Source organism: Dendrobates tinctorius, unplaced genomic scaffold (genome assembly GCF_039654945.1).
Source record: "Dendrobates tinctorius isolate UK_male_01 unplaced genomic scaffold, ASM3965494v1 ptg000151l, whole genome shotgun sequence".
Lineage (NCBI taxonomy): Eukaryota > Metazoa > Chordata > Amphibia > Anura > Dendrobatidae > Dendrobates > Dendrobates tinctorius.
In genome coordinates, this window is record NW_027361818.1 from 18,146,500 (window position 1) to 18,290,678 (window position 144,179).

Consider the following 144,179-nt stretch of genomic DNA (forward strand, 5'->3'; position numbering starts at 1 on the left):
GCACATGCTAAAAAGGAAGAAAAAAATGTTTATAAAATGGAAAGAGGGAGGCATATCTAAAGAAGAATATAATGCTGTCTGCAGAACCTGCAGGGCACAAATCAGATTAGCTAAAGCTGAAAATGAACTGAGGCTTGCAAGAGATGTCAAAAGCAATAATAAAGGATTTTGGGGATATGTCAAAAGTAAAAGAAAAGTCAAAGATGCTATAGGAATTTTACAGGATGAAAATGATGAAATGGTAAGACAGGATGTTGAGAAGGCTGAACTTTTAAATTCCTATTTTGCATCTGTTTTCTCTCAGAAAGGAAATGCAACATCAACTGTTATTCACTGTCCTATTAAGGGAATAGAAGAATCCAGGATATCTATAAACAGAAAGATAGTGAGGAAACACTTAGCTAACCTAAATGAATTCAAGTCTCCAGGTCCAGATGAATTACACCCCAGAGTACTGAAGGAGATAGCAGAAGAAATTTTTGAACCCCTCTCCATAATCTTTGAAAATTCTTGGAGAACAGGAGAAGTGCCAGAAGACTGGAGAAGAGCAAATGTTGTTCCTATCTTCAAAAAGGGGAAGAAGGTGGACCCAGGCAACTATAGGCCGGTGAGTCTGACTTCTATACCAGGAAAGATCTTTGAACAAATTATTAAACAACATGTATGTCAATACCTGGATAAGAATGAAGTGATTAAACAGAGTCAGCATGGGTTTCTAACTAATAAGTCATGTCAGACTAACTTAATTTCCTTCTATGACGGTATCACTGATTGGGTGGATCAAGGAAATGCTGTAGATATAGTATATCTTGACTTCAGCAAAGCATTTGACAAAGTCTCTCATACAATCCTTATTAAAAAAATGACTAAGTATGGAATGGACAAGGCAACTGTTAGGTGGATTCATAACTGGCTTAGTGATCGGACCCAAAGAGTGGTCGTAAATGGCTGTACATCCAGTTGGAAGAATGTCTCAAGTGGGGTACCACAGGGCTCTGTCCTGGGCCCTGTATTGTTCAACATCTTTATCAACGATTTAGATGAAGGAATTGAGGGTAAACTGATTAAATTTGCTGATGACACAAAGCTAGGAGGGATAGCTAATACTAGAGAAGAGAGAGAGAGGATTCAAAAAGATTTAAATAAACTGGAGAAGTGGGCAGCAACTAACAGAATGGTTTTTAACAGGGAGAAATGCAAAGTACTACATCTGGGCAATAAAAATGAAAAAAGCATATATAGAATGGGAGGAATAGGGCTAAGTGACAGCACATGTGAAAAAGACTTGGGTATACTAATAGATCACAGACTGAATATGAGTCAACAGTGTGATGCAGCAGCAAAAAAGGCAAATGCAATTCTAGGATGTATTAACAGAAGCATACAGTCTAGATCACGTGAAGTCATTATTTCCCTCTACTCCTCTTTGGTCAGACCTCATCTGGAATATTGTGTCCAGTTTTGGGCACCACATTTTAAAAAAGACATCAACAAACTGGAGCAAGTTCAGAAAAGAGCGACCAGAATGGTGACCGGTCTGCAAACCCTGTCTTATGAGGAAAGGTTGCAGGATTTGGGAATGTTTAGTTTGCAAAAGAGAAGACTGAGAGGAGACTTAATAGCTGTCTACAAATATCTAAAGGGCTGTCACATTGTAGAAGGATCAACTTTATTCTCATTTGCACAAGGAAAGACTAGAAGCAATGGGATGAAACTGAATGGGAAGAGACACAGATTAGATATTAGAAAAAACTTTTTGACAGTTAGAGTGATCAATGAGTGGAACAGGCTGCCACGAGAAGTGGTGAGTTCTCCTTCAATGGAAGTCTTCAAACAGAGGCTGGACAGACATCTGACTGGGATGATTTAGCGAATCCTGCTTTGAGCAGGGGGTTGGACCAGATGGCCCAGGAGGTCCCTTCCAACTCTACGATTCTATGATTCTATGATTCTATCTCAGTGATGCCAGACGTCTATTTTCTGTAGACCAGGAGACAGGCTACTATTTGAACATTAACTATTGAAATTTTGTGTTTTCTTCGGTTGGTCAAGAAACATGGACTATTGTCATATGAGTCTAGCTGTTGACTCCTAAATTAATGTTTGTGAATTGATGAATGACTGATGTTTACTTAATATATCAGCTCCTACAGTTTATTGCACTGTTACCATTAGAGAACAGGGAAGCAGGGTCATTGAAAAATCAATGTTTGCTAACAAGGTTGATTATCCATTGTATAAGTCCATGTAGCTTGTTGATTATCAAACAGTGGAGGACAAACTATGCAGATTTATTAAATGTACAAATAATGAGAGATGAGCCTCTGCCCCTTTTCCCTAATGCTGTGTGAAAATGTTTAAATAAGAGCTATAAATTATAAAAGGAGAATCTGCCTTATCATGAGTGACTTGACAGAACAACAGCCAGGACACTGTGACTCAGTAAATGCTGACTCAAAACAATAGCCAGGACAACATGGCTCTATAAGCAGATACATGCTACAAATCAACAGCTAGGACATCATGGCTCCATCAAAGGAGACACTCTACAGAACAACAGCCAGGACACCATAACTCCATAAAGAGACTGTACAGAACAAAAACCAAAGAACCATGTAACCATCAAGGGAACACAAATTTGATAATCTTGAAACCACAAAAATAAATAAGGAGAGGGAAAGTCCAAGGTAAAAAGTAAAAAGTACAAATTTTATTAAGCACATAATTCACAACACAAGTGTATAGACACAAATATGCTTGAAATAACCAAGATACAAAGTATGGAAAAACGGTGCAGAAGTGACACAAAACCCAAAAGGTATGAGGTGGGTGGGGGACCACAAGGAAATAGCAGCATTACCAATAAAGTGCCAGTGCTGCATACAATTTATATCCACTCATCTTAAACCCTCATAATTAGAGTTGAGCGAAACGGGTCGAAAAATTTCAAAAGTCGCCGACTTTTGGCAAAGTCGGGTTTCATGAAACGAAACCCAACCCTAGGATGAGGTCAGCCATGAGGTCGGCGACTTACGCGCCAAAGTCGCGTTTCAAAAGTTTGTTTTGTGCTCTTTTTCAGCCAATCAGGATCCACGGACACTGTGGGCAACGTGATGACATAGGCAGGGGTCACCACCATCTTTCAGAAGGGCATGCAAGTGATTGGCTTGCTTTGGTGGGTGTCACAGGGGTTATAAAAGGGCGTGCACGCCGACCGCCATCTTACTTCTGCCGATCTTAGCATAGGGAGAGGTTGCTGCTGATTCTGTAGGGAGAGCGTTAGGCAGGGAAGAAGAAAAAAAACTGCTTCTGCTGCTAGCGATTTGGCCTGTACAACACACCAGTCACTGTGTGTGCAGTGCAAGGGGAGGCTATATTGTGGTGGATCAGCAGTGTTGGTTGTTAGGCTGCCTTCTAAGGCTTCCTGACGGCTGCAGTGCTGTTTCCCCACTGCTCTGCAAACTGCTTTTTTAAAAGTAATCCCAATTTTTTTTTTTGTCATGCTGAGGTACTGAGCGTGCATTTTTTCACACCATACAGCGGTGTACGCTCCTCACACAGTACCGTGTAACGGCTGTTATCACAGCCACAGTGAAGCTATCTGTGTGTCACTGTGGAAGGATAAGTGGAGGACTTGTTCCATTCTTACAGACCTACACTCTAGGGAGATTCCTATTCTGCCCAATTCTACATACACCTTGTAGTTTGTGATACACTAGCCAATTTCTGCCTGTGACATAGCGCTCTGATATTCAGTGGGCCTCACACAATGCAAAAGTGTCCAGTGTCCACAAGTGTCTGCAGAAATTCAAAATCTCCCTTATCCTGTAGTCACTTTTTTCACACCTGTGCCATCGAGCCTGTGACATAGCGCTCTGATATTCAGTGGGCCTCACACAATCCAAAAGTGTCCAGTGTCCACAAGTGTCTGCAGAAATTCAAAATCTCCCTTATCCTGTAGTCACTTTTTTCACACCTGTGCCATCGAGCCTGTGACATAGCGCTCTGATATTCAGTGGGCCTCACACAATCCAAAAGTGTCCAGTGTCCACAAGTGTCTGCAGAAATTCAAAATCTCCCTTATCCTGTAGTCACTTTTTTCACACCTGTGCCATCGAGCCTGTGACATAGCGCTCTGATATTCAGTGGGCCTCACACAATCCAAAAGTGTCCAGTGTCCACAAGTGTCTGCAGAAATTCAAAATCTCCCTTATCCTGTAGTCACTTTTTTCACACCTGTGCCATCGAGCCTGTGACACAGAGCTCTGATATTCAGTGGGCCTCACACAATCCAAAAGTGTCCAGTGTCCACAAGTGTCTGCAGAAATTCAAAATCTCCCTTATCCTGTAGTCACTTTTTTCACACCTGTGCCATCGAGCCTGTGACATAGCGCTCTGATATTCAGTGGGCCTCAGACAATCCATAAGTGTCCAGTGTCCACAAGTGTGTTCAGAAATTCAAAATCTCCCCTGTCCTATAGACACCTTGTACCTTGTTTTACATTACTATATAGTTTGTTGGATTTTGTCTACATTTCTACAAAAAATGAGGAAGGCTGGTGGAAGAGGCCGTGGAATTGGGCGGGGGTTGGCAGCTGGTAATGATGGTGTTGGTGGTGGATCTGATGGTAGTGGCAAGAGCAAAATAGGACCGAATGCAGGAGGTGTTGAGCCTGCGTCATCGTCTGGCTCCATAAGGCTTCGAAGGCTTAGTTTTCTAGGAGTTGGCAAACCGCTTTTAAAGCCAGAGCATCAGGAAAAAGTTTTGTCTTACATTGCTGACTCAGCCTCCAGCTCTATCGCCTCCTCTTCTGAAGTTGTAAAAAGTAAAAGCAATGAGTCGTCATTGGAGGCTCATGTTCATGAACCACACCTTTCCTTGTGTCCTTCACCCCAACCAAGATTGAAGGATGACGCAGGCCATACTACTGATTACTCCATGGAGCTGTTTTCACATACCATGCCTGGATTATCAAGTGAAATGGTGAATTACCCAGGCCAAGATGAATCTGACATGGAGTGCACTGATGCACAGCCGCTGATAGATGATTCTGCTGGTACATTCACTCAGAGCACTACATTGTCCTCGCAGTGTACAGAGCCAGATTCTGACCCTGATGAGACTCAGGTGCCCCTTCCCGCACACTATACCACCATACACGGTGACACAGAGGAAGGTGCACATGACATTGAAGGGGAGGTGATGGATGACCCAGTTGTTGACCCAGATTGGCATCCATTGGGGGAAGAGGGTGCTGCTTCCAATAGCTCAGATGAGGAGCATCCACAGCAGACATCGACATCGCAACAGCTGTTATCTGGCAGGCACGGAGCACTCCAAAGACAGGTTCCAAAAATCAAAAGAGTTGCTGGACAGCTTGTCCAGAGGGTCAAAAGATCACAGCGTGCTAGGCCGCAAAATGTCTGCCAAAGTAGGAAGAGTGCAGTGTGGCACTTTTTTGAACAAAATCCTCATGATCAGGCCAAGGTTATCTGTAAGAAGTGCACAAAGACCTTTAGCCGAGGGAAAAATCTGAAAAATTTGAATACCAGTTGCATGCTTAGACATTTAACCAGCATGCACTTGCAAGCGTGGACACAACACCAAACCTCAAGTGCCACATGTGCAACTGATCACAAAGAATGTAGTCAGCAACGCTACATTGTTTCCCCCACTGTAAGCCCACCGGTTAGCACAGCAGCAAATGTTGAGGTTTCGTTGCAAGGCCACAGCAGTCAGGGAATCCCACTGTTATATCAACGAAATACTGAATCTAGGCCATCAGAAAGAACACCAACTCCATCACCATCATCAACCCTCTCTCAGTCCGCCCTGTCCACCGCTACTTCCACCATATGCAGCTCTCAATTCCAGCTCAACCTCCCAGACACTATGAGTAGGTCAAGAAAGGACTCAGTCTCTCATCCGCGTACAATGGGTTTGAACGCCCACATTGCCAAACTAATCTCGTTTGAGATGATGCCCTATTGGTTGGTGGAAAGCGCAGCTTTCCGCGAACTCATGGCCTATGCAGTACCACGCTATGACCTACCCAGTCACCACTTCTTCTCTTGCAAAGCCATCCCAGCCCTCCACCATCATGTAAAAGACCGCATTGTCCATGCACTCAAGCAGTCAGTGAGTGGAAAGGTGCACCTCACAACTGATGTATGGTCCAGTCGGCATGGCCAGGGCCGTTACGTGTCCATCACTGCTCACTGGGTTAATGTGGTGGATGCAGGGTCCACAGGGGACAGTGGTGGTGGGACAGTGCTGCCTAGCCCACGGTATAGGAAACAGTTGGCTGTAGGCGTTCGACCCTCCTCCTCCTCCTCCAGAAGCGAAAGCTCGTCCACAGAGCGCAGTCGTACGAGCACTCCATCTGCAGCTGCCACTGTTGCACATGAGGTGTCCCCCTATCGAGCAGCTAGTGGAAAGCGTCAGCAGGCTGTGTTGCAGATGATGTGTTTGGGCGACAGACACACCGCCGAGGTGCTGGCCGAGTACTTGAAGCGATAAACTGAGTCATGGCTGAGCAGTGTACATCTTGAGGCAGGCAAGGTAGTTAGTGATAACGGCCGTAATTTTTGTGGCCCTTTCAAAACTCAGCCACATACCTTGCTTGGCTCACACCTTGAACCTGGTGGTGCAGTGCTTCCTCAAAAATTATCTGGAGTTAACAGCCCTGCTCCAGAAGGTGCGAAGACTGTGCGCGCACATCCGCCGGTCGCCTGTACACTCCGTTCGTATGCAGAAGCTGCAGCGATTGCTCCACCTTCCCAACCACCGCCTCATTACACAGGTCAACGAAAAAAAATTTTTTTTCTGGTGTCCAAAATATTTTAATGAATTTGGGGTATTTTTGGGGTGCTGATTCTGAATATGTCATCAGTTTTGCCAGATTGGCTCAAGTTTTTGAGATTTTTGGTATCTTATTTATAGCACTTGTTGGTAAATGCGACGCATCATCTCATTAATTTCTTTGGATTAGTACTTGAACTGAGCAGTTCTCAATATAGTTTTGTGTTAATTAGTGTTCTAAAAGTTTGTTCATAGCTTGATTTTTGCACTAACTTTATGTTGTTGTCTGTTTTCCAGTGAAAAGCATGAACTCATCATGAAGAAGTTGTCTTAACGATCCAGACTCATTCTGTTACATTTGTGGTGAATATACACTGCCAAAACATAGAAGAAACATAACACACTTCGTAAAAAAAGTGTATTTTGCCTATTTTGGGGTTATGCTTGGGGACCAAGACAAGTTTTGGGCACCACACATAGTGTGCAAAGCATGTATCGAATTATTACGAAAATGGAGCAAAGGACAAAGAAAAAGCTTCAAATTTGGTGTTCCAATGGTGTGGAGAGAGCCAAAAAATCATCATGATGACTGTTATTTCTGTGCAGTGCAAGTGCAAGGATTCAATAAGCATAAGAAACGAAAATGGGAGTAACATGGAATCTGCAAGAAGGCCTGTCCCTCATTGTGAAGATGTGCCTGTACCTGTGTTTACCATAAATAACAGTCATCATGATGATTTTTTGGCTCTCTCCACACCATTGGAACACCAAATTTGAAGCTTTTTCTTTGTCCTTTGCTCCATTTTCGTAATAATTCGATACATGCTTTGCACACTATGTGTGGTGCCCAAAACTTGTCTTGGTCCCCAAGCATAACCCCAAAATAGGCAAAATACACTTTTTTTACGAAGTCTGTTATGTTTCTTCTATGTTTTGGCAGTGTGTATTCACCACAAATGTAACAGAATGAGTCTGGATCGTTAAGACAACTTCTTCTTGATGAGTTCATGCTTTTCACTGGAAAACAGACAACAACATAAAGTTAGTGCAAAAATCAAGCTATGAACAAACTTTTAGAACACTAATTAACACAAAACTATATTGAGAACTGCTCAGTTCAAGTACTAATCCAAAGAAATTAATGAGATGATGCGTCGCATTTACCAACAAGTGCTATAAATAAGATACCAAAAATCTCAAAAACTTGAGCCAATCTGGCAAAACTGATGACATATTCAGAATCAGCACCCCAAAAATACCCTAAATTCGATGAAATATCTTTGGCACCAAAAATGCTGTTGACCAGTGTTATCGACATTGCAACAAGGTGGAACTCCACCCTGCACATGGTGGAGCGGCTGTGCGAGCAGAGGCAGGCCATAATGCATTTGTGGGAGGATACACGGTCAGGCACTTTGAGAGCAGACATGGAGTTGACAGGCGTGCAGTGGTCGAAGCTGAAAGACCTTTGTAAAGTCCTTCAGTGTTTTGAGGAATGCACACGGCTGGTAAGCGCAGACGACGCCATCCTAAGCATGAGCATCCCACTTATGCGTCTGCTTATGCAAACTTTGACGCACCTTAAGGAGCAGGCGTCTGCAGCCAATGTTGACGAGGAGGGAATCCTTGATGACATTCAGCCATTGTCTGCTCAGGGACCTCTCCTGGACGAGGTGGAGGAAGAAGAGGAGGAGGAGGATGATGATGGGGATGATTACTTAGGGGAGGAGGATGCATCTCGTGGGGCAAGTGAAAATGTTGGCGTGGCAAGGTCTGGTACAGGGTTTGTGCGTGACTGGAGGGATGTGGATTTGCCAGAAAGTGCTCCTCCAACCAGCACTCGCAGTGCATCATTGACACCGGGAACATTGGCCCACATGTCAGATTATGCCTTGCGGATCCTAAAAAGGGACCCCCGCATTGCCAAAATGATGAACGATGACGACTACTGGTTGGCCAGCATCCTGGATCCACGCTATAATGGCAAATTACAAAACATCATGCCACACGAGAACCTTGACCTAATATTGGCTAATAAACAAGCAACTCTGGTAAATCGGTTGCTTGAGGCATTCCCAGCACACAGCAGCGGTGATGGTTCTCACATGAGCCTTACGGGCCGGGGGCAGCTTGGCAGAGGTGTTCATGGTGCACACAGCAGAAGTGGCGTTGGAGACAGGGGTTTCATGACAATGTTGTGGACTGATTTTTCAAGTACCGCTCACACAACTGGTAATACTGCATCGATGGAAAGTGACAGGAGACAGCAGTTGTCAACTATGGTTACAAACTACTTTTCCTCCCATATCGATGTTCTCCCACACAGGTCATTCCCCTTTGACTATTGGGCCGCTAAACTGGACACCTGGCCTGAATTGGCACAATATGCCTTACAGGAGCTTGCTTGCCCAGCTTCAAGTTTGCTATCGGAAAGAGTCTTCAGTGCAGCTGGATCAATCCTGACAGAAAAAAGGACCCGTCTGTCAACCCAAAATGTGGATGATCTAACCTTCATTAAAATGAACCATGCATGGGTTTCCAAGGATTTTGTCCCACCTTCCCCTGATGATACATAGGGTGACAGAAAAATGGCTTGCTTTGGTCCACCTCTTCCTGGGACTTGACCTATTTCGCCTTTTGCATCAGCTGAATGTCCAACATCAACATATGCCACTTTCTAAAACTCCCTAACTGTGCTGTCCCCCCCATGGCCGGGGTCACCACCTAGCGCACGACACCGTGCGAGTGCCGTTGCCCTGGACAGGTGGGTGGGCCGACTCTTGGGTGCGGGCACTGGCACAGGGTCCCTCATAGTGCAATCAAGTGTCTCTGACGGTGGTGGTGCACACCCGCCGTCAGACACACCGCCGTACTATGAGGGGCCCAGTGCCAGTACCGACGCCCACGAGTGGGCCCCCCTTGCTTGGGCAGGGCCCCAGCATTTGCAATCTTTACCTCTCCCTGCTCCTCCGCTGTGTAGTCTGGGCCGTCAAATCCATACTGTGCCTGACACCATCTGAGCCTGCCTCCTGATGTATAGACATATATTTTGAATGTGTACGCTATCCATACATGTTATCCGGGGATACGGTACCCTTTCTCACCTTTGTGCAATCACGTGCAAGCCATACTGGGCCTGACACCGTCTGAGCCTGCCTCCTGATGTATAGACATATATTTTGAATGTGTATGCTATCCATACATGTTATCCGGGGATACGGTACCCTTTCTCACCTTTGTGCAATCATGTGCAAGCCATACTGGGCCTAACACCGTCTGAGCCTGCCTCCTGATGTATAGACATATATTTTGAATGTGTACGCTATCCATACATGTTATCCGGGGATACGGTACCCTTTCTCACCTTTGTGCAATCACGTGCAATCCATACTGGGCCTAACACCGTCTGAGCCTGCCTCCTGATGTATAGACATATATTTTGAATGTGTACGCTATCCATACATGTTATCCGGGGATACGGTATCCTTTCTCACCTTTGTGCAATCAAGTGTAATCCATACTGGGCGTGAGAACCGCTGGCGAGCTGTTAAGCAAGCTACAGCACCTGTGGTTTGCACACGTTAGTTTTTCATTTTTTCAGGAATGACGGTTAGGCCTAATTCCGGAACTGCGGTTGACCTGCACTTACTGGGAAATCATCGTTCGCGGGTAATAATTGTAATCAGTGATCCCCATCACTAACGTTGTTCAGCGGGTTATCTGCACCTGTAAGCGACAAACGCTGGCCTTTTCAGTGTAGCGCACATGCAGCCACGGAAATGTAAGGGCATGACACACCAGTTATTGGCCAATCTCCTGTGCCAGAGCCTCACCTGTCCTTCTAGTAAGCCGGACTCGGAACGCGGGGCATGACGGAGTCTCGTTCGTTAACGGAATTAAGCTTGCAATGTGTGCATCTGTTCTGTAGCTGGCATGGTTGAGGTTTCCCAGGTGGTCGAATTTAACTGTAGGCTCCACTCCTGGTGGTACCCTTCTGGACATTCCTTTAAGGTTCAGCTTTGCAACCATACTGTCCACGTAAAACAAACACTTTGCCTTCATGAACGCTGTTTGGAGGATCATGACTCGTGGGAATAACGCCGCCCAATCAGTTAAACTGCTAGAGAGATCCTTCGCTGCTCCCAAGCATGACATTACACTCCCTAGGAGGAAGGTAATGCCACTGTGGTGACCGTACTCCTGGGGGCGACACAAGTGCACTGATGCCCAGCCACTGCTCGATGAATCTGCTGGTACATTGACCCAGACCACTACATTCCCCTCGCACGCTACACGACCTGAATCTGACCCTGATGAAACTCAGGTTATCCTTCCCATATACAGTTCCATCTTACACGGTGACAAAGAGGAAGCTGCAGATGAAAGTGCAGGTTCGGCCCACCCGCCATCAGACACACCCCCTTACTATCAGGGGCCCTGTGCCAGTGCCGTCGCCAACGAGTGGGCCCCCCCTGCTTGCTCAGGATCACAGCACTTGCAAGGTTGAAATACTGTGCAGTGAGATGGAAGATGGGGACGACGAGGAGTCCAGACTAGTACAGGGATTCCCTAGCGAGGAGACTTATTTGATTGTTTTCAATGTTGGGACAGCAATTTTTGGGGAGCACTATACTCTGGAGAATGATAGATGGGGCCCACCATACACTGGAACATTCCAAAGGTGGACATCAGACACTGGAGCAGCATTTACAGGCACCATTATACACTAGAGCATTAGAAATGGGGCCCATTATGTTTGGAGCATTATTTGGGCCCATAAGACAGTGGAGCTTCATCCATGGGGACCAACATATACTGTAGCATTATGTGGAGCTCATCATATACTGTTTCAAACATTATATGGGACCAATGATTCTGTATGGAGAAATAGATGGGCCACGTCATGAGATGTAAAAAGTGAAGTATTTTTCATTGTACTATACCGCTATTTCTCTGCCGTATCGGAGCATGATGAGTTGTGGTATGTGTTAAAGGGGCGTTCTTTCGCCCAGGGCACATGAAAACCTGGAGCCAGCCCTACCCCCCCACAACTTTAGCCAAATAACCCCCATTTTTCAGTGCGTAACTTGTATTATGAAGTTAATTAAGGTTGACAAGCTTAAGTAAGAAGAATTGATGCTTTTGGCATTCAAATGAGCACTGTAGGTGTGTTTCCTGTCCTCCTCTCACTGCCAACTTTTATTCCCCATTGACTTACATTGGGTTTCGTGTTTCGGGACGACCCCGACTTTTCCCTATAATCGGCCGATCTTGCTCGACCTGACTTTTGGAAAAGTCGGGTTTCACGAAACGAAACTCGACCCGAAAAACCAAAAGTCGCTCAACTCTACTCATAATGTCTCCTTCTGAGTTTAAAGCCACAGTATACAGAAAAATGAATGTCACACCATATCAGCACAGTGGAAATAACTGAAAGGTTCAAGCTAAAAGTCTTGGGAAGAAAGGGTGGTAGTAGCAAGTAACATATCTGGCTGCTGCCATTTAACAGATTGTCTCACCCATAGTCTCCATTCTGGGTTTCACGTGGGCTTCCTTGGTGGGGCTTCCTCCTTATTTTTTCTTGTGGTTTCATGATTATATGAGTGTCCCAGATCACTATGACCCTGTATACCACTGGGTAAAGGGTATGATTTTTGATATTAGGCTTTCTTTTCGATGGATTTTGTTTTCCTTTAAATTAGATAATCTATAGGATGCCAGCTTCAGGGACCACGGCTCTTGCTGGAAAAGTACAGATCTGCTCCTTTGACCTCACTCACTGAACCCATGGAGACGTTTGGAGAAGTCATGATGACATCCTCTGGTCACCTGGCCCCAAGGAAAGGTTTGGAGAAGCCAGGTTGTGACTCTTTGGTCACTTGGACCCATTGATGCGTTTGGATAAGCCATGGTGGAACCCTCTGGTCAGCTGGATCCATGGAGACATTCGAAGATGCCTGGTTCGGACCCTCCATTTACCTGGCCACGTGCCTCAATGGACTGTCAGCTCCCTAAGCTTGTCGTTATCTCCTCCTTCCTGTGGATGGCCACCAAAAGTGGAGTGTCACTGGTGGAGGTAGTCCGCCATGAAATCCCTGAAGTCGCAGCTGCTCTAATCCCGGCCAGTCAGCGGAAGGGTGCGACTGTAATTTTGCACCATCTTGGGTATTTTTCTTTGATGGTTCTATATGTTATTTTCTGTTTAGTGGTTCAATAAAGTTTTTCCACACTGTTTTACCTTTGCTCTGTGTTGTTTGAGTAGTATTATGCCAACAGGAAAGGAGAGTGGGCATTCAGTGGGATGAGCCCTGTTTCATATAGTCTCAGGCCAGCGGACGAGAGAACACACTTAATCCCATGCTTCCACACTTGGGGACAGCAGTGGGATACTTCTTCTCTTGGAAAATCAGGGGGAGCTGCAGGTTACTGGTGTTTGTAGACACAGTCCAAGAGCTCCACAACCAGGGAAGCACATAGACAGACCCAGCATATTAAAAGTGAGGCACATACAGCAGTTTTGGGACTCCAGTATGCTAACCCTACCAGCTCAGCCTTGATAAGAGGACTGGGGTGGATATATAACTGCAATAAAAATGGCAACTACAGGAGCTTTGTCGGCTTTAAATGAAGTGAATAACAGGTCACTGACTGTACCATCAGTGACTTGACAAAATAACAGCCAGAACACAATGACTCCACAAACAGAGACTCTACAAAACAACAGCCAGGACACCATGGCTACATCACAGGAAACACCCTTCAGAACAAAAGCCAGGACACCATGATTCCATAAAGAGACTCTACGGAACAAGAACCAAAGCACCATGTCACCATCAAGGGAACACAAATTAGATAATCTATAGGATGACAACTTCAGGGACCTCGGCCCTAGCTGGAAAAGTACACATTTTCTCCTTTGATCTCACTCACTGAACCTATGGAGATGTTTGGGGAAGTCATGATGGGATCTTCTGGTCACCTGGCCCCATGGAAATGTTCGGAGAAGCCAGGTTGTGACCGTTTGGTCACCTGGACCTAATTGATACATTTGCAGAAGCCAGGGCGGGACCCTCTGGTCAGCTGGCTCCATGCAGACATCTGGAGAAGCCAGGTTGGGACCTTCTGTTCACCTGGCCACGTGCCTCAATGGACTGTCAGCTTCCTAAGCTTATCGCTATCTCCTCCTACCTGAGTGTGTCACTGGTTCCATCAGAGGAAACATTCCACAGAAAAAAAGCAAGGACACCTGGACTCCATTAGAAGACACTCCACAGAAGAACATACACAATGCTATGGGCTAGCGGAACGCATCAAATAATAGTAAGGTGGTAATGAGATGCATTCGCAGCCCAGGGTCCACTGTGCAGAGATGTTAACTGCTGCTCGGTAATGGCGGAAGCTATATGGCAGTATAAGGCCTCTTTCACACATCAGGTTTTCGCCGTCAGGCGCGATCCGGCGCTTTTGACAGAAACAGGATCCGGCGAAATGCAATGCCGGATCCGGTTTCCCCCCCATTGACTTGCATTTGCGCCGGATCGCGCCGGATGGCCATGCGTTTCATCCGGTTTTCGCCGGATCCGGCAATGTGTCGCGATCCGGCGTCTGGAAAAAACGGCTACTGTAACGTTTTTTGTCTCTGGCGAAAAAGCCGGACACGCCGGATCCGGCGCGTCCGTCTTTTTCACACAATGAAAGCCTATGAGCGCCGCAATGCGCCTGATCCGGCGAAAGCCGGATCCGGTGGCCGGATCCGGTTTTTTTGGTCTGAGCATGCTCAGTAGCTCTGCCCACAAGACATATATAAAAGCAAGACAGTGGGACCCACAGCCACACCCAACATGCCACCCAAGAAAGCAACCAAGCGCAGTAGGAGAAGGCAGGAGACCACTGCAGCACCATCAGCACCACCACCACCCCAAATGGAGCAGCAAATGGAACATGCTGAGGAGGGGAGGCCAGCAGCAGATGAGAGACGGTAATTATCAAATCCCCCATTCCTCCAAACTAGGGCTATTGAATATCAAGATATTCATTGGCCCTTTGTTTCTCTTTATTCAACAGCCGCCCAATAGATGCAGCAGCAGCAGCAGCAGCAATGGCAGCAGCTGGAACACCACCCACAGGCATGGAGTGTGGCCACCAGGAAGACAGCACATCATCTTCTGGGAGCCCTCCCTCGCATCGTCAGCGTTTGACGGTAAGTTTTTATTTCCAAAATCCATCATCTCTGTAATATATGTCTATTCATTGCCTTTTATTTCAAAACAGGATTCACAAGATGAAGAGGAGCTCCCAGAAGAAGAAGGAAGGGGTGGACAGACACCTGGAGTGGGCTCACAATTCGTAAGTTTTTTGCATCAAATGCAGAAACACAACATCACACTACACACAACACATAGAAAACAATGTTCTGCAGACCACACACAGCAAACAAATGCCTACATCCAAAGACATAACATTTTTTGTTTTCTTCTCTAGTCTTCCCAATCTGGTGCTCGGCCAAGAGGTCCTCGCAGTGCCTCCCAGGGTCGTCGGCGACAGCAACGCGGCGGTCACCAGCGTGTAAGTATAAATATTTTTGCTTTGTTTTTTTGCACTTTTTATTTCATTTCTTTTGTGGAGGCTAATTATGTTATTTTTGTCTTTTTCTTTAACAGCCTTCACAGCGTGCTCCCGACTCTGACGGTGAGGATGGAGGACTCGATGTGGACCACCTCATCGATCTCGTCAGAGAAAGGGAGCCGCTCTGGAATATGGCTGACCGCCGCCACGCTGACCTTATCGTTACCCGACGACTCTGGGAGGAAATCTGTTCGCTCCTTGTGGGCCGCTGGGAGGACCTCGATGTTCGGGCCCAGATTAAAGAGCGTAAGTATATACAGTACCGGTTGCTTGATGTAAACCAGTGTTTCCCGAACTCCAGTCCTCGTGGTCCCCACGGATCATGTGTTCAGGATTTCTATTTACTATGGAAATCCTGAAAACATGACCCCTGGGGACCATGAGGACTGGAGTTTGTGAAACACTGATGTTGTATACTAACCACTCCTTTCTCGTTTCAGGGAACAGAATTGTGAATCGGTGGCAGTCTGTGAGGGATCGTTTCAAGAAGGAGTTCAATAAAGAGATGCGGGCCCCGAGTGGATCTGGAGGACGCAGGAGCAAGTACAAGTACGCACAAGCCCTGTCGTTCCTCCGGGAAACAATGGTCACTAGAAGGTAAATATTACACACCACATATGAAAAAAAATGTTAGATGTAACTTTTTTTTTTCAGCCAGGGCCATACCATGTCAGTATTTTAATTGTTTTTTTTCTCTTTATTCCACAGCACGGTGAGCAGCACTCGGGAGCCTGCACGATTGGACCCTTCTGAGACGATCCCTGAGGAGACCGGCACCGAGGGACACTTCGACCGCCCCGGTACATCTGCACCTTCCCAGCCTTCCCACACATTCGACCCATCTGTCCCATCCACCAGCACAGGAGCATCGTGGCCGCCTACATTACATGAAGCTGCTGGTGAGGAGATCGCTTTCCCTTTACCCCACCCTTCTGCCCCTGCCACCTCTAGTACACCTGCGGGTACTGGGCGGCAGCGGCAGAGGGGTCAGGAAAAGACTTATGCGCAAGAGTTATTGCATCTGAATGCATCTTTCCAGAACTGTCTAAAAGTCTTGTCAGAGCAAATCTCCGCAGGCTATCAGCAGATCAACTCCAGCATTCTGGAGGTGAAGACACTTCTGCAAACCATGCATTCAGAAGCAAGATCTTCGCCAAACCACACCTTTTTCAGGTCTGTTGTGGAGCGCATGGCAACACTATCTCCTACCCAGCAGATGCATGTAATGCATTTGTGCCACGGTGCTCTACAGCAGGTTACCTCCCAACCTCCACCTCCCACCACTGTAGTTCCTCCACCTGCACCCCCTCCAGCCACTTTCCATCCTCCCCCTCCTATTACATCTGCACCCCCTCCAGCCACTTTCCATCCTCCCCCTCCTATTACATCTGCACCCCCTCCAGCCACTTTCCATCCTCCCCCTCCTATTACATACCAGCAACCTCACCAGTACCAGCAACCTTCCCAGTACCAGCAACCTCCCCAGTACCAGACATCTCCCCACTTCCAGCAACCTGCCCCGTACCAAACTCCTTCCACGTACCAAACTCCTTCCCCGTACCAAACTCCTTCCCCATACAACTTTCCATCAACATCATCTGCTCCTACAGTCCCTGCCCAACCCTCCACTCCACCGCCCACCACCTCTTCTGCCTCCCACATGTCCACCCATTCTGTAGCTTTTTCCACACCATCACCTCTAACTGTTCCTTCCCCACCACGATCCCAGTCCTCTCTCCACACTCCCATTGTCGAAGTGTCCCGCAGCCCCTCCAGCAGTATTTCCACCCCACACTACACCGAGTTATAATGTTTTTTTTGTAATAAAAATGCCCATTTGGTTGGTTTCAAACCTTTATTAAAAAAGTTTTTTTAACTTTAAAAACAGTATACACAAAAAAAAAAATTTTAAATAAAAGTTAAATTATTGTTTACACTGGTTGTCTGTCATTTCTTTCTGCGGCGAAATATGTTTAAAAAAAAGGTTAAATACAGGGTATTTAAAAGGTAAAAAGGTATTCAAAACCAGGTATATAACTGTGGGTAAATTTTAGCTTTTTGCCACAGTTGTGTTCCTGGTTGTGTTTGAAGCAAAGTATTTCACCTAAAAAGTTGTGTTTATTGTTGGTGATTTCCTAACAATGTACACAACTTTTGTTAAAAGGTGAAATACTTTGCATAAAACACAACCAGGTACACACCTGTGGCCTAAAGCTAAAAATAGTGAGACCATGACAAGATAGCCAACTTTGGTTGGCAAAGGTATATACTGTTGGTCCAGAAGGTACACAAGTTTGGTTAGGGCACAAATCTTTCACACTCTGTCATCCTGCCAGTGTACTCTGCCTTGAGGTGACAAAGTATAGTGCAAAATTGTCCCTCATTACTGAAACCGTCACAGAACTTCTAGTGGTAATATTTCCAATGACAACATCCATCTTCGCCAGTAACTTGCTCTTCTCTCCAACCTGCACTTTCTCCTCTACAACCTGTCAAAGAAGGGCTGTAGGAACATGCTATATATAGTTTTCCAGTAGCCAATCCCGTTCGGAAGGCCACAAGGGTCAATTTTAAAAACCAGATCCGGCGTAATCCGTCGAAAAACGGATAGAAAAACGGATGAACCGGATGAGACGGATCCGGTTTTGTCTGTCAAGAACAAGACGGATCCGGCAGAAAACCGGATCCGGCACATCAGGTTTTACAAAACATTTGCCGGATCCGGCATTCCGGCACGACGCCGGATCGCGCCTGACGCCGAAAACCTGATGTGTGAAAGTAGCCTAATAGAAGAACTCACATGGGTTAACGTCATCCGGTGTGTACTGAGGCGGATTCTGTTACCTTACAGAACCGCAATACCGCAGAATATAAATGCCAGTAAATATACCAAAATTAGTCCAAAGTAGTATATATAATATCTGGCACTTCCTAACAATGTCACAACAATAGATTTTCGGATCTATATCGCATGATGAAACCGAAAAACACCAAGAGATCCAGCATAAAAAAAAATATATTTTACTGATAAACATTAAAAAAGTTAAAATAACAAAAATGCCCAGGAGGAGGCACTCAAATGCCAATAAACAATACAGTTACACAAGCAATGCAATAGTCCATGTGAAAATGAATCCTAGGTACAGCATTTGGAAATATACTAGTTATAGTAAAAGGAGTATACCCCCTCCACAAATAAACTAAATATCCCAAAAAAATGTAAACGGTAGAGGCAATCCAACAAATTATACACAACTGTATTAATGACCTCAGTCTCTAAACTAACTATGTCTGTAAGAGCCTAGGAACTTACTACAATGATACCAAGATAAATGAGTCTAAAAAATCCGGAATAGACTGTACCTGTAAGAAGAGGACACTAGTGACTGTGAGCGGCATGACCTCCTCCACCCCAATGCGCGTTTCACACTAGCGTCTTCCCCCTATACTCCTTTTACTATAACTAGTATATTTCCAAATGCTGTACCTAGGATTCATTTTCACATGGACTATTGCATTGCTTGTGTGACTGTATTGTTTATTGGCGTTTGAGTGCCTCCTGCTGGGCAGATTTGTTATGTTAATGTTTATCAATAAAATATGATATTTTATTTTTGGGCTGGATCTCTTCATGTTTTTCGGTTTCATCATATGATATAGATCCGAAAATCTATTGTTGTGACATTGTTAAGAAGTGCCAGATATTATATATACTACTTTGGACTAATTTTGGTAGAATATAAATGCCGTAGGATATTAAGGTCACAGAGCTCGGCAAGTGAGCGCTAGTGAAGAGTCACAGAACTCTGCCCCAAGGACACAGGGTAAAAGTTCCTCTAGGCCTCTAGGCCAGCTAAGTGCACGGCATCGCACGCTGGCTAGCGTGGAGTGCAGACCAAGTGCACAGTGGCATACTGGCAAGCCACTACTCGGCTCTGATGCTAGTCCCCGACTCAGCCTCCTACCTGCACTCTCAGCCTAGGCACTAACTGGCAAGGCTGAACAACACATGCATACCAAGGGTAGGGGTTTCATAATGAGTCATTCACCTGAGACATACAAACATGCATACAACACTCACTCCACATGGTCTATACTAGCGCACAGCTGTGCAGCCATGCAATCTTTTTATAACTGCAGCCTTCTGGGACCTTCCTGATGGCCCAATCCGAGCTGCTTGAGGACCTGAGCATGTGACCTCCGACCTCCAATGAGAAGTCGTCACACGGGCATGCTTAGAAGGCTGCAAGAAGGACTTAGTCCCCAGGACTGCTCGCTGCTGGCTAGTGTGGGTTGTTATAGCTGAACCAGAGATGGCAGCAGCAACTAACCTGACAGCACTAGCCTGACCAAGATTCTGGGATCAACATCTCTGCTGAGTAGCTCCCTCTGTGGTCGAGACTGAATGGGAGACCTCAGGAGGCAAGGCTCAGGATTCCTGCTGTGCAGAGGAAGAAACCCAACGCCTAACACAGGACACCATGACTCCGTAAAGACATTCTACAGAATAACAGCCAAAGCACTATGGCACTATCAAGAGAACCACAGATTTATCATTCGTCAGGATGCCAGCTTAACCATGTCCAAAGCTGGAAGAATAGAGATCTGCTCTATTGCCCATCACTGAACCCATGGAAGCATTTGGGGAAGCCAGGATGGGACCCTCCAGTCACCTGTCCCATTCACATGTTTGAGGAAGCCAGGTTTGGATCCTTAGATCACATGGCCATCATGAATATGTTTGGAGAAGCCAGGTTTGGATACTTCAGTCACCTTGCTCAATGGGGATGCACAGAGAAGCAAGGTTGGGGCCCTGTGGCTAATTGGTCACATGCCTCAATTGACTGTCAGCTTCCTAAGCTTGTCATTGCTTCCTCTCTGTGAGTGCACACCAAAATCGAGGTGCCACTGGTGGGGGCTGTCGGTCCTGGAAAGTCTGAATTTGCAACTGCTCTAATCCCAGCGAGTCAGTGGAGGAGTAAAACTCATTAAATTTGTACCATCTTGGATGTCTTTCTTTGACTGTTCTATACATTATTGTTTGTGGAATAAAGTATTTCCACACTGTTTTACCTTCACCATGTGTTGTCTGAGTTGTATTATGCCACAGGAAAGGAGAGCAGGTGTTCAGTGGGATCAGCTCTGGGCCATGCAGTCTCGGGCCAGCATACGAGAGCACTCACTGACCCTCGTGTCTCCACAGTCCTCTTAATTATGTAAAGGTGAGAGGGATTTTTAGCTGTGCTGTTTATTGCCTACTACTGTGGTCTATTTGGGGTGGCCAGTCTCCTAGACAATGAGTGCAATATTTATAGCTTATTTTATTTTGTATTCGACAATCTGAAGTTATCAAGATGACTGGATCCAGACAGCTTTAGTGGCCCAGTGCCCCTCGGATGCTGAAGAGGCAAAGCTGACTACACTAGTAGCAAGGAAGGAACAACAACCCATTCTTCCTGCTAATCCAAACTGTCCATTATCTGAATCAGGAAGCCACTGAGAGCATTACTTTCCTGAAGAAAGAAGAAATAAGACACACAAGCTGAGCCAGCACTTTTATTTATACATAAGAACTATAGACAACTCTTACACTTAGGCCAATTTTTTCCAATTATTTCTGGAAATTCCCCAAGCGATCATCGCCAGCTCTGTTGAGAATGGATTTCTCTAAGGTTTACTATACCAGCATATAAAATGCAGAATACAAGCCATTGTGCGCCAACTTCACATACGTTAAATCAGCAAACTTTGTTCCAATTCAAACCAAAAAGAAGAATCCTGTAAGTACAACTTTTATTCGGTCTCTAAACACTAAAGAGGAGTGAATCGATGCACATTAGGCAAAATTTTCTCCTGTGTTTGTCGGCACTTTTTGCTTATTATGTTCCTTTAATCTCAGAGTTTAGTTTGTATAAAAGTAGCATTGTGCCTGTCAACTGTAAATTACATTCAGCATTGCACGGTAAGTGTGGAATAGGGAAAAGAAATCGTCAGACATTAAGGGGACACGGGATTAGGGTTTACTGTCCATGAGTATGCTTTGAGACTCTCCAAATATAAAGTCCAGACTTAATTGGCCAAAGGTGGAACCTTCCGTCACTCTCTATACAAGTCTCAACTGCAAATCTGATTGAATTTTTAGAAATGAATGAATGAAACTCATTTAAAATTTTATGAAATTCTCACAATTTACGATTTGATTTGTGCAAATCGCCCAAAACACTTGCTGCATTTTTACACTCTGCAGAAGAATAGAGATGGCAAAACAAAGCCCTGAAAGATTGGATAAATACTACAGACAGGCATGTGCTGCACAATTGAAGCACGGGAGAAGATGAGTGTAGTAGTCTGAGAATAATACGGAGTTTTCAATAACTCAGACATGCAGACAGGGGTTATGGCAGGCACAGCAATAAATGGGCATTCAATCATGTTAAAAGTAAATCTAGACACAAACTTCTGTACAAATGTAACAATCCCCACACTGGCTCACAATATGTAGCCGTCCTGTCACTTTCTCTACATCATATAAGATACAGATTAGTTATTAGAAAAAACGTTTTGACAGTAAGGGTGATCAATAAGTGGAACAGGCTGCCCATAAGGGTGGTGAGTTCTCCGTCAATGGAAGTCTTCAAACACAGGCTGGACAGACATCTGTGTGAGATGGTTTAGTGACTCCTGCATTGAGCAAGGGGATGGACACTATGACCCTTTAGGTCCCTTCCAACTCTACCTTTTTGTGATATAGTCCCCAGTTCAATATGAGAAAATAGAAAATTTTACAATATTTACCAATTATTAACCAGGTATCATGCTGCTGCAATGCAGGTAGGTGCAGGCTCCACTAGATGGCAGTAGAGTGGAAGCAGGAGTTCACCTAAATAGAGCTGGCCTTCAGTGCAGCATTTGAGGCTACCATGGGTGGCAGCAGAGTAGTAAAACAAGCTGGGTCAAATCCTAGACTGTAGCGCAATACCAAAGGAATAAGCAAACTCATGATCAGAGACAGGACAGGGAATCAGTAACGGTCAGGAACGGATAAGCCAAAGGACAAAAGACAGAAGCAGGTCAGGATACAAGACAAGTCAAAACCAGGAAGTCAGCACACTAAAGGAAAATACTGAGTCAAGACGGGAATGGGGGAAAACAGAGACAGGTGTTCTGACAGCAAACATAGCAGGGTCAATCAGAGCAATGAGAGTCAGCTACAGCAGCCGTAGGGAAAAACTATAACTGACATCGCCTACAGGAAGCAGCAGCGATAGATAGCCAACCTGAACCCAGACTTAGGCTTGGAAAGGTTATCTCTTGACAAGACCAGGCTGAGAAAAAGGGAAAACAGGACTTAAAACCTGGTCTGGATCATGACACCTGGATGATATCTGTAATTGTGAACGGGGGCTGCAGGTGCACTGCAAGATGTGGCTGTTCATTGGGCAACATGCTCATTCCCAGTTTGGTATTGTCTCCACAGTCAGCACCCTCATGGCTTTCAGCCAGAGGGGATTCTCCAAATATTCAGGGAGTCGCTGCAATGTATGCACTTATGGAATTGACAGTAGAAAATCATTTTCTCTACCACATGGTGTGAATCACGTCCTAGAATCTTTTATCAATTGTGATTCCCACCATGTGGATTATTGGATTGAATGCTGTTGTGTACGGTCAGGTACATTGGCTGCATGACCAGGAATATCAAGAAGTGAATTGCAAAGCACATAAATAATATTATCAATAAGCACAATCTTATTCAGGTGCCGCCAAGCACTTTACCTCCATCCACAATAGGGATTCATCATGTTTTCTATTCTATGGTATAGAGGGGATGCAGTGTCTGCCCAGAGAGGAGAACCGGCAAAACATTTGGCATTAAGGGAGGCTTTTTGAATTTTGAAATTATATACAAAGTTCCCTAATGGAATGAACTTCAAAAACAATTTATTTTAAATTTATTAAATTAGCTTTCATTATATTTAACCTCCATTTGTGATAATTTGTCTGCTTTTCCTGCTATGTTTTTTTTTCTCTCTGGAATTAGCAGGCAATCAATGGTTAATCAGTGTAGCACACAGCTTTTATTTCTAAATGCAATTATTCATTCCTTTGCATGTGATTGGACTTTACCAGTATATTTGTCCTGTGTTTATTGCAAATCTATATCCTATGACTAAGGTCGCCCACATTGCGCCAGAAACGCATCAGGTTTTACACGGTTTCCTTGGAAGCTTGTTGTTAGTGGCTTGTGAAAAAGCTGGATTTTATCGTTGAATGGTTGTCCCGGATTCCTTCCTATACTTGATATTGAATAAATTTAGGTGTTTTGAAAATGTGGTTTGATTTTCAGTTATTATTTGAATGTCATTAACATGTCTAAACAACTAAATGATTTACAGAATTCCATTTATTTTTCTTATTGGTGTTACCATTTTAAAGTTGAGGAGTGTATATATATATTGTAAGGATGCAGCTGGACAAGTCATGGACGGGAGATATGTGTCACCGAGGTGGGTAGCCTCAGTAATGTGAAGCCCGTGAAAGCAGGCTCCAGCACATATAGTACTGAGAGGAGTTTTCTGGGCATAGATTTTGGGTCTGGGTTTTAGGAATGGCCAGAAGACCTGAGTGGGCCTTGCCATTCCCAAATCTCCACTAGGCTTTGAATGGCCTATTTAAGGCAGCTCGGATGCCTGTGTTTTTTGTGTGTGGTGGAAGGGAAGGACCCTGGTGTTTCTCTCAGCCGGAGCTGGAAATTTGTCTAAACATATGAGCCTGTATTGCTAACAGGACTGTTTATTTTATATTATTCTTTTAATGCAAAAGAAAAGTCATTTATTTTATTTGGAAGATTTATGGACCTAAATAAATCTTCCTGTTTGACTGAACTCTCACAATACAAATTTATAATGTTTGGTTTTGTTTTTTTTTTGTTTTAGCATGCAAATACTCCTGAAATCTAAATCCCTAAATTCATGTATAGTTGACGATGTTATAAAAAGTGAACAGGAGCTGTGGCACTGGAGGAGCAGAGATCTATATCTCTATCTACATAATAATCTATGTCTCCATACATAATGAGATGCATATAAAGCTACAGCGGGGCCAAGAGATCTCTCGAATGACACTTCATGGATCCAAGCAACCCAGATGTGTAAAATGAGGACTTTGAGAACCCTGAATGACATTACAATCTTACGGAAATTGCGTCAAAACATGAATATTCTCTTTTTCTCAAATTACTCAAGCTCTTTCTTTAAAATGGATGACACTAATATAACTACAATAAATCTACTTGGATTTCCAGGTCTTAATCACTTCAGAACTTGGCTTTTTCTTACCTTTCTTATCATTTACATTGGAACGATCTGTGGTAACCTCTTGGTCATTTCACTGGTGTCCTACAGCAGGAGCCTCCATTGCCCCATGTACTTTTTCCTGACACAACTCACTATCTCTGATATTATTGTGGCCTCAGATATTGTCCCATCCATGCTTCACATTATAATGAAGGATGGTGTCACTATTTCCCTTTCACAATGTATCGTACAGTTATACTTCTTTGGATCTTGTGAGGGCTTTGAATGTCTTCTGCTGACAGTGATGGCCTATGACCGATATCTGGCCGTTTGTCACCCTTTGCGCTATGTTTCCATTATGTATCTTGGACTATGTCTCAAGGCTGTCATTATTTGTTGGTTGTCCAGCTTCTCTGTAACATTAATTCAAGCAGTAAATCTCTCCCAATTGCCTTTTGCGCTGTCCAATGTAATTGACCATTTCTTCTGCGATCTTGACCCTATTTTACAATTATCTACGTCAGATATTTTAGTAATTGAAACGCTGGAAATGTATCTGTGTATTCCTGTAGTGGTGTGTCCATTCCTAATCATCATTATCTCATATTCTAAAATTGTCAGTGCGATCCTTAGTATCCGCTCTATCACCGGGAGGCAGAAAGCCTTCACCACCTGCAGCTCCCATTTGATTGTGGTGTCTATATTTTTTGGAACATTAAGTTGTATGTATTTAATTCCAATGAAAGAAAAGTCTGTTCTTCAAAGTAAAATGATTTCTTTATTTTACACTGTGATGACTCCTCTAATAAATCCCATGATTTACTGTCTGAGAAATAAGGACATCAAGGAAGCAATAAGAAAATCATTCCTTCTGTTCTCACCATAGGTTCTAAACCTTGATCTATGTTAGGTGATGTCAGGTAATTTCACATACAATTACACTCCCACCATAACTATTGCAACTCAACAACATCTTCGTTAAAGGAAGAAAATTAAAAATCTTTCAGGAATGACTAGAAGAAAAATGTATGGCTGCCCCCGAATGTCAAAAATGTCTTGGACCTCAATTGGTTAAATAATTAATTATTATTTTGTGTTATGGCTTATGTGAATAAAAATACAAACCAGAGATTCTTAGGCTACTTTCACACATCAGGTTTTCGGCGTCAGGCGCGATCCGGCGTCGTGCCGGAGCGCCGGATCCGGCAAATATTTCGTAAAACCGGATGTGACGGATCCGTTTTTCTGCCGGATCCGTCTTGTTCTTCACAGACAAAACCGGATCCGTCTCATCCGGTTCATCCGTTTTTCTATCCGTTTTTCGACGGATTACGCCGGATCCGGTTTTTAAAATTGACCCTTGTGGCCTTCCGAACGGGATTGGCTACTGGAAAACTATATATAGCATGTTCCTACAGCCCTTCTTTGACAGGTTGGAGAGGAGAAAGTGCAGGTTGGAGAGAAGAGCAAGTTACTGGCGAAGATGGATGTTGTCATTGGAAATATTTTGAAGAATTTGGTGGATTTTACAGCGGAGGCGAATCGTTTGAGGGTGATTGTTCTGGAGAAGGAGAGAGCGAGACAGCAGCGCATCAGGCATCGTAGACGACGTTTGTGGATCCACCCCATCACAGCCAAGAGAATGACGCGTGGGGTCTATTCTACACTCTGCATGGACCTTAGACGAAACCCGGATAAATTTTTTGGATATGTTAGGATGAAAATGGAGAATTTTGATTACTTGGTGGAGCGCATTGCACACCTCATAAGAAAAGCGGACACCTATTGCCGCTTCTCTGTTTCACCCGCAGAGCGTCTGATGGTGACTTTAAGGTAAGCCACATTTATTGGATGTGATCACATCAGAGCACACTTTCACTGCAATCTTGTTGGTGGTAGTTTGTATCTCCAAGTGTTATAGGTCAGTTTTGGTATGTAATGCTGTGATTTAAAACTAATTTATTGTTTTTTAATTCCCCACAGATTTCTTGCAACTGGAGAATCCCTTTCGTCACTGCATTTCCAGTACAGACTCGGGATTTCCACCATATCTGGAATAGTGAAGCACACATGCCGTGCACTGTGGGACTCCTTAGCTGAAGAGTTTTTACCAGAGCCCACAACAGAGAGGTGGATTGAAATTTCAGAAAAGTTTCAACAGATATGTCAGTTTCCCATCTGCTTGGGCGCTGTGGACGGGAAACATATCCGCATTGTAAAGCCAGCCGGATCGGGATCGGAATATTTCAATTACAAGAAATATTTTTCCATTGTCCTCATGGCCATCGCTGACGCGGAATACAAATTTATTGCTGTTGATATTGGGGCCTATGGCCGCTCCAATGACTCTCAAGTTTTCAAACTGTCTGCCATGGGGCGTAAACTGTATGGAAACACCTTCCAGTTCCCACCCCCTAGACCGCTGCCGCAAACATCTGGTCCACCTATGCCATTTGTCTGTGTAGGGGATGAAGCCTTCCAGCTGTCAGAACACCTTTTGAAACCGTACTCTAGCAGAGGATTGACAAGACCAAAACGCATTTTTAATTACCGCCTCACAAGAGCAAGAAGAATGGTTGAATGTACCTTTGGTATTCTGACAGCCAAATGGCGGGTCCTATTGACTGCGATCAACCTCAAGACAGAAACTGTGGACGAGGTGATCAAAGCGTGCGTGGTACTCCACAATTTTGTTATCTGCAAGGAACCCATTTCCATTGAGGACACCTCTGAAGAAACCACCTTGCAAGATTACCATGACATTACCACTAGAAGTTCTGTGACTGTTTCAGTAATGAGGGACAATTTTGCACTATACTTTATGTCACCTCAAGGCAGAGTACACTGGCAGGATGACAGAGTGTGAAAGATTTGTGCCCTTAACCAAACTTGTGTACCTTCTGTACCAACAGTATATACCTTTGCCAACCAAAGTTGGCTATCTTGTCATGGTCTTACTATTTTTACCTTTAGGCCACAGGTGTGTACCTGGTTGTGTTTTATGCAAAGTATTTCACCTTTTAACAAAAGTTGTGTACATTGTTAGGAAATCACCAACAATAAACACAACTTTTTAGGTGAAATACTTTGCTTCAAACACAACCAGGAACACAACTGTGGCAAAAAGGTCAAATTTACCCACAGTTATATACCAGGTTTTGAATACCTTTTGACCTTTGAAATTATTTAACCTTTTTTTGTAAACATATTTCGCCGCAGAAAGAAATGACAGACAACCATTGTAAAAGTAATTTAACTTTTATTTAAATTTTTTTTTTTTTTGTAAAATGTTTTTAAAGTTAAAAAAACTTTTTGAATAAATGTTTGAAAACAAACAAATGGGCATTTTTATTAAAAAAAAACATTACAACTCGGTGTAGTGTGGGGTGGAAATACTGCTGGAGGGGCTGCGGGACACTTCGACAATGGGAGTGTGGAGAGAGGACTGGGATCGTGGTGGGGAAGGAACAGTTAGAGGTGAAGGTGTGGAAAAAGCTACAGAATGGGTGGACATGTGGGAGGCAGAAAAGGTGGTGGGCGGTGGAGTGGAGGGTTGGGCAGGGACTGTAGGAGCAGATGATGTTGATGGCAAGTTGTATGGGGAAGGAGTTTGGTACAGGGAAGGAGTTTGGTACGGGGCAGGTTGCTGGAAGTGGGGAGATGTCTGGTACTGGGGAGGTTGCTAGTACTGGGGAGTTTGCTGGTACTGGGGAGTTTGCTGGTACTGGGGAGGTTGCTGGTACTGGGGAGGTTGCTGGTACTGGGGAGGTGGCTGGTGCTGGGGAGGTGGATGGTATGTAATAGGAGGGGGAGGATGGAAAGTGGCTGGAGGGGGTGCAGGTGGAGGAACTACTGTGGTGGGAGGAGGAGGTTGGGAGGTAACGTGCTGGAGAGCACTGTGGCATGAATGCATTACATGCATCTGCTGGGTAGGAGAGAGCGTTTCCATGCGCTCCACAACAGACCTGAAAAAGGTGTGGTTTGGCGAAGATCTTGCTTCTGAATGCATGGTTTGCAGAAGTGTCTTCACCTCTAGAATGCTGGAGTTGATCTGCTGAAAGCCTGCGGAGATTTGCTCTGACAAGACTTTTAGACAGTTCTGGAAAGATGCATTCAGATGCAAGAACTCTGGCGCATAACTCTTTTCCTGACCCCTCTGCCGCTGCCGCCCAGTACCCGCAGGTGTACTAGAGGTGGCAGGGGCAGAAGGGTGGGGTAAAGGGAAAGCGATCTCCTCACCAGCAGCTTCATGTAATGTAGGCGGCCACGATGCTCCTGTGCTGGTGGATGGGACAGATGGGTCGAATGTGTGGGAAGGCTGGGAAGGTGCAGATGTACCGGGGCGGTCGAAGTGTCCCTCGGTGCCGGTCTCCTCAGGGATCGCCTCAGAAGGGTCCAATCGTGCAGGCTCCCGAGTGCTGCTCACCGTGCTGTGGAATAAAGAGAAAAAAAAACAATTAAAATAGTGACATGGTATGGCCCTGGCTGAAAAAAAAAAGTTACATCTAAACATTTTTTTGTCACATGTGGTGTGTAATATTTACCTTCTGGTGACCATTGTATCCCGGAGGAACGACAGGGCTCGTGCGTACTTGTACTTGCTCCTGCGTCCTCCAGATCCACTCGGGGCCCGCATCTCTTTATTGAACTCCTTCTTGAAACGATCCCTCACAGACCGCCACCGCTTCACAATTCTCTCCCCTGAAACGAGAAAGGACAAAGTGGTTAGTATACAACATCAGTGTTTCCCAAACTCCAGTCCTCATGGTCCCCAGGGGTCATGTTTTCAGGATTTCCAAAGTAAATAGAAATCCTGAACACATGATCCGTGGGGACCATGAGGACTGGAGTTCGGGAAACACTGGTTTAAATCAAGCAACCGGTACTGTATATACTTACGCTCTTTAATCTGGGCCCGAGCATCGAGGTCCTCCCAGCGGTCCACAAGGAGCGAACAGATTTCCTCCCAGAGTCGTCGGGTAACGATAAGGTCAGCATGGCGGCGGTCAGCCATATTCCATAGCGGCTCCCTTTCTCTGACGAGATCGATGAGGTGGTCCACATTAATACCTCCATCCTCACTGTCAGAGTCGGGAGCACGCTGTGAAGGCTGTTAAAGAAAAAGACAAAAATAACATAATTAGCCTCCACAAAAGAAATGAAATAAAAAGTGCAAAAAAACAAAGCAAAAATATTTATACTTACACGCTGGTGACCGCCGCGTTGCTGTCGCCGACGACCCTGGGAGGCACTGCGAGGACCTCTTGGCTGAGCACCAGATTGGGAAGACTAGAGAAGAAAACAAAAAATGTTATGTCTTTGGATGTAGGCATTTGTTTGCTGTGTGTGGTCTGCAGAACATTGTTTTCTATGTGTTGTGTGTAGTGTGATGTTGTGTTTCTGCGTTTGATGCAAAAATCTTACCAATTGTGAGCCCACTCCAGGTGTCTGTCCACCCCTTCCTTCTTCTTCTGGGAGCTCCTCTTCATCTTGTGATTCCTGTTTTGAAATAAAAGGCAATGAATACACATATATTACAGAGAAGATGGATTTTGGAAATAAAAACTTACCGTCAAACGCTGACGATGCGAGGGAGGGCTCCCAGAAGAAGATGTGCCGTCTTCCTGCTGGCCAGACTCCATGGCTGTGGGTGGTGTTACTGCTGCTGCCATTGCTGCTGCTGCTGCTGCATCTCTTGGGCGGCTGTTGAATAAAGAGAAACAAAGGGCCAATGAATATCTTGATATTCCATGGCCCTAGTTTGGAGGAATGGGGGATTTGATAATTACCATCTCTCATCTGCTGCTGGACTCCCCTCCCGTTGTTCAGCATGCTGCTCCAATTGGGGTGGTGGTGGTGCTGATGGTGCTGCTGCAGATGTCTCCTGCCTTCTCCTGCACCTGGTTCTTGTCTTGGGTGGCATGTTGGGTGTGGCTGAGGGTCCCACTGTCTTGCTTTTATATATGTGTCTTGTGGGCAGAGCTACTGAGCATGCTCAGACCAAAAAAACCGGATCCGGCCACCGGATCCGGCTGTCGCCGGATCAGGCGCATTGCAGCGCTCATAGGCTTTCATTGTGTGAAAAAGCCGGACACGCCGGATCCGGCGTGTCCGGCTTTTTCGCCGGAGACAAAAAACGTTACAGTAGCCGTTTTTTCCAGACGCCGGATCACGTCACATTGCCGGATCCGGCGAAAATCGGATGAAATGCATGGCCATCCGGCTCGATCCGGCTCTAATGCAAGTCAATGGGGGGAAAACCGGATCCGGCATTGCATTTCGCCGGATCCTGTTTTTGTCAAAAGCGCCGGATCGCGCCTGACGGCGAAAACCTGATGTGTGAAAGAGGCCTTACCCTTTCTACTGAAAGCAATCCTCAGCATGTATAAAGCTACATTATTAACTCCCCTCACACGGTCTCTGACAACAACCTTCTTACTTTTTCCATTATTATTTGTCCCTTCAGTCCTGGAACTTTTACATAAGGCACGCACATCCTACTCACCATCAATACTCAGCAGCTTATCAAAACATTTCAGTCATCACTCCTTGCTCAGTCCTAAAGTGCAAGTGCCTGCCGCCAACCCCAATGATGTGAACATGGCCTCTTAAAAAAAGAACCTGACAATATCCAGCTAGACCTTTTTTTTTTTAAAACCCATATAGCATGTATTCCCTTACATCCTGCACTTTATCAAGTTGAGTTTCTGCTTCTGAACTGGTCATATAGGAAGTCATCAGAGTTCTTATTTCTTCTCGCCCTACTACTTGCTTCAGTGACCACATTCCTTCAACTCTTCCTGCCGTGCCTCTCTAGATCTTTCATTACCCAAGAAACTAAAATATTTAACCCTACTCCTTCTTCTGACATCTGTCTCTCTTAATCCAAGAATATTTAGAATTGAGAGTCCTCAGTGGTTGATGCCTTTTGATGGCTAACTGAAAAGATGGTAACACATTGCAAGCTTTCGAGACTACTCAGGTCTCTTCATCAGTCTAGCCTGATGAACACACCTGAGTAGTCTCGAAATCTTGCAATTTGTTACCATCTTTTCAGTTAGCCATTAAAAGGTATCAACCACTGAGGACTCTCAATTCTGAATATTCTTCTATCTACTGGCTAACACGGTACAAAGATACTGTATATATCTTTCCTGTCTCTTAATTCAAGCATGCCATCGTAAAGCCAGTTCAAAAAAATAACAATCCTTGACCGGAACTGTTCTGACTAGTGTTGAGCATTCCGATACCGCAAGTATCGGGTATCGGCCGATACTTGCTGTATCGGAATTCCGATACCGACTTCCGATATTTTTTCAATATCGGAATTCGGCATCGGAATCGGAAGTTCAGTTGATTGACGGCCTGACGTCATCATGATGCGCGGTGTGTGCGCATCATGATGCGCCGTCATTTCGGGCCTTCCGGGGGTCTCTGCCGGCCTGCCGGGGGGCTGTGCCGGCCTGCCGGGGGGCTGTGTGGACTGCCCGGGGTCTCTGCCGGCCTGCCGGGGGGCTGTGCCGGCCTGCCGGGGGGCTGTGCACCCTGTGGGGGTCTGTACCGGCCTGCCGGGGGGCTGTGCCGGCCTGCCGGGGGGCTGTGCTGATGTCCGGGGGTCTGTGCAAGCATCGTCCGATGGGACTACAAGTCCCATCGGGCGATGCCTGCTACCATGACAGTGATTGACACATTAGCCAATGATGGGACAGTAGTAGTCCCATCATCCGGCTAATGTGTTAAATGTTAAAAAAAAAAAAAAAAAAAAAAAAAAAAAAAAAATACTACATACATACTACATGCTACATACATACTACATATATACTACATACATACTACATACATACTACATACATACTACATGCACGCTACATACATACTACATATATACTACATACATACTACATACATACTGCATGCTACATACATACTACATACATACTACATATATACTACATGCATGCTACATACATACTACATGCTACATGCATGCTACATACATACTACATACATGCTACATATATACTACATACATACTACATATATACTACATGCATGCTACATATATACTACATACATACTACATATATACTACATGCATGCTACATATATACTACATACATACTACATATATACTACATACATGCTACATATATACTACATACATACTACATATATACTACATACATGCTACATACATACTACATACATACTACATATATACTACATGCATGCTACATATATACTACATGCTACATACATACCACATACATACTACATACATGCTACATATATACTACATGCATGCTACATACATACTACATATATACTACATGCATGCTACATACATACTACATGCTACATGCATGCTACATACATACTACATACATACTACATGCTACATACATACCACATATATACTACATACATACAATACATTCATACAATACATACATAGACATACAGTACATATAACATAGAGTAACATACTTACCAATACTTGTCACATTGTTCCCCGAAGCCATTGTCTTTCCGGAATAAATATTAACATAACAAACCACAAAAATACTCACCCACGATCCGAAGCAGTCCACGAGTGTGTCCCACGACGATCTTGGGTAGAGAACTGCAGCATCAGATGATGCTGCCGTTCTCTACGGGCTGCAGGAATCCAATGACGGAAGGTAGGTATCCTTCCGCACTGTATTCCTCCGCCACTTAAAAAAAAAAAAGTCCCTAGTCTCACTTTATGCCATTGCTGTGTGGGAAATTCCCACACAGCAATGGCATAAAGTGAGACTAGGGACTTTTTTTTTTTTAAGTGGCGGAGGAATACAGTGCGGAAGGATACCTACCTTCCGTCATTGGATTCCTGCAGCCCGTAGAGAACGGCAGCATCAGCTGATGCTGCAGTTCTCTACCCAAGATCGTCGTGGGACACACTCGTGGACTGCTTCGGATCGTGGGTGAGTATTTTTGTGGTTTGTTATGTTAATATTTATTCCGTAGACGACAATGGCTTCGGGGAACAATGTGACAAGTATTGGTAAGTATGTTACTCTATGTTATATGTACTGTATGTCTATGTATGTATTGTATGAATGTATTGTATGTATGTAGTATATATGTGGTATGTATGTAGCATGTAGTATGTATGTAGTATGTATGTAGCATGCATGTATCATGTAGTATGTATGTAGCATGCATGTAGTATATATGTAGTATGTATGTAGTATATATGTAGTATGTATGTAGTATGTATGTAGCATGCATGTAGCATGTAGTATGTATGTGGTATGTATGTAGTATATATGTAGTATGTATGTAGTATATATGTAGTATGTATGTAGTATGTATGTAGCATGCATGTAGCATGTAGTATGTATGTGGTATGTATGTAGTATATATGTAGTATGTATGTAGTATATATGTAGTATGTATGTAGTATGTATGTAGCATGCATGTAGCATGTAGTATGTATGTAGCATGCATGTAGTATATATGTAGTATGTATGTAGCATGCATGTAGTATATATGTAGCATGCATGTAGTATATATGTAGTATGTATGTTGCATGTAGTATGAATGTAGCATGTATGTAGTATGTAGTATGAATGTAGCATGTATGTAGTATGTAGTATGAATGTAGCATGTAATTTTTTTTTTTTTTTTTTTTTACATTTAACACATTAGCCGGATGATGGGACTACTACTGTCCCATCATTGGCTAATGTGTCAATCACTGTCATGGTAGCAGGCATCGCCAGATGGGACTTGTAGTCCCATCGGACGATGCCTGCACAGACCCCCGGAGCCTGCACAGACCACCGGCAGGCCGGCACAGCCCCCCGGCAGGCCGGCACAGCCCCCCGGCAGGCCGGCACAGCCCCCCGGAGCCTGCACAGACCACCGGCAGGCCGGCACAGACCACCGGAGCCTGCACAGACCCCCTGGCAGGCCGGCACAGCCCCCCGGCAGGCCGGCACAGCCCCCCGGCAGGCCGGCACAGCCCCCCGGAGCCTGCACAGACCACCGGCAGGCCGGCACAGACCACCGGAGCCTGCACAGACCCCCTGGCAGGCCGGCACAGCCCCCCGAAAGGCCCGTACAGACCCCAGAGAGGCTGTACAAGGGCAGGAAAGGGTTTTTCTTATTCCGATACCGGAAGTCCCATAGACTTGAATGGGACTTCCGGTATCGGAATCGGCGATACCGATACTTTTTTTAAAGATCGGCCGATACCATCCGATACGATACTTTGAAGTATCGGATGGTATCGCTCAACTCTAGTTCTGACCATTACAGACCTGTCTAACCATTTTTTTTGGAATGTTAGACAGCATAAAAATACAGAAAACCGAAGAAAATGGAAGGCACCACTACACTGGAGTTCTCCAAAAGCATGGAAACAAGCAAAGCTGAAAATAATCAAGAAAAAAAAAAGAACATGCCCACCAAGATGGGAACGCCCACATAATATGAAATACACTTTATTGAAAAGACCGAATACACATGTGAACAAGGACATAGCAAATGGTTATAAACATTTAAAACAGGGATACACAATCCAAGCATGCTATGAAATACTAGCAATGACACCCCACAAGTGTCCCCACAGAGCATATAGTACATACAACAAGGGCTCTAGAGTAACAACAGATGATGATATGTCATGATTAATGACAAGAAAGATCAAACAGTGGCGGCAGAATCGCAATGTGTATGCTATCCTAGCTATTCACAGCACCATATGTATAAAAAATGAACAGATGCAGCTGTAGGAAATACAGCATCAAGGAGTATATACTTCATGATACCAGAGATGAACTAAGCCACGCTGTGATCACACAGTTTTTAAAGAAGATCAGATTTGATAACCTAAAAGATGCATAGAAAATCCAACCAGTTCCTGAAGGGTAACAGAAAAAGGAAGCCAAAAACTCAAATCCAATGAGCTGAGGAGGAATGCATCCAATAATAAAAAGCCATTGAAGCTAAGGGGACAAAAGGAGGGAGACAGACACCGCAACCGCATCGCCACACTGACTGAGGCTTCTTCAGGGGTAAATGGTGTGGGGTGTCATGGCTAGCATTTCATAGCATGCTTGGATTGTGTATCCCTGTTTTAAATGTTTTAACCATTTGCTATGTCCTTGTTCACATGTGTATTAGGTCTTTTCAATAAAGCGTAGTTTATATTATGTGGGTGTTCCCATCTTTGTGGGCATGTTCTTTTTTTTTTCTTGTTTATTTTCACAGCACAAAGCTATACCACAGAGCATGTAATACTGTGTAGATGAGTAATTGATTTCAGAAAAATGTTTCCACTCTTTCTTAGAGTGCTAAATGCAACAAAAATGTACCGCAAAGTACATAATACCCCATGGATGACAATATAGTCAATTTATTCACACCAAAAAAAGTGGACACATGCAACAGATATATTTATTTAGCAATGGACTGCAAAGCCCTAAGCCCTGCCTAGAGACTGCATTCTGCCACTCTCACTACTTCTGCAACTGTGTCTCCCTAGGCTAGATGCATAATGTATCTGATGCAAACAGCAAAGCACAGAGTTAGCCTTTAGAAGAACTTGGTATGATGTTCAGCTTCAGCACCATTATTAACACTGGAGGACTCTGATTCATTCAAATGTGCACACACAGGCATGGAGAACCATTCTTTCCCTCCAATAAAAACTGTTCCTGAGGTGTGCACTGGTGTCAGTGTGCCAAGATTGGCTGCCCCTGTCTCTTAATAAGGCTTGATGATGCAATACGGTTAGCCAATTACAGTAATTCTACTACCAAGATGACTACGGCATTACAGTGACTGGCAGGCCATACCCGCATGCTTATTGGCTGGGTGCCGACCGAAAAGTCCAGGAAGTTTACAGCCAAGGAGCTCAGTTCAACTGACTGACATCAGCAGGAGCGCCGTGGAAAAAGTTTTAAACAGTATGAAGTGTTTGTTTGTTTTATTCATACAATATTCACATGATTCTTTAATTTGACATTCCTTTACATTAGGAGTCCAATAATGGAATAATGATATGCTGCATACTATAGATGTTTTTATGAGCTCTTCATGACTCACTATATATTGTAAAAATATGTATACCTTTAGTCATAGTTATACTATATTGTTACATACTATTATCTAATGTTAAATGTAAGCATTATTATATGGTTTTTCGACATTCATTCTACCTATTGTGGCAGGGCTAAGGGTCGTGTAATTGATGGGAGATATGTGCCTCATAAATGGCTTGTCTCTATAATGTAAGGCATAAGTAAAGCGTACCAGATATTATTATTGTGGTTGTTTGAAGGACCTGTGGACCTGTGGTGAGGTCACAGTCAGGTGACCAGTCAGCTGCTGAGTTTGTGGGTGTGGCTACAGCCTTATAATGTGGCTGAACCAGGGAGTTGTGTGTGGGGAGGACTAAGCCTCCCATGTGTGCTGAGACTCCTGCTCTGAGTCTACAACTACAGACATTTTGTGTTATTTTGCCTGAGCTAAAAGGCTATTTGTTTGGTGTTACGTTGCCTTGTGCGTTTATGCCGTGAATAAACCGCAAGCACTGTTGAAGAACCTGTCTCATATTTGTCTCCCGCTGCACCTAAGCGAGCCACATACCCACACTATGTTTACCTCTCCCATCAAAGCTGATTATTCCATGGTGTGATGAGCATTCCCACTTTCCTCCTATTGGTGTTTATCCTCCCTCTTCCCTTACAAATCTTTGGAACATGGACACACACCATGTCAGGACTAAGAGCGTGTGCTTGAAACGGGTTGACCTGTTTCCTCTGAGATCCTATAACCCCACTCCATTTACATCCCCCTCTTTATTGACATGTTTTTTTTTACCTTGCTTTTGTTTTAATATTGCAATAAAAGTCATGTTTTAACTTTACTAAACTTTATTGCCGATGCTGAAGGTTTTCCTTCTCATTTCTGCAGCCACCCAGAATTTGGTCTGGAGTCTCCGTGCGACACAATTGATGGAGGTAATCTACATTTGGTGAGCTGTAGAGTTGAGCGAAACGGGTCGAAAAAATTCAAAAGTCGCCGACTTTTGGCAAAGTCGGGTTTCATGAAACGAAACCCGACCCTAGGATGAGGTCGGCCACGAGGTCGGCGACTTACGCGCCAAAGTCGCGTTTCAAAAGTTTGTTTTGCGCTCTTTTTCAGCCAATCAGGATCCACGGACACTGTGGGCAACGTGATGACATAGGCACGGGTCACCACCATCTTTCAGAAGGGCATGCAAGTGATTGGCTTGCTTTGGTGGGCGTCACAGGGGGTATAAAAGGGCGTGCACGCCGACCGCCATCTTTCTTCTGCCGATCTTAGTATAGGGAGAGGTTGCTGCTGATTCTGTAGGGAGAGCGTTAGGCAGGGAAGAAGACAAAAAAACTGCTTCTGCTGCTAGCGATTTGGCCTGCACAACACACAAGTCACTGTGTGTGCAGTGCAAGGGGAGGCTATATAGTGGTGTATCAGTGGTGTTGGTTGTTGGGCTGCCTTTTAAGGCTTCCTGACACGCTGGCATTGCTGTTTACCCACTGCTCCGCAAACTGCTTTTTTAAAAGCAATCCAATCTCCCTTATCCTCTCGTCACTTTGGTCACAGGCAGCTGTGCCATCGAGCGTGTCACATAGCGCTCAGATATCAGTGGGCCGCACACAATCCACAAGTGTCCAGTGTCCAAAAGTGTACGCAGAGATTCAAAATCTCCATTATCCTCTCGTCACTTTGGTCACAGGCAGCTGTGCCATCGAGCGTGTCACATAGCGCTCAGATATCAGTGGGCCGCACACAATCCACAAGTGTCCACTGTCCACAAGTGTATGCAGAGATTCAAAATCTCCATTATCCTCTCGTCACTTTGGTCACAGGCAGCTGTGCCATCGAGCGTGTCACATAGCGCTCAGATATTAGTGGGCCGCACACAATCCACAAGTGTCCAGTGTCCAAAAGTGTACGCAGAGATTCAAAATCTCCATTATCCTCTCGTCACTTTGGTCACAGGCAGCTGTGCCATCGAGCGTGTCACATAGCGCTCAGATATCAGTGGGCCGCACACAATCCACAAGTGTCCACTGTCCACAAGTGTACGCAGAGATTCAAAATCTCCATTATCCTCTCGTCACTTTGGTCACAGGCAGCTGTGCCATCGAGCGTGTCACATAGCGCTCAGATATTAGTGGGCCGCACACAATCCACAAGTGTCCAGTGTCCAAAAGTGTACGCAGAGATTCAAAATCTCCATTATCCTCTCGTCACTTTGGTCACAGGCAGCTGTGCCATCGAGCGTGTCACATAGTGCTCAGATATCAGTGGGCCGCACACAATCCACAAGTGTCCAGTGTCCAAAAGTGTACGCAGAGATTCAAAATCTCCATTATCCTCTCGTCACTTTGGTCACAGGCAGCTGTGCCATCGAGCGTGTCACATAGCGCTCAGATATCAGTGGGCCGCACACAATCCACAAGTGTCCACTGTCCACAAGTGTACGCAGAGATTCAAAATCTCCATTATCCTCTCGTCACTTTGGTCACAGGCAGCTGTGCCATCGAGCGTGTCACATAGCGCTCAGATATCAGTGGGCCGCACACAATCCAAAAGTGTCCACTGTCCACAAGTGTGTGCAGAAATTCTAAAACTCCCCTGTCCTATAGACACCTTGTACCTTGTTTTACATTACTATATAGTTTGTTGGATTTTGTCTACATTTCTACCAAAAATGAGGAAGGCTGGTGGAAGAGGCCGTGGAATTGGGCGGGGGTTGGCAGCTGGTAATGATGGTGTTGGTGGTGGATATGATGGTAGTGGCAAGAGCAAAATAGGACCGAATGCAGGAGGTGCTGACCCTGCGTCATCGTCTGGCTACATAAGGACTCGAACGCTTAGTTTTCTAGGAGTTGGCAAACCGCTTTTAAATGCAGAGCATCAGGAAAAAGTTTTGTCTTACATTGCTGACTCAGCCTACAGCTCTATCGCCTCCTCTTCTTCAGTTGTAAAAAGTAAAAGCACTGAGTCGTCATTGGAGGCTCATGTTCATGAACCACACCTTTCCTTGTGTCCTTCACCCCAACCAAGATTGAAGGATGACGCAGGCCATACTACTGATTACTCCATGGAGCTGTTTTCACATACCATGCCTGGATTATCAAGTTAAATGGTGAATTACCCAGGCCAAGATGAATCTGACATGGAGTGCACTGATGCACAGCCGCTGATGGATGATTCTGCTGGTATATTCACTCAGAGCACTACATTGTCCTTGCAGTGTACAGAGCCAGATTTTGACCCTGATGAGACTCAGGTGCCCCTTCCCGCACACTATACCACCATACACGGTGACACAGAGAAAGGTGCACATGACATAGAAGAGGAGGTGATGGATGACCCAGTTGTTGACCCAGATTGGCATCCATTGGGGGAAGAGGGTGCTGCTTCCAATAGCTCAGATGAGGAGCATCCACAGCAGACATCGACATCGCAACAGCTGTTATCTGGCAGGCCCGGAGCACTCCAAAGACAGGTTCCAAACATCAAAAGAGTTGCTGGACAGCTTGTCCAGAGGGTCAAAAGATCACAGCGTGCTAGGCCGCAAAATGTCTGCCAAAGTAGGAAGAGTGCAGTGTGGCAGTTTTTTGAACAAAATCCTCATGATCAGGCCAAGGTTATCTGTAAGAAGTGCGCAAAGACCTTTAGCCGAGGGAAAAATCTGAAAAATTTGAATACCAGTTGCATGCTTAGACATTTAACCAGCATGCACTTGCAAGCGTGGACACAACACCAAACCTCAAGTGCCACATGTGCAACTGATCACAACGAAGGTAGTCAGCAACGCTACATTGTTTCCCCCACTGTAAGCCCACCGGTTAGCACAGCAGCAAATGTTGAGGTGTCGTTGCAAGGCCACAGCAGTCAGGGAATCCCACTGTTATATCAACGAAAGACTGATTCTAGGCCATCAGAAAGAACAACAACTCCATCACCATCATCAACCCTCTCTCAGTCCGCCCTGTCCACTGCTACTTCCACCATATGCAGCTCTCAAGTCCAGCTCACCCTCCCAGACACTATGAGTAGGTCAAGAAAGTACTCAGTCTCTCATCCGCGTACACTGGGTTTGAACGCTCACATTGCCAAACTAATCTCGTTTGAGATGATGCCCTTTCGGTTGGTGGAAAGCACAGCTTTCCGCGAACTCATGGCCTATGCAGTACCACGCTATGACCTACCCAGTCGCCACTTCTTCTCTCGCAAAGCCATCCCAGCCCTCCACCATCATGTGAAAGACCGCATTGTCCATGCACTCAAGCAGTCAGTGAGCGGAAAGGTGCACCTCACAACTGATGCATGGTCCAGTCGGCATGGCCAGGGCCGTTACGTGTCCATCACTGCGCACTGGGTTAATGTGGTGTTCAACTGTAAAGCGCTGCGGAATATGTTGGCGCTATATAAATAAAGATTATTATTATTATATTATTATGTGGTGGATGCAGGGTCCACAGGGGACAGCGGTGGTGGGACAGTGCTGCCTAGCCCACGGTATAGGAAACAGTTGGCTGTAGGCGTTCGACCCTCCTCCTCCTCCTCCAGAAGCGACAGCTCGTCCACAGAGCGCAGTCGTACGAGCACTCCATCTGCAGCTGCCACTGTTGCACACGATGTGTCCCCCTATCAAGCAGCTAGTGGAAAGCGTCAGCAGGCTGTGTTGCAGATGATGTGTTTGGGCGACAGACACACCGCCGAGGTGCTGGCCGAGTACTTGAAGCGACAAACTGAGTCATGGCTGGGCAGTGTACATCTTGAGGCAGGCAAGGTAGTTAGTGATAACGGCCGTAATTTTGTGGCAGCCATAGCCCTTTCAAAACTCAGCCACATACCTTGCTTGGCTCACACCTTGAACCTGGTGGTGCAGTGCTTCCTCAAAAATTATCCGGAGTTAACAGCCCTGCTCCAGAAGGTGCGAAGACTGTGCGCGCACATCCGCCGGTCGCCTGTACACTCCGTTCGTATGCAGAAGCTGCAGCGATTGCTCCACCTTCCCAACCACCGCCTCATTATCGACATTGCAACAAGGTGGAACTCCACCCTGCACATGGTGGAGCGGCTGTGCGAGCAGAGGCAGGCCATAATGCATTTGTGGGAGGATACACGGCCAGGCACTTTGAGAGCAGACATGGAGTTGACAGGCGTGCAGTGGTCGAAGCTGAAAGACCTTTGTAAAGTCCTTCAGTGTTTTGAGGAATGCACACGGCTGGTAAGCGCAGACGACGCCATCCTAAGCATGAGCATCCCACTTATGCATCTGCTCATGCAAACTTTGACGCACCTTAAGGAGCAGGCGTCTGCAGCCAATGTTGACGAGGAGGAAGAGGTGGAGGGAATCCTTGATGACATTCAGCCATTGTCTGCTCAGGGACCTCTCCTGGACGAGGTGGAGGAAGAAGAGGAGGAGGAGGAGGAGGATCATGGGGATGATTACTTAGGGGAGGAGGATGCATCTCGTGGGGCAAGTGAAAATGTTGGCGTGGCAAGGTCTGGTACAGGGTTTGTGCGTGACTGGAGGGATGTGGATTTGCCAGAAAGTGCTCCTCCACCCAGCACTCGCAGTGCATCATTGACACCGGGAACATTGGCCCACATGTCAGATTATGCCTTGCGGATCCTAAAAAGGGACCCCCGCATTGCCAAAATGATGAACGATGACGACTACTGGTTGGCCAGCATCCTGGATCCACGCTATAAAGGCAAATTACAAAACATCATGCCACAGGAGAACCTTGACCTAATATTGGCTAATAAACAAGCAACTCTGGTAAATCGGTTGCTTGAGGCATTCCCAGCACACAGCAGCGGTGATGGTTCTCACACGAGCCGTACGGGCCGGGGGCAGCTTGGCAGAGGTGTTCGTGGTGCACACAGCAGAAGTGGCGTTGGAGACAGGGGTTTCATGACAATGTTGTGGACTGATTTTTCAAATACCGCTCACACAACTGGTAATACTGCATCGATGGAAAGTGACAGGAGACAGCAGTTGTCAACTATGGTTACAAACTACTTTTCCTCCCATATCGATGTTCTCCCACACAGGTCATTCCCCTTTGACTATTGGGCCGCTAAACTGGACACCTGGCCTGAATTGGCACAATATGCCTTACAGGAGCTCGCTTGCCCAGCTGCAAGTGTGCTATCGGAAAGAGTCTTCAGTGCAGCTGGATCAATCCTGACAGAAAAAAGGACCCGTCTGTCAACCCAAAATGTGGATGATCTAACCTTCATTAAAATGAACCACGCATGGGTTTCCAAGGATTTTGTCCCACCTTCCCCTGATGACACATAGGGTGACAGAAAAATGGCTTGCTTTGGTCCACCTCTTCCTGGTACTTCACCTATTTCGCCTTTTGCATCAGTTGAATGTCCAACATCAACATATGCCACTTTCTAAAACTCCCTAACTGTGCTGCCTCCCCCCCCATGGCCGGGGTCACCGCCTAGCGCACGACACCGTGCGAGTGCCGTTGCCCTGGACAGGTGGGTAGGCCGACTCTTGGGCGCGGGCACTGGCACATTGTCCCTCATAGTGCAATCAAGTGTCTCTGACGGTGGTGGTGCACACCCGCCGTCAGACACACCGCTGTACTATGAGGGGCCCAGTGCCAGTACCGACGCCCACGAGTGGGCCCCCCTTGCTTGGCCAGGGCCCCAGCATTTGCAATCTTTACCTCTCCCTGCTCCTCCGCTGTGTAATCTGGGCCATCAAATCCATACTGTGCCTGACACCGTCTGAGCCTGCCTCCTGAGACAAATATTTTGAATGTGTACGCTATCCATACATGTTATCCAGGGATACGGTACCCCTTCTAACCTTTGTGCAATGACGTGCAATCCATACTGGGCCTAACACCGTCTGAGCCTGCCTCATGCTGTATAGACATATATTTTGAATGTGTACGCTATCCATACATGTTATCCGGGGATACGTTACCCCTTCTAACCTTTGTGCAATCCATACTGGGCCTAACACCGTCTGAGCCTGCCTCATGCTGTATAGACATATATTTTGAATGTGTACGCTATCCATACATGTTATCCGGGGATACGGTACCCTTTCTAACCTTTGTGCAATGACGTGCAATCCATACTGGGCCTAACACCGTCTGAGCCTGCCTCATGCTGTATAGACATATATTTTGAATGTGTACGCTATCCATACATGTTATCCGGGGATACGGTACCCTTTCTAACCTTTGTGCAATGACGTGCAATCCATACTGGGCCTAACACCGTCTGAGCCTGCCTCATGCTGTATAGACATATATTTTGAATGTGTACGCTATCCATACATGTTATCCGGGGATACGGTACCCCTTCTAACCTTTGTGCAATGACGTGCAATCCATACTGGGCCTAACACCGTCTGAGCCTGCCTCATGCTGTATAGACATATATTTTGAATGTGTTCGCAATCCATACATGTTATCCAGGGATACGGTACCCCTTCTAACCTTTGTGCAATGACGTGCAATCCATACTGGGCCTAACACCGTCTGAGCCTGCCTCATGCTGTATAGACATATATTTTGAATGTGTACGCTATCCATACATGTTATCCGGGGATACGGTACCCCTTCTAACCTTTGTGCAATCCATACTGGGCCTAACACCGTCTGAGCCTGCCTCATGCTGTATAGACATATATTTTGAATGTGTACGCTATCCATACATGTTATCCGGGGATACGGTACCCTTTCTAACCTTTGTGCAATGACGTGCAATCCATACTGGGCCTAACACCGTCTGAGCCTTCCTCATGCTGTATAGACATATATTTTGAATGTGTACGCTATCCATACATGTTATCCGGGGATACGGTACCCTTTCTAACCTTTGTGCAATCACGTGCAATCCATACTGGGCCTAACACCGTCTGAGCCTGCCTCATGCTGTACAGACATATATTTTGAATGTGTACGCTATCCATACATGTTATCCGGGGATACGGTACCCCTTCTAACCTTTGTGCAATGACGTGCAATCCATACTGGGCCTAACACTGTCTGAGCCTGCCTCATGCTGTATAGACATATATTTTGAATGTGTTCGCTATCCATACATGTTATCCAGGGATACGGTACCCTTTCTAACCTTTGTGCAATCACGTGCAATCCATACTGGGCGTGAGAACGGCTGGCGAGCTGTTAAGCAAGCTACAGCACCTGTCCAGACAAGTACAGGGATTCCCTAGCGAGGAGACTTATTTGATTGTTTTCTATGTTGGGACAGCAATTTTTGGGGAGCACTATACTCTGGAGAATGATAGATGGGGCCCACCATACACTGGAACATTCCAAAGGTGGACATCAGACACTGGAGCAGCATTTACAGGGCCCATTATACACTAGAGCATTAGAAATGGGGCCCATTATGTTTGGAGCATTATTTGGGCCCATAAGACAGTGGAGCTTCATCCATGGGGACCACCATATACTGTAGCATTATGTGGAGCTCATCATATACTGTTTCAAACATTATATGGCACCAATGATTTTGTATGGAGAAATAGATGGGCCTCGTCATGAGATGTAAAAAGTGAGGTATTTTTCATTGTACTATACCGCTATTTCTCTGCCGTATCGGAGCATGATGAGTTGTGGTATGTGTTAAAGGGGCGCTCTTTCGCCCAGGGCACATGAAAACCTGCAGCCAGCCCTCCCCCCCCACAAATTTAGCCAAATAACCCCCATTTTTCAGTGCGTAACTTGTATTATGAAGTTAATTAAGGTTGACAAGCTTAAGTAAGAAGAATGGATGCTTTTGGCATTCAAATGGGCACTGTAGGTGTGTTTCCTGTCCTCCTCTCACTGCCGACTTTTATTCCCCATTGACTTACATTGGGTTTCGTGTTTCGGGATGACCCCGACTTTTCCCTATAATCGGACGATCTTGCTCGACCCGACTTTTGGAAAAGTCGGGTTTCACGAAACGAAACACGACCCTAAAAAAACAAAAGTCGCTCAACTCTAGTGAGCTGACGTACCTGTTATGTTTTTCTTCTTTTCTTCACGAAACCCAATGCAAGTAAATGGGAAGCAAAGTCGGCAGGGAGTGGAGGACAGGAAACACATCTACAGTGCCCATTTCAATGCCAACAACATCAATTCTTAATACTGAAGCTTGTCAACCATAATTTACTTCCTAATAATAGTTAAGCATTGAAAACTGGGGGTTATTTGGATAAAGTTGTGGGGGGTCAGGCTGGCTCCAGGTTTTTGTGTGCCCTGGGCCAAAGAGCACCCCTTTAACACATACCACAGCTCATGATGCTTCGATACGCCTCAGAAATATAGGTATAGTACAATGACACATACTTCACTGCTTACATGACATGACTGATCTATTTTAAATTGTACAATGGCTCCAAAAAAGGAGAGTATATTACTCCATACAGTATTATGGCCACCGCATAGTGCGCTATACAGAGTAATGAGCCCCATATATTTCTCCATACAGAATCATTGGTCCCATATAATGTTCCATACAGTATATGATGAGCTCCACATAATGCTACAGTAAATGATGGTCCCCATGGACAATGCTCCAGTGTGTTATAGGCCCAAATAATGCTCCATATATAATGGGCCCCATTTCTAATGCTCCAGTGTCAGATGTCCCCCATTGTGAAAGCTCCAGTATATGATGGGCCCCATAGATGCTGCTCCAGTGTCTGATCTGCCCCATTAAGAATGCTCCAGTATATGATGGGCCTCATGGATGATGCTCCAGTGTCTTATGGGCCCTTATAATGCTCCATATATAATGGGCCCCATTTCTAATGCTCCAGTGTATCATGTGCCCCAGAGATGCTGCTCCAGTGTCTGATCTGCCCCATTTAGAATGCTCCAGTATATAATGGGCCTCATGGATGATCATCCAGTGTCAGATGTCCCCCATTTTAAATGCTCCAATATATGATGGGCCCCATAGATGCTGCTCCAGTGTCTGATCTGCCCCATTTAGAATGCTCCAGTATATGATGGGCCTCATGGGTAATGCTCCAGTGTCAGATATCCCCCATTGTGAATGCTCCAGTATATGATGGGCCCCATAGATACTGCTCCAGTTTCTGATCTGCCCTATTTAGAATGCTTCAGTATATGATGGAACTCATGGATGACGCTCCAGTGTCTTATGGGCCCTAATAATGCTCTATACATAATGGGCCCCATTTCTAATGCTCCAGTGTATCATGTGCCCCATAGATGCTGCTCCAGTGTCTGATCTGCCCCATTTGGAATGCTCCAGTATTTGATGGGCCTCATGGATGATGCTCCAGTGTCAGATGTCCCCCATTTTGAATGCTCCAATATATGATGGGCCCCATAGATGCTGCTCCAGTGTCTGATCTGCCCCATTTAGAATGCTCCAGTATATGATGGGCCTCATGGATGATGCTCCAGTGTCAGATGTCCCCCATTTTGAATGCTCCAATATATGATGGGTCCCATAGATGCTGTTCCATTGTCTTATCTGCCCTATTTAGAATGCTCCAGTATATGATGGGCCTCATGGATGATGCTCCAGTGTCAGATGTCCCCCATTTTGAATGCTTCAGTATATGATGGGCCCAATAGATGCTGCTCCAGTGTCTGATCTGCCCCATTAAGAATGCTCCAGTATATGATGGGCCTCATGGATGATGCTCCAGTGTCTTATAGGCCCTAATAATGCTCCATATATAATGGGCCCCATTTCTAATGCTCCAGTGTATCCTGACCAGAAGCCTGCACTTGCGACTCAGTGCTTGCATTTTTTAAACTTAAGAAGAGGAGACGATAGAGCTGGAGGCTGTTTCAGCAATGTAAGCCAAAAACAGTTCCTGATGCTCCGGCTTTAAAAGCAGTCTATCTACTCCCATAAAACAGAGCCTTACGGGCCTTCCAGAGCTACACCATGATGCAGGCTCAACACCTCCTGCCATAGGCTGGTTTCACATTAGCGCTTTTTAAGCGCACGCACGGCCGGGGGTAGCTCCGCCCCCGAGCCGGCTCTCTGCCCGGCGTGCCCGCCCCTTGCTTGTAGCGCCGCCTCCTAGCAGACATAGACGCCTGCGATCGGCGCACCCTATCTTTAGCATAGGGTGCGCAGATCGTGCGCAGGCCGTGCGCTAGTTGCGCTTTGACCTGCGCTGCGCACTTTTGACGGTGCGCCGTGCGCGCCAAAATCGAACTTTTCGGATTTTGGCGCGCACGGCGCACCGTCAAAAGTGCGCAGCGCAGGTCAAAGCGCAACTAGCGCACGGCCTGCGCACGATCTGCGCACCCTATGCTAAAGAAAGGGTGCGCCGATCGCAGGCGCCGCTGTCCGCTAGGAGGCGGCGCTACAAGCAAGGGGCGGGCACGCCGGGCAGAGAGCCGGCTCGGGGGCGGAGCTACCCCCGGCCGTGCGTGCGCTTAAAAAGCGCTAATGTGAAACCAGCCTTAGCTGCTATTGTGCTTTTGGCACTACCAGCAAATGCACCACCACCACTACCATCAGTACCAGGTGGCCCCCCACATCCACATCCTCTTCCACCATACTTCCTCATGTTTTAGAAAATTGACCCAAAATTCCAGCAGATATATGGTACTGTATCAGAAGCGTACAGCTCTATACAGTCTAGGGATAACAGTAAATCTCCATATATATTTCATGAGTCATACACAGACGCTCACAGGCTCAGTATGGATTATCCAATAAAATAAAAAGGTGCAAAAGGGTACAGTATCACCAGATACAAGGTATATATAAACACAAACAGAGAGCACAGAATGACAATTGTGCAGAAATATCCTGCAGTAAAACATATAACAGTAGTCAGCAAGTGCTGATAAAAAGATAACAAATACAGGGTATTTAGTCGATACTTTTTTTGCACAATTGTCATTGTCCACAGGTAGGGCAGTAGCCCAGGGCAGTGTAGGTGAGGAGATAGAAAGGAGACGTGGATAGTGCAGTGCCAGACACAGAGATGTAGCAGTGCGGAGTGTGTGACCGCAGGAATAAGCGGAGGACACCAGGGCATGTAGTTCCAAAGCTTTACTCACAGTCTGCTGTGCATAAAGGTGCCCGCATCCGTGCCGTGTCCTCCGGGTCAGGGGCTCAGCCAACCTCCAGGCAAGATGAAGTACTCCCTTCCAACACTCCGCCAACATGTGCCTTTTCTGAACGTCTCCTTTTTTTGCGCCTATAGTGAAGTACTCTCACTACTGAGTTACACTGGAGTTCCTCCTGTCAGATGTTCCTATGAACTGTACTTGTACGGCAGACAGCTGTAGCCTCCTTCGGGGACTCCTTGCTACTAAGTCCCGGCTCACTCACGTTGCTGTTGTGCCCCCAATTCTTGTGTGGGAATAAAGTGGTGACAACTTCTATTCCTCCGGTGTCTGCTGCAGGACCATTAGTATCCAGACAACCTCGGGGACCGGACCCCGGCCTTGCGCTGTGAACTTGGGAAGGGTTCTGCTCTAACCCTAATCCTCAGTTCTCCTCTTCTCCTTACATTCCATTCAAATCTATATTTCTTATAAAGAGTCAGGCTTTCCATCAATGTCTCTTTCCTGTGCCAGCAGACCCAGGTCACTGAGGTCCGCTGCAGCACTTCCCTCGTCCATCCCACTCCGGGGATCTTCTCTCACCTTCTGACCCTGTCAGACTGACTAAATCCTAAACTCTTACCAATCTTTTGGTGCAGACTAAGCTCCACCCACCTCCCAGCACTCTTCGTGTTCCAAGCAGGGAGCCACCAAAGGGTGCTTTGCTACACTACTATGTTGTGTGGGATGCAGGTGTTGGAGTGTGGTCAGGTGTCCACACCTTACCTGGATGGTGGGGTGACACACCTCAGGAGGATTTGCAGTACCTCTGTGGTGACTGAACCCTCAAGGGCGCCACACATGTCTACTTTCAAAACAGCTGAAGGTCTCTTACTCACCCCGACTGTAGGGGTTAAACAAGTGTAGTTTCTGCTATTGGAGAATTATGTGAGAAGACTTGGCATGGTGACGGAGAAGGAAGAAGCAGCACATGGGGTTGATGGGACAATCGGTGGTTGGCTATACCATCTAGTCTGTATTTTAGCACAGTGAGATTCCCACTCTAAGACATGTTTATTGCGCATGTGCCAGTTCATGCATGTATTTATCAAATTATTGCAATGTTTGTCTCTCAGAGGTTTTTTTCAGTCTCAAAAAAGGCCCAGGCAAGGCAACCCTTGCTGCCACTGCAAACTGCTTACTCGCAACCGGTGCTGGCCCCAGCCAGAGTTTGGGCTGAGGATGCAGTTCTTATCATGGCTGCATCACTTCATATGTTTCGGAAGCCACAACATAACCTCCTCATGTTCTTCTTCCTCCACCTCCCCTGCTGAGCTACTCAGCAGCATACCTTTGGGTTCAAACAAAGTGGGATCTACAACCACATCGTCCTCTACTCTGTTCTAACACTTCTCAGCCTAAGAGTTACCCTCCTCTTCTTCCTGCCCTGACACCACAGTACAGTTGGTGTGCGCCTCTGCTGAGTCTCATCAGGATCACTTCCACCCTTGGTGGTTAAGGTATGATGATGATAATCTGCATTCTGCTGTTACCCTAATTTGTTCAGTCCCAGATACAACATGAAAAAACTGTGAGTGCATCGGTGCAGATGCTTTACTCCTCTGGATTCTGTAATTCTTCGAAGCAGACCGCTGATGCACATGGACTAAAATGTGTGAACAGCTCTTCAGAATGGCCAATATGAGATTCCCCGCAGTCAGTTGGGCATTTGTAAATATCTGAAATGGGGGAAAACAAAGGCAATTGTAGTTTCACCTCTGAGGACTGTACCGTGTATAATGTTAAGGTGGAGTAAGCGGAGGAGAGGTCACTTGATGCAGCGCTTGCCATCCACTGGAGCATATGATCTTTCTGAGCCTCATCTACAAGGTATACCGTTGTGCGGCTGCCAATGAAAGGGAGTCGAGTAGGCCGGCCAGTAACAGATGTTGTCAGTGGTCTTTGAATAGAATGTGTTTGTTCAATTGAGCTTTTTTTTTCACATTAACATTAAACCCACGTACACGTCGAACACTTAGCCTATTCTCCCTTCCACCACGACCTCGATTTTTCCCACTCATGTTGTAAGTTGCCTTACCCTCTTGTAATGTGCTGTTTCACAACCTTAGGCCCACAGTTGTCAGTCACCTTTCACTAAATGAATAATCACTATTTTTTTTAAATAGTCTGCCTGAACAACACTGAAACATAGTTGTATCACAAACAATTTGGAGTAGATAATTTGACATACTCGCAGCTACCAAAATACTATTTCCCACGTACTGGAAATCAAACACTATATCCACACGTCAGCAGTCACTAGAGAAACTAGATCAATTATATTACACAGCCGAGCTGGTGGCCTTAGTAAATCACTCATTAGCTATCTTCAAAGAGATCTGGTGCCCCTGGATGAAATTCAGATCTAGTGGCCACTTTGTCATAAGTGATTGTATTTGAAATAAACGAGTGCTACCATGTGGTGCTCCCTCCCCCCCTTCTTCTCCTCCCACTCCTCTTCCTACTCTCTATCTTCTCTATTATTTCGCAAATATCTTTACTATTTCTTCAATCTTCAGCTACCTCTTGTAGATATATTTCAAAGTAAGGGTACAATTAAGGCCCCTTTACATTTAGCGATGCACCAGCGATCCCGACAACGATACGACCCGGTCAGGATCGCTGGTGCATCGCTAAATGGTCGCTAGTGAGCTGCCACACAGGCAGATCTCACAGCGATGTAGCAGCGATACAGCGGTCGTTACTTACCTTTCATACTTTCAGACGCGGCGATCCTGACGTCCTCCCGTCCGCGTCCACGCGACGCTCGTCGGCACCAGCAGGAAGCCCCTTTAGGCGCCCTTTAAAGTTGTTAATCCTTTTTCTGAATGTTAATTCTTGAGGCTCGATGTTTAACAATCAGAGATTATAGAGTTTCAAAATAAGATGAAAGTATTGCTTACTTCAGTTCTATTAATCTATCTGAGGAAGTCATATGTAATATTGAGCCTTTGTTCATGGTGCAGTTGTGGCCAAAAGTATGGACACCCCTGCAATTCTGTCAGATAATACTCAGTTTCTTCCTGAAAATGATTGCAATCACAAATTGTTTGGTATTATTATCTTCAATTAATTTGTCTTAAATGAAAAAACACAAAAGAGAATGAAGCAAGAAGCAAAACATTGATAATTTCACACAAAACTCCAAAAATGGGCCAGACAAAAGTATTGGCACCCTCAGCCTAATACTTGGTTGCACAACCTTTAGCCAAAATAACTGCGACCAACCGCTTCCTGTAACCATCAATGAGTTTCTCAGAATGCTCTGCTGGAATTTTAGTCCATTCTTCTTTGGCAAACTGCTCCAGGTCCCTGATATTTGAAGGATGCCTTCTCCAAACTGCCATTTTTAGATCTCTCCACAGGTGTTCTATGGGATTCAGGTCTGGACTCATTGCTGGCCACCTTAGAAGTCTCCAGTGCTTTCTCTCAAACCATTTTCTAGTGCTTTTTGAAGTGTGTTTTGGGTCATTGTCCTGCTGGAAGACCCATGACCTCTGAGGGAGACCCAGCTTTCTCACACTGGGCCCTACATTATGCTGCTAAATTTGTTGGTAGTCTTCAGACTTCATAATGCCATACACACGGTCAAGCAGTTCAGTGCCAGAGGCAGCAAAGCAACCCCAAAACAACAGGGAACCTCCGCCATGTTTGACTGTAGGGACAGTGTACTTTTCTTTGAATGCCTCTTTTTTTCTCCTGTAAACTCTATGTTGATGCCTTTGCCCAAAAAGTTCTACTTTTGTCTCATCTGACCAGAGAACATTCTTTAAAAACATTTTAGGGTTTTTCAGGTAAGTTTTGGCAAACTCCAGCCTGGCTTTTTTAAATCTCGGGGTAAGAAGTGGGGTCTTCCTGGGTCTCCTACCATACAGTCCCTTTTCATTCAGACGCCGACGGATAGTACGGGTTGACACTGCTGTACCCTCGGACTGCAGGGCAGCTTGAACTTGTTTAGATGTTAGTCAAGGTTCTTTATCCAACATCCGCACAATCTTGCCTTGAAATCTCTTGTCAATTTTTCTTTTCCGTCCACATCTAGGGAGGTTAGCCACAGTGCCATGGGCTTTAAACTTCTTGATGACACTGTGCACGGTAGACACAGGAACATTCAGGTCTTTGGAGATGGACTTGTAGCCTTGAGATTGCTCATGCTTCCTCACAATTTGGTTTCTCAAGTCCTCAGACAGTTCTTTGGTCTTCTTTCTTTTCTCCATGCTCAATGTGGTACACACAAGGACATAGGACAGAGGTTGAGTCAACTTTAATCCATGTCAACTGGCTGCAAGTGTGATTTAGTTATTGCCAACACCTGTTAGGTGCTACAGGTAAGTTACAGGTGCTGTTAATTACACAAATTAGAGAAGCATCACATGATTTTTCGAACAGTGCCAATACTTTTGTCCACCCTCTTTTTTATGTTTGGTGTGGAATTATATCCAATTTGGCTTTAGGACAATTCTTTTTGTGTTTTTTCATTTAAGACAAATTAAATGAAGATAATACCAAAGAATTTGTGTTTGCAATCATTTTCAGGAAGAAACTGAGTATTATCTGACAGAATTGCAGGGGTGTCAATACTTTTGGCCACAACTGTATACTGTTGTTATGTTTAAAAACTTAATAGAAAGACCATTGAAAAGAAAAGAATAGGAGTAGATCATTTGCTACGTTCGTGACAAATTTGAGGTCATCTCTAATCACAAACACTTGATTACAAAGGTTGCTGCTAATGGTGGCCCAGCCAGTTTTTAGGTTTAGGCTGAAATCACTTTTTCTAACAGGGCCCTGTAACTTTGGCTTTATTTTTTCCGTAATAATAAAGACCTTCTTTTGAAAACTGCATTTTGTGTTTGTTTTATATTTGTCTAATATTTAAATTTGTTTAGTGATCTGAAATATTTAAGTGTGACAAACATGCAAAAGAATAGGAAATCAGGAAAGGGGGCAAACACTTTTTCACACAACTGGATATGATAATGGTCAGTTTTTGAACAATAAAATTTCTACACCTTTAGAAAGCCAATTTTGTTTTCTTTTTTTGAAACCAAATCGAGTACTATAGTATACAGTGAATAGCAAAAGGGTGACAATGTTTGAACTTTTGACTTTGTCTCCATATCTCATTTTCCACTTCTGCTTTGAACTTTAGACTGCTATCATTTTATAGACTATCATCTTGGATCATGATCATAGAATCATAGAATCATAGAATCGTAGAGTTGGAAGGGACCTCCTGGGCCATCTGGTCCAACCCCCTGCTCAAAGCAGGATTCGCTAAATCATCCCAGTCAGATGTCTGTCCAGCCTCTGTTTGAAGACTTCCATTGAAGGAGAACTCACCACTTCTCGTGGCAGCCTGTTCCACTCATTGATCACTCTAACTGTCAAAAAGTTTTTTCTAATATCTAATCTGTGTCTCCTCCCATTCAGTTTCATCCCATTGCTTCTAGTCTTTCCTTGTGCAAATGAGAATAAAGTTGATCCTTCTACAACGTGACAGCCCTTTAGATATTTGTAGACAGCTATTAAGTCTCCTCTCAGTCTTCTCTTTTGCAAACTAAACATTCCCAAATCCTGCAACCTTTCCTCATAAGACAGGGTTTGCAGACCGGTCACCATTCTGGTCGCTCTTTTCTGAACTTGCTCCAGTTTGTTGATGTCTTTTTTAAAATGTGGCGCCCAAAACTGGACACAATATTCCAGATGAGGTCTGACCAAAGAGGAGTAGAGGGAAATAATGACTTCACGTGATCTAGACTGTATGCTTCTGTTAATACATCCTAGAATTGCATTTGCCTTTTTTGCTGCTGCATCACACTGTTGACTCATATTCAGTCTGTGATCTATTAGTATACCCAAGTCTTTTTCACATGTGCTGTCACTTAGCCCTATTCCTCCCATTCTATATATGCTTTTTCCATTTTTATTGCCCAGATGTAGTACTTTGCATTTCTCCCTGTTAAAAACCATTCTGTTAGTTGCTGCCCACTTCTCCAGTTTATTTAAATCTTTTTGAATCCTCTCTCTCTCTTCTCTAGTATTAGCTATCCCTCCTAGCTTTGTGTCATCAGCAAATTTAATCAGTTTACCCTCAATTCCTTCATCTAAATCGTTGATAAAGATGTTGAACAATACAGGGCCCAGGACAGAGCCCTGTGGTACCCCACTTGAGACATTCTTCCAACTGGATGTGCAGCCATTTACGACCACTCTTTGGGTCCGATCACTAAGCCAGTTATGAATCCACCTAACAGTTTCCTTGTCCATTCCATACTTAATCATTTTTTCAATAAGGATTGTATGAGAGACTTTGTCAAATGCTTTGCTGAAGTCAAGATATACTATATCTACAGCATTTCCTTGATCCAACCAATCAGTGATACCGTCATAGAAGGAAATTAAGTTAGTCTGACATGACTTATTAGTTACAAACCCATGCTGACTCTGTTTAATCACTTCATTCTTATCCAGGTATTGACATACATGTTGTTTAATAATTTGTTCAAAGATCTTTCCTGGTATAGAAGTCAGACTCACCGGCCTATAGTTACCTGGGTCCACCTTCTTCCCCTTTTTGAAGATAGGAACAACATTTGCTCTTCTCCAGTCTTCTGGCACTTCTCCTGTTCTCCAAGAATTTTCAAAGATTATAGAGAGGGGTTCAAAAATTTCTTTTGCTATCTCCTTCAGTGCTCTGGGGTGTAATTCATCTGGACCTGGAGACTTGAATTAATTTAGGCTAGCTAAGTGTTTCCTCACTATCTTTCTGTTTATAGATATCCTGGATTCTTCTATTCCCTTAATAGGACAGTGAATAACAGTTGATGTTACATTTCCTTTCTGAGAGAAAACAGATGCAAAATAGGAATTTAAAAGTTCAGCCTTCTCAACATCCTGTCTTACCATTTCATCATTTTCATCCTGTAAAAATCCTATAGCATCTTTGACTTTTCTTTTACTTTTGACATATCCCCAAAATCCTTTATTATTGCTTTTGACATCTCTTGCAAGCCTCAATTCATTTTCAGCTTTAGATAATCTGATTTGTGCCCTGCAGGTTCTGCAGACAGCATTATATTCTTCTTTAGATATGCCTCCCTCTTTCCATTTTATAAACATTTTTTTCTTCCTTTTTAGCATGTGCTTAAGTTCTGTGTTCATCCATCCTGGTTTCCTTAACTGCTTCCTATTCTTCCCTCTTTTCGGAATTGTTAACAACTGTGCTTTGAGAATTTCATTTTTCAAGATTTCCCATCCTTCCTGGACATTTTTGTCTTTAAGGATATCCAGCCATTGGATCAGATCTCTGCGGGGTCATGCTGTCAGATGTCAGTGTAACCCCGGAGAGATACTGTGACCTGCAGCGGTGACCCACTGTAAAAAGCTTACCGCAGATCAGCAGGCACTGGCTGAAGAGAGACTACTCCTCCCATCAGGCTATGTCTGCTGTTACTGCTAACAGTGATAGCAGGAGCCGCTGATGGGAGTAGTCCCTTGGCAGCTGGCGCCTGTGCTTATAGTTAAAAAAACAAATAAAAATAAAAAACACGTTACATTCACCTAACAACAAATTCCCAATGCCCTCCTATAAAAAAAATTTAAATAAAAAATCAACATATACTCACCTTAATGCCTAACCCTCGATGCCCATGTCTACTTAAAAAAAAATCAAAAATAATAAACCACAATATACTCAGCTGTCCATCGTAGTCAACATAATGTGTGACTGCTCTACCCAGTCAGCGGCGATAAACTGACAGGATGCAATCGCTCCCATAGCGTATCACTGAGCTACCGTGAGAGAGGTCACACGAGTTCATTATGAACTCCGGTGAACTTCCACATGCAGCAGTGGTACCATTAGTGAGATCACTAGAGCTCATCAGTTGTTGAACTCGTGTGACCTCTCTCACGGCAGCTCATTGGTATACACTGCAGGAGCAACCACCTTCTGTCAGTGTATCACTGGTTGTGTTGAGAGCAGTCACATCATTGACTGTTCTCAAAGTCAACAAGAACATTGTGGGACAATATGGATTATCTTCTCTGTGGACAGGTGAGGAATATTGTGGTGTATTGTTTTATTTTTGCTGCAGGAGACATTCAGGTCAGTGGATTAGGCATTCGGTGAGTATGGTTTAATTTAGATTCAATAAAGAAGTTGGTGTCATTATCTAATATATAAAGCTAATATATAAAGCAATGTATGTATGTATGTATGTATGTATGTATGTCCGGGATTGGCATCCGCACCATCGCAGCTACAGCCACAAAATTTTGCACAGTCACACGTCTGGACCCCGAGAGCGTCATAGGCTATGTTGTGAGGTGAAATTTTAACCCCGTGCTTTCCAATTCACCAAACAATTTTGCCCCTATCTACATAATGAGGAAAAAGTGAAAGGAAAAGTGTTGGAGGCAAATTGACAGCTGCCAGATGTGAACAAGGGGGACTTAAAGAATGAGAGCGATGGCGCCAAAGAGTATATACTGTACAGTTGCTAAGGTGGGGCCCTGACATGGGATGCTCATCACACACGGGGATATGAACACACACACAAAATGTGTCACACACTACCACATACTTCAACACATATACCACCCTCAGCACACATTTCACCACACATATACCAACCTCACCACATAAAAGTCCAAACACAAAAGTCGCCACTCAAAACTTGCCACGCTGTCCCAGAGCTGTTTAAAAGATGAAAAATGAGCAGTGATTGGTTGCTATCAGCAACAGTTTTCTTTGTAGACAGTTGTGGTAGCTGAGGCCTATTATTCTTATCATTTTGTTATCGTCCTTCTGTAAAGCTGGAAATAGCACAATTTATTACCGTGCCAACACAGACCACCCTCTGACACAGACTGCAGGGGGAGCCCAGTATCACACAAGAGAGGATTAGACACATGGCTCAGCAGACAGTATCACACAGGATAGGATTAGATACGCAGCTCAACGCACAGTATCACACAGGATAGGATTAGATACGCAGCTCAACACACAGTATCACACAGAATAGTATTAGATACACAGTTCAGCAGTTAGTATCACACAGGATAGGATTAAATGCACGGTTTTTATGTGCATTATAATCATTATAATTTGTTATAACTAACCACAGTTGGTTACTATGCCCAGGCAATAACGGGCTCTTCAGCTAGTTTTAAATAAAGGACTTTCTTCTTGGTGTGTTTTTTATAATATTACAATGAAGCAAGTAATGGCGGCATCTAATAGACGCCTTTCCATTACAAACCTGTGATCTTGATTTCACCTGACAATACAAAGGTGACATCAACCTCACAAATATGAACACACTTGCCACCACTACAGGGCAAGTGGGAAGAGCAAGGCTAAGCGCCAGATTTGGTGCATCTGGAAAAAAAAAAACGAGAGAAAGCACCACTGCAAAAAAGTGCACACTGCACCAATTATAATTAAGACTGAAATAAGTAATTTTTATTGATACAAAAGAGTTATACACAATAAAAACATGATAAAATCACAAAACTATGGCATCCATAGTACCCATAATACATATCAACACATAAATATCATACATATAAGCACATATAATGTGAGCATATGATCCAGCAACACTGTGGCACTATAGCAGTATCGCTCCCTATTCCTAGGCTCATGAGGACTGTATAACCCTAGACAAAGCCCAGCCCATAGATGAATTGGAGCAACCACACACAAAAATCCATGTTATATAATTTTCATACCAGGACCCTAGTAAGCCCAGATAGCAAGAAAGGGGGGAAAGAGTTAAACCCTCCACATATCAGTGGTGCCAAAACACATAGTATCAAAAACTGCCATAAAAACTATCAATAGCTGCAATGAAAATACAGATACACGGATGCCATACCCAGGACCATTACCCCACGCGTATCGCCGTAACCTGTACGGCTTCGTCAGGGGAATTGCACCTTGAGATTTGGTGCATCTGACACATGAATCTTCTGGGGTGGCTAAGCGCTAATGTTTATAGTCTGGGAAAGGGCCAATTTCCAAATCCTCTCCAAGGCTATTAATGCCAGAATGCAGTTGTCTGCCTAGTCTTTGATAGTTAGATTTTATAGGGGGATCCTATGTCAATTTTTTTCTGAGGGCCCCCTGTAAACTAGCCATTAAAGGCTAAGCAAACAGCTGTGAGCTGATATTAATAGCCTGGAAACCTTTATGGTTATTTGCTCCTTCCCAGAATATTAACTTCAGCCCAAAGCCATCGGCTTTCCCTCTACTGCTGGTTATGAAAATTACTTAAGAGCCCACGCAATTTTTTATTTTTTTGGGGGAAAAATTAACAGTTGCTGTTTGGTTAAAGCCTATGTAGGTCCATTCTGTTAACTCTCCTACATAGGCTGTTTAAAGTGTGTGCATGCGTGCATGCATGCGCATGTGTGCGTATGTTTGTGTTTACTTACCGATTTGGTAAATAGGGTGCCTGGCTGACACCTTTTCATTACTAAACCTAGGGCTTGGTGTCAATGACAGCTACTGACACCAAGCACTAATCCCATTGCTCTGATGCTGCTGCATTAGAATGAAAACGAAGGTGTTGAACCAAGAAGATACATCACAAAACTGTACCTTTATTAAGCTCAACAAAGCCTTCATTGTTGCACAAAAACGCATAGAAAACCGTAAAAAAGCGCCAAAAAAGCATCAAAACAAGCTTTTTTGCTACCAAGAGATGCAGAAACCTAGCAGAAATTTTTGCAAGCAAATATTCAATGTGCACACAAAGTCACACTAGCAATTTTAAAATCGGTCAAATTTTGTTCCTGCAAGGTCAGAGGAGCGCAATGCAAGTGTCATGCATTTTTCATGAGAGTACACTCCAATTTTTAACACCTAGCATCCAATTTAAATCCTAAAGCCAGTTTCACACGTCCTAATGTTTCTGATACTGGAAAAAACGTTACTGGAAATGTCAGTGACATAAACTATTAGTACAGTGTGTGTGCAGCATGCTGTCCATGTATTTAATTATCAAAAGATTATTTTTCTGAAAAAAAAATGGCATGGGATCCCGTGTAATTTTCTTAGACAGCAGAGGAAATGCCGATGGCTGGGGGCCGATGTTTATAACCTGGGAAAGGGGTAATACCCATGGAGCTTCCTGGGCTACTAATATCAGCTCACAACTGTATACTTAGCATTTACTGGCTACTAAAATGGGTGACCCTAAGAAAAAATGACATAGGGTCCCCCTATAATTAATAACTAGCAAAGGCTATGCAGACAAATGAGGGCTGATATTAATAGCCTAGGAAGGGACTATGGATACTGATCTCCAGGCTAAAAACATCAGCTCTCAGCTGCCCCAAATAAGGCACATCTCTAATATGCGCCAATTCTGGCACTTAACCTCACTCTTTCCACTTGCCCTGTAGCGGTGACAAGTGGAGTTCATATTTGTGGGGTTAATGTCACCTTTGCATTGTCAGGTGACATCAAGCTCCAAGGTTAGTAATGGAGAGGCATCAATAAGACGCCACATTAGTAACCCCGTAGTCAAATTGTATGAAAACAAGCACACAGAATAAAGTCATTTAATTGAAAGAATTACAGAGACTCCTTTAATAAATAAAATCATACTTATGACCTTGCCCATTCCACCGATGCCCTTGCCATCTGCAAAAGAGTTAAAAATAAAAAAAAACAATATTACTCACATTTCCACAGAGATGCTTCTAATCCATTTGTCCCACGATGGGTATAGCTTTGCTACATCTAGATTGCAGGCTGCATGGTTGCATGATGCTAACATACAGCCTGTCATCCAGTAGAGACACTGAGCAGCACCTGCTAATGCTGCCCAGTATCTTGTGGTGAACTTATAGGACCTGTCTGACATCACCGCAAGTGTGAGAACATTCACACACTACTGGTGACATTAGAAAGGTCCTGGGAGCTCACAGCCAATAAACTCACTTCACCTATCTGATGTTGGCATGATAGCCATGAGAAATTTCTTCATGGTGCTCACACTAACGTCAAAACAGTACTGGAGATGTCAATGTCCGTGTGTGTAATACTTATGAAACACTTGTGGCAACCATTCACCGCATCAGTACCACATGGCAGATGCCATTGAATCAGAGGTACAGTAATCCCTGTTCCCCGGCGCTGGGTGCTGAAGACAGCTCTCATGATTCTCCCCTGCTCTGTCAGACATCAGCATGGACAAGGGGAAATGATGAGAGTTATATTCAACTGAGAACAATGACAGCAAGTGGTGGTTTTTGGGACTATTACTCCCATTAGCCTACACCTGCTGCCACTAATAAAAACAACAGTAGGAGCAGCTGATGGGAGTATTCGTCAGTCGCCACCTGCTCTATACATAGAAAAATAAATGAAAAAAACCAGTGTGGGTTCCCCTGTATTTTTGATAACCAGCCAGGCAAAACTCACAGCTGGAGGCTGCAACCCTCAGCTATCAGCTTCAGCAAGGCAGGTTATCAAGAATAGATGGGTCCCCACACCTCAGTTTTAATAATTTAAATAAATTATTTTAAAAAAAATGGCATTGGGCCCTCACATTTTTGACAACCAACCTTGCTAAAGCAGACAACTGGGGGCTGGTATTCTCAGGCTTGTAAGAGGTCATTGATAGAGGCCCCCCAGCCTAAAAACAGCAGCCTGCAGCTGCCCAGAAAAGGCGCATCTATTAGATGTGCCAATTCTGGTGCTTAGTCAAGCTCTTCCCAATTGTCCTGTAGCAGTGGCAAGTGGGATGCATATTTGTGGGGTTGATGTCACGTTTGTATTGTCAGGTGACATCAAGTTCATGGCATAGTAATGGAGAGGCGTCTATAAAACACCTATCCAATACTAATCCTATAGCTGTATGGTAAATAAAGACACAATCAGAATAAAGCCCTTTATTAGAAATAAGACTTAAAACACTTTTGCTTTTTTATTTAAAAATAAGAATCACAGTTATACTCAACTGACACCATTGAATCTCTTCACTCCCTACACTATGTGGCTGCCGAATTGTCTGCTTTTCATCTATCTATGTAATATATATATATATATATATATATATATATATATACAGTGGGGCAAAAAAGTATTTAGTCAGTCAGCAATAGTGCAAGTTCCACCACTTAAAAAGATGAGAGGCGTCTGTAATTTACATCATAGGTAGACCACAACTATGGGAGACAAACTGAGAAAAAAAAATCCAGAAAATCACATTGTCTGTTTTTTTTTCATTTTATTTGCATATTATGGTGGAAAATAAGTATTTGGTCAGAAACAAGCAATCAAGATTTCTGGCTCTCACAGACCTGTAACTTCTTCTTTAAGAGTCTCCTCTTTCCTCCACTCATTACCTGTAGTAATGGCACCTGTTTAAACTTGTTATCAGTATAAAAAGACACCTGTGCACACCCTCAAACAGTCTGACTCCAAACTCCACTATGGTGAAGACCAAAGAGCTGTCAAAGGACACCATAAACAAAATTGTAGCCCTGCACCAGGCTGGGAAGACTGAATCTGCAATAGCCAACAAGCTTGGAGTGAAGAAATCAACTGTGGGAGCAATAATTAGAAAATGGAAGACATACAAGACCACTGATAATCTCCCTCGATCTGGTGCTCCACGCAAAATCCCACCCCGTGGGGTCAGAATGATCACAAGAACGGTGAGCAAAAATCCCAGAACCACGCGGGGGGACCTAATGAATGAACTGCAGAGAGCTGGGACCAATGTAACAAGGCCTACCATAAGTAACACACTACGCCACCATGGACTCAGATCCTGCAGTGCCAGACATGTCCCACTGCTTAAGCCTGTACATGTCCGGGCCCGTCTGAAGTTTGCTAGAGAGCATTTGGATGATCCAGAGGAGTTTTGGGAGAATGTCCTATGGTCTGATGAAACCAAACTGGAACTGTTTGGTAGAAACACAACTTGTCGTGTTTGGAGGAAAAAGAATACTGAGTTGCATCCATCAAACACCATACCTACTGTAAAGCATGGTGATGGAAACATCATGCTTTGGGGCTGTTTCTCTGCAAAGGGGCCAGGACGACTGATCCGGATACATGAAAGAATGAATGGGGCCATGTATCGTGAGATTTTGAGTGCAAACCTCCTTCCATCAGCAAGGGCATTGAAGATGAAACATGGCTGGGTCTTTCAACATGACAATGATCCAAAGCACACCGCCAGGGCAACAAAGGAGTGGCTTCTTAAGAAGCATTTCAAGGTCCTGGAGTGGCCTAGCCAGTCTCCAGATCTCAACCCTATAGAAAACCTTTGGAGGGAGTTGAAAGTCCGTGTTGCCAAGCGAAAAGCCAAAAACATCACTGCTCTAGAGGAGATCTGCATGGAGGAATGGGCCAACATACCAACAACAGTGTGTGGCAACCTTGTGAAGACTTACAGAAAACGTTTGACCTCTGTTATTGCCAACAAAGGATATATCACAAAGTATTGAGATGAAATTTTGTTTCTGACCAAATACTTATTTTCCACCATAATATGCAAATAAAATGAAAAAAAAACAGACAATGTGATTTTCTGGATTTTTTTTCTCAGTTTGTCTCCCATAGTTGAGGTCTACCTATGATGTAAATTACAGACGCCTCTCATCTTTTTAAGTGGTGGAACTTGCACTATTGCTGACTGACTAAATACTTTTTTGCCCCACTGTATATATATATATATATATATATATATATATATATATATATATATACAGTGGGTATGGTGTTAGGTTCCTGCAGCAGTTCAACAGGAATCCAGAGCCTCACATTCTGCGGTCTCCCATTATCTATCCACTGACCAAAGAGGAGATTGCTCAGCAGTCTCAGTGTCCCAGACACTCTGCCCAGACCTGCTCTGAGGGTCTGGCTGTTGCTGCCACCTTTGGGTCAGCAATGGAAATACAGGCTGCTCAGCAGAAAATTGCTCCAGAGGCTAAGTCCCTCCATCACTCTACTGGGCAAGCTCAAGAGACGATCTCCCATTGGAGATCGGGAGTCACATGCTCAGGTCCTTCTCTTGATCTGATTGGTCCATCTCAGGTATATGGAAGCTTCCGGAAGGTCCCGGCTATAAAAGGTTCGCATGGCCGCTCAGCCATGCGCTAGTATAGTCTCTAGTTGCTAACTATGTGAACGATGATGGATGCATGAACCTGCGAATGACTCATTAAGATCCCCTCCCTCTGATATTACGAGTGTGTATAGGGACTTAGGTTTAGAGTCTGCGCCATCCAGTGGCAAGCTACAAGCCACAATAGCATCCTCCACAGTGCTAGCGTCCGACAGTGCGCCTGCTACCGGGCATTGTCGACTAGCGGCAGTGTCTGTCGCCGCGCTGCAGTCGCTGACCCTCTGCCTGGGGCCCAGCTCCTGTGACCATATACCGTGCGTGCACTTCTCTGAGACGCGTGACATTAACAGGCTCAGCCTTTTGTGTTTATTACACTTAGGCGTCTTTGTGAATAAACAGAAATCGCTCAGCGCGCCCAGGTGATGTTCAACCCGCGTGCGTTATACCGCCATATTGTACATCCACCATTATCTAGCAGCAATGTTAACGCCTTCTGCATGGTGGAACCCGGGCGGCGAACGCACTTTACGTTATTTCATATTTAGTGCGTTCCACCCTCCCTAACAGTATGGAAAGTATTCAGACCCCTTTAAATTTTTCACTCTTTGTTTCATTGCAGCCATTTAGTAAATTCAAAAAAGTTCTTTTTTTCTCATTAATGTACACTCTGCACCTAATCTTTGCTGAAAGAAAACAAAGATAGAAATTTTTGCCAATTTATTAAAAAAGATAAACTGAAATATCACATGGTCATAAGTATTCAGACCCTTTGCTCAGTATTGAATAGAAGCGCCCTTTTGAGCTAGTACAGCCATGAGTCTTTTTAGGAATGATGGGACAAGTTTTTCACAACTGGATTTGGGGATCCTGTTATGAATGGGTCACTGAGGAGGATGGCAGGAACAGGCTAAGCCACCAGAAAACCAGAGAGGTTGGTAACTAAGCGAATTGCAGACCCCTGATCCTATCAACACAACTAGCAGTAGCCGTGGAGCGTACCTACGATGCCATAGATGCTTCAGCGCAGCCGGAGAACTAACTAAGCCTAAAGCCAGAAAGGTGAAACCTAAACTGCCCCAGAGCAAATGATGATGCCCTAGCGGCTCTCTTTCAGAAAGGATTGGCAGAAACTGTAAAAGATGTTATGGTGGGATTTCCTGTCCCCTCTCGTCTTAACGTCTCCATGTCATTAGCCATTCAAATTGATCGACGTTTATGGGAACATAAAAGTACGCGAGAGGCGGTGCTGCTTTTGAACAAACTTCTGAACCCATGCAATGTGATAGGGTTTTGTCTAGGACGCAACGTCAAGAGTTCATGGGTCGCCCTCCTAGGGCTGTGGGGTATTCAGTACCGGGCCGGTCCTTCAGAGGGGAATGTCACAGCAGCAGTGACCCAGTTCTTGGCCCTGGGCGCCCATGTAAAAGGGGATTGAGTGATGGTAATAAAGTTTATGAATGATTCGTGACGCCACCTGTGATGTTCGGCAAAGGAGGTGTTAAGCCGACGCTGCAGACAGATCCTCTGGGACAGATGGTGGGGTGCAGCAATGATGGTGTAGCCCTCCACAGGCAGGACTGTTTGTCGCAGGGCAGTGTAGATAGGTGTTGGGGACGAGGGTGCAGTGTATGGCACAAGGATGTAGCAGTGCCGGAGAATTTGCAGGGAGAAGGCAAGGACACAACAGGGTGCAGTTTCTTTACTTTTACTTGGCAAATGCAGTCCAGGGTCCCGATTAGAGATGGCACAGGAACTGGCTGGCCTGGAAGCAACTCAGGAATCTCTCTCTCAGATGGGTTGTGTAGTCTCCTTCCTAGTGCTTAGTTGAGGTACATGCAGCACTGTGTAACACTGAAGTTCCTCCTTCTTATCTTCTTTTAGAACTACCTTGTATGGCAGACAGCTGTAGCCCTCTATCTCTCTTGGCTTCCTACTCCTCTGGTTTCTGTTGCAGGACCTTCAGTATCCATACAACCGTGGAGACCAGGCTCCAGATCATGCGCTATCACTGAGAGGGAGCTCTCTATCCTCAGCTCAACTTCCAGCTTCTCTCCACACGTCTACACTCATGATCCTCCTCACACTAACTAACTAATTTCCCTTCCTGGCCCCCAGAGAAAAGCTCTTCCCCTGGTTTTAGTTCAGAGCTCCCTCTGCTGGCCTGGAATGGGAACTGTGTTGCATGACATGATTAACTGCTAGAGAGACCCTTCATTGCTTCCAAGCCTGACATCATCCTCCCTGGAGGAAGGCAATGCCACTGTGGCGACCATACTCCTGGGGGCGCCACATTCAGAAGGCGTAATAAGTTATGCTTCTTTTGTGGGGATGCCTCTCATGTTATTTCTGTCTGCCCTAAACGAGAAAAACATTTTGCACATGCATTTGCGGTGGGCTGTGTACAGCCTAATTTCCTGTTGGCAGTTACCTTGATCTGCTCCTTGTCTACATTTAGCGATGCACCAGCGATCCCGACAACGATACGACCCGGTCAGGATCGCTGGTGCATCGCTAAATGATCGCTAGTGAGCTGCCAAACAGGAAGATCTCACAGCGATGCAGCAGCGACGCAGCAGACGATATTTACCTTTCACACACAGCGATCCAGACGTCCTCCCGCCCGCGTCCAGCGTCGCTCGTCTCACACAGCAGGAAGCCCAGCAGGAAGCAGACGACGAGAAATGGAGCTGCCCGAACTCGCACGATGAGCGACAGACAGCGGGGGAGCCGGTCGGAGGTAAGTATCACACATAGCGATATCGCTAGCAATATCGCTATAACGTCACAAAATCAGTGACGCTTTAGCGATATTGCTAGCGATATCGCTATGTGTAAAATCCCCTTTACTCCTAAGGCCTTTGTTGACTCAGCAGCAGCCTTGAATAGTTAGCAAAGCCGAAAAAAGACATTTGTCCATTCAGTTTAGCATATATTCCGTCAGAATAAATCCCCAGATATAAGTCCTTCTAAAGAACCTAACAGCTGTTAGATACAATATTGTTACGCTCCTATAAGACATCCATGCCTCTCGTGAACCCTTCGACTGAGTTCGCCATCACCACCTCCTCAGGCAGGGAATTCCGGATTCTCACTGCCCTAACTGTAAAGAATCCTCTTCTATGTTGGTGGAGGAACCTTCTCCCCTCCAGACGCAGAGAATGCCCCCTTGTGACCGTCACCTTCCTTGGTATAAACAGATCCTCGGACAGATATTTATTCATGGTAATCAGATCGCCCCTCAGTTGTCTTTTTTCTAGACTATATAATCCTAATTTTGCTAATCTCTCTGGGTATTGTAGTTCACTCATCCCCTTTATTAATTTTTGTGCTTTCCTTTGTACTCGCTCTAGTTCCGTTATATTCTTCCTGAGCACCGGTGTTATGAATGGCGGAACACACTAAATAAAAATATAAATAAAGTGTGTTCGCCGCTCGGGGTCCACCGTGCGGTGGATGGAAAAACCGCAGCTAGGAGATGACAGAGCATTATGGCGATAGTGTGCACAGGGTTTGATTTCACCCAGGTGCCACAAGCAATCTCTGTTGAAGACACAGAGCTGCTATAACAAATAATAAATAACGCAACGCTGAGCCTGTTAGCAGCACAGGGAATCAGCGACACACAATTGGTAAAAGGTCACCGGAGTAGCCAAGACCTACCGTTAGTGTGAATAGCATTGCTACTGCCAGCTTACAACAAAAGGCTGCTATAGCAGCGCGGCATAGAGGAAGCCGCAATATAACACCGCAGTAACGCTGGCGCGATGTTAGACGCTAGCAGGTGTTGCTGTGAAGCTATGGCGCGCTGGCGCTAATACTGGCTCTAACTCAATCCCTCACACATTCATAATATCATAGGAATGGGGTTTCAAATGAGTCATTCACCAGATCATGCATCCATCAACAAACACACAGCAGCAAGTATGACTATACTAGCGCATGGCGGAACAGCCATGCACGCTTTTTATAGCAAACGGGACCTTGCAGAAGTCTCCAGAACTCTGAGCTGGACCAATGGAATCAGGAGCAAGACCTGAGCACCTGACTCCTGAACTCCAATGGGAGATCGTCCTATGAGCATGCTCAGAGGATGGAATGAAGTACTTCGCCTCCGGAGAGAGTTGCTGCAAAGCAATCCCCTCTGCAATCTCTTCTGCAGTGGACAGAAAGCAGGAAACTGCAGAATGTGAGGGTCTAGATTCCTGCATAGAAAGGGCAGAAATCTGACTCCTAACAACCGGTGCCCAAAACTGTACACAGTACCCCATGTGCAGTCTAACCAGGGATTTGTACAGGGGCAGTATAATGCTCTCATCATGTGTATCCAGACCTCTTTTAATGTACCCTATGATCCTGTTTGCCTTGGCAGCCACTGCCTGCTCCAGGTAAGTATATCATTAACTAGGATCCCCAAGTCCTCCTCCATGTCAGATTTACCCAGTGGTTTCCCGTTCAGTGTGTAATTGTGATATTTATTTCTTCTTCCCATGTTTATAACCTTACTTTTATCAATGTTAAACCGCATCTGTCACCTATCGGCCCAAGTTTCCAACTTATCCAGATCCATCTGTAGCAGAATACTATCTTCTCATGTATTGACTGCATTGCATAGCTTTGAATGAAATGCAAGTATCGATATTTTACTGTGTATACATTCTACCAGATCGTTAATAAATATGTTGAAGAGAATAGGTCCCAACACCGACCACCACGGTAACTCACTGGTCACAGCGACACTTCTTTCTATCATTAAGCCAAGTACTTACCTATTTAGACACATTTTCCCCCAGACCCAGCATTCTCATTTTCTATACCAACCTCTTGTGTGCACGGTATCAAACACTTTAGAAACATAAAGATATACCACGTCCAATGACTCACCTTGGTCCAGTCTATAGCTTACCTCTTCATAAAAACTGATTTCCTTCAATTGCAATCAGTCGTCCTGTTTTTGCAGCTGAAAAACACCTCACATAGCATGATGCTGCCACCACCATGTTTCACTGTTGGGATTGTATTGAGTAGGTGATGTGCTGTGCCTGATTTTCGCTACACATACCGCTTACAATTATCATCAAAAAGTACTATCTTTGTCTCATCAGACCAGAGAATCTTATTTCTCATAATCTGGGAGTCCTTCATGTGTTTTTTAGCAAACTCTTTGCAGGCTTTCATATGCCTAGCACTGAGGACAGGCTTCTGTTTGGCATCTCTGCCATAAAGGCCCGACTGGTGGAGGGCTGCAGTGATAGTTGACTTTGTGGAACTTTCTCACATCTCCCTACTGCATCTCTGGAGCTCAGTCACAGTGATATTGGGTTTCTTCTTTACCTTTCTCACCCAGGCTCTTCTCCCACGATTGCTCAGTTTGGCTTGATAGCAAGGTCTAGCAAGACTTCTGTTGGTCCCAAACTTCTTGCATTTAAGAATTATGGAGGCCACTGTGCTCTTAGGAAGCTTGAGAACTGCAGAAATTCTTTTGTAACCTTGGCCAGTCCTGTGCCTTGCCACAAAACTGTCTCTGAGCTCCTTGGCCAGTTCCTTTGATCTCATGATTCTCATTTGGTCTGACAAGCACTGTGAGCTGTGAGGTCAAAACAGTAGTGAATGTGAGATATGGAGCCTGAAAATCAAAAGTTCAAAATATTGTTGCTCACCATATATAACAATAGTCAAATTTTGTAACAAATTTAGTCTCGATATTTAACAATTTTAATCCACCACAATTTTACAGAAAGCATGATAAACTGAATAGATGGCTACTTGAATCCATAAAAAATTTTGGAATCTTTTTTGAAGTTTTAAATATCAGCGTAAAGCGACAAGAACCATTTTAAGCTGCTTGGATGAACAATTGAATCAATAAAAAATTTTCACTGCTTTTTTAGATTATTAAATACCCCGAAAATGTATCACAGAGCATGTAATTCTTTATGGATGAGTAACTAATTCCAGAAAAACTTCTCAGCTCTTTCTTAGAGCGTTATATACAAAAATAATGTAGCACAAATCACATCATATTCTATGAATAACAAGATAACACATTTTTTCACCCCCTAAAAAATAATGTGGTCACTTGCAGCAGATGCTCGGCTGGTCTCCAAGTATTTTGTAGTACACAGAGATTTAATTTCCGTCGCTGCAGCTGCATGATTTGCGGCTACTTGACAGCCTGAATACATGTGGGGATTGCCTGTTTGTTAGGGAATTCCCACATATATTCAGGCTGTCAAGTAACCGCAAATCAAGCTGCTGTAGCGACAGAAACTAAATCTCCGAGCACTTCCAAATACCCGGAGATCACCGGAGCATGCTCGGGAAAACCCGAGCAATGAGCATACTCGCTCATCACTACTTTTAACACATAACTATTTTTCTTTCAATCATAAATTCGATTTGCAAAAGCAAGGAGTCCCAATGGGTGCAGGCTTTTCACCAGCCATTGCAAATATTTATATGGCTGTTTGGGAAGAGAATTACATTTTTAGGGCTGCGTCCGAACTTTCATCCCACATCAGGTGGTATGGTCGCTATTTTGACAAACTCCTCCTGATATGGGATGGGACTGAAGAGGCAGCTAGCAAATACGTCAATTTACTAAACGACAATGACATGAATTTAACATTTACTTGGAACACCCAGGATAAATTAATTGACTTTTCAGATATTACTTTAAATTTCTCAGAAGGTATAATAGTCGCTCCCTTTAGAAAAGAAACAGCAACTTAACAGCGACATATTCAATCCCCACATGGATTTATGTCTTTTTACATCAATTAAGGAATTTGCTCTTCAGACCTTCTGGGGTCATCACATAACACAGAACCAGACCTACAAGTCTCAGAGAGAGAGAAGAGTTTCGGAGTACAAATTTATGAAAACTTTTGACATTCTCATTGCAGGAATGAATGTGTCTCATGGATTTATGTCTTTTTACATCAATTAAGGAATTTGCTCTTCAGACCTTCTGGGGTCATCACATAACACAGAACCAGACCTTCAAGTCTCAGAGAGAGAGAAGAGTTTCTGAATACAAATTTATGAAAACTTTTGACATTCTCATTGCAGGAATGAATGTGTCTCATGGATTTATGTCTTTTTACATCAATTAAGGAATTTGCTCTTCAGACCTTCTGGGGTCATCACATAACACAGAACCAGACCTTCAAGTCTCAGAGAGAGAGAAGAGCCTCGGAGTACAAATTTATGAAAACTTTTGACACTCTCATTGCAGGAATGAATGTGTCTCATGGATTTATGTCTTTTTACATCAATTAAGGAATTTGCTCTTCAGACCTTCTGGGGTCATCACACAACACACATCCAGACCGCAATCAGAGGGCAATAAAATCTTCACACTGCTTATCTATGCACTGCTCCAATATTTATGTTTATCCCTCTCCCATATTGATAGTTCCGCTTCACATTACTTGTCTTATCTATTGCATTTTTTCTGTGCTGTGTTGTGCATAAATATGTGACGCTTCAGATTTTGTATTAGTCTATGCCTGATAGAGACCTGAGTAGTCTCGAAAGCTTGCAATGTGTTACCATCTTTTCAGTTAGCCATTAAAAGGTATCAGCCACTGAGGACTCTCAATTGTGAATATTCTTCTATCTACTGGCTAACACGGTACAACGATTTATAACTTTCCTGTATCTTTTTTAATATTCACTTTGAAATTGATTGCTTGGTAAAAATACACTATTAACACTTCTATTTCTCAAATCATCCTTACTTTGCAGCATTTATTCCACACCTATTTATAAATCTACAAAATATATATACTTTTTACTGTTTATAATATAATTAGCACTTTAGCAAATTTTATTGGAAATTACTCTTAGGGGAATTTTTCCTGTGATAGAAGCTGCCTATTAATGACTTGTTGACTCGTTAAGGAGTCTCTAGACAGATCTAATTGTGCAGTAACGGAATATATAAGACAAATAAATAAAGCATCATTATCATATGACATTACTCTCAATATCTTTAGGTCTTTGGTTATCTAGCAATGAGAATATACTGAAAATATCAAGACATGACCTGTAGCATTTGTAACCTTTGATTTTTTTAAGTAAATGAAGAAAAAAAAATTGAATGAATCAAATGAGAGTCAGGAAGGAAAATGGAGCCTGTCGTAGGTGTTATTAGTATGTAATTAACTAACCAAGCAAATGTTTTTCCAATATTGATCTAGATTTAATATATTTAACCACAAGTAAACTTTACTGAATTTAATGCAATCTTTGTAAATTTTTAAATGATTTTTATTATTTGTTTGCAAGAGCAGGAGACCAACCTGACTGTGATCACTGAATTCATCCTCCTGGGATTTCAGGGTGGCAGAACCTTCAGAATCGTGTTCTTCTTTCTTCTCCTTGTGACCTACTTCACAACATTATTTGGAAACCTCTTGATCATCACTCTGGTTTTCTGTAGTAAGAGCCTCCATTCGCCCATGTACTTCTTCATCACACAGCTCTCTATGAACGACATCTTACTGATCACCGATATTGTACCCAACATGCTTTATATTCAGAGTAATGATAAGGGCGCCATGACTTTCTCCGGATGTATCGCTCAGTTTTACTTCTTCAGCGCCTCAGAAACCTGTGAATGCTTCCTCCTCACGGTGATGTCTTATGACCGATTTTTAGCCATCTGTAAACCTTTGCGCTATTCTTCTATAATGAATGATACACTTTACAGGAAATTACTAGCGATCACATGGATATTCAGCTTTTTGATCATATTAGTTGACACTATATCGACATCTCAGTTATATTTCTGTAAATCAAATATTATCGACCACTTCTTCTGTGATCTCGCTCCTTTGTTAGAAATCTCTTGTTCTGGTCGTTATCTTCTTCAGTTAGAAGTTTCTATACTTAGCGTTCCCATCATCCTCATTCCCTGTATGATAATCATATTTTCCTATTCTTATATATTTTTTACAGTCCTTCACATTCAATCTAGTTCTGGTAGACGTAAAGTCTACTCCACCTGTAGCTCGCACCTAATAGTGGTCTCCATATTTTATTGGTCGGCATTCAGTGTTTATGTTCTTCCAATAAAAAAGGATTCAATGACCTTGGTTAAAATCCTTTCACTGCTGTATACTGTGGGAACTCCCTTGATAAACCCAATTATATACAGTCTGAGGAACAGAGATATCAAAATGGCATTATATAGCCACATCAGAAAACTAGGGATGAGCGAGTATACTCGTTAGCATTCAGTACTCGGTGAGCAATAAGGTACTCGAATCCCTACGAGTATTTCACTACTCGCCTCGCAATATTCGGCACAGCCCGACACAGTCCCGCACAGCCCAGCATAGTCCCCGCACAGTACTTGCAAAGCCCAGCACAGTCCCCACAGCATGGCACTGTCTTCGCACAGGCCAGCACAGTCCCGCAACGCCCGGCACAGTCTTCACACTGGCCAGCACAGTCCCGCACAGCCAGGCACAGTCCCCGCATAGGCCAGCACAGTCCCGCACAGCCCGGCACAGTCTTCAGACTGGCCAGCACAGTCCCGCACAGCCAGGCACAGTCCCCGCATAGGCCAGCACAGTCCCGCACAGCCTGGCACAGTCTTCACACTGGCCAGCACAGTCCCACACAGCCAGGCACAGTCCCTGCATAGGCCAGCACAATCCCGTACAGCCAGGCACAGTCCCCGCATAGGCCAGCACAGTCCCGCACAGTCTTCAGACTGGCCAGCACAGTCCCGTACAGCCAGGCACAGTCTTCAGACTGGCCAGCACAGTCCCGTACAGCCAGGCACAGTCCCCGCATAGGCCAGCACAGTCTTCAGACTGGCCAGCACAGTCCCGCACAGCCAGGCACAGTCTTCGCCCAGCCCAGCACAGTCCCCGCCCATTAATCACCTTTCCCATAGACTTACATTGGATGCGCTACTCATTACGAGTACCCGAGTATTAGAAGATACTCGTAACGAGTACAGCGAGTCCGAATACTACACTACTCACTCATCTCTACAGAAAACATATTTTTACTTGAGTATTTTGAGGTTTAGGATTTTGCTGTTTGGTGATAAACAAGGTGGATTTGCATGTAATTGTCGTGTGATCGTACGCTTGAACCATTGGGCAGCATGGACTCTTTCCCACTGGATTCCTCAATTTCTTGCAATGTTTCACCTTGGTGGTCCTGCAGCAGCCTTTACATGCTTCTAAAGGAGTTGTGACTGTCACAACCCTATCAGGTGAGCATACCTATAAGATTTTATACCACTTGGATATCAGATAAGACCATTTTTGCACTATTTGACTGTCCAGTTTTTCCAGTTTAGATTACGATTAACATAGGAAAATGTTCTTTAGACTTTCTAAAAACTTCAATTTATAAAAGGTGTGATGAAATTGTAATAAGAAAGTAGAACAATAAACTGAGAACAAGGATGAATTCTCATCGTGACACAATAAGAGAAAAAAGAATGGATCTACCTGTGGCCAAACATTTTTGTATCCCTGGTCATAGCATGATGGACATTAAATTACTTGTATTAAAAGGTAACTTCAAGTCTCAGAGAGAGAGAGAAGCGTCTCTGAGTACAAATTTAGACCACCTTTTGACACACTCAGTGCAGAAATGAATATGTCTCGTGGATTTATGTATTTTTACATCAATTACGGAATTTGCTCTTCAGACCTTCTGAGGTCATCACAACACAGATCCAGACCCCAATCAGAGGGCAATAAATCCTTCACACTGCTTATCTATGCACTGCTCCAATATTTATGTTTCTCCCTCTCCCATAATGATCGTTCCGCTTCACATTACTTGTCTTATCTATTGCATTTCTTCTGTGCTGTGTTGTGCATAAATATGTGACTCTTCAGATATTGTATTAGTCAATGCCTGATGAAGAGACCTGAGTAGTCTCGAAAGCTTGTAATGTGTTACCATCTTTTCAGTTAGCCATTAAAAGGTACCAACCACTGAGGACTCTCAATCCTGAATATTCTAATAAGAAAGTAGGGAAATTGTCATCTCACTGGTCAGTTGTGACTCATAAGTATCCAAGAAATCCTGATTTCAGAGACAAATATGCGATATTGTAGACTTGAAGCAAATAAGTTTTATTCAAGTGGACCTATTTCTATATTGTATGTCTACAACATCGTGGATACACATCATATATCTATACAAACAGCAGACGTGTTTTGGACGTTTGTTAATAATTGTTGCATATACAGTTTGTAAAAAAACTGCTTGCGTATTTTGTGTCATATCTTAAATGAACATATGATAATTTCATCTAATCTACAGCTTGCGAATATTGGACCCATAATAATGGAAATAAATGATGATATATAATGTCTTATCTTATGTCGAACATGTGGTAGAAATATGAAAAGCAGCGCTCACTGAATCCTTTTTTTCTAAAAAGACCTTTAATCCATTGAAAGGGACATCATTGTGCTATGCAGGTTTATAGGGGATATGTAAGGGGGACAAGGTGGACGATGGCCATTTCGCATCCTGCTGACGCATCTACGGGTCCATAATGGGAGTGACTTATTACCTCTTCATTTTGAGGCAGCTTACCTCATGCACATTAGCGGATAACACATGTAAAAAAATACCAACACATATACTGTAAGTAATAGGCATATTATAGAACACAGACAAGTCTATTTTATCTTTAAAATCTTAAGGACCATGGACATCTGTATCGAAAATACATTTGACTTCTCTTTTTAAAAACAATCTGCTCTAATCACCTCCTTGTCCATAATATTTGGCTTTTTTAATCCTGTGAACATGAGTATATTTCGGTTAGCATTATAACTAGTGTTGAGCGATACCGTTCGATACCCAAAAATATTGTATCGGATGGTAACGGCCGATACGAAAAAAATATCGGGTATCGCCGATTCCGATACCGGAAGTCCCATTCAAGTCAATGGGACTTCCGGTATCGGAATTTAAAAAAGCCCTTTATTTCCTTGTTGGCTAATTCTACGTAACTGTAAACAAATAAGAATCATGTAGAATGTATTGTGGGAGGTGGAGGAGACATTAAAGGCATAGTGGTTTATTCAAATCACATGGCATAGCATTAATTCCAATTTTTTTTTCAAGACGTTCGGAGTTAAAAAGATATTAACTATGTTAAATTTTTTATATTTAGTCAGATATGTATGTTTCACAACTTCCATGCTCTTCACCTTCTTTTGTACTTCTCCCACACTTTCTCCTTCATGATTCGCAGCAGTAGCATTTTTTTCATCAACTTTTTCTTCACCTTATTCTTCTTCTTCTTCTTCTTCTTCATCTTCTTCCCATTAATTTTTGTTTTCCATTCTTCATATTCTTCATATTCAGCTATTATTAATTTTCATATACTATTTCATCTTCTTCCTATTCTTCTTTTTCTTCATTTTCTTATGGTGACAGGCATTCCTGTAGTACTTATCTATAAAAGTTATAAGATTACACCTTACGTTCTGCCTGTCACAAAAGATTTACAACAGGATTTGTCTGCGTTCAGTTTGGCCTGCAGCAGCAGGCATTTTCCAGGGGCACCACGAGGAGGAACGGACTCACCCCCATTTACTGCTTAGTCTTCTTCTGCTTATAATTTTGATTTCTTCTATGCTGAATTTTAGTCTTATGCTTAATGTTCTTCTGCTTTCTGTTCTTCTGCTTTTGCTTCTTCTGCTTCTTGTTCTTCTGTCTTTTGTTCTGTATATTGGTGGTTGTCTTCATGTTCTTTGTCCTCTTGGACTTGTTATTTAGGGTCATATTTCTGGTCTTCTTTGGTGTGGTCTTCAGGGTCGTCATCATCAGGGTCGTCGTCATGGAGATCAATAAGGATTACCAAAGACAATTTCAAAAAGCTTGATCTTGGAAATGTAGCAGAAGGTACAAGAAGGCTGAGAAAATGGCGAGAACCAGCTGACAGTACTGGAACCCCTAGTGGCAGCAGAAGGAACAATAGCCAATGGCACTACTGAGGAACACATGATGGTGCTGGACCCCGGTTACTATGCAGGAGGTACCTGTGCTAGAAACCACTACCAAGGACCAGCTGACGATGCTGGACCTCGGATACCGAGATGGAGGCACCTAGGCCAAAGGCTGTGGCGAGAACCAGCAGACAGTGCTGGAACCCGGATGGGTAGCAGAAGGAACAAGAGCCAATGGCACTACTGAGGACCAACTGACGGGGCTGGACCACGGTTACTAAGCAGAAAGTACCTGTGCTAAAAAGCACTACCAAGGACCAGCTGACGGTGCTGGACCTCGGATACCGAGATGGAGGCACCTAGGCCAAAGGCTCTGGCGAGAACCAGCTGACAGTGCTGGCACCCGGATGGGTAGCAGAAGGAACAAGAGCCAATGGCACTACCGAGGACCGACTGATGGGCTGGACCACGGTTACTAAGCAGAAGGTACCTGTGCTAAAAAGCACTACCAAGGACCAGCTGACGGTGCTGGACCTCGGATACCGAGATGGAGGCACCTAGGCCAAAGGCTCTGGCGAGAACCAGCTGACAGTGCTGGAACCCGGGTGGGTAGCAGAAGGTACCCATCCAAAGCAAAGTAGCCATGCCGCATGCCGGCCGCAGTTACCGAAACCCACAGTCCTACAGGGGGTTCATGTCCCATTGGCACTACGGATCCAGCCTTCAGTGCCATTCCCGCAGCCCACATAGGAGTCACCTAAACTGCAGGCACCGTAGAGTCGGCTAACCCGGCCGCAAGACAACAGGACAACGGATTGGTGGCATAGTGACCTTGACACTAGCCGGAAACAGCTGGCGTGCTGGAACCAGGGTGGGCAACAGGGAGTACCCGTGCCAAAGACGCTGCCGAGAACCAGCTGACGGTGCTGGAACCCAGATGAGTAGCAAAAGCTACAAGAGCCAATGGCACTACCGAGGAACAGCTGACGTTGCTGGACCACGGTTACTAGGCAGGAGGTACCTGTGCTAGAAAGCACTACCAAGGACCAGCTGATGGTGCTGGACCTTCAGAAACCGAGATGGAGGCACCTAGGCCAAAGGCTCTGGCGAGAACCAGCTGACAGTGCTGGAACCCGGGTGGGTAGCAGAAGGCACCCATCCAAAGCAAAGTAGCCAGGCCGCAAGCCGGTCGCAGTTACCGAAACCCACAGTCCTACAGGGGGTCCATGTCCCATTGGCACAACGGATCCAGCCTTCAGTGCCAGTTCCCGCAGCCCACATAGGAGTCACCTAAACTGCAGGCACCGTAGAGTCGGCTAACCCGGCCGCAAGACGACAGGACAACGGATTGGTGGCATAGTGAACTTGACACTACCCGGAAACAGCTGGCGTGCTGGAACCAGGCTGGGCAACAGGGAGTACCCGTGCCAAAGACACTGCCGAGAACCAGCTGGCGGTGCTGGAACCCAGATGAGTAACAAAAGCTACAAGAGCCAATGGCACCACCGAGGAACAGCTGACGTTGCTGGACCACGGTTACTAGGCAGGAGGTACCTGTGTTAGAAAGCACTACCAAGGACCAGCTGACAGTGTTGGACCTTCAGATACCGAGATGGAAGCACCTAGGCCAAAGGCTCTGGCGAGAACCAGCTGACAGTGCTGGAACCCGGGTGGGTAGCAGAAGGTACCCATCCAAAGCAAAGTAGCCAGGCCGCAAGCTGGCCGCAGTTACCGAAACCCACAGTCCTACAGGGGGTCCATGTCCCATTGGCACTACGGATCCAGCCTTCAGTGCCAGTTCCCGCAGCCCACATAGGAGTCACCTAAACTGCAGGCACCGTAGAGTCGACTAACCCGGCCGCAAGACGACAGGACAACGGATTGGTGGCATAGTGACCTTGACACTACTCGGAAACAGCTGGCGTGCCGGAACCAGGCTGGGCAACAGGGAGAACCCGTGCCAAAGACACTGCCGAGCACCAACTGGCATTGTTGGAACCCAGGGACAATCATGGTGAAGGCCGAGGCCTACTTGGTGGTAGTTTTAGATTGTTTGTAGGCTACAACAGACTGTCAACGTGCTCCAATTAGGCATCTGTCTCCACTCTGTTTTCAGGATTTCACGTGACCACCAACACCGCCAGTTTATGCGTACAGTAGCCGTCTGCCCATTCCACACGTGTTCCTGTGTTACTGGGGTTTTGTAATGTCAGCAGATCCCCGGATGTGTGTCTGCCAATGTCTACTGCTCTGTCCACTTTCCCACCGCTTGCAGTGGGAAGGTGGACAGCGCAGGAGACAGTGCCGGACACACATTGGGGGATCAGCTCACGTAACAGAACACCAGGAACACAGGAACAAGTGTGGAATGCGTGGACGGCAACTGTGAGCAGGAACTGGCGGTGTTGGAGGTCAGGGGAAATACTAGAGACAGAGTGGAGACAGAGGCCAAATCAGATAATGTTTAAATCTGAAGTAGTTAGAATTTGGAGGCAGCAGCAGTTTGCCCTCCACACAGCAGGGGATCAGCTGACGTTACCGAACCCCACTTTCACATGAACGAGTGTTTTTTTCTGTGTGGACAGCACTTCCGAGCACCAACTGGCGTTGTTGGAGCCCAGGGAGAATCATGGTGCTGGCCGAGGCCTACTAGGAGCCAGGTGTAAATCGGAGGTATTTTGACTTTGGAGGGAGCAGGACACTTTGCCCTCCACACAGCAGGGGATCAGCTGACGTTACCGAACCCCACTTTCACATGAACAAGTGTTTTTTTCTGTGTGGACAGCACTTCCAAGCACCAACTGGTGTTGTTAGAGCCCAGGGACAATCATGGTGTAGGCCGAGGCCTACTTGGTGGCAGTTTTAGATTGTTTGTCTGCTGATCCCCTACTGTGTGTACGGCAAACTCTGCTGCTGCATCCAAATTCTAACAACGTCTTATCTTAAACTGCCTCCAAGTAGGCCTCAGCCTGCAAAATGACTATCCCTGGGCTCCAACATCGTCAGTTGTTGCTCGGAAGTGTTGTCCACATAGAAAAAAAACACTCGTTCATGTGAAAGTGGGGGTCGGTAACGTCAGCTGATCCCCTGCTGTGTGGAGGGCAAACTGCTGTTGCCTCCAAACTGTATCTACTTCAGATTTAAACATTCTCTGATTTTGCCTCTGTCTCCACTCTGTCTCTAGTATTTCCCCTGACCTCCAACACCGCCAGATCCTGCTCACAGCAGGGGATCAGCTGACGTTACCGAACCCCACTTTCACATGAACAAGTGTTTTTTTCTGTGTGGACAGCACTTCCGAGCACCAACTGGCATTGTTGGAGCCCAGGGACAATCATGGTGTAGGCCGAGGCCTACTTGGTGGCAGTTTTAGATTGTTTGTAGGCTACAACAGACTGTCAACGTTCTCCAATTAGGCATCTGTCTCCACTCTGTTTCCAGGATTTCACGTGACCACCAACACCACCAGTTTATGCGTACATCAGCCGTCTGCCCAATCCACACGTGTTCCTGGGGTTCTGTAATGTCAGCAGATCCCCTGATGTGTGTCTGCCACTGTCTCCTGCTCTGTCCACATTCCCACCGCTTGCAGTGGGAAGGTGGACAGCGCAGGAGACAGTGCCGGACACACATTGGGGGATCTCCTCACGTAACAGAACACCAGGAACACAGGAACAAGTGTGGAATGCATGGACGGCAACTGTGAGCAGGAACTGGCGGTGTTGGAGGTCAGGGGAAATACTAGAGACAGAGTGGAGACAGAGGCCAAATCAGAGAATGTTTAAATCTGAAGTAGTTACAATTTGAAGGCAGCAGCAGTTTGCCCTCCACACAGCAGGGGATAAGCTGATGTTACTGACCCCCACTTAGACATGAGCGAGTGTTTTGTCTGTGCGGACAGCACTTCTGAGCACCAACTGGCGGTGTCGTAGCCCAGGGAAAATCAGGTAGTAGGCTGAGGCCTACTTGGTGGCAGTTTTCGATTGTTTCTAGACTACTACTAACTGTCAACGTACTCCAATTAGGCCTCTGTCTTCACTCTGTTTCGAGTATTTCCTCTGGCTTCCAACCACGCCAGTTGCTGCTCTGAAATGCCGTCTGCACAACCCACACTTGTTCCTGTGTTACTGGGGTTCTGTAACAGCAGCTTCTCCCTAGAGGTGCGTCAGGCAATGTCTCCTGCTCTGTCCACTTTTCCACTACAAGTAGTGTGAATGTAGACAAAGCAGGAGACATTGCCGGACTCACCTCTGGAGATGAGCAGATGTTACAGGACCCAGATAACACAGGAACAAGTGTTGATTGTGCAGACGGCACTTGAGAGCAGAAACAGACGGTGTTGTAGGCCGGACGATATACTCAAAACAGAGTGGAGACAGAGGGCAAATCAGAGAACATATTAAATCAGAGGTAGTCAGAAGTTGTAGGCAGCAGGAGAGTTTGCCGTACACACAGCAGGGGATCAGCTGACGTTACCGAACCCCACTTACACATGAGCGAGTGTTTTGTCTGTGCGTACAGCACTTCTGAGCACCAACTAGCGTTGTCGGAGCCCAGGGAAAACCAGGTAGTAGGCCGAGGCCTACTTGGAGCCAGGTGTAAATCTGAGGTTGTTTGATTGTGGAGGGAGCAGGACACTTTGCCATACACACAGCAGGGGATCAGCTGACGTTACCGAACCCCACTTACACATGAGCGAGTGTTTTGTCTGTGCGGACAGCACTTCTGAGCACCAACTGGCGGTGTCGGAGCCCAGGGAAAATCAGGTAGTAGGCTGAGGCCTACTTGGTGGCAGTTTTCGATTGTTTCTAGACTACTACTAACTGTCAACGTACTCCAATTAGGCCTCTGTCTTCACTCTGTTTCGAGTATTTCCTCTGGCTTCCAACCACGCCAGTTGCTGCTCTGAAATGCCGTCTACACAACCCACACTTGTTCCTGTGTTACTGGGGTTCTGTAACAGCAGCTTCTCCCTAGAGGTGAGTCAGGCAATGTCTCCTGCTCTGTCCACTTTTCCACTACAAGTAGTGGGAATGTAGACAAAGCAGGAGACATTGCCGGACTCACCTCTGGAGATGAGCAGATGTTACAGGACCCAGGTAACACAGGAACAAGTGTTGATTGTGCAGACGGCACTTGAGAGCAGAAACAGGCGGTGTTGTTGTCATGATCTGAATTTGATCTGACAGATTTAAAAGCACAGAGTGAACTTTTTTTTCCTTTTGGCAAGTTGCCAAAGTGACTTGACTGTCCCCGGTGGTGGTTAGTGGTATCGCACTTTAGGTTTAATGCGCACATAATTATGAATCAGGTGTGGGGCTCTATAAATGAGTCTTAGGGTGTGTAATCACGGCTGGTGATATTCATTCATTCATTGTTCTGAGTTGGTGAGAGCCTGGTGGAAGGATGGAGCTGAGGAGGAGTCTTGCGCAGCTTAGCCAGGGGGGTTGTGTGTCAGCTATGGTGTCTGGACGAAGGGCTGGCATGGCGTGGTGGGGTCACAGTGATGGTGTCGGCAGGAAGTGTCTGCATGGACTGGTGGAGTGGCGACTATGGAGAGTGGCACTCACCATGTGGGACTTGGCTGCTGAGCTGGACTCAAGCATGCTTGCCTTCGTGGCAGAAGCTGAACTCATCTTTGGGACTCTGTTTCTAAGCAGCAGCAATTGGTGGTGGACTCTGCTCCAAGGCTGCACTATGGTGAAGGACCCTGTTATGGTGAAGGATCCTGTTATGGTGATGGATCCGGGTGGAGGAGAAGACGCACGCAGGTGGAGGGCTCTGTTGCAGGAGCATAAGCACAGAGCATAAAGCTAAGTGGTGTCCCCCTGTATTGTCTCTTTCCCTCATGTGTGTTGTTAGTGCAGTGGTGGGATTAGTTTCCGCACCGACCAATTCCCTAGTGAGGGTTTAGGGTCAGGGCGAGCAAGGGCTTTGAGGTACGCGTGCGGCGCCCGGTGCGGAACCGGCATAGGGAACGTTAGGAGTGCAGGGACACTGGCTCAGGGGAGCTCAGGAGGTCTCCACTTCCCTATTCCCTATCGCAGGGCCCACCATTGTTAATGTTTCCCAGGTCCTTTATTATTTAAATTCGCCTTACTGGAGGCGGGGTTTCCAGAATTATTGTATAACGTGTGATTCCTAAATTCGCCAGGTGGAGGCGGCGTATCCACCTGCACGTTTTATTATTTAAATGCGCCCCACTGGAGGCGGTGTATCCAGGGTCATGTGTGTTATGGGTTCGCCTTGCGGTAACATCTGTGTCCAGACACACGTGACCGTGACATTATCACCAGCCCTACAGTATTTTGTTTTTTTTATGGTGAGCTTTTGGCCATGTGGAGTCCTGTGAGCAATTGTCAGGGTCTGGGGCTTTTGGCCATGTGGAGACCTGTGAGCAATTGATGCTGGGCTTCACTGAGGTGACTGGGAGCGGCATGGTGTTTTTAGGCCGCTGCAGCAGCGGTTGTCTGGGTCTGAGGCCTCTGCTGAGAAAAAAAAAAAAAAAATGGCGGCTGTGATCTGGCTAAAAGCCCCTAGAGTCGCTGCTGGGGAGCGGGACTTGCTCATGCACGCGGGCGTACCCAAGCAGGTGGGAGGAATGGTGCCCCACGGAGCTGCTTGGTATTCCCCGAGGAGAAGGGGTACGTCCCGGTGATGAGCAGACTGGTGTGGAGTCCGCGGGGTTTACGCCAGATCTTCAAATACCACCGAAGAAGCCGCCCATCCTGGTCGTGTGGAGGCGACCAGTGAGTGTATATTTCCTCCATATCCGGTCCCTCTCCTCCTGGTGTGAGCAGCAGGTGTGCTGCGGGGGAGTAGGGACAAATCTCAACCCTCGCCATTAACCAACCCTGGGAGGCGCAGACCTCATGGTGAAGAGGGTTGGAGGGTGGTGTCCCTTGGTGAATGGCGGGGGTGTGAGTGTGGTGACACAGGAGGATGCCCTTGTTGTCAAGTCCAGAATGAGTTCACTAATTATGACAAACGAATGTGTGCAATAAACGATCAGGTCCGGACCTGTGTGTGAACGAGCGTGTATGGGTGGCCACCAAAAAACATCTTGTGGAAGTGTGTTGTGGAGTCTGATCAGCTCATAGCAAACATACCCATACATAAACTCGTCCCCAGGTCGGCGCTGTGGAGACGAGTGGTGCCTCCAAAATGAACATATATTGCCAATACCAGCGGTGCGTTTGTCATAAACCTGAAGTGTCAGGTAGTGGTGGGGTGAACTCAGGATCTGGGCGTCCCCGCTGTAGGTGTTTCCCTAATGAGGGGTGGTCTTGAGGGTCCAGAGACCCCTCATTAAGGAGGGGGTACTGTCATGATCTGAATTTGATCTGACAGTTTTAAAAGCACAGAGTGAACTTTTTTTTCCTTTTGGCAAGTTGCCAAAGCGACTTGACTGTCCCCGGTGGTGGTTAGTGGTATCGCACTTTAGGTTTAATGCGCACATAATTATGAATCAGGTGTGGGGCTCTATAAATGAGTCTCAGGGTGTGTAATCACGGCTGGTGATATTCATTCATTGTTCTGAGTTGGTGAGAGCCTGGTGGAAGGATGGAGCTGAGGAGGAGTCCTGCGCAGCTTAGCCAGGGGGGACGTGTGTCAGCTATGGTGTCTGGACGAAGGGCTGGCATGGCGTGGTGGGGTCGCAGTGATGGTTTCGGCAGGAAGTGTCTGCATGGACTGGTGGAGTGGCGACTATGGAGAGTGGCACTCACCATGTGGGACTTGGCTGCTGAGCTGGACTCAAGCATGCTTGCCTTCGTGGCAGAAGCTGAACTCATCTTTGGGACTCTGTTTCTAAGCAGCAGCAACTGGTGGTGGACTCTGCTCCAAGGCTGCACTATGGTGAAGGACCCTGTTATGGTGAAGGATCCTGTTATGGTGATGCATCCGGGTGGAGGAGAAGACGCACGCAGGTGGAGGGCTCTGTTGCAGGAGCATAAGCACAGAGCATAAAGCTAAGTGGTGTCCCCCTGTATTGTCTCTTTCCCTCATGTGTGTTGTTAGTGCAGTGGTGGGTTTAGTTTCCGCACCGACCAATTCCCTAGTGAGGGTTTAGGGTCAGGGCGAGCAAGGGCTTTGAGGTACGCGTGCGGCGCCCGGTGCGGAACCGGCATAGGGAACGTTAGGAGTGCAGGGACACTGGCTCAGGGGAGCTCAGGAGGTCTCCACTTCCCTATTCCCTATCGCAGGGCCCACCATTGTTAATTTTTCCCAGGTCCTTTATTATTTAAATTCGCCTTACTGGAGTCGGGGTTTCCAGAATTATTGTATAACGTGTAATTCCTAAATTCGCCAGGTGGAGGCGGCGTATCCACCTGCACGTTTTATTATTTAAATGCGCCCCACTGGAGGCGGTGTATCCAGGGTCACGTGTGTTATGGGTTCGACTTGCGATAACATCTGCGTCCAGACACACGTGACCGTGACAGTTGTAGGCCGGAGAAAATACTCAAAACAGAGTGGAGACAGAGAGCAAATCAGAGAACATATTAAATCAGAGGTAGTCAGAAGTTGTAGGCAGCAGGAGAGTTTGCCGTACACACAGCAGGGGATCAGCTGACGTTACCGAACCCCACTTACACATGAGCGAGTGTTTTGTCTGTGTGGACAGCACTTCTGAGCAACAACGGGCGTTGCTGTAGCCCAGGAAATAAAGTTCAGGTCATAGAAACATGAACACAACAGGAGACCTGAATCCTGTTGCCAGCCAATTATTTATTCTGGAAGAGGACTGGCAAATTCAGGTGAGATCCAGGCCTTGTTCATTTTCACAAAAGTAAGCCGGTCAACATTATCGGCGGATAGTCGCTTGCGACGGTCTGTTACCACACCACCTGCAGCACTAAAGACACGTTCCGATAATACACTGGCAGCAGGGCAAGCCAGCACCTCCAATGCATACTGGCTAAGCTCTGGCCATGTATCCAGCTTAGAGACCCAATACTTGAACGGGGAAGAGCCGTCTGGGAGTACACTAACAGGGCAAGACAAGTAGTCTGTCACCATCTGATGGAAACGTTGCCTCCTGCTGACTGGAGCCGTCTGTGATGGTGTAGCCGTTTGTGGCGGTCCCACAAAACTTTTCCACATTTGGGCCATACTGGCCTTGCCTTGTCCTGCAGCACTGCCTCTGCTACCTCTTTGTGCAGAGCTTCCTCCACTGCCTCTACCCACATGGCTGCTTTGAAAAGCACTACCAGCAACACTTGCGGGGGGGGGGGAATGGAGAACATGATGGCCTGCACAAGTGTTTCTTGGTACTCCCGCATTTTTCGCTCCCGGTTCAACTGTGGTATGAGGCTTTGTAAGCTGTCCCGATAGCGAGGATCTAGGAGGGTGTACACCCAATAATCAGCCGTGTAGAGAATGTTGGCGATGCGGCGTTCATTTAACAAGCACTGCAGCATGAAATCAACCATGTGCTGCAGACTGCCAACTGGACCGGAAACGCTGTCCCCAGCTTGAGGCAGCATCTCTGCCTGCTCAGCATCACCCCACCCTCGCTGTACACACTGACTACTAGAGCCTTGTGTACCTCCCTCCTCTGGAGAGATGTGTTCCTCCTCCTCCATTGACTCCTCGTCATCCTCCTCAATAAGTGTCCCCTGCCTGGGCCTTTGTGTGGAAGCACGTTGCGCAGACTTGCCAGAAGCAGATGGCATTTCTGACTCCTCATCCTCGACCTCTTCAAAAACCTTCTCACTTAGTGTTTGTAAGGTTTTTTGAAGCAGACAGATAAGGGGGACAGTCATGCTGACTAGTGCATCATCTGCACTGGCCATCCGCGTGGAGTCATCGAAGGCACGCAAAACTTGGCAGATGTCCCTCATAGTGGCCCACTCAGTGGTGGTGAAGTGTGTCCGGCGCACAGTGCGACTTGTTTGCGCCTGATGCAGCTGGTACTCCATTACTGCTGCCTGCTGCTCACACAACCGCTCCAACATATGTAACGTTGAATTCCACCTGGTGGGGAGGTCACATATGATGCGATGTTCTGGCAGGCGGAATCGGCGTTGCAGAGATGCAATGCGCGATCTTGCCATGCTGGAACGCCACAAGTGAGCACACTCTAGGCGAACCTTGCGCAGCAGTGCATCAAGAACCGGATAGTCCCTCAGAAAGCTCTGCACGACCAAATTGAGCACGTGTGCCAGACATGGTATGTGAGTGAGGTTGCCTAGGCCCAGAGCTGCCACTAGATTTCACCCATTGTCACTCACTGCCAAACCTGGCTGGAGATTCGCTGGCACAAACCACACATCGCTCTCCTGCTTGATGGCATTCCAGAGCTCCTGTGCTGTGTGGCTCCGATTCCCCAAAGAAATTAATTTAAGGACGGCCTGTTGACGTTTGGCCACACCTGTGCTCATATCTGGCCTAACAGGCTCATGCAGTGCTGATTCGGAGGAACTAGAGTAGGAGGAGGACTCAATATGTACAGACTGCATTCCTGCAATCCTTGGAGTTGGCAGAATACGTACAGAGCCACTCTCCAGATCTGTACCTGGCTCTACAACATTGACCCAATGGGCAGTGAGGGAAAGGTATCGTCCCTGTCCATGGCTACTTGTCCACGCATCGGTGGTCAGGTGGACCTTGCTACTGACGGCGTTTAGTAGCGCATTTTAAATTTTTACCTCCACATGCTTTTGCAGGGCAGGGACGGCTTGCCTGCTGAAATAAAAGCGGCTGGGCACATTGTATTGTGGAACTGCCAATGACATCAAATTCCGGAAGGTGTCAGTCTCCATCAGCCTGAATGACAGCATCTCAAGGGCCAGTAGTTTGGCAATGCCGGCATTCAGAGCCAGTGCTCGGGGATGGTTTGCCGAGTATGGCCGCTTTTTCTCCCATGCCTGTGCTACCGATTGCTGGTGAGTGGCCTGGGAGTGTACTGATGACTGAGAACATGGTTCAGTGGGTGGAATTTCACTGGGTCTCTGGACAACACTGGCAGTGGTTCTTCCATGGCGTTCCAGTGAGGAAGCCGAACCAGCTGTGTGTGAGCTGGAGGAAGAGGCCCCAACACGAGCTGAAGAGGTGGTAGGTGCTGCTGAAGGTTGGCCTACATCTTCAGTGTGTCTGTGTAACTGCACCTCGTGCTTGGTACGCACATGTTTCCACATATTTGTGGTATTGAGGTTGCTCACATTTTTCCCTCGTTTAACTTTCTGATGACACAGCTTGCATTTGACAAAGCAAATGTCATCTGCAACTGTGTCAAAAAAGACCACGCACTGCAAGTCCTGGGAGCACCCGTTTTCTGTTTTGGAAGAGGATTGCTCCTCACGGGTGCCAAAGTGGAGGCTACAGGCAACCCAGTCTGCCCTCGCCCTCCCCTCCTCTTTTGGCCATTCGGGGACTCTCTTCCTCAGAGCTGCTCCCACCACCTTCCTGTGGCTGACGCCATGATGGGTCATGGACCTCATCATCTCCACTCCCCTCTTCAAGCACCGGCTGGTCCTGGGTTGTCTCGCCAGCACCGTACGCACCAGAAATTGGCAACTGAGTCTCATCATCATCAGATGAGCACTGAGGTGTGCTGACAATAGGCACTGGCCCACCCGCCTCTTCAGATTCAGAGGGACAAAGCAGTTGCGCATCACTGCATACTCCCTCTTCTTCACGCTCTAGAATGCTGCTTGGCTGGCCACCTCTTTCCAAGCCAACAGATTCTGAGAACAGAAGTAAAGATTGAGATGGCTCCTGTCCAGGGCTCTCAGACTGCCTGGACAATTTGGCAGGTGGTGAAGAGACAGATGGTTGCTCTTCAGTGCTCTGGCCCTGGGAGGATGCGGAAGTCATTGAAGTGGATGCGTTAGCTGCCATCCATCAGACAACGGCTTCAATTTGTTTGTCACGCAGCAGTGGGGTACGGCAAGGTCCTACAAAGCTGCGCATGAAGGACTGTTGCCTGGTAAAAGTGGGGGATGCCGGGTCACTGGTGGCCGCAGCAGACACCGAATCCCCACGTCCTCTCCCTGCTGAATCCCCCCGTCCTCTCCCTGCTGAAACTCCACGGCCACGACCACGTGCCTTACTCCCTGCCTTCTTCATCTTGGTAGACTGATAAAGATAGGCAGAATAGTAAAAAAGGGGTGGCTTAGTGTTCTTATTCCTGAACACCTGCTAACCAGTATAAGAAACACTAATTTGGCTAAGAGTGTGTGTACTACACTTTAATATGATCTAATGTGGCCTACACAACTCTAAAGTGGAGTGTTTGGTGAACTTTATTTCCTTTTTTTTTTTTTGGGGGGGGGGAAAGAAAAGGATGTGACCAAAGTTTGAAAGCTATAGTATCACAAACTTTTTGGAGCGATTACAATGCAGGAAGCTAACCTACAATGCAATTGATGAGGCTCCAAAAAATAGGGTGATACGAGTCTGGCTGGCCCTGAAGGGCACAAGCCAGCAAAAAGGCTCCTCTATCTAATACTATATAGTGTTTGCAACCAACCAATGACAATGGATGCGGATGGAAGCACACTAATATAGGAGCAAAAATCTGGACAAATTAGCTGCAAAAAAAGGACTATGTATGAGGCAGTGACGCACGCTGAGCGGACTACAACCAGCAGTGGCTGTAGAACACACTGCAACATGAGCTGCACTCACACACAGAGACCTATCAGACAGCCAAAAACAGTGCAGAGAAATGGGCTATAGCACTGAAAGGCTGCTGAAAGGCTCAGCTGTCCACTCCTTTAGTGTTTTCAACCAACGTATATGGATACGTATGGAAGCACACTATACAGGAGAAAAAAAGCAGCAATAAAATAAAAATGTGTATGAGGCAGAGACACACGCTGGGCGGCCTACAAGCAGATGTGCCTGCAGGACACACTACACAGCGTGGGTCTGCACTCACACAGCCCTTGCAGACAGCTATTAAAACAGCGCTGCTGGGCTACAAAAATGCTACAGTGGTGGATTAAGTAGCCTGGGTAGAGCAATAGATAGGTTTGATGATAGCTATTTCTAACTGTCCCTCACAGTCTTCAACAGCAGCCTGTCCCTAACTGAATTCACAGCAGAGTGACCAGAAATGGCGGCTGCTGCGGTTTTTATAGTGCATCATGACATCATTTCAGCAGCCAATCACAGCCATGCCAGTAGTTAACATGCCTACATGCCTAACAGGATGTGCCCACACTTCTGAGGATCCCCATTGGCTGAATCAAATTGAGCGGGCTCCTAGCATTATGGGGACTTCCGATTCCGGTATTCGATATGAAAAAAGTATCGGAACTAAGTATCGGAATTCCGATACAGCAAATATCAGCCGATACCCGATACTTGCAGTATCGGAATGATCAACACTAATTATAACTAGTGATGAGCGAATAGTGAAATATTCTGATTTGGGAAAATCAGCACCAATAATTACTTATATCCGTGTATTCATCCCGAATTACAAATCCAATGCAAGTCAATGGGAAAGCCGAATATTTTCCTACAGGACCCAACAAACATGCCTGGGAAAAAGCAGAAATGGATGGGAAAGAGCTAAACCTAAATGGGAACAGCATGGAGCAGATGCTGGCATGCCTTTCTGACTCACATATGGTATCTGGGAATATTGTTGTCAGGCTATTGCCATGGTTTTCCAGATTTGTAGGAAGACATACCAAACCAAACCCAAATCTTTTTTTAAATACTAAGAAACATTTTATTCCTTCATAATTACATTTGTATAATGCAAAATAAAAATAAAAAAATAAATAAAAATGAAAGCTCTCCTTTAGCATATGTTTACATGGAGCGCTCTTGCTTTAGTTTTTTTACCAGAGTTTGGGAAGGCCCTCAGGTGGCCCTGTATCATACATCAGGGAGCGCTTTCACTCCTACATTTGGGAGGTCCTTTCCTCATTCAAAATTGTTTGCTAGATAGTGGAAAACATATTTCCAAGCACTTTACAATGCCATCTAAAACATGTCCATTTGAATCATGGGCTTCGCCCGCCACCACCACCACATCCACCGCCATGTCATTATGTGGCCCTCACATGACATTTTCAGAGGACCAGCAGGTGCTGTGAAACCTGAGTTTAGGAAGGGCCCTCTGGTGGCCCTGTATCATACATTTTGGAGGTCTCTCCCTCATTCAAAATTGTTAGCTATTTAATGGAATACATATTTGTGGTGCCCCTGAGGGTTCAGTTGCCACTGAGGTAATGAACCTCACCCAGAGGTGTGGTATCCCACAACCAGGTAAGATGGACACACCTGACCACATTCCACGCCTGCATCCCACACACCCACAGAATAGCAGAGCACCCTTTATGGTCCCTGCTTGGAACACGAAGGGTGTTGGGAGGTGGGCAGAGTTTAGTTGGAAGAGCATGAGAATTGTAGGTTGTAAGGAAGTTAGGTTAGATTCAGAGGGAGGGAAGGAGAAGGATGTGTTCAGAACTCCTAGTCAATAGGAGTTGCTGAACAGATTGTCTTATACAGAAAGCTCCTTGGAAGGAAAAGTGGTTCTTCTGGAGGCACGGGTGGAGGATACTCCCCATGGGCTCATTCCACGCTGACAGACGTCAGGTGGGAGAAGAACCAGGTAGCAAAAGGGTCTCAGCTCCTAGACTAGTGGAGTGGACATTGAAATCAACTTGCAAGCTGACAGTTGTGGTCACTTTATAGGCCACAGCAACTTACCACAGTTATTCCCACCAGAAAGGCAGCTATATAGGATCAAAAAAATGGAGGGTACACGTTTTCTGCCATGATTCGCAGCTGCTGGCCTGGGTCGTTAACTGTAAAGTGCTGGAAGGAAGGAAAGTGGAAAGCAGCATTGTGGAGATGGCCAGGGAAGGTACATACTGACAAGGAGTGCTGAAAGGGTATACTTCATCTTATCTGGAAGTTGGCTGGACCCCTCACTTGGAGAATACAGCACTGAAGCGGGTATCTGTACTGCAGACAGAACTGTGAGTAAAGCCTTGGAACTGCATGCAACTGTGTCATCTACCTTCATTCTGCGCCTCTCACCCAGCACTGCTACATCTTCCACTCCACACTACATCACCATCTTCAAACTCATCTCAACTGTCTCAAAAAGGCTGGCCCACTTAGAGTCCAGATGGATTTGGACCCTTGGTACTATCCATCCATCTGGACTCAATGAGAACATCAGTTATGCCCCGTGTCTTTAAATATTTTTTCATTTATGCACCATGTGGCTTATCAATCTCGGTATTAATTGCCCACATTTGTTGGAGGGATGCTTGTCACTTTGGATTTTCATTTTGAAAAATTTTTATATTTTTAATTCTTTCTTTGTAGTTTTCTGCCATCTGTGTTTTGGTGTATTTTGAGACCCTATGATGGAGCGACGCTTGGCAGTTATATGGACCACAAAGAAGAAGACTGGCATGTTCAGAAGCACTATGACTATGTATTAAATTTGCTTTGTGTCATATTTAGGATTATGTATCACCATATTTATATGGTATCTGCATATGTGATTATATGTAGAATTGTATTATTGTATCTGTGAAGTGAGCACATTGCGTATATGTACTATTTTTGTACTATTTTTGTAATGCACTTTGTGTGATAGTGCAGATTGTTCTGTGCATCTATCTTATAGTGAATAATTGATAACATAATTCCTGCTGAGGTGGCTTGTGTTGTGTGCGTGGTAATATGGTTGCTCTGGGTCAGGTTTACACCTTGTGTTGACTGTGTGTATGTATGCGCTGTGTTGAATGTGGCCAGTGTGCTGTGAAGGGTTTTCACGTGTCTACCCTGCATGCGCATGTTGTCCTGTCGCTGCGGTGTCTGCTGGCCTTCGGCGTCTATGACTGTGGGTCAGGCCCGCCCCAGCCCCGCCCACTGTATGATGCCGATGCCTGCTGGCATCGCCGCTGTCAGGACAACATAGAGCGTCACTTCCAGGTGGACAACGTGCTTCCGGTCGCATGCTGATACTTGCGGCAGCCGGGAGATATTTAAATGGCGGCACATGCACTGAGTGTTAGGCCCCTTTGAAGAAGGAGTCCGAAACGCGCGTCGGGGCGGACGCGCTGATCCAGCAGGTGACAGCACCCGGTGTCTCCACCACCCAGGAGGTAAATGCACCATTATACAAAATGCTATGTGGATTATACTGTGCTTTGTGAGGATTATCTAAGTGGTGGTCATACCGGATGGGCAGCAATTAGTTAATATCTATTGTAAGTGACAGCCACTGTTTTCCATAAAGCCGCTTGGGAGGTGTTAACTGTCCACTTGGAGATACTTCAATGAATGTCTATTTGAGTGTGCAATAGGAGTAATTGTTACAGTTACCCGTTAACCCCTGTACTGTATTGTAACAGCTGGGTGTATAATAGTATCAAAGATTGTATAGCTATTGTTATCCTAAGCCGCTTGTAAGGTGTCAACTGTTTACTTGGAGATACATTGATGACTGTCTAACAGCCGGTGGTATAAATATTGTTGCCAAGGGTTGTTTTATTATTACTTAGAAACCATTAATACCCATTTTAAGGCATGTAAGGGGGACTATATATATTTATATCTGCACATCAATACTTTGGGCAATAGTGATGAACACCTTATACTGCTCTTGGTGATTAGATATATGTGGCTGTTCCTGTTGGATTAGGTGCGTTTTATGTGAATCATGAGTGACAAGTGTCATGCATCATTTCGTCGTCTTCAGTAGATAATTGGCAGTATGGATTTTAATTAAGTATTCTAATAAAAATTGTATTTTTTACGAGAATATTGGCCTTCTGATCATCTTTTTTTCTTGATGTGTTTATATGGTAGTTGACGATAGGCTGTATTAATCCAGCTACACTCATGGTTAATTAACCATATGTGTTTGTCAGATCTTTTTGTGTTTGTCCAACCCCTGTGTACTGACAAGGGACAACTGAACGCTGCGCTGGGACAATGACCGGGACATGGATGCTGACTGTTGTGCCTGCGTAACTGCAGGTTGTGGGCAAAAGGCGTCAGCGCCTCCGTCCTGGACAGCAGATTGGGAAGGACGGAACACAGGGGAAAGGCCAGTGGTTTCACCCTCAGACACAGATTTTGAACCCAAGCGTTCTGCCCACCTACTGGGGTGCTGCATATGTCAGCAGTATATGGTGAATGCTAACAGAGGTATTATGTTGAATTTCACTTTATAATAGGATATGTGGGTAACATTTTAGAACTAGCAGCATATACCGTATGTACAGCATGTTTCACTACTCATTATTCTGTTTAACGTTAAAACCTGAAGAATTGTGTGGAGCATATTAATGCGTTGATGTTCCACAATGTCCAAGTGCTGTCCCAAAAATCAACATCAGGCTCCCAGATACACACTTAAAGAGAATATGAGAAGGGCAACACAATAAAAAATTATAATATTAGAATATATAAAGATTAACAGCAGAAATTTGACCATTGTACAATGTACAAAGGAATACAAAAATTACCCAAGGGGGCTGTATCATACACGCTGAAAGAGACCGTGATGGGGCCACACAATACATTATGCAGTTATTATAATTGCTAGATATTTGGAGTACAAGTTTGACCATTGCACAGTGTGTAAAGGTTTCAACAAATTGCCCAAGGGGTCTATATCATACATTTTAAAAGACACCGTGATGGGGCCTCACAATTAATTTTGCAGTTTAATATTTGCTGGACATAGGGAGTACAAGTTTCACCATTGCACAATTATACAATTTTAGAAGACAGTCTAACCGCATTTTCTGTTGACAGCTGTGTGCGCCTATCTGCTATGATTGCACCGGCCGAACTAAAAACCTGCTCAGACAACCCACTTGCAGCAGTGTGGGGGTGATCTCTTAAAGTGAGATCTTAGTGATTGCCTGTCCTTGACCTAATAAATATGAGCCAAGTGCATGCTTGGAAGAGGGACATCAGGTAAAGAGATCAGATGGGTGCACTTCTCTCGGCAGGAGCTGGCACAGAACTGAATTTTATTAGTAGAGCAAAAAATCATGTAACAGACAGGAAAAGGGCGTCACACAACCCCTGAGCTGCAATGGTGTCACTCTGTGTTAGGTCCATGCTTTGTCCATTCCATACATAATCTTCATTCTTCAGTGTTCATTGTATCTACTTCACATTCCAAGGATTCCATGGCATAGTCAGCAGGATGTAGAAGCCATCTTGTCACACCACATCTGAACTAGCTTATGTAAGGTTAATAATTGATTTCATTTAGCCATTCTCGCCTTCACAGCAAAGCATGGCAGCAACTCCAAGGCGTATAAGGCGAGGTCAGGCCAGGTGTGCAGCTTGGACAACCAATAGTTAAAAGGGCACTGAAGAATCATGAAGGACACAGACATGATCACTTAAGTACTCCTTCACCATCTTGGTCAACTTCATCTTTGTTATAGTTACACCCACAAATAGCCCTTGCTGATCTGACGGTTTCTTGAAAATGGCGCAGTTGGTGGACATTCCCATCCGAGTTGCACCTGGTGTGTGTGCCACTCTACTGTAATCCTTGTGGGTGAAAAGAGCTGGTACCTCTGCCGACAGTGGTTTCTGAGGGTAATCTTTTCATCAACTCTTCAACAACAGTCGTCCGGCATTCATGCGCTGAAAAGGTCACATCTGTCTCTGACAAGAGTGAAGGAAATTTCTCCTTGTACCATAGGTCAAGAAAGATGCACAGCCAGTATTTCATGTTGGACAAAATATATTTCACTCGAGTGTCTTTGGAAAGGCATGTGGACATGAACTGTGCCATGTGTGCCAGACTACAAAGAGTCAACTGTTCAGTCACCACCAGGATGAACATTAACCATCCTCTCCTCCTCACGATGCATTGCTTCCTCCTCATCATCCTCCTACTCTTCAGAGCTTTCATGCTGGACAGGCATGAAGCTGGGATTGGGAGTCCATTCTATAGTGCATACCAAAAATTCCTGCTACTCCTCATCCTCCTTTTCCTCCTGTAATTCGTCATCACCCAATGTGGCCTGACAATATAAAGTTAGATAAAGAAACACTATTTATTTAACCAATAGAATTTTTTCATGCCACCTTTATGACACATGACAACAGCAGAGTAAGGAAAATTATTGGCACTGGTAAATAGTGATGTGTTGTGAGTTCATTTTTCCCTTCAACACTGAGGCCCGAGGAACTCCCTCTTCTGGTAAGGAAGGGTAGTGAGCCTGATTATCAGGCATCTGAGACTAATGATGACTGGCTGAGTGGAGTCTCTGACTGGATATAAGGCGGACAACACCCTTCTGCCCTGCGGGTGATTTCTCTGTGGACTTCTAGGACACCAGTCTGATTCCTGCTCTCCTAAAGCTAAGTTTTTTGCTTTGCCTGTTGCATTTGTGTTTTGTTTTTGTTTTCCTTGCTTTTCTGGATTCTGCCATTCCCTGCTGGGGTGAGCTGATTCCCCTTGTGCCTATAGCTCTGTCTTCAGTATATGCCTGAGTACTGACATAGCTTTTTGAAGCCTAGCGTCTTCAGGGCCTTTTTCACTGTCAGTCTGTTGGCTCTTATTTTCATAGGGTTTTTCACGGATTGCAGACAGCAGCCTTCCTGTCCTTTCCTATGTAGTTAGTTTGGGCCCTGTCTTTGCTCAGCCTATCTTTCTGTCTGTGTTAGTGTTTTCATCTTGCTTCACCGCTATTATTTGTGGGGGGCTGCCTATTGCTTTGGGGTCTGCTCTGGGGCAGTTTAGATTTCCCCTTTCTTTCTTTAGGCCTATTTATTTCTCCGGCTGTGATCGAGGGGTCTAGGGCATCGTAGGAACCCCCCACGGCTACTGCTAGTTGTGTTGATAAGTTCAGGGGTCTGCAATCCGATAGCTGCCAACTTCTCTGGTTTTCTGGACTTAGCTAGCATTTCTGTTTTTGCCTCCTACGGAGACTCAATCATAACAGAATCACCCGCCATACCGCAGATCCTAGGGTACTCAATAGCAGGAAAGAATTGTAAAAAAAAAAAAAAAAAGTGTGTATATTTTTTCCTCTATATCTCTGAGGCCGTAGGGGGAATTTTTTTTTTCTCTCAATGGAGATAAAGCAATTGTCTGATCGTGTGGAGAAGCTCGCTGCGGAAGTGCGGGGAATTTCCGCCTACCTTGCTCATTCACATGCTGCTGAACCAAAGATTCCTACACCTGATGTATTTTTTGGGGATCGATCTAAATTAAATTTTTGAATTTCAAAAATAATTGTAAACTATTTTTTGCCTTGAAGCCCAACTCATCAGGGAGCTCCGCGCAGCAGGTTAAAATTGTCATCTCTTTGCTGCGTGGCGATCCCCAGGATTGGGCATTTTCTTTGAAACCAGATGATCCTATTCTGACTAATGTGAACGCATTCTTTCAAGCCTTGGGGTTGTTGTATGACGAACCTAATGCCATTGATCAGGCTGAAAAGACCCTGCTGGCATTGAACCAGGGTCGAGATTCTGCAGAATTGTACTGTCAAAAATTCCGAAAGTGGGCGGTACTTACTACCTGGAATGATAATGCCTTGGCTGCTCTCTTTCGGAAGGGTTTGTCAGAAGCCGTAAAAGATACTATGGTGGGATTTCCTGTTCCCTCTGGTCTGGACGATTCTATGTCATTAGCCATTCAGGTTGATCGGCGTTTGCGCGAACGCAAAACTGCACGAGAGGTGTTGCCAACTGTTGAACAAATGTCTGAACCTATGCAGTGTGATAGAGTTTTGTCCAGAGAGCAGCATCAGGAGTTCAGAAGGCGTAATAAGTAGAGTTGAGCGACTTTTGTTTTTTTAGGGTCGAGTTTCGTTTCGTGAAACCCGACTTTTCCAAAAGTCGGGTCGAGCAAGATCGGCCGATTATAGGGAAAAGTCGGGGTCGTCCCGAAACACGAAACCCAATGTAAGTCAATGGGGAATAAAAGTCGGCAGTGAGAGGACAGGAAACACACCTACAGTGCCCATTTGAATGCCAAAAGCATCAATTCTTCTTACTTAAGCTTGGCAACCTTAATTAACTTCATAATACTAGTTACGCACTGAAAAACGCACGCTCAGTACCTCAGCAGGACAAAAAAAAAAATTGTGATTGCTTTTAAAAAAGCAGTTTACAGAGCAGTGGGTAAACAGCAATGCAGCCGTCAGGAAGCCTTAGAAGGCAGCCTAACAACCAACACTACTGATCCACCACAATATAGCCTCCCCTTGCACTGCACACACAGTGACTGGTGTGTTGTACAGGCAAAATCGCTAGCAGCAGAAGCAGTTTTTGGTGTCTTCTTACCTGCCTAACGCTCTCCCTACAGAATCAGCAGCAGCAGCTCTCCCTATTCTGAGATCAGCATGAGGAACATGGCGGTCAGCGTGCACGCCCTTTTATACCCCCTGTGATGCCCACCAAAGCAAGCCAATCACTTGCATGCCCTTCTGAAAGATGGTGGGGACCCCTTCCTATGTCATCACGTTGCCCACAGTGTCCGTGGATCCTGATTGGCTGAAAAAGAGCGCAAAACAAACTTTTGAAACGCGACTTTGGCACGTAAGTCGCCGAACTCGTGGCCGACCTCATCCTAGGGTCGGGTTTCGTTTCATGAAACCCAACTTTGCCAAAAGTCGGCGACTTTTGAAATTTTTCGACCCGTTTCGCTCAACTCTAGTAATAAGTTGTGTTTTTTCTGTGGAGATGCCTCGCATATTATTTCTGTCTGTCCTAAACGAGAAAAACGCTTTGCACACACGTTTTCTGTTGGCGGTGTTCAACCTAAGTTTATTCTTGCTATTACTCTGATCTGCTCCCTGTCCACATTTTCCGCCAAGGCTTTTGTGGATTCGGGGGCAGTCCTAAATCTAATGGACTTGGATTTTGCTAAACGTTGTGGATTTCCGATGACACCTCTGCAGACGCCTATCCCTTTGAGGGGGATTGATGCTACTCCTTTGGCTAAAAATAAACCTCAGTTTTGGACCCAGGTGGTAATGCGGGTCGCCCCAGACCATCAAGAAAATTGCAGGTTTTTGGTGTTGCATAATCTGCATGATACCATTGTTCTGGGGTTTCCCTGGTTACAAATTCATAATCCAGTTTTGGATTGGAAATCTGTGTCTGTGGTGAGTTGGGGTTGTCGGTGTGCCTTTAGTGAGGCTCCGGTGTTTTCCACCTCTCCTCAGTCGCATGATGTTCCTGACTATTTGGCGGACTTTTATGATGTATTTAGTGAGAATGAGTCTGCGTCTTTGCCTCCTCATAGGAGTTATGACTGTGCAATTGAGCTGAGCCCGGGGTGTAAATTTCCCAAGGGTCGGCTCTTCAATTTATCTGTACCCGAGCACGAAGCTATGCGATCCTATATTAAGGAGGTGTTGGAGAAGGGTCACATTAGACCATCCTCGTCACCCTTAGGTGCCGTTTTTTTTTTTTTGTAGCCAAAAAGGATGGATGATTAAGACCTTGTATTGATTATCGTGCCCTCAACAAAATTACTGTTAAATATCAGTATCCGTTACCCCTGATTTCGGATCTATTCTCCAGAGTTAAAGGTGCTTGCTGGTTTACCAAGCTTGACCTCAGGGGGGCGTATAATCTTATTCGCATTAAGCATGGGGATGAATGGAAGACGGCATTTAATACTCCGGAGGGACATTTTGAGTACCTGGTGATGCCTTTTGGGCTCACTAATGCCCCTTCTGTCTTCCAGTGTTTCATGAACGATATTTTCCGAGATTTTGTCGATAAATTTTTGATTATCTATCTGGATGATATTTTGATTTTCTCCAAGGATTGGGATTCTCATGTGGAACATATTCGGACTGTGTTCCGGATCTTGAGGGAGAATTCCCTGTATGTCAAAGGATCTAAATGCCTTTTTGGAGTACAGAGGATTTCTTTTTTGGGATTTATTTTGTCTCCATCAACTATTGAAATGGACCCGGCCAAGGTACAGGCCATTTACGATTGGGTTCAGCCCACTTCTTTGATAGGCCCTCCAGAAGTTTTTGGGTTTTGCTAATTTTTATCGGAAATTTATAGCAAAATTTTCTAGTAATGCCAAGCCATTGACTGATTTGACTAAGAAGGGTGCTGATGTGTTAAATTGGTCTCCGGAGGCTGTTTCTTCCTTTCAGGAGCTGAAGCGAAGATTCACCTCCGCCCCGGTTTTGCGGCAGCCTGATGTCTCACTTCCGTTCCAGGTAGAGGTGGATGCTTCTGAGATTGGTGCAGGAGCTGTTTTGTCCCAAAAGGATCTTGTAACATCTAAAATGAATCCCTGTGCTTTCTTTTCCCGAAAGTTCTCTCCATCTGAACGTAACTATGATGTGGGGAATCGGGAACTGTTGGCCATGAAATGGGCATTTGAGGAGTGGAGACATTGGTTGGAGGGAGCTAAGCATCAAGTCGTGGTCCTCACTGACCACAAGAATTTGATTTACCTAGAGTCGGCTAAGTGCTTGAACCCTAGACAGGCTAGGTGGGCCTTGTTTTTTACACGTTTTGATTTTGTGGTTTCTTTTCTTCCTGGAACTAAGAATGTCAAGGCTGACGCCCTCTCTAGGAGCTTCTTTGCTGATTCTCCTGTGGTGACCAAGCCTGCTACCATCTTAGGCGAAGGGGTGGTTCTTTCTGCCATCTCGCCCGATTTGAGACGTGCTCTGGAGGAGTTCCAGGAGGACAAACCTGAGCGTTGTCCCAGTGGAAAGTTGTATGTTCCTGACCAGTGGAAGAAGAGAGTGATGTCTGAAGTTCATTGCTCTGCTTTGGCTGGTCATCCAGGTATTTTTGGTACTAGAGATCTGGTGAGTCAGTCCTTTTGGTGGCCCTCCTTGTCTCGTGATGTCAGGAATTTTGTGCAGTCCTGTGGGACGTGCTCCCGGTCTAAATCGTGTTCTCGCTCTAGTGGGTTGTTGATGCCTTTGCCTGTCCCCAAGAGGCCATGGACCCATATTTCAATGGATTTCATCTCTGATATGCCTGTCTCTGAAAGGATGACTGTTATTTGGGTGATTTGTGATAGGTTCTCTAAGATGGTTCATCTTGTACCACTCCCGAAGTTGCCGTACCCTTCTGAGTTGGTGCCCCTGTTTTTTCAACAGGTGGTTCGCTTGCACGGGATTCTTGAGAACATTGTATCTGACAGAGGAGTTCAGTTTGTGTCTAGATTTTGGAGAACTTTCTGTTCCAAGCTCGGAATTCAGTTGTCCTTCTCTGCGTTTCACCCTCAGACCAATGGGCAGACAGAGAGAACAAACCAGACCTTGGAGTCATATTTGAGATGTTTTATTTCCGCTGATCAGGATGATTGGGTTTCATTTTTGCCCTTGGCCGAATTTGCTTTAAATAATAGAGCTAGTTCTGCCACTTTGATGTCACCTTTTTTTTGTAACTTTGGGTTTCATCCTCGATTTTCTTCAGGGCAGGTGGAGCCCTCTGCCTGCCCAGGTGTTGACACTGTGGTGGAGAGAATGCACCAGATCTGGGACCAAGTGGTGGATAAGTTCTCTCTCTCCCAGGAAAAGGCCCAGCGGTTTTCCAACCGACATAGGACCATTGGTCCCCAGTTTAAGGTTGGTGATATGGTGTGGTTATCATCAAAAAATATTGCTATGAAGGTGGCTTCTCCTAAGTTTAAGCCTAGATTTATTGGACCTTACAAGATTTTGGAGATTATTAATCCGGTCTCTTTTCGTTTGGCTCTTCCTGTCACATTTAAAATCCATAATGTGTTCCATAAGTCTTTGTTGAAGAGGTTTGTTGAACCTGTTGTTCCGGGGGTGGCATCTCCAGATCCTGTATTGGTTGAAGGTAACATGGAATATGAGGTAGAGAAAGTACTGGATTCCCGTCTGGCTAGACGGAGACTCCAGTATTTGGTTAAGTGGAAGGGTTATGGTCAGGAGGATAATTCCTGGGTCCCTGCCTCTGATATTCATGCCAAAAGATTGGTGCGTGCCTCTCATCGGGCTCACCCTGATCGCCCTGGTGACGTGATTGAGGGTTCGGTGACCCCTCCTCAAGGGGGAGGTACTGTTGTGAGTTCATTTTTCTCTTCAACACTGAGGCCCGAGGAACTCCCTCTTCTAGTAAGGAAGGGTAGTGAGCCTGATTATCAGGCATCTGAGACTAATGATGACTGGCTGAGTGGAGTCTCTGACTGGATATAAGGCGGACAACGCCCTTCTGCCCTGCGGGTGATTTCTCTGTGGACTTCTAGGACACCAGTCTGATTCCTGCTCTCCTAAAGCTAAGTTTTTTGCTTTGCCTGTTGCATTTGTGTTTTGTTTTTGTTTTCCTTGCTTTTCTGGATTCTGCCATTCCCTGCTGGGGTGAGCTGATTCCCCTTGTGCCTATAGCTCTGTCTTCAGTATATGCCTGAGTACTGACATAGCTTTTTGAAGCCTAGCGTCTTCAGGGCCTTTTTCACTGTCAGTCTGTTGGCTCTTATTTTCATAGGGTTTTTCACGGATTGCAGACAGCAGCCTTCCTGTCCTTTCCTATGTAGTTAGTTTGGGCCCTGTCTTTGCTCAGCCTATCTTTCTGTCTGTGTTAGTGTTTTCATCTTGCTTCACCGCTATTATTTGTGGGGGGCTGCCTATTGCTTTGGGGTCTGCTCTGGGGCAGTTTAGATTTCCCCTTTCTTTCTTTAGGCCTATTTATTTCTCCGGCTGTGATCGAGGGGTCTAGGGCATCGTAGGAACCCCCCACGGCTACTGCTAGTTGTGTTGATAAGTTCAGGGGTCTGCAATCCGATAGCTGCCAACTTCTCTGGTTTTCTGGACTTAGCTAGCATTTCTGTTTTTGCCTCCTACGGAGACTCAATCATAACAGAATCACCCGCCATACCGCAGATCCTAGGGTACTCAATAGCAGGAAAGAATTGTAAAAAAAAAAAAAAAAAGTGTGTATATTTTTTCCTCTATATCTCTGAGGCCGTAGGGGGAATTTTTTTTTTCTCTCAATGGAGATAAAGCAATTGTCTGATCGTGTGGAGAAGCTCGCTGCGGAAGTGCGGGGAATTTCCGCCTACCTTGCTCATTCACATGCTGCTGAACCAAAGATTCCTACACCTGATGTATTTTTTGGGGATCGATCTAAATTAAATTTTTGAATTTCAAAAATAATTGTAAACTATTTTTTGCCTTGAAGCCCAACTCATCAGGGAGCTCCGCGCAGCAGGTTAAAATTGTCATCTCTTTGCTGCGTGGCGATCCCCAGGATTGGGCATTTTCTTTGAAACCAGATGATCCTATTCTGACTAATGTGAACGCATTCTTTCAAGCCTTGGGGTTGTTGTATGACGAACCTAATGCCATTGATCAGGCTGAAAAGACCCTGCTGGCATTGAACCAGGGTCGAGATTCTGCAGAATTGTACTGTCAAAAATTCCGAAAGTGGGCGGTACTTACTACCTGGAATGATAATGCCTTGGCTGCTCTCTTTCGGAAGGGTTTGTCAGAAGCCGTAAAAGATACTATGGTGGGATTTCCTGTTCCCTCTGGTCTGGACGATTCTATGTCATTAGCCATTCAGGTTGATCGGCGTTTGCGCGAACGCAAAACTGCACGAGAGGTGTTGCCAACTGTTGAACAAATGTCTGAACCTATGCAGTGTGATAGAGTTTTGTCCAGAGAGCAGCATCAGGAGTTCAGAAGGCGTAATAAGTAGAGTTGAGCGACTTTTGTTTTTTTAGGGTCGAGTTTCGTTTCGTGAAACCCGACTTTTCCAAAAGTCGGGTCGAGCAAGATCGGCCGATTATAGGGAAAAGTCGGGGTCGTCCCGAAACACGAAACCCAATGTAAGTCAATGGGGAATAAAAGTCGGCAGTGAGAGGACAGGAAACACACCTACAGTGCCCATTTGAATGCCAAAAGCATCAATTCTTCTTACTTAAGCTTGGCAACCTTAATTAACTTCATAATACTAGTTACGCACTGAAAAACGCACGCTCAGTACCTCAGCAGGACAAAAAAAAAAATTGTGATTGCTTTTAAAAAAGCAGTTTACAGAGCAGTGGGTAAACAGCAATGCAGCCGTCAGGAAGCCTTAGAAGGCAGCCTAACAACCAACACTACTGATCCACCACAATATAGCCTCCCCTTGCACTGCACACACAGTGACTGGTGTGTTGTACAGGCAAAATCGCTAGCAGCAGAAGCAGTTTTTGGTGTCTTCTTACCTGCCTAACGCTCTCCCTACAGAATCAGCAGCAGCAGCTCTCCCTATTCTGAGATCAGCATGAGGAACATGGCGGTCGGCGTGCACGCCCTTTTATACCCCCTGTGATGCCCACCAAAGCAAGCCAATCACTTGCATGCCCTTCTGAAAGATGGTGGGGACCCCTTCCTATGTCATCACGTTGCCCACAGTGTCCGTGGATCCTGATTGGCTGAAAAAGAGCGCAAAACAAACTTTTGAAACGCGACTTTGGCACGTAAGTCGCCGAACTCGTGGCCGACCTCATCCTAGGGTCGGGTTTCGTTTCATGAAACCCAACTTTGCCAAAAGTCGGCGACTTTTGAAATTTTTCGACCCGTTTCGCTCAACTCTAGTAATAAGTTGTGTTTTTTCTGTGGAGATGCCTCGCATATTATTTCTGTCTGTCCTAAACGAGAAAAACGCTTTGCACACACGTTTTCTGTTGGCGGTGTTCAACCTAAGTTTATTCTTGCTATTACTCTGATCTGCTCCCTGTCCACATTTTCCGCCAAGGCTTTTGTGGATTCGGGGGCAGTCCTAAATCTAATGGACTTGGATTTTGCTAAACGTTGTGGATTTCCGATGACACCTCTGCAGACGCCTATCCCTTTGAGGGGGATTGATGCTACTCCTTTGGCTAAAAATAAACCTCAGTTTTGGACCCAGGTGGTAATGCGGGTCGCCCCAGACCATCAAGAAAATTGCAGGTTTTTGGTGTTGCATAATCTGCATGATACCATTGTTCTGGGGTTTCCCTGGTTACAAATTCATAATCCAGTTTTGGATTGGAAATCTGTGTCTGTGGTGAGTTGGGGTTGTCGGTGTGCCTTTAGTGAGGCTCCGGTGTTTTCCACCTCTCCTCAGTCGCATGATGTTCCTGACTATTTGGCGGACTTTTATGATGTATTTAGTGAGAATGAGTCTGCGTCTTTGCCTCCTCATAGGAGTTATGACTGTGCAATTGAGCTGAGCCCGGGGTGTAAATTTCCCAAGGGTCGGCTCTTCAATTTATCTGTACCCGAGCACGAAGCTATGCGATCCTATATTAAGGAGGTGTTGGAGAAGGGTCACATTAGACCATCCTCGTCACCCTTAGGTGCCGTTTTTTTTTTTTTGTAGCCAAAAAGGATGGATGATTAAGACCTTGTATTGATTATCGTGCCCTCAACAAAATTACTGTTAAATATCAGTATCCGTTACCCCTGATTTCGGATCTATTCTCCAGAGTTAAAGGTGCTTGCTGGTTTACCAAGCTTGACCTCAGGGGGGCGTATAATCTTATTCGCATTAAGCATGGGGATGAATGGAAGACGGCATTTAATACTCCGGAGGGACATTTTGAGTACCTGGTGATGCCTTTTGGGCTCACTAATGCCCCTTCTGTCTTCCAGTGTTTCATGAACGATATTTTCCGAGATTTTGTCGATAAATTTTTGATTATCTATCTGGATGATATTTTGATTTTCTCCAAGGATTGGGATTCTCATGTGGAACATATTCGGACTGTGTTCCGGATCTTGAGGGAGAATTCCCTGTATGTCAAAGGATCTAAATGCCTTTTTGGAGTACAGAGGATTTCTTTTTTGGGATTTATTTTGTCTCCATCAACTATTGAAATGGACCCGGCCAAGGTACAGGCCATTTACGATTGGGTTCAGCCCACTTCTTTGATAGGCCCTCCAGAAGTTTTTGGGTTTTGCTAATTTTTATCGGAAATTTATAGCAAAATTTTCTAGTAATGCCAAGCCATTGACTGATTTGACTAAGAAGGGTGCTGATGTGTTAAATTGGTCTCCGGAGGCTGTTTCTTCCTTTCAGGAGCTGAAGCGAAGATTCACCTCCGCCCCGGTTTTGCGGCAGCCTGATGTCTCACTTCCGTTCCAGGTAGAGGTGGATGCTTCTGAGATTGGTGCAGGAGCTGTTTTGTCCCAAAAGGATCTTGTAACATCTAAAATGAATCCCTGTGCTTTCTTTTCCCGAAAGTTCTCTCCATCTGAACGTAACTATGATGTGGGGAATCGGGAACTGTTGGCCATGAAATGGGCATTTGAGGAGTGGAGACATTGGTTGGAGGGAGCTAAGCATCAAGTCGTGGTCCTCACTGACCACAAGAATTTGATTTACCTAGAGTCGGCTAAGTGCTTGAACCCTAGACAGGCTAGGTGGGCCTTGTTTTTTACACGTTTTGATTTTGTGGTTTCTTTTCTTCCTGGAACTAAGAATGTCAAGGCTGACGCCCTCTCTAGGAGCTTCTTTGCTGATTCTCCTGTGGTGACCAAGCCTGCTACCATCTTAGGCGAAGGGGTGGTTCTTTCTGCCATCTCGCCCGATTTGAGACGTGCTCTGGAGGAGTTCCAGGAGGACAAACCTGAGCGTTGTCCCAGTGGAAAGTTGTATGTTCCTGACCAGTGGAAGAAGAGAGTGATGTCTGAAGTTCATTGCTCTGCTTTGGCTGGTCATCCAGGTATTTTTGGTACTAGAGATCTGGTGAGTCAGTCCTTTTGGTGGCCCTCCTTGTCTCGTGATGTCAGGAATTTTGTGCAGTCCTGTGGGACGTGCTCCCGGTCTAAATCGTGTTCTCGCTCTAGTGGGTTGTTGATGCCTTTGCCTGTCCCCAAGAGGCCATGGACCCATATTTCAATGGATTTCATCTCTGATATGCCTGTCTCTGAAAGGATGACTGTTATTTGGGTGATTTGTGATAGGTTCTCTAAGATGGTTCATCTTGTACCACTCCCGAAGTTGCCGTACCCTTCTGAGTTGGTGCCCCTGTTTTTTCAACAGGTGGTTCGCTTGCACGGGATTCTTGAGAACATTGTATCTGACAGAGGAGTTCAGTTTGTGTCTAGATTTTGGAGAACTTTCTGTTCCAAGCTCGGAATTCAGTTGTCCTTCTCTGCGTTTCACCCTCAGACCAATGGGCAGACAGAGAGAACAAACCAGACCTTGGAGTCATATTTGAGATGTTTTATTTCCGCTGATCAGGATGATTGGGTTTCATTTTTGCCCTTGGCCGAATTTGCTTTAAATAATAGAGCTAGTTCTGCCACTTTGATGTCACCTTTTTTTTGTAACTTTGGGTTTCATCCTCGATTTTCTTCAGGGCAGGTGGAGCCCTCTGCCTGCCCAGGTGTTGACACTGTGGTGGAGAGAATGCACCAGATCTGGGACCAAGTGGTGGATAAGTTCTCTCTCTCCCAGGAAAAGGCCCAGCGGTTTTCCAACCGACATAGGACCATTGGTCCCCAGTTTAAGGTTGGTGATATGGTGTGGTTATCATCAAAAAATATTGCTATGAAGGTGGCTTCTCCTAAGTTTAAGCCTAGATTTATTGGACCTTACAAGATTTTGGAGATTATTAATCCGGTCTCTTTTCGTTTGGCTCTTCCTGTCACATTTAAAATCCATAATGTGTTCCATAAGTCTTTGTTGAAGAGGTTTGTTGAACCTGTTGTTCCGGGGGTGGCATCTCCAGATCCTGTATTGGTTGAAGGTAACATGGAATATGAGGTAGAGAAAGTACTGGATTCCCGTCTGGCTAGACGGAGACTCCAGTATTTGGTTAAGTGGAAGGGTTATGGTCAGGAGGATAATTCCTGGGTCCCTGCCTCTGATATTCATGCCAAAAGATTGGTGCGTGCCTCTCATCGGGCTCACCCTGATCGCCCTGGTGACGTGATTGAGGGTTCGGTGACCCCTCCTCAAGGGGGAGGTACTGTTGTGAGTTCATTTTTCTCTTCAACACTGAGGCCCGAGGAACTCCCTCTTCTAGTAAGGAAGGGTAGTGAGCCTGATTATCAGGCATCTGAGACTAATGATGACTGGCTGAGTGGAGTCTCTGACTGGATATAAGGCGGACAACGCCCTTCTGCCCTGCGGGTGATTTCTCTGTGGACTTCTAGGACACCAGTCTGATTCCTGCTCTCCTAAAGCTAAGTTTTTTGCTTTGCCTGTTGCATTTGTGTTTTGTTTTTGTTTTCCTTGCTTTTCTGGATTCTGCCATTCCCTGCTGGGGTGAGCTGATTCCCCTTGTGCCTATAGCTCTGTCTTCAGTATATGCCTGAGTACTGACATAGCTTTTTGAAGCCTAGCGTCTTCAAGGCCTTTTTCACTGTCAGTCTGTTGGCTCTTATTTTCATAGGGTTTTTCACGGATTGCAGACAGCCTTCCTGTCCTTTCCTATGTAGTTAGTTTGGGCCCCGTCTTTGCTCAGCCTATCTTTCTGTCTGTGTTAGTGTTTTCATCTTGCTTCACCGCTATTATTTGTGGGGGGCTGCCTATTGCTTTGGGGTCTGCTCTGGGGCAGTTTAGATTTCCCCTTTCTTTCTTTAGGCCTATTTATTTCTCCGGCTGTGATCGAGGGGTCTAGGGCATCGTAGGAACCCCCCACGGCTACTGCTAGTTGTGCTGATAAGTTCAGGGGTCTGCAATCCGATAGCTGCCAACTTCTCTGGTTTTCTGGACTTAGCTAGCATTTCTGTTTTTGCCTCCTACGGTGACTCAATCATAACAGTGATGTTTGCGTATCTCCGCAGGCTTTGCGCAAGATGCACAACTGCTATATAAATAAATGCTATTTATTTAACCAATACAATTTTTTTATATTACTTTTATGACAAACACTAACAGCAGACTCAGGGAATTTTGTGGTAGATAGTAATGTTTGCGTATCTCTGCAGGCTTTGTGTCAGTCGCACAACTGCTAGATAAAGATATTCTATTTATTTAGCTAATAGAAAATTAGTATTTATTTATATCTTCTTTATGACACATGCCAACAGCAGAATTAGGAAAATTATTGGCACTGGTAAATTGTGATGTTTGTTTGCGTATCTCAGCAGGCTTTGCGCCAGTGGTACAACTGCTAGATAAATATACATTACTTATTTAACCAATAGAATTTTTTTTATATCGCCTTTATGACACACGCGAACAGCAGACACAGGGAAATTACTGGTAAATAGTGATGTTTGCGTATCTCTGCAGGTTTTGCGCCAGTCGCACAACTGCTAGATAAATATTAGCTATTTAATAGGTGAGGAATATTATTTAGCAATTAGATTTGAAAAAAGCTGTTTAGTATATGCTGGCACTGAGGAATACTATTTAGCTGTAAAAAAATGGCTTAGTATATGCTGGTTTGCAGAAATATTATGTAGCTCAAAAAAAATTTGTTTACTATAAGTAAGTATGGAGGAATATTATTTGGCTCTAAAAAGAGCTGGTTTGTATATTATAGTAGTGGATATGAAACTTTGTCTCGCTCCCTAATTCCACAGTCTGTTCCTACACTATACAAAACAATGCAAACTAGCAGAGATCTGCAGCATGTACATGCAATGATGATAACACCCTGCCTGCCTTTCCGTCTCCATCCTATTAAATCTCTAAGTACGTAATCTCCACCTAACATAGAACTAATCTTCACTCTCATTAGCTCTTAAATGAGTTTTTTGTTATCACAATCTCTCCCTATACGCTGCTTTCACTCTCCCTACACTCACACTACGCTCACACTACGTTGTTTATGGCTGTAATATGGGCAAGATGGCGCAGGCAGGGACTAAATATCCCCCTATGATGCTGTAAGGCCATCAATCACAGTAATGCCACAACAAAGATGGCGCCGCTATTACTGTGATTGGCAAGCAAGCCCAGTATGTTCATTGACTGCAAATAAAGAGCCAAACCTGCAGGGCGGGTCACTCGAATATTGTGAGGCGAATAGCAAATTACTCGCTGAGTAATGAATAGCCTGAATACCATACTATTCGAGTGAGTAATGAATACTGTACACTAACACTCATCTCTAATTATGACATTCTTGCATGTGATTTATTAATCATGGGGAACCCTTTCCTGTAGATAACTCAGTCTTACCAATGTAAAAATGTTTGCAAGGAAAGAAACAAAAGATTTGGTGAGTGCTGCTTTCCATACTTCTACCCCATATGAACTCTCCTCCAATCTGAGCCCATACACCACCTTACCATCCAATAAAGCTGCATTTCACATGAAGGTACGGAATCTTTGAAAGTGTGCTATAGCTTGGTCCCACATAGCTTTTCTCACAAAATATACAATTAATGACTATAACTTTTGAAGTTGGCACATGCAGGACTCATGAGAATCACGATCCATTAACGTTACCTTCAGAAAATTCAGCAACAAGCAGCAAGTTATTAGCAGGCCGGCAAAATGCGGAAGAATTCTTTTCAGATTGTAACCACAAGGACAAATTACAAGTCATGGGCACCAAATCTTTGGAAAATAAAATTAATTCACTCTCAAGAAAAGTAATCCGGTTTTTCTGGATCACTAAAATCTTAAATCCAACCGCGTTCCACTTGGGTTATGAGGTTCTAACAAACATTTCATAATTTAAAGAAGATAAAACATTCCAAGATGAATGGGAACAAACACATGTAGAGTGCTCACATAAACTTTTACGGTTAGTAATAGAATGGAATGAAAAAGAACGTATGGAAATAACTAATTGCACAAAGTTAAGACTGAATTAAAAACATGGTTAACAGAAAATCACACAGAACTTTCTCCAATAAGTTAGATAAAACATTTATTCCTATTCAAGCGGTCATCAAACATAGAAAAAAAAGACAAATTCATCACAGATAAAAAAGATTATGAAAAAAACATTTTTTCCTGCAATAAAATTAATAAAAAGAAAAATAAATCAATATGGGCAAAAAAAAAATCATCCCCAAAATAATATAAGAAAAAAAGGTCAGATCTAGATGAATGGACTGCAGACTCTGATTCAAGCGTTATAAATGAAGTACTTTCCTAAAATGGATGTTTGAAACAGCGCTTCATCGTTGAAAAGTGTTGTCCCTTTAGAAGACACACTGTACAGTTGGCGCACGATGAAAACAGCCACAGGAACCAGGAGAAAGCCGGTGTCGTGGAGGAGATAATCAGCAACTCGACAGAAGGGAACGGGATGATCCATTTAACCAACCGTCATCTTAACCGCGACCATCTGACTTTATTGAGAATGGGACTGCAATTTTTGCAAACCTGAACAATAAGATATGGCAGAATTTAAAATAGTCTTATTCAAAACTGCAAGGAAAATGCACTTACACACAAAGCCTTTAATAATAATGTAAAAGTAGAGTCGGTACCACAAATAGAAGAATTTCCCACATCAGACTAAATGAGCATTAGTGTTCATTCACCTGACAGAGCGCCGTAATTGGAGATAGAACTGCTGCTGAGCCTAGATGAATCATTCTTTGTATCAAGTAACATTTCGGACACACAATTAATACCGTCATTAAAAAGAGGAATAAAATCTACCTATTACGGTAATCCTGGGAATGTGATATATCTCTTTTATCATAGAGTCATAAGAGACATAAAAGCTTTGATTTACAAACCACACCAGGTAATCTGAGTCCAATTGAGAACAAACTGCTGTGAAAGAAATAAGAACATGAAATGATATCATCATCTGCAGACAGCCGATAAAGGAGGCAAAATGGCGCTCCTCAAGAAAGATTCTTACATAGCCGATCACTGGCATGAAGACTTAACACAAAGTTACATTATGATCCTACTAACAAATATAAGTGTCAAAAAACATTGGTTGCCTAGGTAAGCGGTATCTTCCAAATGTAAATCATCACAAAAAGAAAGTTAGGAAGCTATAATACCGTACAATTGCAAGAATCTTTTATTGAAAATCATTAAAAAATTGATACATGAATTTGGTTAAAAAATGGAGACAGACAATGCAAATAAACGGTCTCTAGAAAAATCACAGAAGGCCTGACTGAGCATATAAGAATCAAATATTAGGCATATGGTCCAACAAAGAAACAAGTGCATGTATATTCTACTAACCAATATTTGATTGGTCCATAAGTAAAATGCAAAATGCATATAGAACCGAAAAAAAACGGTTTCAATAAGACCAAAGATAAGAAAAGTGCTTTATACATTGCATAAAGTGCATGGCAATTGCTGGATAGAATCACCCATATATAACTCACATTCAGGTGGGACAGCTAATTGGTATGACAAGCCTACGAGGGGCGCCTGAAAATTTCGAGGCCCACCCATGAAATCTTTTTTGCATGGTCTTGTTTTGCAATGCAATATGTGCAATATGTTATTTAGTTAGTTGAATGGTCTCATGAGCAATTTGGATTTATTTTGATTTTTTTTGTTTCCGTTACAGCATTTTAAAGTTGGGTCGCAAGGCGGAAATATGGAAATGGAGAAGTTGGCAAAGTTCACACATCGGCTGTTGCAATGGCTGCAATTCCACCTTCCACCAAGGTGCTTTTTCATCTGTGGGAATAGGTGATAGTCCGAAGGAGCCAACTCAGGGGAATAGGGTGGGTGCTGAAGCAGTTGGAAACCACAGGAGTGAATTGCAGCCATTGCAACAGCCGATGTGTGAACGTTGCCAACTTCTCCATTTCCATATTTCAGCCTTGCGACCCAACTTTAAAATGCTGTAACGGAAACAAAAAAAAATCAAAATAAATCCAGATTGCTCATGAGACCATTCAACTAACTAAATAACATATTGCATTGCAAAACAAGACCATGCAAAAAAGATTTCATGGGTGGGCCTCGAAATTTTCAGGCGCCCCTCGTAATATCCTCAAAGGGAATTCACCCAAAGTACAAATAGTGAACGCTACTTCAAAAGTATGCAAAAAACAATATCACGAGGAACAATAGATAGACAGTTATAATAGCTGAATGAAATACTCTGTACCTCTAGTGAGCCGTGGCACCCCGACTCAAGTTTCGCGTTCTGCTTCTTCCCTTGGTAGAATATTTCTTTTTGCATACTTTTGAAGTATGAGGCCAGGTTGGGACAATCAATTCACCTGCCCTCATACATCAATGGACTGTCAACCTGCTAAGCTTGTCGTTACCGCCTCACTGTGGGTGCCCAAAAAAAGCTGGGTGCCACCGCAAGGGAATGTCTGCCCTGGAAACCCCAAAGTTGCAGCTGCTCTAATCCCAGCGAGCCAGCGGAAGGATAAGACTTTGTAAATTTGCACCATCTTTGGTATTTGCTGGGATTTTTCTATAGGTTATTGTCTGTTGGTGGTTCAATAAATTATTGTCACACTATTTTACCCTAACCCAAAGTCGTATTATGCCCACAGTAAAAGGAGAACAAGTGTTTAGTGGGATGATCCCTGGTCCATTGTTATTGAATATTCCTTCATACATAAAGGATAGAAGAGATTTATTAGTAATTCTCAATTGCATACACATGTCAGCAGGACACAAACCAACCATTGTCCATCTGAGCCCCAGCACATATCCCCCATAACCTGCAATATTGTCCCGTTCAATGGATTAAAGGACTTTTAAGAAAAAAAGATTCAGTGAGTGCTGCTTTTCATACCAAGTGATTTCTCCTCTTATCTGTGTTCATGCACCAACATACAATCCTATAACTCTGTTGTCATGATCCAGGCTTGGATCTGACAGATTAAATGGACAAAGTGAACTTTTTTTTTCTCTTTGGCAAGGTGCCAAAGAGTGATGTGATTGCCCCCGGTGGCCATTAGAATTATCGCACGTGGTGTTTCATTCTGGGTTGCCCGGTGGTGGTGAGTGGTATCGCACTTTAGTTTTAGTGCACAATTATGAAGCAGGTGTTACACCCTATAAAGGAGTGTTAGTTGTGTGCAATCACTGCTTGTGATATTGTGTTCATTTGGGAAGGAAGTCTGGGTGAAGATGGAGCTGAACATGAGTCCTGCGCAGTCAGCCAGAGGGGACGAGGGGCAGCTAATGGTGTCTGCAGGAAGTGCTGGCATGGCGTGGAGGAGTCGCAGTTTATGGTGTCGGCGGGAAGTGCTTGCATGGCTTGGTGGAGTGGCGACTATGGAGAGAGTTGCACTCGGCATGCTCAACTTGGTTGCTGAGAGCTGGACTGAAGCATGCTTGACTTATTGGCAGAGGCTGACTCATCTTTGGGACTCTGTTACTGGACTGCTGCAATTGGTGATGGACTCTGCTCCAAGGCTGCACTATGGTGAAGGATCCGGGATGATGATGGATCCGGGTGGAGGAGAAGACGCACGCAGTTGGTGGGGCTCTGTTGCAGGAGCATAAGCACAGAGCATAAAGATAAGTGGTGCCCCCTGTATTGTCTTCTTTCCTTTTGTGTCTCTAGTGCTTTGGTGGGATTAGTCTCCGCACCGACCAATTCCCTAGTGAGGGATTAGGGTCAGGGCGAGCAAGGGTTTTAAGGTACGCGTGCGGCGCCCGGTGCGGAGCCGGCATAGGGAACGTTAGTAGGAGTGCAGGGACACTGGCTCAGGGTAGCTCAGGAGGTCTCCACTTCCCTATTCCCTATCACAGGGCCCACCATTGTTAATGTTACCCAGGTCCCCCTTATTATTTAAATTCGCCTTACTGGAGGCGGGGTTTCCAGAATGTATGTATAACGTGTAATACCTAAATTCGCCAGTTGGAGGCGGCATATCCAGCTGCACGTTTTATTATTTAAATTCGCCCCACTGGAGGTGCTATATCCAGGGTCACGTGTGTTATGGGTTCGCTTTGCGATACTCGCTGCATCCAGACACACGTGACCGTGACATTTGTATTTCACATGAAAGTATGGAATCTTAGAAAACGTGTTATAGCTTGGTGCAAAGTATATATTTTCTTTTTTTTAAGCCTTTTAATATCTTGGTTTTCATATGATAGATTCACTATGATACTCTACTTACAATTTGTGTCTGCGGTGACCACTCCTTACTGATTTGTATATTTGCCAATTCCTACAACTTCAGGATCCTTTGCATTTCCTGCATGTACTTCTGCTCAATGATGTGGTACTTCTGACTTGTAAATTTCTTACTATTTGCATCAGAAAGATTCCTTCTAAAATGTTGTTTTAATGTTCCACTTGTACAGCATTTATGTTGAACATTACAGGATGGACATATAATAAGAAAATCCAAATATGCTGTCAGAATAATATAATAATATAATAATAAATTTTATTTTTATAGCGCCGACATATTCCGCAGCACTTTACATTTCAGAGGGGATTTGTACAGACAATAGACATTACAGCATAACAATAATCACATACAGTAGATTATAACAAATACCAAGAGGAAAGAGGGCCCTGCTCGCAAGCTTACAGTCTATGAGGAAAGAGGTAGACACGAAAGGTGGGTGGTAGTTTTGGTTTTTTAGGGTCGCGTTTCGTTTCGTGAAACCCGACTTTTCCAAAAGTCGGGTCGAGCAAGATCGTCCGATTATAGGGAAAAGTCGGGGTCGTCCCGAAACACGAAACCCAATGTAAGTCAATGGGGAATAAAAGTCGGCAGTGAGAGGAGGACAGGAAACACACCTACAGTGCCCATTTGAATGCCAAAAGCATCAATTCTTCTTACTTAAGCTTGTCAACCTTAACTAACTTCATAATACAAGTTACGCACTGAAAAATGGGGGTTATTTGGCTAAAGTTGTGGGGGGAGGGCTGGCTGCAGGTTTTCATGTGCCCTGGGCAAAAGAGCGCCCCTTTAACACATACCACAACTCATCATGCTCCGATACGGCAGAGAAATAGCGGTATAGTACAATGAAAAATACCTCACTTTTTACATCTCATGACGAGGCCCATCTATTTCTCCATACAGAATAATTGGTCCCATATAATGTTTGAAACAGTATATGATGAGCTCCACATAATGCTACAGTATATGTTGGTCCCCATGGATGAAGCTCCACTGTCTTATGGGCCCAAATAATGCTCCAAACATAATGGGCCCCATTTCTAATGCTCTAGTGTATAATGGGCCCTGTAAATGCTGCTCCAGTGTCTGATGTCCACCTTTGGAATGTTCCAGTGTATGGTGGGCCCCATCTATCATTCTCCAGAGTATAGTGCTCCCCAAAAATTGCTGTCCCAACATAGAAAACAATCAAATAAGTCTCCTCGCTAGGGAATCCCTGTACTTGTCTGGATTCCTCGTCGTCCCCATCTTCCATCTCACTGCAGAGTATTTCAACTTTGCAAGAGCTGTGATCCTGGGCAAGCAGGAGGGACACGTGAGGCTCTGGCACATGAGATTGGCCAATAACTGGTGTGTCATGCCCTTACATGTCCGTGGCTGCATGTGCGCTACACTGAAAAGGCCAGCGTTTGTCGCTTACAGGTGCAGATAACCCGCTGAACAACGTTAGTGATGGGGATCACTGATTACAATTATTACCCGCGAACAATGATTTCCCAGTAAGTGCAGGTCAACCGCAGTTCCGGAATTAGGCCTAACCGTCATTCCTGAAAAAATGAAAAACTTACGTGTGCAAACCACAGGTGCTGTAGCTTGCTTAACAGCTCGCCAGCAGTTCTCACGCCCAGTATGGATTACACGTGATTGCACAAAGGTGAGAAAGGGTACCGTATCCCCAGATAACATGTATGGATAGCGTACACATTCAAAATATATGTCTATACATCAGGAGGCAGGCTCAGACGGTGTTAGGCCCAGTATGGATTGCACGTGATTGCACAAAGGTTAGAAAGGGTACCGTATCCCCGGATAACATGTATGGATAGCGTACACATTCAAAATATATGTCTCAGGAGGCAGGCTCAGACGGTGTTAGGCCCAGTATGGATTGCACGTGATTGCACAAAGGTTAGAAAGGGTACCGTATCCCCGGATAACATGTATGGATAGCGTACACATTCAAAATATATGTCTCAGGAGGCAGGCTCAGACGGTGTTAGGCCCAGTATGGATTGCACGTGATTGCACAAAGGTTAGAAAGGGTACCGTATCCCCGGATAACATGTATGGATAGCGTGCACATTCAAAATATATGTCTCAGGAGGCAGGCTCAGACGGTGTTAGGCCCAGTATGGATTGCACGTGATTGCACAAAGGTTAGAAAGGGTACCGTATCCCCGGATAACATGTATGGATAGCGTACAGATTCAAAATATATGTCTCAGGAGGCAGGCTCAGACGGTGTTAGGCCCAGTAAGGATTGCACGTGATTGCACAAAGGTTAGAAAGGGTACCGTATCCCCGGATAACATGTATGGATAGCGTACACATTCAAAATATATGTCTCAGGAGGCAGGCTCAGACGGTGTTAGGCCCAGTATGGATTGCACAAAGGTTAGAAAGGGTACCGTATCCCCGGATAACATGTATGGATAGCGTACACATTCAAAATATATGTCTCAGGAGGCAGACTCAGACGGTGTCAGGCACAGTATGGATTTGACGGCCCAGACTACACAGCGGAGGAGCAGGGAGAGGTAAAGATTGCAAATGCTGGGGCCCTGCCCAAGCAAGGGGGGCCCACTCATGGGCGTCGATAATGGCACTGGGCCCCTCATTGTACTGCGGTGTATCTGACGGTGGGTGTGCACCACCACCGTCAGAGACACTTGATTGCACTATGAAGGACCCTGTACCAGTGCCCGCGCCCATGAGTCGGCCTACCCACCTGTCCAGGGCAACGGCACTCGCACGGTGTCGTGCGCTAGGTGGTGACCCCGGCCATGGGGGGGGGGAGGCAGCACAGTTAGGGAGTTTTAGAAAGTGGCATATGTTGATGTTGGACATTCAGCTGATGCAAAAGGTGAAATAGGTCAAGTCCCAGGAAGACGTGGACCAAAGCAAGCCATTTTTCTGTCACCCTATGTGTCATCAGAGGAAGGTGGGACAAAATCCTTGGAAACCCATGCGTGGTTCATTTTAATGAAGGTTAGATCATCCACATTTTGGGTTGACAGACGGGTCCTTTTTTCTGTCAGGATTGATCCAGCTGCACTGAAGACTCTTTCCGATAGCACACTTGCAGCTGGGCAAGCGAGCTCCTGTAAGGCATATTGTGCCAATTCAGGCCAGGTGTCCAGTTTAGCGGCCCAATAGTCAAAGGGGAATGACCTGTGTGGGAGAACATCGATATGGGAGGAAAAGTAGTTTGTAACCATAGTTGACAACTGCTGTCTCCTGTCACTTTCCATCGATGCAGTATTACCAGTTGTGTGAGCGGTACCTGAAAAATCAGTCCACAACATTGTCATGAAACCCCTGTCTCCAACGCCACTTCTGCTGTGTGCACCACGAACACCTCTGCCAAGCTGCACCCGGCCCGTACGGCTCGTGTGAGAACCATCACCGCTGCTGTGTGCTGGGAATGCCTCGAGCAACCGATTTACCAGAGTTGCTTGTTAATTAGCCAATATTAGGTCAAGGTTCTCCTGTGGCATGATGTTTTGTAATTTGCCTTTATAGCGTGGATCCAGGATGCTGGCCAACCAGTAGTCGTCATCGTTCATCATTTTGGCAATGCGTGGGTCCCTTTTTAGGATCTGCAAGTCATAATCTGACATGTGGGCCAATGTTCCCGGTGTCAATGATGCACTGCGAGTGCTGGGTGGAGGAGCACTTTCTGGCAAATCCACATCCCTCCAGTCACGCACAAACCCTGTACCAGACCTTGCCACGCCAACATTTTCACTTGCCCCACGAGATGCATCCTCCTCCCCTAAGTAATCATCCCCATCATCCTCCTCCTCCTCCTCTTCTTCCTCCACCTCGTCCAGGAGAGGTCCCTGAGCAGACAATGGCTGAATGTCATCAAGGATTCCCTCCTCCTCTTCCTCCTCATCAACATTGGCTGCAGACGCCTGCTCCTTAAGGTGCGTCAAAGTTTGCATGAGCAGACGCATAAGTGGGATGCTCATGCTTAGGATGGCGTCTGCGCTTACCAGCCGTGTGCATTCCTCAAAACACTGAAGGACTTTACAGAGGTCTTTCAGCTTCGACCACTGCACACCTGTCAACTCCATGTCTGCTCTCAAAGTGCCTGGCCATGTATCCTCCCACAAATGCATTATGGCCTGCCTCTGCTCGCACCGCCGCTCCACCATGTGCAGGGTGGAGTTCCACCTTGTTGCAATGTCGATAATGAGGCGGTGGTTGGGAAGGTGGAGCAATCGCTGCAGCTTCTGCATACGAACGGAGTGTACATGCGACCGGCGGATGTGCGCGCACAGTCTTCGCACCTTCTGGAGCAGGGCTGTTAACTCCGGATAATTTTTGAGGAAGCACTGCACCACCAGGTTCAAGGTGTGAGCCAAGCAAGGTATATGGCTGAGTTTTCAAAGGGCTATGGCTGCCACAAAGTTACGGCCGTTATCACTAACTACCTTGCCTGCCTCAAGATGTACACTGTCCAGCCATGACTCAGTTTGTCGCTTCAAGTACTCGGCCAGCACCTCGGCGGTGTGTCTGTCGCCCAAACATATCATCTGCAACACAGCCTGCTGACGCTTTCCACTAGCTGCTCGATAGGGGGACACATCGTGTGCAACAGTGGCAGCTGCAGATGGAGTGCTCGTACGACTGCGCTCTGTGGATGAGCTTTCGCTTCTGGAGGAGGAGGAGGAGGGTCGAACGCCTACAGCCAACTGTTTCCTATACCGTGGGCTAGGCAGCACTGTCCCACCACCGCTGTCCCCTGTGGACCCTGCATCCACCACATTAACCCAGTGCGCAGTGATGGACACGTAACAGCCCTGGCCATGCCGACTGGACCATGCATCAGTTGTGAGGTGCACCTTTCCGCTCACTGACTGCTTGAGTGCATGGACAATGCGGTCTTTCACATGATGGTGGAGGGCTGGGATGGCTTTGCGAGAGAAGAAGTGGCGACTGGGTAGGTCATAGCGTGGTACTGCATAGGCCATGAGCTCGCGGAAAGCTGTGCTTTCCACCAACCGAAAGGGCATCATCTCAAACGAGATTAGTTTGGCAATGTGGGCGTTCAAACCCAGTGTACGCGGATGAGAGACTGAGTACTTTCTTGACCTACTCATAGTGTCTGGGAGGGTGAGCTGGACTTGAGAGCTGCATATGGTGGAAGTAGCGGTGGACAGGGCAGGCTGAGAGAGGGTTGATGATGGTGATGGAGTTGGTGTTCTTTCTGATGGCCTAGAATCAGTCTTTCGTTGATATAACAGTGGGATTCCCTGACTGCTGTGGCCTTGCAACGACACCTCAACATTTGCTGCTGTGCTAACCGGTGGGCTTACAGTGGGGGAAACAATGTAGCGTTGCTGACTACCTTCGTTGTGATCAGTTGCACATGTGGCACCTGAGGATTGGTGTTGTGTCCACGCTTGCAAGTGCATGCTGGTTAAATGTCTAAGCATGCAACTGGTATTCAAATTTTTCAGATTTTTCCCTCGGCTAAAGGTCTTTGCGCACTTCTTACAGATAACCTTGGCCTGATCATGAGGATTTTGGTCAAAAAAGTGCCACACTGCACTCTTCCTACTTTGGCAGACATTTTGCGGCCTAGCACGCTGTGATCTTTTGACCCTCAGGACAAGCTGTCCAGCAACTCTTTTGATGTTTGGAACCTGTCTTTGGAGTGCTCCGGGCCTGCCAGATAACAGCTGTTGCGATGTTGATGTCTGCTGTGGATGCTGCTCATCTGAGCTATAGGAAGCAGCACCCTCTTCCCCCAATGGATGCCAATCTGGGTCAACAACTGGGTCATCCATCACCTCCTCTTCTATGTCATGTGCACCTTCCTCTGTGTCACCGTGTATAGTGGTATAGTGTGCGGGAAGGGGCACCTGAGTCTCATCAGGGTCAGAATCTGGCTCTGTACACTACGAGGACAATGTAGTGCTCTGAGTGAATGTACCAGCAGAATCATCCATCAGCGGCTGTGCATCAGTGCACTCCATGTCAGATTCATCTTGGCCTGGGTAATTCACCATTTCACTTGATAATCCAGGCATGGTATGTGAAAACAGCTCCATGGAGTAATCAGTAGTATAGCCTGCGTCATCCTTCAATCTTGGTTGGGGTGAAGGACACAAGGAAAGTTGTGGTTCATGAACATGAGCCTCCAATGACGACTCAGTGCTTTTACTTTTTACAACTGAAGAAGAGGAGGCGATAGAGCTGGAGGCTGAGTCAGCAATGTAAGACAAAACTTTTTCCTGATGCTCTGGCTTTAAAAGCGGTTTGCCAACTCCTAGAAAACTAAGCGTTCGAGGCCTTATGTAGCCAGACGATGACGCAGGCTCAACACCTCCTGCATTCGGTCCTATTTTGCTCTTGCCACTACCATCAGATCCACCACCAACACCATCATTACCAGCTGCCAACCCCCGCCCAATTCCACGGCCTCTTCCACCAGCCTTCCTCATTTTTGGTAGAAATGTAGACAAAATCCAACAAACTATGTAGTAATGTAAAACAAGGTACAAGGTGTCTATAGGACAGGGGAGATTTTGAATTTCTGCAGACACTTGTGGACACTGGACACTTTTGGATTGTGTGAGGCCCAATGAATATCTGAGCGCTATGTGACAGGCTCGATGGCACAGCTGTGACCAAAGTGACTAGAGGATAAGGGAGATTTTGAATCTCTGCACACACTTTTGGACACTGGACACTTTTGGATTGTGTGAGGCCCAATGAATATCTGAGCGCTATGTGACAGGCTCGATGGCACAGCTGTGACCAAAGTGACTAGAGGATAAGGGAGATTTTGAATCTCTGCACACACTTTTGGACACTGGACACTTTTGGATTGTGTGAGGCCCACTGATATCTGAGCGCTATGTCACAGGCTCGATGGCACAGCTGTGACAAAAGTGACTAGAGGATAAGGGAGATTGGATTGCTTTTAAAAAAGCAGTTTGCAGAGCAGTGGGTAAACAGCAATGCCAGCCTGTCAGGAAGCCTTAAAAGGCAGCCCAACAACCAACACCACTGATACACCACAATATAACCTCCCCTTGCACTGCACACACAGTGACTGGTGTGTTGTGCAGGCCAAATTGCTAGCAGCAGAAGCAGTTTTTTTTTCTTCTCAGCAGGACAAAAAAAAAAAATTGGGATTGCTTTTAAAAAAGCAGTTTGCGGAGCAGTGGGTAAACAGAAATGCAGGAATGTCAGGAAGCCTTAGAAGGCAGCCCAACAACCAACACCACTGATACACCACTATATAGCCTCCCCTTGCACTGCACACACAGTGACTGGTGTGTTGTGCAGGCCAAATCGCTAGCAGCAGAAGCAGTTTTTTTGTCTTCTTCCCTGCCTAACGCTCTCCCTACAGAATCAGCAGCAACCTCTCCCTATGCTAAGATCGGCAGAAGTAAGATGGCGGTCGGCATGCACGCCCTTTTATACCCCCTGTGACGCCCACCAAAGCAAGCCAATCACTTGCATGCCCTTCTGAAAGATGGTGGTGACCCCTGCCTATGTCATCACGTTGCCCACAGTGTCCGTGAATCCTGATTGGCTGAAAAAGAGCGCAAAACAAACTTTTGAAACGCGACTTTGGCGCGTAAGTCGCCGACCTCATGGCCGACCTCATCCTAGGGTCGGGTTTCGTTTCATGAAACCCGACTTTGCCAAAAGTCGGCGACTTTTGAATTTTTTTCGACCCGTTTCGCTCAACTCTAGTGGGTGGTAACAGTTGCCCTGATTGTATGGACCAGCCATAATGTTAGGTGTGTGACAGTACGGACACAGAGGGCTAGTGGATGCATAAAGCATGTGGGAACATGATGCAGGGAACCTGGTTATGGTAAAACTTTTTGCTCTGCCACACAGGGATAGATTAGGTTAATGTGTTGAGGCGATAGGCCAGTCTGAATAAATGCGTTTTCAGGACACGCTTAAAATTGTGGGGATTGGGGACTAATCGTATTGACCTGGGAAGTGCATTCCAAAGAATTGGCGCGGCACGTGTAAAGTCTTGGAGACGGGAGTGGGAGGTTCTGACTATTGAGGATGCTAACCTCAGGTCATCAGCAGAACGGAGGGCGCGGGTAGGGTGGTATACTGAAACAAGGGAGGAGATGTAGGGTGGTGCTGAGCCATGGAGGGCTTTGTGAGTGAGGGTAATAAGTTTATACTGAATTCTGGAGTGCATGGGTAGCCAGTGTAATGACTGGCACAAGGTAGAGGCATCGGTGTAACGATTGGTGAGGAATATGATCCTGGCTGCAGCATTCAAGACAGATTGGAGAGGGGAGAGTTTGGTAAGAGGGAGACCGATTAGAAGAGAGTTACAATAGTCGAGGCGAGAATGAATAAGAGAAACAGTAAGAGTTTTTGCAGAGTCAAAGGTAAGAAAAGGTCGAATTCTAGAATTGTTTTTGAGGTGCAGATGACAAGAGAGAGCCAGTGATCGAATGTGGGGGGCAAAGGAAAGCTCGGAATCAAGTATGACCCCAAGACAGCGGGCCTGTTGCTGGGGAGTAATAGTGGAACCACACACAGAAATGGCAATGTCCGGTATAGGTACATTAGTAGAGGGAGGAAACACCAGGAGTTCAGTCTTTGACAGGTTCAGTTTCAGATATAGTGAGGACATGATATTAGACACAGCGTTTAGACAATCGCCGGTGTTTTCTAGAAAGGCTGGCGTGATGTCAGGAGAAGAAGCGTATAATTGGGTGTCATCAGCATAGAGATGGTACTGGAAACCAAATCTACTGATTGTTTGACCAATAGGGTGTAACGTCCGTCTGCGGTTCTGGGCTGCAGCCAGGCAACACCCCGAGAAACACTGATACCCTTTACCCCTATACAGGGATCTGGATTTACAACAGAGCCCAGGAGGTACTGTCTAAATAGGAGCAGCGGCCAGAGGAGGACGGTCGTCAGAGTGAAGTACAAAAACGGCAGGCAATAGCAGAGTCAATTTCAGGCCAAGGTCAGAGTCAAAAACCAGGAGGGCGGCAGAGGTACAGAATCGTTAGGAAGTAGCAGAGTCAGAATATCCAGGCCAAGGTCACAAACCAGGAGAGTCCTTCAGGTCCTTAATAGGCTGGACCTTGGCAGGATCCATGCGGAAGCCTTTACCTGAAACCATGTATCCTAAAAATTGTACCTCCTCAGCAAAAAAGACACATTTCTCCAGTTTAGCAAACAAGGAGTGTTCACGTAGTCTTTGTAGCACAGAACAGACGTGTTGAGAGTGTGTCACAGGGTCAGCAGAGTAAATCAGAATGTCATCTAAATACACCACGACATACACCCCACAAATGTCTCTAAAAATATCATTAACAAAGTGCTGAAATACGGCAGGTGCGTTGCTGAGTCCGAACGGCATAACCAGGTACTCAAAATGGCCAAGGGGTGTATTAAAGGCCGTTTTCCACTCATCTCCCTTTCGTATGCGGACCAGATTATATGCCCCCCGGAGGTCAAGTTTAGTAAACCAACGGGCTCCTGTTAGCTGATTAAAAAGATCAGGGATGAGTGGAAGCGGATACTGGTTTTTTATAGTGATTGCATTCAACTCCCGATAATCAATGCAGGGTCTGAGACCACCATCTTTCTTCTCCACAAAGAAGAACCCGGCCCCAACTGGAGAAATGGACGGTCTGATAAACCCTTTTCTTAAGCTGTCTGCAATATAGTCATTCATGGCCTGACGCTCTGGGCCAGAGAGATTAAATATTCTTCCCTTAGGGAGACGGGCATCCGGAATCAGGTCTATGGGGCAATCATACTCTCTGTGAGGGTGTAGCTTTTCAGATTCTACAATAGAAAAGACATCCTCAAAATCTCTGAAAGCAAACGGTATGTGGGGGGTTTTAACCTTAACTTGGTTTACTGCCAAGGATATGCAATTTTTCTGACACTGTGGGCTCCAGCGTACAACGTCACCCAAGTGCCAGTCGATGACAGGATTGTGCTGGCGTAGCCATGGCATACCCAGAATAACTGCAGAGGTTAAATTGTCCATCACAAAAAATGACACCAGCTCAGTGTGTAAGGCTCCCACAGACATAGCAACCTTGGCAGTAACAAACTTAACCCCCTCCTGAATAATGGACGTGCCATTAATAGCCGTGGTTTTAATAGGGGCATTAAGTTTTAGTAGAGTTACACCCAGATTCCTAGCAGTCAAGGAATCCATAAAATTTCCTTCAGAGCCACTATCCACATACGCGTTTAAACACAGCGATTTCTGACCACATGAAACTGAAATGGGTAATAAAACTTTAGCCGCATCTGCGGGCAGTACCTGAACCTCGGGACCACCATGGCCAGAGTAGTTGCCCAGAGGTCGACGTGCCAGGAGCATGGATCTCTGAGGTGCAGCTCTCTCCCTGAAGACTCCAGACTGCCGCATAGTTGTCCAAGAAAATGAGAGAGATCTTCCAGGCTGTGCACTGCAACAGGTGTTCAGGCTAAAAATCAGCTCAGTCAGAAGAAGAAAAAAAAAAAAGTTCAGGGAGACTGCTTTTGTATATGTTGGGTATATACACAAGAAGCAGTTAATTTTACGGCCGGATATAATGTAACGTCCGTCTGCAGTTCTGGGCTGCAGCCAGGCAACACCCCGAGAAACACTGATACCCTTTACCCCTATACAGGGATCTGGATTTACAACAGAGCCCAGGAGGTACTGTCTGAATAGGAGCAGTGGCCAGAGCAGGACGGTCATCAGAGTGAAGTACAAAAACTGCAGGCAATAGCAGAGTCAATTTCAGGCCAAGGTCAGAGTCAAAAACCAGGAGGGCGGCAGAGGTACAGAATCGTTAGGAAGTAGCAGAGTCAGAATATCCAGGCCAAGGTCACAAACCAGGAGAGTAGCAGAAGTACAGAATCGTCAGGCAAAAGAGGGGTCAGAAATCCAGGATGAGGTCAGAGTCAAACAGAAATCAATCACTAAGTAACACACAAGGGAACCAAGAATATATCCGGCGGCTTGCAAGACCAGTCCCAAGGTATTTGAGGGATCAGGTCATCCCTCACAGGTTCCTGGACTGGTGATGTCATTAGGGCCGCCCCCAGGACCAGGCCAGATGGAGTTGCAGTAACCCCCTGATGACTGACAGAGGGGCGGAGCCTGCGCCCACCAGATGCCTGCGCAGGAGCCACTTCTCTGTCACCACCATAACTCACGGGCGGACCACGGCGCCTCCCAGTGGCCGAGGCAGGAACAGCCGTCCCCGAGTCTGACAGTGAAGTGGCGGTCTGGCGCCTCCTAGTGGCCGTGACCGGAACAGCAGGCCTCGAATCCAACGGTGACGTGACAGACCGGCGCCTCCTAGTGGCTAAAGCTGGGACCATAGGCCCTGAGTCTGACGGCGACATAATAGAACCACGGCGCCTCCCAGTGGCCGAGGCAGGAACAGCCGTCCCCGAGTCTGACGGCGAAGTGGCGGCCCGGCGCCTCCTAGTGGCTGCGACCGGAACAGCAGGCCCCAAATCTGACGGAGACGTGACAGTACCCCCCCTTCCAAGAGGGGCCTCCGGACCCTCAAAACCTGGTTTGTCAGGGTGAAGGAGGTGAAACCTTCTAATTAGTGCTTTTGCATGGATGTCCCGCGCAGGGACCCAGGACCTCTCCTCCGGGCCGTAGCCCCTCCAGTGTACCAGATACTGTACGGACCCTCTTACAAGGCGGGAGTCAAGGACACCCTGGACTTCATACTCCAAGGACCCTCCGACCGAAACGGGAGGAGGAGGGGATGGGACAGGGTGAATTGGGGAGCGATACAACTTGAGGAGAGACTTGTGGAAGACGTTGGGTAATTTGAAAGACTGAGGGAGTTTTAAACGGAAGGCCACCGGGTTAATCACCTCTATAATCTCGTATGGACCAATAAATCTGGGACCCAGTTTGGCAGACGGTACTTTAAGCTTGATGTTTTTGGTGGAGAGCCAAACCTTGTCTCCAACTCCCAGGTGCGGTCCTTTGGATCGCCGTTTGTTCGCTGCCGAGGTCTGTCTAACCCGGGCCCCTTTCAAGTTAGAGTTTACCTCAGACCAAATGGTTTTTAAACGATGTATATTTTTCTCTACCCCAGGAAGCTCCGACATTCTGGCCGAGAATGAGCCAAAGCGCGGATGCAGCCCGTGGTTGCAGAAAAAGGGGGTAGACTTAATGGAGTCCTGATACTGATTGTTTAGGGCAAACTCGGCTAGTGGCAGATGTTCTGCCCAATCGGACTGGTGTTCTGAGATGTAGCAACGAAGGTATTGCTCCAGAGCCTGGTTGACACGTTCGGTTTGCCCACTGGTTTCAGGGTGGTAATCCGAGGAAAAAGATAGCTCAATACCAATGCGTTTACAGAACGCCCTCCAGAACTTTGACACGAATTGGGTACCCCTGTCAGACACAATATTGACCGGGGCACCGTGTAAACATACCACATGTACAATAAACAGTTTACTCAACGTTTCCGAGTTAGGTAACCCCGACAGGGGGACAAAATGACATTGTTTACTGAACCTGTCCACCACCACCCAGATACACGTCTTTCCATCTGAGGACGGTAGGTCCGTAATGAAGTCCATGGAGATGTGGGTCCATGGACTCTCGGGGGTGGGCAAGGACTGGAGCCAGCCGGCAGGGCGAGTATGGGAGGACTTGGCGCGGGCACAGACCTCACATGCTAAGACATATTCTTTGCAGTCCTTAACCACCGTCGGCCACCAAAAATTCCTAGTTATCAATCTGGCGGTATTATTGAGACCAGGATGGCCTGCCAAGACAGAGTCATGTGATTCTCTAAGTACTTGTAGGCGAAATGCAGGCGGAACGAACAATTTGTTGGGTGGCGCAGTGTCAGGGGCTTGTTCTGGGGATTTACGGATCTCCTCCAGAAGGTCCAATGACACTGCGGACACAATGATCCCAGTGGCCAATATTGGAACTGGTTCACAGTCCTCGGCTTGTGAGGGGCAGAAACTGCGAGAGAGGGCATCGGCCCTCACATTTTTTGTACCAGGGCGGAAGGTGATTATAAAATTAAACCTAGAGAAAAACAATGCCCACCTTGCTTGTCTAGGATTTAACCTTTTTGCTGATTCCAGGTATTTCAGGTTCTTATGATTGGTAATTACCGTGATCTTGTGTTTGGCGCCCTCGAGGAAGTGACGCCATTCCTCGAAGGCCCAATTAATTGCCAATAGTTCCCGATTCCCAATATCATAGTTTTTCTCCGTTGGAGAGAATTTGCGGGAAAAAAACGCACATGGACGAAGCTGAGTGAGGGATGTAGTGCCTTGTGATAGCACTGCTCCCACTCCGACTTCAGAGGCATCCACCTCCACAATAAATGGACGGTCCAGATCCGGCTGAACCAAAACTGGGTTGGCCACAAAACTCTCTTTTAACGTAGAAAATGCCTGAATTGCCTCAGGATTCCAGTTGACCACGTCTGCCCCTTTCCGGGTCAGATCCGTGAGTGGCTTGGCAATCTCTGAGAAACCTCTAATAAACTTGCGGTAATAATTAGCGAACCCCAAAAATCGCTGCAGCGCTTTCAGCGATTCTGGTTGCACCCAAGCCTTAATAGGCTGGACCTTGGCAGGATCCATGCGGAAGCCTTTACCTGAAACCATGTATCCTAAAAATTGTACCTCCTCAGCAAAAAAGACACATTTCTCCAGTTTAGCAAACAAGGAGTGTTCACGTAGTCTTTGTAGCACAGAACAGACGTGTTGAGAGTGTGTCACAGGGTCAGCAGAGTAAATCAGAATGTCATCTAAATACACCACGACATACACCCCACAAATGTCTCTAAAAATATCATTAACAAAGTGCTGAAATACGGCAGGTGCGTTGCTGAGTCCGAACGGCATAACCAGGTACTCAAAATGGCCAAGGGGTGTATTAAAGGCCGTTTTCCCACTCATCTCCCTTTCTTATGCGGACCAGATTATATGCCCCCCCGGAGGTCAAGTTTAGTAAACCAACGGGCTCCTGTTAGCTGATTAAAAAGATCAGGGATGAGTGGAAGCGGATACTGGTTTTTTATAGTGATTGCATTCAACTCCCGATAATCAATGCAGGGTCTGAGACCACCATCTTTCTTCTCCACAAAGAAGAACCCGGCCCCAACTGGAGAAATGGACGGTCTGATAAACCCTTTTCTTAAGCTGTCTGCAATATAGTCATTCATGGCCTGACGCTCTGGGCCAGAGAGATTAAATATTCTTCCCTTAGGGAGACGGGCATCCGGAATCAGATCAATAGGGCAATCATACTCTCTGTGAGGGGGTAGCTTTTCAGATTCTACAATAGAAAAGACATCCTCAAAATCTCTGAAAGCAAACGGTATGTGGGGGGTTTTAACCTTAACTTGGTTTACTGCCAAGGATATGCAATTTTTCTGACACTGTGGGCTCCAGCGTACAACGTCACCCAAGTGCCAGTCGATGACAGGATTGTGCTGGCGTAGCCATGGCATACCCAGAATAACTGCAGAGGTTAAATTGTCCATCACAAAAAATGACACCAGCTCAGTGTGTAAGGCTCCCACAGACATGGCAACCTTGGCAGTAACAAACTTAACCCCCTCCTGAATAATGGACGTGCCATTAATAGCCGTGGTTTTAATAGGGGCATTAAGTTTTAGTAGAGTTACACCCAGATTCCTAGCAGTCAAGGAATCCATAAAATTTCCTTCAGAGCCACTATCCACATACGCGTTTAAACACAGCGATTTCTGACCACATGAAACTGAAATGGGTAATAAAACTTTAGCCGCATCTGCGGGCAGTACCTGAACCTCGGGACCACCATGGCCAGAGTAGTTGCTCAGAGGTCGACGTGCCAGGAGCATGGATCTCTGAGGTGCAGCTCTCTCCCTGAAGACTCCAGACTGCCGCATAGTTGTCCAAGAAAATGAGAGAGATCTTCCAGGCTGTGCACTGCAACAGGTGTTCAGGCTAAAAATCAGCTCAGTCAGAAGAAGAAAAAAAAAAAAGTTCAGGGAGACTGCTTTTGTATATGTTGGGTATATACACAAGAAGCAGTTAATTTTACTGCCGGATATAATGTAACGTCCGTCTGCGGTTCTGGGCTGCAGCCAGGCAACACCCCGAGAAACACTGATACCCTTTACCCCTATACAGGGATCTGGATTTACAACAGAGCCCAGGAGGTACTGTCTGAATAGGAGCAGTGGCCAGAGCAGGACGGTCATCAGAGTGAAGTACAAAAACGGCAGGCAATAGCAGAGTCAATTTCAGGCCAAGGTCAGAGTCAAAAACCAGGAGGGCGGCAGAGGTACAGAATCGTTAGGAAGTAGCAGAGTCAGAATATCCAGGCCAAGGTCACAAACCAGGAGAGTAGCAGAAGTACAGAATCGTCAGGCAAAAGAGGGGTCAGAAATCCAGGCTGAGGTCAGAGTCAAACAGAAATCAATCACTAAGTAACACACAGGGGAACCAAGAATATATCCGGCGGCTTGCAAGACCAGTCCCAAGGTATTTGAGGGATCAGGTCATCCCTCACAGGTTCCTGGACTGGTGATGTCATTAGGGCCGCCCCCCCAGGACCAGGCCAGATGGAGTTGCAGTAACCCCCTGATGACTGACAGAGGGGCGGAGCCTGCGCCCACCAGATGCCTGCGCAGGAGCCACTTCTCTGTCACCACCATAACTCACGGGCGGACCACGGCGCCTCCCAGTGGCCGAGGCAGGAACAGCCGTCCCCGAGTCTGACAGTGAAGTGGCGGTCTGGCGCCTCCTAGTGGCCGTGACCGGAACAGCAGGCCTCGAATCCAACGGTGACGTGACAGACCGGCGCCTCCTAGTGGCTAAAGCTGGGACCATAGGCCCTGAGTCTGACGGCGACGTAATAGAACCACGGCGCCTCCCAGTGGCCAAGGCAGGAACAGCCGTCCCCGAGTCTGACGGCGAAGTGGCGGCCCGGCGCCTCCTAGTGGCTGCGACCGGAACAGCAGGCCCCAAATCTGACGGAGACGTGACATAGGGGCAGTGTACAAGGAGAAGAGGAGGGGGCCTAGAACCGATCCTTGGGGGACCCCAACAGTAAGGGGAAGATGAGAGGAGGAGGAACTGGCAAAAGATACAGTAAAGGAGCGGTTGGAGAGATAGGAGGAGAACCAGGAGAGAACGGTATCCTTGAGGCCAATGGAATGGAGCATAGTGAGGAGGAGCTGATGATCCACAGTGTCGAATGCTGCAGAGAGATCCAAGAGAATTAGCATGGAGTAGTGACCATTTGATTTAGCTGTTAGCAGATCATTAGAGACTTTAGTGAGGGCAGTTTCAGTGGAGTGTAAAGAGCGGAAACCGGATTGGAGAGGGTCGAGAAGAGAGTATTCTGAGAGATAGCGGATAAGACGGGAGTGGACCAGGCGTTCCAGGAGTTTAGAGATGAAGGGAAGATTAGAGACAGGTCTATAGTTAGCGGCACAGTTTTGGTTGAGGGATGGTTTTTTAAGTAGTGGATGAATGATGGCATGCTTAAATGAGGAGGGAAAAATACCAGAAGAGAGAGAGAGGTTAAATATTTTAGTTAGGTGAGGGGTGACAGCAGGGGAAAGGGACTGGAGGAGCTGTGACGGAAATGGGTCACTGGTGCAAGTAGTTGGGCGAGAAGATGCAAGGAGCCTGCTTACTTCTTCTTCTGTGACTGGTTCAAAATCAGAGAGTGAGTTAGATGCAGTGGGGGAGGGAGGACAGTGCATGGTATGAGGTGATTGGGAGATAATTTCCTGTCGGATCTGGTCAATTTTTTCTTTGAAGTAATTGGCCAGATCGTCAGCTCTGAGCTCTGTGGTTGGGGCCTGTACTCTTGGATTGAGTAGAGAATGAAAAGTGTCAAAGAGACGTTTCGGGTTATTGGACAGTGAGGTGATGAGGGTGTTGAAATAGGTTTGTTTGGAGAGGTGAAGGGCAGTGTTGTATGTTCGAAGCATAAACTTAAAATGGATGAAATTTTCGGGTAGATTGGATTTTCTCCACAGACGTTCGGCGCACCTGGAGCACCGCTGCAGGAAACGTGTTTGCACCGTGTGCCAGGGTTGTCGCCGTCTGCGTTGTGGTGTTCTATTTATAGGGGGTGCAAATTCATCCAGGGCAGTTTGAAGTGTTTCATTGTAATGCTTCAATGCAGAATCAGGACATGAGAGGGAGGAGATAGGGGCCAATGAAGACTGCAAGTTCTTCATAAGTTTCTGGGTGTTAATGGCCTGTATGTTTCTATAAGTCTGGACAGTCAGAATTTATGGCGCCAGAAGATGAGATGCTGAGAGAAAGCCTAAGGCCTCAACAACAACAGATCTGGAAGAAGAACAGGAACATGAAGCTCCATGGCAAGACAAGCCGCTGCATGGGATATATCATCAACAGATAATGGAAGTGGCATGGAGAAATCCTACCAATGGCTGGAGAAAGCTGGACTCCGAGACAGCACAGAGGCACTAATCATAGCGGCACAAGAGCAAGCACTAAGTACAAGATCCATAGAAGCAGTAATCTACCACACAAGATAAGACCCAAGCTGCAGACTATGCAAAGAAACCTCAGAAACCATCCAACACATGGTGTCAGGATGCAAAATGCAAGTAAGAACAGCGTATACTGAACGCCACAACCAAATAGTGGGAATTGTATACAGGAACATCTGCACAGCATGTAGGCTAAGTTCCCCTAAGTTCAGGTGGGAGACCCCAGAAAAAGAGGTGGAAAATGAAAGGGCTAAAATCCTGTGGGACTTAAAGATCCAGACGGATAAGCAGATGTTGGCTAACCAACCAGACATTGTGATAGTAGACAAGGATCAGAAAACAGCAATGATAAAACTAAGGAAAGAAAAAGTGCAATAGGGTCTTATCTGGGTAAAAAATGAAATAAATTCAGATGGAATCTACTCACCTTCTCCAGAGTGAATAAAAGCATATAAATCAATGTCAGCCTGCTGCACGCCCGAGGTTCACAACCGTGACCGTCAATATATTTCCTTTTGGATGAATAATTTAGGCTTACTGTGCGCTGCTGAGATCAGGATAAAGTCACCACATGAGATACTTTTAAACTCTTTATTCCCAACGCGTTTCGAAATGAAAAACCATTTCTTCCTCAGGGGATGACAAGTAGACTACTTGTCATCCCCTGAGGAAGAAATGGTTTTTCATTTCGAAACGCGTTGGGAATAAAGAGTTTAAAAGTATCTCATGTGGTGACTTTATCCTGATCTCAGCAGCGCACAGTAAGCCTAAATTATTCATCCAAAAGGAAATATAAAAACAGCAATGATGATAGATGTGACAGTGCCAAGTGACAGCAACATCAGAAAGAAGGAATATGAGAAGCTGGAGAAATACCAGGGCCTCAAAGGAGAACTGGAGAAGATGTGGAAGGTGAAGGCTACAGTGATTCCAGTGGTAATAGGAGCACTTGGAGCAGTGATCCCTAAGTTGGAAGAATGATTACATCAGATCCCAGGAGCAACATCTGAGCTCTCTGTCCAGAATAGCGCAATACTGGGATCAACTAAGATCCAGCGCAGAACCCTCAAACTCCCAGGCCTCTGGTAGAGCAGAGGTCCCCAACCACCGGTCCGCGGCCCAGCACCGGGCCGTTGCAGTGCCCTTGCCGGTCCGCGGACAGAAGGGGAGCCGGCGGCGGTGCAGCAGCTGATACTCACCCTGCATCCCGCGGCGGCTTCATCCAGCGCTGAGCGGTCAAGTGTACCGCTCATTTAAGGTCATGAATATGGACACCACTCCTTTCCCATAGGCGTGGCGTCCATATTCATGGACCTTAATGAGCGGTAGCACGTGACCGCTCCGCACAGGAGCTGTAGCACCGCGAGATGCAGGGAGGGAAGTTCAGCGACGGGAAGGAAGGTCAGCGATGTGAGGGTAAGTATGATGGGGGAGGATGGGGGAGCCGAGTGGAGCCATATATACAAGGGAGGCCGGGAGACTGGGAGCGGAGCCATATATACAAGGGAGGCCGGGAGACTGGGAGCGGAGCCATATATACAAGGGAGGGAGAGTGGAAGCAGAGCCATATATACAAGGGAGGCCGGGAGACTGGGAGCGGAGCCATATATACAAGGGAGGGAGAGTGGAAGCAGAGCCATATATACAGGGGAGGCCAGGAGACTGGGAGCGGAGCCATATATACAGGGGAGGCCGGGAGACTGGGAGCGGAGCCATATATACAGGGGAGGCCGGGAGACTGGGAGCGGAGCCATATATACAGGGGAGGCCGGGAGACTGGGAGCGGAGCCATATATACAGGGGAGGCCGGGAGACTGGGAGCGGAGCCATATATACAGGGGAGGCCGGGAGACTGGGAGCGGAGCTATATATACAGGGGAGGCCGGGAGACTGGGAGCGGAGCCATATATACAGGGGAGGCCGGGAGACTGGGAGCGGAGCCATATATACAGGGAAGGCCGGGAGACTAGGAACGGAGCCATATATACAGGGGAGACCGGGAGCGGAGCCATATATACAGGGGAGGCCGGGAGACTGGGAGCGGAGCCATATATACAGGGGAGGGAGAATGGAAGCAGAGCCGTATATACAAGGGAGGCCGGGAGAGTGGAAACAGAGCCATATATACAAGGGAGGGAGAGTGGGAGTGGAGCCATATACAAGGGAGGCCGGGAGACTGGGAGCGGAGCCATATATACAAGGGAGGCCGGGAGACTGGGAGCGGAGCCATATATACAGGGGAGGCCGGGAGACTGGGAGCGGAGCCATATATACAAGGGAGGGAGAGTGGAAGCAGAGCCATATATACAAGGGAGGCCGAGAGAGTGGAAACAGAGCCATATATACAAGGGAGGGAGAGTGGGAGCGGAGCCATATACAAGGGAGGCCGGAGACTGGGAGCGGAGCCATATATACAAGGGAGGCCGGGAGAGTGGAAGCAGAGCCATATATACAAGGGAGGGAGAGTGGGAGCAGAGCCATATATACAAGGGAGGCCGGGAGAGTGGGAGCGGAGCCATGTATACAAGGGAGGCCGGGAGAGTGGGAGCGGAGCCATGTATACAGGATGGGACAGGGGATCCATGTATACAGGATAGAAGAGTGGGCGCAGAGCCATGCATACAGGATGGGAGGATGGGAGCGGAGCCATGTATATAGGATGGGACAGAGGAGCCATGTATACAGGATGGGACAGGGGAGCCATGCATACAACAGGGGGAGCCACACAGAGCTGGACAGGACGGGGGGAACCACACATACATTTTCTGATGATTAGAAAATAATCAGCATGTACAGTACTCCAGTACAATTTTTCTTAAGTGCTCAATGCTCCATTTCCTTGTAGGTTCCAATCATCATTAGCAGTGACGGTCATCAGTAGAAGTAGCCCAGTGCTCCCACTAAAACAGAGAAACAAGCCAGGTGCTCCCACTCATTCAAAACCTATGGTGAGTTGAGTCACATTAAAAATGCTATAATTAAATGATAAGTATGCACTGCTAAACTACAACCGCGTCCATAACCACGCCCCCTTATGACCAAAGCCCCGCCCCTGTCACACCTCCATCCCCGCCCTGCCGGGCCGTGGAAGAATGGTCTTGGTTCAAGCCGGTCCCTGGTGCAAAAAAGGTTGGGGACCACTGTGGTAGATGACCGGAAATTTAAAAAAGGACAACATAGACAACCCCCAATGAGTGGTGAGAAGGAAGTTTTGTTTTTGTTTATATATTTATATATATATATATATATATATATATATATATATATATATATATATATATATATATTGCAAGGTAGTGCTGTCATTTAAGTAGGGGATACTCGCTTAGCAGCCGCAAAACCAGATCCGGCACGGGTTTTCCATAAACAGTCATAGTCCATGCAGTTTATTTTGCATCATAAACCCACAGCAACATAAAGTTCACTTAATCAGCATAGCGTCCATGATAGAGTTCAGCTCTGTAATCCCTGTGGTCACACAGGTTATGCATACACAGGCTCTTAAGCCTCAGTTATCTCACCCACGTCAGGGTCTCCTCATGATTCCTTCACCATGCTGGAGACGTCCATTCCTTCCAGGGAACCATCAGGCACATGCAGCCATTCAACCCAGCATTCGCGTGCTGTCAGGAAGACAACCCCCATCTCTCCCAGACAGGGCATTCCACAACGGACCAGCCGGGTCCCAGCATTAATTCCATGTGACCTACCCTGGCCACCTTATATGGTCCGTAGCCACGCCCACCGGGTCACATGGCTATGACCTCACCACAGGTCCTTGAACCATTCTCACACCTTTACAATAGCGTTCTTAACCACACCCCTGGGTGGATTTGTAGGTAACTGGGTCCGCCCATCTCCCCAGCTACCTGGAGACTTCCCCCTGACATACTGAAACAACACGTCAGCAGTATCACTGCTGATCAACACGCACATAAGTCTCCATCTCAAGGCCACCCACCTTGAGATACATAATGGTCATTCTGGACTCTGCCATTCATCCTCTCTCCTAGGACATCCACACAGCACCCCCTAGCGGACACAGTGGTCACTACACCACAATATATATATATATATATATATATATATATATATATATATATACAAACCTAGGTCAAAAATTAAGACGACTTCCAAATGTTCAATTTGTCTGATTTTTCTCTTTATAGGTACAGTTAGGTCCATATATATTTGGACAGAGACAGCATTTTTCTAATTTTGGTTCTAGACATTACCTCAATGAATTTTAAACAAAGCAATTCAGATGCAGTTGAAGTTCAGACTTACAACTTTCATTTGAGGGTATCCACATTAAAATTGAATGAAGGGTTTAGGAGTTTCAGCTCCTTAACATGTGCCACCCTGGTTTTAAAGGGATCAAAAGTAATTGGACAGATTAAATAATTGTAAATAAAATGTTCATTTCTAGTACTTGGTTGAAAACCCTTTGCTGGCAATGACTGCCTGAAGTCTTGACCTCATGGACATCACCAGACGCTGTGTTTCCTCCTTTTTGATGCTCTGCCAGGCCTTCACTGTGGTGGTTTTCAGTTGCTGTTTGTTTGTGGGCCTTTCTGTCTGAAACTTAGTCTTTAACAAGTGAAATAGATGCTCAGTTGGGTTGAGATCAGGTGACTGACTTGGCCATTCAAGAATATTTCACTTTTTTGCTTTAATAAACTCCTGGGTTGCTTTGGCTTTATGTTTTGGGTCATTGTCCATCTGTAGTATGAAACGACGACCAATCAGTTTGGCTGCATTTGGCTGGATCTGAGCGCACAGTATGGCTCTGAGTACCTCAGAATTCATTCGGCTGCTTCTGCCCGTGTGTCACATCATCAATAAACACTAGCGACCCAGTGCCACTGGCAGCCTTGCATGCCCAAGCCATCACACTGCCTCCGGCGTGTTTTACAGATGATGTGGTATGCTTTGGATCATGAGCTGTACCACGCCTTCGCCATACTTTTCTCTTTCCATCATTCTGGTAGAGGTTGATCTTGGTTTCATTTGTAAAAGAATGTTCTTCCAGAACAGTGCTGGCTTTTTTAGATTTTTTTTAGCAATGTCCAGTCTAGCCTTTTGATTCTTGATGCTCATGAGTGGCTTGCACCGTGCAGTGAACCCTCTGTATTTACTTTCATGCAGTCTTCTCTTTATAGTAGATTTGGATATTGATACGCCTTCCTCCTGGAGAGTGTTGTTCACTTGGTTGGCTGTTGTGAAGGGGTTTCTCTCCACCATGGAGATTATTGTGCGATCATCCACCACTGTTGTCTTCCGTGGGCGCCCAGGTGTTTTTGCATTGATGAGTTCACCAGTTCTTGCTTTCTTTCTCAGGATGTACCAAGCTGTAGATTTTGCCACTCCTAATGTTGTAGCAATTTCTCGGATGGGTTTTTTCTGTTCTTGCAGCTTAAGGATGGCTTGTTTCACCTGCATGGAGAGCTCCTTTGACAGCATGTTTCCTTCACAGCAAAACCTTCCAAATGCAAGCACCACACCTCCAATCAACTCCAGGTCTTTTATCTGCTTTAATTGAGAATGACATAACGAAGGGATTGCCCACACCTGTCCATGAAATAGTCTTGGAGTCAATTGTCCAACTACTTTTGGTCCCTTTAAAAACAGGGTGGCACATGTTAAGAAGCTGAAACTCCTAAACCCTTCATCCAATTTTAATGTGGATACCCTCAAATGAAAGCTGAAAATCTGAACTTCAACTGCATCTGAATTGCTTTGTTTAAAATTCATTGTGTTAATGTCTTGAACCAAAATTAGAAAAATGTTGTCTCTGTCCAAATATATATGGACGTAACTGTATATTTTTGAGTTAAAACGCCGAGAGACAAAGAAAACCCTATATTAAGGGTCACCAATCTAACCCAAGAAGAGGTGCAAAACAGGCTAAATAAGATTAAAATAGATAAATCTCTGGGTCCGAATGGCATACACCCACGAGTACTAAGAGAACTAAGTAATGTAATAGACAAACCATTATTTCTTATATTTAGAGACTCTATAACAACGGGGTCTGTTCCACAAGACTGGCACATATAAATGTGGTACCAATATTCAAATAGGGCTCTAAAAGTGAACTTGGAGATTATAGGACAGTAAGTCTAACCTCTATTGTTGGTAAAATATTTGAAGGGTTTCTGAGGGATTTTATTCTGGATTATCTCAATGAGAATAACTGTGTAGCTCCATATCAACATGGGTTTATGAGGAATCGCTCCTGTCAAGCCAATCTAATCAGTTTTTATGAAGAGGAAAGCTATAGACTGGACCAAGGTGAGTCATTGGATGTGGTATATCTTGATTTTTCCAAAGTGTTTGATTCCGTGCCACACAAGAGGTTGGTACACAAAATGAGAATGCCGGGTCTGGGGGAAAATGAATGAAAATGGGTAAGTAACTGGCTGAGTGATAGAAAGCAGAGGGTGGTTATAAATGGTATATTCTCTAACTGGGTCGCTGTGACCAGTGGGGACTGCAGGGGTCGGTGTTGGGACCTTTTCTCTTCAACATATTTATTAACGATCTGGTAGAAGGTTTGCACAGTAAAATATCGATATTTGCAGATGATACAAAACTATGTAAAGCAGTCAATACAAGAGAAGATAGTATTCTGCTACGGATGGATCTGGATAAGTTGGGAACTTGGGTTGAAAGGTGGCAGATGCAGTTTACCAATGATAAATGTAAGGTTATACACATGGGAAGAAGGAATGAATATCACCATTACACACAGAACAGGAAGCCACTGGGTAAATCTGACATGGAGAAGGACTTGGGGATCCTAGTCAATGATAAACTTACCTGGAGCAGCCAGTGCTAGGCAGCGGCTGCCAAGGCAAACAGGATTGCGGGGTGCATGAAAAGAGGTCTGGATACACATGATGAGAGCATTATACTGCCTCTGTACAAATCTCTGGTTAGACCGCACATGGAGGCCTGTGTTCAGTTTTGGGCACCAGTGCTCAGGAAGGATATAATGGAAATAGAGCGGGTACGAAGGAGGGCAACAAAATTAATAAAGGGGATGGGGGAACTACAATACCCAGAGAGATTAGCAAAAATTAGGATTATTTAGTCTAGAAAAAAGATGACTGAGGGGCGATCTAATAACCATGTATAAGTATATAAGGGACAATACAAATATCTCTCCGAGGATCTGTTTATACCATGGAAGGTGACGGTCACAAGGGGGCATTCTCTGCGTCTGGAGGAGAGAAGGTTTTTCCACCAACATAGAAGAGGATACTTTACTGTTAGGGCAGTGAGAATCTGGAATTCCCTGCCTGAGGAGGTGGTGATGGCGAACTCAGTCGAAGGGTTCAAGAGAGGCCTGGATGTCTTCCTGGAGCGTAACAATATTGTATCTTACAGTTATTGTTAGGTTCTTTAGAAGGACGTAGATCTGGGGATTTATTCTGACAGAATTTTATAGGCTGAACTGGATGGACTAATGTCTTTTTTCGGCCTTACTAACTATGTTACTATGTAATTGTTTTTTTAGTCTATAAATTTCTGACAACGTGTCTCCAAATTTCCAAGAAATACATCTTTTTTCTGAAAAAGAGAAAATAAACAAAACTCAGTGCTTTCGGACCTCAAGTAATGCAAAAAAACAAGTTCGTAATCACTTAGAAACAACAATACTAATGTTTTAACTCAGGAAGAGTTCAGAAATCAATATTTTGTGGAATAACCATGATTAATAATCCCAGCTTTCATGCGTCTTAGCATGCTTGCCACACGTCTTTCACACTGCTTCTGGGGTAAAAATGTAAGCAGTTCTTCTTTGTTTGATGGCTTGTAACTATCCATCATCCTCTTGATTACATTGTTTTGATGTGGTGGTCTCTTAATTTTTGCCAGAGGCTGTATATACATACACACAGTTGTGCTTAAAAGTTTACATATTCCAGCAGAAATTTTGATTTCTTGTCCTTTTTTCAGAGAATATGAATGATAACGCCAAAACTTTTTCTCCGCTCATGGTTATTGAAATGACACTTATCAATGTCTTCTCTGGGCCTCATCCACATACAGTCTGAAAGCAGCTGGAGCACCATCAATGGCCGGCGTGTTGTCCTCAAATGAATTACAACAAATCACAGTCCAGCTTCTGGCTGCAATGGGCGGTTACTGGTTTTGCCCGATGAGCACCTAGTCCATAAATCTGTGCAGCCAAAGTGGGGAGTGCTACAGGAGTCTCTATCTCACACGCTGCTGCGTGTCTAATAGCAATGGGGAAAGCACCTCAGGGTCCTGCCACTGGCACCTGCTCCTCCGCGTGAGCACTGCACTCTGCTTGGCCGGGTGCGTGGGGCTCTGAACAATCACTGGCTCACATGAGAGTTTGCCTAAGCTTTGCCAGGGCATGTCTCTGTGCTGCCTCTGTCACTGCAAAGCGTGCAGCACACCTCTCTTCCAACGGTAAACTGAGACCTCTTCCTCGTGCTTCCTGCTCATGGCCCGGCTTAGCCATGCCACCTATCCCCGGGTCATAGGACCTGTCCCATTCCCCTTTCTTTCCCCCTGGCAACACTGGATGCAGCCTCGACAGTTCCAGACCCAGCATGACATCAGTAACCGCAGCGCGGTCTTCCTCCTTACACGTCCAAACTTGGGGCATGCCTTTCATTCACTTCATAGGCAAACAATATGGGAGTAACAACTTCCTATTAATTAATATGTTCAAAGGGGTATTGGGGTGCATCCAAATTTGGGGCAGGTGTTGCATTCACTGCATTGCCAAACAGTTTGGGAGAACCAACTTCCCAATAATGGGATCATTGATTTCAGGAGGTCCTCCTGTACGTCTTTTCAAAGGGTTATTGGGGTGCGTCCAAATTTGGGGCAGGCCTTGCATTCACTGGATAGGCAAGCAGTACGGGTGCACCAACTTCCTAATAATGGGAACATTGATTTCAGATGGCCCTAATGTACATCTCTTCAAAGAGGTATTGGGGTGCATCCAAATTTTGTTCAGCTCTGCCACTCACTGCATATGCAACAACAGTATAGGTGACTCACTATTTAATAACGGGAAAAACAGAGCATAGCCAGCTGATGGTTCTCTAAGAATAATGAGGAACGACTGCTGGCCTTTTAGGAATAGTAAAGGCCGCCTGATGACCCCATAAAAATTGGCTCTGTGACTTTCAGAGTCCCACCTTCATAAATGAAACAGGATGTGTCTGAAGATGTGTCACACACCACATGGCCAGATAAGGTTGTTACATGCTACATTGACATTTCCCAGTTAATGCATTTGTCTTGGTTGAAATCAAAGCTAAAGTTACAAAAGGCATCAAAAATGCTACATGTGAACACAGCACAAGTGGTGGAGGAGCATTTTTGTTTTTGGTTATTTATTTTGCCTTATATACATCTTATTACCATGGAAAGGATGTTCCTTATCATATATCCCAGGAAAATCCATTTTGATTTCATTTTTGTTTGTTTCATTGTGAGTCTCTAAAAGTGGTGTAAGTTTCAGACAACATTGTTCACAGTAGTGACCTGGGAGTCAGAAATGCTTCCAGGGGTCTTCCCCATGCTGTTCCCATGTCATTTGAGCACTGTTCCCATCGATTTCTGCAATTTTTCGTTCATCTGCAGACTGCCAGGGGGCGCTAGAAAAATGCTTGAGTTTCACACAGACTTACTTTGAGTTTGTTGCTCGGCTAGAGTACCCGAGCACTTCATTACTCGCCCATCACTTATAAAATACCTTATAATATTACATTTTGTTGCCCACCACAGCTCAAAGAAAGCTCCAAGATAGTATTACACAGGTTTATAAAACAATGTGAATCAGAAGGGGTTGTCCCAGACCTTATGGTCTATGAAAAACCAGCATAGGCAGTATTAGGCGCCAGGAAACTCATTCTACACAGGATAGATCCCAAGCCTTGTCCACCTCTGCAGTCTCCCATTCTGCTCCAGCCACAGTTGAAGCTGCTCAGCAAAGACATCGGTCTCAGCATCTTGCTCAGACTTGTGCTGTTCGCTTGGTTGCTGCTGGCCTCCCAGCCAAGTCTATGGTAACCAGTGAAAGGCAGTGGCAAACATGCTCTGGAGGCTAAGCCCAGAAATCACCCTACTGAGCATTCTCGTGTGGTGACCTCTCATTGGTGGTCAGTCGTCAGCTGCTCTGGTGATGCGGCTACTCCGGATTGGTCCATGAGCAAGGTCCTATCTGACTGGACATGACCTGAACCTATAAAAAGTCCTCCGAGGCACACGCCAGCTCGCTAATATCATTTGCGGTTGTTTATGTGGGTGGAGACTTTGCCATTCTGTCGGCTGTGTGAGTGCCTAGCATTCCTTAGAGAGGCAGGTTTTTCACTTGGCTTGGCATAGAGCCCGTCTTGGCCACGTGTGTGGTTAGCACGGGTCAGTTATGGGGCACAGTCTAACCCACGTGCTTTAACCCTTTTGGTTTCAACTGGGTACAGTACACACCTCATTTAGTACCACTTAGGCCTCTTTCACACATCAGTTTTTTGCCTTCAGGCGCGATCCGGCTTTTTTTTGTAAAACCGGATCTGGCAAAATGCAATGCCGGATCCGGTTTTTCCCCATTGACTTGCATTAGCACCGGATCGTGCCGGATGGCATTGCGTTTCATTCGTTTTTTGCCGGATCCGGCAACTTGTCTCATTCCGGCGTCTGGAAAAAACGGCTACTGTAACGTTTTTTGTCTCCGGCGAAAAAGCCGGAAGCGCCGGATCCGGCGCTTCCAGCTTTTTGCTACAATGAAAGCCTATGGGCGCCGGAATGCGCCGGATCCAGAAAAAGACGGATCCAGCCACCGGATCCGGTTTTTTTAAGTCTGCGCATGCTCAGATCCAATTGGCCAGCCGCCAGGAACAGAGACGGATCCAGCAAAAAAACGGATCCGTTTCTACAGTTCTCCAAAATTTATGCCGGATCCGTTTTTTCTAAAAAAAAGCCGGATCCTGCCTGACGGCAAAAAACTGATGTGTGAAAGTAGCCTAAGCGGCTATCTGACCTTGGTACTCATATTTTTGCACCACTCGGTGGACATCTGTATTAGTTAGTTTCATTTTTCTTTGCCACTCATTGGTTATCTGAGCTGGTATTCCTTTGCCAGTGCATACCTCTCTGAAATGCTATCAGTCTGGTATCTTGCGTTCAGACCACACTGTGTGGACTAAACACAAAGTGCTTTCTGGTGAATGCTCATCGCATGGCTTCATCATTGTTTACTAGCTGCAGGATAACATCTCTGCACAGTGGACCCTGGGTTGTGATCGCACTAAATTAAATAACTAATAACTTGCGATCTGCCAACCCTAACAGGTAGACTCATACACTATGCTGTATTAAAAAGGCCCCAAATGTCCCATGGTGACGTGTTAAATTTGGAAATTGCCATTTGTTATCCATTAATATTGTTAAAGAAAAGAGCGCAATAATTGTGCAAGCACAGTGTATTACCAAAATATACAAAAAGGCTTTAATAAAGACATGCCAAAAAGACAGATAGACAATTAAAGCCATCAATAACACAACATTCACAAAAGATGGTGAGTGGACATGTCGCTGCTCAGGGCAGAGCGGGCTCCTTACACCTCATGTTGGGCAGAGCGGGCTCCTTACACCTCACGTTGGGCAGAGTGGGCTCCTTACACCTCACGTTGAGCAGAGCGGGCTCCTTACACCTCACGTTGAGCAGAGCAGGCTCCTTACACCTCACGTTGAGCAGAGCAGGCTCCTTACACCTCACGTTGGGCAGAGCGGGCTCCTTACACCTCAAGTTGAGCAGAGCGGGCTCCTTACACCTCACGTTGAGCAGAGCAGGCTCCTTACACCTCACGTT

The 144,179-nt window shown here is 45.6% G+C and overlaps 1 protein-coding gene across 1 annotated transcript; it reads left to right on the forward strand.

Moving 5' to 3' along the window:
• The first annotated feature begins 19,951 nt into the window (after window positions 1-19,951).
• LOC141049957 (olfactory receptor 1500-like) lies at window positions 19,952-73,209 on the forward strand. Its single transcript, XM_073546799.1, has 2 exons — window positions 19,952-20,231; window positions 72,263-73,209. The coding sequence occupies exons 1-2, from the start codon at window positions 19,952-19,954 to the stop codon at window positions 73,207-73,209; spliced, it is 1,227 nt and encodes a 408-aa protein (XP_073402900.1).
• The last annotated feature ends 70,970 nt before the right edge of the window (window positions 73,210-144,179 follow it).

Excerpts from the sequence above, each read along its gene's own strand:
- LOC141049957 (XM_073546799.1), top strand. The coding sequence starts at position 19,952 with ATGGCACTATCAAGAGAACCACAGATTTATCATTCGTCAGGATGCCAG. Across the intron at positions 20,232-72,262 it reads GGGATGCACAGAGAAGCAAG|AGCAGGAGACCAACCTGACT; the intron begins GTTGGGGCCCTG and ends TTTGTTTGCAAG.